At 37.7% G+C, this 144,179-nt stretch overlaps 1 protein-coding gene across 5 annotated transcripts; it reads left to right on the top strand.

Annotated features, from left to right (window-relative positions):
* Nucleotides 1-9,719: 9,719 nt before the first annotated feature.
* fgf13a (fibroblast growth factor 13a) lies at nt 9,720-107,903 on the top strand. 5 transcript variants are annotated; one of them, XM_058397912.1, is made up of 7 exons: nt 9,720-9,878; nt 10,110-10,291; nt 54,637-54,804; nt 83,938-84,048; nt 95,657-95,760; nt 103,493-103,691; nt 106,108-107,903. In XM_058397912.1, the coding sequence occupies exons 2-7, from the start codon at nt 10,243-10,245 to the stop codon at nt 106,242-106,244; spliced, it is 768 nt and encodes a 255-aa protein (XP_058253895.1). In that variant the 5' UTR covers nt 9,720-9,878; nt 10,110-10,242; the 3' UTR covers nt 106,245-107,903. The 5 variants fall into 5 exon arrangements, with proteins under 5 accessions (XP_058253895.1, XP_058253898.1, XP_058253897.1 ...); XM_058397915.1 differs by lacking the exon at nt 54,637-54,804; XM_058397914.1 differs by lacking the exon at nt 106,108-107,903 and having other exon boundaries at nt 103,493-103,696.
* Nucleotides 107,904-144,179: the final 36,276 nt, after the last annotated feature.

Genomic DNA, 144,179 nt, shown 5'->3' on the forward strand with positions numbered 1-144,179 from the left:
CAGAGCAAAAGGGGGACCAACACAATATTAGGCAGGTGGTCATAATGTTATGGCTGATCGCTGTATAATGTGATATAATGGCATTATTATACCATTCCTTTTAAGTAAAATTGCTTATCATTTGCAACATATTTGGACAGAATCATACCTGTGTGACTTGAGACACATACTGATTTGGACTGCACTGATCAGCCACTGTTACTAACTGTGGCTACTGTAGTTCTTAAAAACACCCAGTTTCTATGTACTGAATGTCAGCCATAGCTCATTAATAGCTACTGGAGGAGGAAGGAGGAGGACAGAAAATAGAAGAATGACAGTGGAGGAAAAGTTGAAATTGAGCACTATTTTTAATAATAAATAAGAACGATATGTTCTATTAAATTAAATTGTTCTAAACAGAGCAATAAGAGAGCCTAACAAAATTAAACAGCATCCATTTTATTTCACAGCATAAAAAACAGACTGCAGAGTGTATATTACTGTTATTTTTATCAGCTTCTCCCAGAACACAGAGCTTTTTTAAACAATTTGATCTGACCCAGGCACAACATTAGCCTAAAACATCCCATTCTTTTTATTCCTTTAAAAAGCACTTTTCCTCCGTCCCAGAAAAGTATTTTAAGAACAATCCCATATGCCCCTAAAGCGATAGCTCCCCAAAGTGTTATCTGACAGGATTTTGAGACAGAACAAGATGATTAAGCATGGTTACTTTTAAACATATGGAGAGGGAGCAAGAGAACACCAAGGTTTTAGGTAAATAAAACTACTGGAACAAATAGTTTTAAAGTAAATAACAATTGATATTTGGTTGCATATCTTTTGCTTTTAATAACTGCATCAAGCTGGAGACCCTGTGGCATCACCAAACTGATGCATTGTTCTTTTGTCATGTTTTTTGTCAGGTTTGTACCACAGCTTCTTTCAGTTGTTGTTTGTTTCAGAGGCTTTCTCCCTTCAGTCACCTCTGCAGGAGTTGAAATGCTGCTCAATTGGGTTACAATTAGGTGATTGACTTGGCCAGTCTACAGCGGTCCATTTTTTCCCCAATGAAGTCCTTTGTTGTGTTGACAATGTGTTTTGGCTCATTGTCTTGATGATAAAGGCCTTCCCAATTACATTCATTTCTCTGTCAACTGGCAGATAGAATGTTTCTGTAGCCTCTGGAATTCATTCTGCTGCTACCATCATGATTTACATCAATAAAGATTAGTGATCCTGTTCCAGAAGCAGCCATGCAAGCACAAGCCATGACACTACCTCCACTCTGCTTGACCGATTAGCTCATATGTTTTGGATCATTAGCCTATCCTTTCTTTCTTCCTTTTTCCTTTCCATCACTTTGATAGAGGTTAATCTCAGTTCCTTTCTTTTTGCAGAAAGTTATTCCAAAACCTTATTCCAGCTGTGAAACATTGTGTAGGTGTTATGGCTTGAGTCTGTTTTGCCTCCAGGCCTGGACACATTGAGGGAACGCAGAGGGAATAACTCAGTGGGGGAACAATGAATTCAAAACTGTATCTAATGAATCTACAGATGAATGAGAATTCTCAGATCCAGGTGGATGAGGATAAAAGTGATGGTGACAGCCTTGGCAGCTCCTGGTGAAACTACAAGGGGATGATGAACTGTAGCCCTGTGTGTGTCCCTAGCTGCCAGTGCTGCAATCTGCTATCTGTCCATTCCCTCACTAAGAAAAGCAGAGGGGAATGGGGTTTAACAATGTTTCATGACAAAATGCATTACTATGCAAAAATGTAATGATGTGCAAACCAGAAATGTGCAATATCTTCATTCTGTTAATTATGAACGTCATGCAATTGCATTGCTTGAACACAAGAGGTCCCAAACTATGCAACACATACAGTTAAAACATACACCACCGGCCTTATAGTGCGTAGGTCCCCACTGGGCCACCAAAAAAGCTCTGACCTGTCGAGGCACCTACTCCACAGGACCTCTAAAAGTGTGTTGTGGAATCTGGCACCAAGGTGTTAGCAGTAGATCCTTTAAGTCTTGTTAGTTGTGAGGTAGGACCTCTAAGGATTAATCTTATTTCTCTAGCACATCATTTATATTTTTGGCAGATGGCCTTATCCAGAGTGACTTACAATTTTCTTTAATTTTTCCTGAGCAATTTAGGGTTAAGGGCCATGCTCAGGGGCCCAGCAATGGCAGTTTGGTGGACCTGAGATTCAAACTCACAACTTTCCAGTCAGTAGTCCATCACCTTAACCATTAATCTACCACATCACATCACACAGATGCTCGATTGAATTGAAATTTAGGAAAATTGTAAACTAAATACTTCAGTGTTTAGTTAGGTTGTATGCGTAGACAGGGGCGTAATTTCCACTGGGGACAGGGGGGACGCTTTTCAAAATCCTGGTTTTGCACCCCCCCCCCCCTTTTCAAATTCGTTTGTTATGAGTTTTTAACCACACGCCGTCGCCGCCACAGAGGAGCAGGACCGAGCAGGACACAGAGAGTCCATCTGTGTCCGACACGTCCACATCCACAAATGTCACATGCACACTCACGTTCACTGAAAGTTGTAATGAACAGGTATCGTGGTATCGCACAGTCAGCAATGAAACGTTAGAAGCAGCAACAGATGACTTTAATGTCAAGAACATTCTGTGTAGCATGAAAACGAGTTGACTTTAAACCGTGCATGTTCTGTCTGCAATGTATGACAGGCAGACTCTGGATGCTAGTTTAATGTTAGACTCAGTATGATCATAACTCGTCGTTTTCATATCAGAGGACAGATGAGGTGGATATTTAGGATACATGGAGAGATGGGATTGAATGGACAGATGGAGGACAATGAAAAATGTTCTTTATGTTAAAGTTCATTTTTTTTATGTTTGTGAGATTGTGTGACAATCTTGTATCCTGTGTACCAAATAAGTATTGTATCTATTGTATTATCAACTTCCCCATCCTTTTGGATTACAGAAGTAAGGATTACAGATCATTATTCCTACCCTGCTATAATACAGTGTTGGATGCATAAAAATGGTCTACTTTAGGTATTTGTGATGCACAGAAAATTAGCACCAAGAATGTAAATATTTTAATTTATTCATTAACTAAGGGTGGTTGTTTATGCATTCATATAATTACATATTAACTTTGCTGCTGTCTTTCTGCACCTGATATTACAAAGTCCTGATGTAACACACACAGTTCTTAAAAGCTTTTTGCTTTTTCTATTCTAAACACCTGCAGATTGGTGGATATGCCTCTGTGTCTCTCAAACGTCCTGTGCAACAATTGATTTATTTTACATTTTCAGGTACGGCGGTTAGTTTCATATAAAAGTTTGTTTAACAGCAGAAACACATTATTTAAATTTTATTCACACACAAAACATTAATGGTGAATATTTTTGACTTGATTCTCTCAAGTCTTGGTGATCAACCCCTATTAAACAATAAAGAAAGTAAGACATATTTTTTATATACATAGTTTAGTAGCCTATTATTCTTTTTGGCAGAATTAATTTTGTATCACCATAATTCCTAAATGTATGTAAATGCAGGAAATGGGATTCTCAAACCAAAGTTACAGCCTTGCGTGTAGACCTAAATAAATGCCAGGACTCAAGGTTTTCCAGCAGAACATTGCCCAGAGCATCACACTGAATCCTCTAGCTTGTTTATTTCTTATAGTGCATCCTGGTGCCATCTCCTCTCCAGGTAAACAATGCCCAGTTTTCATGCTCACATGCCCACTTACATAGAGTGAATACTGAGCATGCTTTAATACACATAGATTAGGCATGCTTGGGCCTTCAGCTGAATCTGTTCTCTTTTAGATGTTACCCGAACAGAAAGCAAGTGAAGAAGTAGTTTTATACAAATAGAAAAAGGGTCAAACAAGTGGCCTTTATGTATGGCAGAAGATTGACCAAGTGACCAAGTGACATATGCTGATTGGCCTGTTGGATGAAATTATGTCTTTCTGTGAACAGTACACATTTATGTACTACAGTGAATCACAGTACAGTGTCATAGCTGACATGTTCATTAGCAGCAAACACAAAGAAATTGAATGTCCTGGAGGTTAGTGTTTCTTTGGACTAATTGAAAAACAAATAACAGATGGGGACAAATTAGTGGCCTTGAAGTTAGACACAAGCCTATATTATATACTACTTCTCATAGAATTTGGAACACTATCAGTTAAATGAAGACAATCTGGATGCTCACATGGTTACATTGAAAATTATGCTGATAACGCATTCTTTTTTTTTCCCTATAAAAGTATGAGCATCCAATTTGTCTTCATTTACATGATAGGAAGCCTTTACTGCTGTGTCAGTCAATAGACTCATGTTGCTTCTAGACAAACTGTAACTTTGCTTGAATCAACAGTGTACACCATGACATCTGGAACATTGACATTTCTGCTCTGGAAGACTCATTTGTTGTGTCACCCGGCTGCTGACAGTACAGTTCATTTATTAAGAGCAGGGTGACCTGCATGACCTCAAGCTACTAAATATGCTTGAGCCATATTGATTGACATCTCAGCATCAGTCCAATATATTACATAAGACATAAGGTCACCATAAGCTATTCAGAGTCTGACTAATGAGCATATCTGAATATATATATATATATATATATATATATATATATATATATATATATATATATACCTTATACAATTTATGTTACTGTAAATGGTTCAGCAAGTAAAAGACATTTAATATTTTAAGCAAGATTGCTTTTTTATTTCCATCTTTTTCAGTTTCAAAATAACAAAAAAGGAAATGGTCAATAATCCACTTCAGTAATCACAGCTTGAAAATGCTTTTGGTAGCCAGCTAAGAGTCTTTCAGTTCTTGTTGTGGGCATTTTCTTCCATTCCTCCTTGAAAAGGCTTTTAGTTCTGTGAGATTCTTGGGCATGCACTGCCCTTTTGAGGTCTATCAGTTGACTTTTGATGAGTTTTAGTTTGGGGGATTGTGAAGGCCATGCCAAAACTTTGAGCTTGAGCCTCTTGAGGTAAACCTTTGTGGTTTTGAGGTGTGTTTAGAATCATTATCCTAATGTAGAGTCTTCAGCTTTTTTAAAGATGGTGTGATTTTGCTTCCAGAATTTGCTGGTATTTAATTGAAACCATTCTTCTCACTATCAGTGAAATGTTCCCCATGCTACTGGCTGCAACACAAGCCCAAAGCAAAAGTCCAAAGCATCCAAACATACCATTGTTCATTCTATTTTCTATTTTTACTTCATTAGTCCACCAGACTTGTTTCCAAAATGCATTAATCTTGTTTAGGTATTCATTCACTCAACTTCTGACACTGAATTTTCTGGTGAGAACACAGGAAATGTTTTTTTCCCTGATGACTCTTCTATGAAAGTCATATTTATGCAGATGTTGCTGCATAGTTGAACAATGCACCACCACACCAAAGTCTTCTAAATCCTAATCCTAATCTATATGTTCTTTTGCAGTCAAGCAGGAGTTTTGGTTGGCCTTTTTGCTGTCCTATGAGCAGTACTCTCTGAAAATCTTTCAGACTTCACGTTGACCTCCCTCAGTTCAGTTAGTTACATTATGAACTGAGGAAACAGCTACCTAAACACACTTTTCTATGTTCTTATAGCCTTCCACTACCTTTGTGGGCATCTGTTGTTTTCGTCTTTACTAGGCAGCTGATTAGAGGAGGTCATGGCTGCTGATTGTTGGCACAAGGTTTAAGGAGTCAAATTATTTATAAAGCTTTGACATTTGCATACACACTTAATAATTCCACTTACTTAATTCCACTTACTAAACACAAACACTGGGAGACCATGGAAAACTCTGCAAAGATAATCTGAAATCTGTAATCTGAGCTCATTAAACTGGGGTCCCTGGAGACATGGAGCAGTAGTGTGCATATGTGTGTGTATGTATGCCTAAGACACACAATGGGCTGTACATTACACATATAATATATAGTACTGTATAAATTATGAAAATTTAATAGAAATATTTTATTTCGTTCAATATTTTACATATGATGTTTTTATTTTTTCTGATTTTATTTTTGTGTAACAGAATAGATCAATGAATTAATGAATTGATTAAATAATAAATATGACTGCATGTAACATAACATTTTATGCAAGAAAATTTGATCTACATCACATGTAATAATCTCCAACAATACTAGTTTCCCAGTCTTCGTATTCCGTCATACTCAAAATCATGTTTAATGATTGTTGATGAAATGGTCAACTAGTAGAATGCATTATTGATTCCCCAGCAGCTGTTTTGACCAGCATGCCATATTTAAATGAGATTAGTGCATTTGAAAACATTGAGGATTGTGACCAGTTGGGTTAACACTGTCATTTTAAGGCAATATTTTGAGAATGATCTTCATGATCTTCATGAATTAAGAAATGCATCTGAGAAAGATAGAATACAAAATTTGGTGATTACCAAGCCACTAGCCTTTTTTGATTAAGTAAGCTGTCAGGCCATGAGTGACTAGAGCATGACTTCTAAGGACAAGCTGAATACACTTAAGAAAGGGCAGTGGTAAACAGGAACAACCTCTTGCTCAAGGACTCTGGTATCTGATTTCTTGTTTCCTTAAAAGAGAAGCCATACTTTTAAAGTCCATTCTGTTATATTGTATCCTGCACATCTGCTTTGACCTCTTTTTCCTCTTCTATCTCCCCCAATTGGCCATGGTGACTATGCAGTGTATGTGACCTCATAATGTCAGCTTGCTTTTCAGTACATTTCTGTATAATATGCAACAAATATAGCTGTTTTTTTGTTAAAACAGTACAAAGTATATAATCATTATGTAATTACATAACAACACACTACTGTGCCCAAACCAATATAATACTTTAATCATGCAACATCACACCAGCAACAGCTGTATATCAGCATGGCTGTAGGTGCAAGGAGTTAATTTTTGCTTTGATAATGGAAAAAGATCCTGAGAAACTGTACTCACCGATAGCCTGTTGATTAGCTGGCTAGCTTGCTACTCACACTGATTTGAACATTCTTGCTAAAAGTTTTGTTTCTTCCTCTCCTCCTCATCTAACAAGGCTGAATAAGGGGCAGGTGGTGGATTACTTTTGTAATTTTAGGCTATGAGTCATAACAGGCTGTACCATCTCTGTTACCTTTTTTACCCTTGCCATGAAAATGGTGGTGAAATCAGCGGACATTGCAGCAACATCAATACCTGGCACCAGATGGATTCTTCAAATCCTAGAGAACCTCATTTCATGGGAAACAACATTCTTCCAAGCAAGCCCTCAGATCTAGATGCTTGGTGCTGAAGAAGGGGCAGGTGGTGGAACATTTTGCTTCTCACTATCCGGTGCCACTATACCATCTTTTTCTGAGCAGCCAGTGTTAAGCCTTAAAGATTTTTGACACCACCTGATCCAAGGTGATGTTCTAGCAGGTGTTGAGGAAGCAAGTGCCAGCAGGATAGAGGAATTTAGACAGCAGGGAGCATGGACAGGGTGGAAATCTGCATTACAGCACTACGTTACCTGTGTCAGCATCTTGCAGGAAGACTAGTATTGTGTTTGGTTCCTAATACAGACTATTTATGATGGTTTGCCTAATCCTGCTAACCTCCATGTCCGGGGAAAGAGCAAAGCATCAACCTACCCTCTTTGCTATTTAAAGGGGATTGCTAGAGCACATCCTAAGCTGCTGCACAAAGGCCCTTTCTGTGGGGGCACAAACAGGTGCACAAAGCAGTTGCTGACATAGTAGCCTCAGGTATAAACACTGGCTGTAAACAAAACCGGTAAATAACATCATTTTTGTCAAGGCTGAATAGACGCCAAGACTAACAACAGGTCTCCTTGCATCACCTGCCAATTGACAGCTGGGAGTAGATCTAGGCATGCTGAAGTTTCCAGACCATATAATCACTGCAACACTAAATGTATGTGCATTGGGAAAAGTGGATTGAGGAAATGAAGTTCGGCAAGAACCAGGAGTTGGTGGAACAAGGCAAGATCCATCTTTTACATTTGTTCTGAGCCAATAGAGGTAGGCTGAGCAGTATGCATCTGTAGGATGTATTTGATTATACACTTGTCTGTATGCTCATGTTCTAATATGATTGACTGTTATGTCATTAAGGCACTATGTATAAAAATACAGTACAATGTGCCATTACAGCAAACAAATGTTACAGTATGGATGTTTTAATTACAGTGACACCCTGACAACTTTTCCATTATGATGGACATTTAAAGAAACTTTAACCATGTAAAGAAAAATCATAGTAAACAATTCCCCAGGTTTATGCATAGTGTCTGGTCTACTTGTTAACATTATTTATTAATTATTTTTAATGATTTATTATTTTATTTATTAATTTATCCCACCCAATATAATCCCTTTGTCTGTTTATTGGTTCATGCCTAACCTATAGTAGTTTGGTTTTGATGTTTTGGATATTATCTGGAAATTTCTGGACTAATGCTTCCAGTTTAAATCCTAAAGGCGTCTTGGGGAAAAGCCTTAAGCAGGCGTCTAGTTACTCCTAAAAATAGCACCATGCGGATCCTGCACCGTTTCCTCGCACCCGAAGGGGAAAAAAATCACCAATCCGGTCAGGTGATGAAAGCGCAGTAGTTCTCAGCCGGATTTGATCAAACCATCACATTGTCCTGTAGTTGTCAAATGCTGACTGAGTAGAAAGCTGAGTATTTCGTTCAGTCGCAGCCATTACATTAGCAATTTGGGAAGAGAGAAGAGAAACATCTGCTTGTCTTTCCCTGTGCCTTTTTTTGTAGAGCGCATCAAAAGAATTGCAGCCGTTCGTCATTAAGTGAAATAGGTAAGGGGAAAAATGTCTAGGTCTGAGAAAGGCTTTTAACTGTCTGTTGGTATACGCATGGGTTTGGGTAAAAATGTACAGTAATGCACTGACTGTAGTTTTAGCACTTCTTTAATGCATTACACATAAACTACACAAGTATTTTATGTACATGTTTTATAACTTCTTCAGCATCTGGAAGTTAAATAAGAAAGAACAGGTCGTTTTCTCTACATGTTCGTAAGATAGAGGTCGGTGAGAAGGAGATTGTTCAGCAACTTCTAATCCGGGTTTTAAGCGTTTCTCCCTTATTGGTTTAGACTAGTGGACTATCACACGCATGGTCACGCGTTGCGTTATTTAAGTGTTATTTACGCTTTAAGTCTTTTAGTGGTTGCGCTTTGTTGTGCGGTGGAACACGCAAATGAAAAAGACACATGTTGCGCATTTATTTATCTCGACCACTGTGAGTCGTGTATAGATAACACCGTATTGTTATTGTTGTTAGTGGTACTGCACATCTGTTTTGGAGTATTAGCTTCTGGCTCATGCAGAGCGCTATGCAGACCCCATCCCCATATCTCAAAGTGCAGCATATTAAAATTCCTCTAATGACCTTACATTTCGCATCTCTTCTTTCACTCTCGGTTCTTTTTTTGCCCTCCTGTAGCCGACGCAGACATCACTGGGGAGGATGTAAATTCGTACCCTGTTGCATTGTCTGGAATTTCTAACTGCTTGTGCAATACCATAGGTCAGACCAAATTTGCCCCCGGTAGTAGACTATATTGCATTCCATGTAAAGGCTATGAGATCATCCCTTCTGTGAATTCAGAAGGTGGTTCCTCCGTTTTTTGGTTCGTGTGTCACAGCTTACGTCTGCTGACACTCGGTGGAACCCCCCTCTTTCCTCCTCTCCTCGCTTTTTGTTCGCTCGCTTCAGCTACAGTGGAGAGGGGGGTCGCGATTTTAGATGGAACAGAGCGACGTGCGCGGCGGATGCGTCTTTTTTTATGTGAATGTAAATTGATGTAGGAGGCAATGTGGACGGGATAAGGTAAGATTGTTGTTTCTGGCAGGTCAAAAAAAACCGAGGTTAATATCCATCAGAGGTGTTTATTGTTGACTTGAAAACAGGGCGCGCTTTTGAAACTCGCCGTTTTTGTGCACGCAAAAGCTGTATTCACGTAGATTTCTTGGTACTGAGACAAGATGAGCTACATTGGGCTTCTGCTTTCAAATGTCAACAAATGAATGACTTGTATAATCTCTCAATCTGTTTTTGCAGAGCCTTTATCTCCTATATTACCTGGTACCTTTGTTTTGGATTTGGCAAGGATCTGATAGAAGAAAGAGCTCAAACAACGGGGGGATTTCGATTCCAGTTTAATTCGGGGAATTACGCGTCCAAACTGGGATCTATGAGCGCAAAAGTGGCGAAACCTAAAGAAGAAAAGGATGCTTCCAAGGGTAAGAGGCGAGGCTTGCGATGCTCGAGCGCTGCCTCTACATCCTTCGGTTTAAAGCGACCGTGGTTTTTCACCCTCCTTCCCCCCACCCCAACTTCATTGCATTGTCCTTCCAGGCTTCTGAACACACACTAAATCAATACAGGCTTTTGATATCTGTGCTTTATGCCTTTTTGTACTCAACGATAATTTATTTTTAAGTTGCAAACGGTGGCTAATTGAATACCTATTGGCTTTCTGTGTTTAATTAGATTTATCTCAAACACACAAATACTCATTCATTCTGTAGCATGCAGGAAGATGATAGCATCACTGTGGTATCGCTTTAATCGAACGCCTATAATGTCACAGGTTGACGACCCTGTGGAATTCCCTCCGCAAATCTCTTTACGCACCTAGACGCAGGTTTTGGTAACCAGGCTGATCAATAAAAATTCAGATCACACTCGCGCTGATGTGCGATGACGCTGTGTGTTTACTGCGCAATGAGCCATTGCGTAAAAGCGATCTTCGCGTCGCGCGAGCCGACCGTAAACTGGCCCGCCATTGCCATGGAGACGGGGAGGCTGCGGGGTTGCCAGAGAAACCGAGGCTCTTTTTCGACCTCACGCGTTCATCAAACACATTTATAAATACAAGGATACCACTGACCCAACAGCTGGGTTACAATCATTGACAAAAAATAGTCATAATGATGTCAGGTTTGAAGAGGATTTTAAATTTACATAAACGTGCAATACGCACAAACACTCATGCATTCAGGCCAGCACACATTACTGAAAGAATAATATTATTATGGAAATGCTGTGGATGTATGGAAAACAGTAGTACTGTGGCATTTTATCCATGTTGTTGCTGGCTCAAAGAAACGTATCCTCAGGGAAAAAGAAACTGTTTATTTAGAACTGCTGAAATATTCGATGTCTCTATTCCTCTGAACAACAACTGTGGCCTTTGAAACCTTTGCAATATTATTTCTTTAGTGAAGAACTCCCTGGAATGTTTTACTGTGGCTCACTGTATAAACACAGTTATAGTACATACTGTATTTTAAGCTGCATTACTATTAGTTTCAAACCATGCAACAGTATAAAAGTTGGAAGTTTGACAAATTTGTTACCTGTAATCATCGCTAATATCCCACAGAAACCTGCATGCTCTAGAATGGATGGCTATGGAATCAGGCAGTGGATATATAATTATGTGGTCTGACAGCACATGGGGACACTTAAGCATCACATATTTTCAGGTTGATGAATTGATCCAGACACAGAGCCAAAGCAATAGATATTCCTAGCACAGTTTAGAGAAGCTTTATTAATCATAAAGCAGCAGAGATGCTTTATATTCTGTTCTGACACCTGGTCTAATCTACCATGCTGAGTGGCTGGCTGCTGCTACAGTGGAACTTAATTCCTGCTGTGGGTATGTACGAAACACCCGAGGGTGAAATTTTGGACCTCAAGTCCATTTTACTACAGAAAAGTATTGCTTTAATTGTTCCTTTATGTCATTTTCATTTCCCAAAATAAACTGGAATAAAATTTTAGCCTTGGAAGTGACTATATATATATATATATATATATATATATATATATATATATATATATATATATATATATATATATATATATATATATATACATATATATATATCAAATGATGATAAACACTTACACTGCAAAACCGCATCAGAACTGATGTACATCTGACTGTGTAGCCCTTAAGGAAGGCTCCATCTGCTTCAGAAACCTGCCACTTTGCATCACCACCCTGCTTACTGAAATGTTTGGGAAATTTTCTGGGCCTGTCACTTTTGCACATCACTAGACCCTGTCATCAGGAGAGGCGAAGTTGTATTACAAGCTTTCTTCTGTCAGTAGCCCATGTCCTTAACTTGCCTATTCATAAACTCCAATACATGTTCACAAATGACAGGCATTCATTTTTTTGGACAGAACAAATACTTCTCTCCTGTTTAAATGTTTGCCATTCATTTTAGCTGAGTAGCGTTCAGCAAGGACACTTATTGTATAGCCTAAAGGTTAAGAAGTTTTTAAATGCTGTATCATAATAAGAAGTCACAAAGTAACCTATTTTGATTACTTTATAACTTTCAAATTTTGGACTTGTCAATATAAATTATATTCATTAAACAGAATTATTATTTGAGCTAAATGTGTAAAGTAATTTTAATTACTATAATACTTATTATTATTCCAAATTTAATGCTAGTTTGTGGGTTAGCTACTGGGATGTAGCAAATTGAAAGAATAACCCAATGTACTGGTTTTGCTGAATCTTTTTAGACCCAAACTAAGACACCTTTTTTATATACATTTTGTCTCACAATCTTATTTTTAAACTAATCAATGCTACTGAGAATTTTCTGAAGAATGGTAAGGCTGTAGTAACAGGAGCTGCTCTAAAATGCCCCTGTGTTTGCAGTTGCATTTATTATAAATTTGTAAGGTCATGGGTTTCATTTAGCTTGGCTTTGCCTTGATTTTGCTTTGCAGAGCTTCATGAAGTTGATAACCTCATGGTAGCTCTCTGTGGTTTTTACATGCAGAGAGAGAAAAACTCTAAGAGAGCTTAAAGTTTTTCAAATCAAACTGAAACAACCTTCTAGTCAATTGCCTTAGAGAACTGCATGGCATTTTGCCTGTGGGAATGTGTGCAATTATAAATGAAAGCTAAATTATGCTTTTTTTTAATTGATTGTTTTACTGTTTACTGCTTAATATACTCATTATTTTTGCTACATTTATTTTATTTTATGAAAATACCCTAAAATGTCTTTAGATGTGCCAAATCATTTAAAGGCATTGTTCTGTAGGTATTCTATTATGAAGAAACCAAAAATTACACATTCATGATGCATCAATACACCCATGTACATACACTATATGACCACAAGTATACGGACACCTAATCTCTTAAGATTCATATATAGGTCTTCCCCAAATTGTTGCCTCAAAATTGGACACATACAATTGTATAGAATGTGTTTTTATCATGTACCATTAAGATTTCTTTTCACTGGACCAAAGAGGACCAAAACTGTTCCACCATGACAATGCCCCTGTGCACACAGCGAGCTCCATTTAGAGATGGTTTGTCATGATTGGTGTGGAAGAACTCACACAGAGCCCTGACCTCAACCCCAATGAACACCTTTAGGAATGAATTGGTGAACACGACTGATATTAGTGCCTGAACTTTTGCACTCTGGGCAAATGAGCAAATCCCCACAGCCCACATCATCACAGCTGCATTCGAAAATCTAGTGAAAAGCCTTCCCAGAAGAATGGAGACTGTTAAAACAGCAATGTGGGAGCAACACAATATTACTCAATACTCAGACATTCACATACTTTAGGCAATATAGTGTATATATCTTCTTGTACTTTGAAACAAGGACTATGTTCCATACGTTAATGCTTTATTCTATTTATATACAACAGTTAGTTCTGATTCATATTTTTGTAACAGATTTCCAAGAGTACTTATATTTAGAATAACTGGGACATTCATCACTGTAGTTGTCCATGTTTGCGTTTTTCATGAATGTAACTACTGACTTAAATTTGGATGCTCGTAAGATGCAAATGAAAAGGAAGAAGGGAAGCCAGATTCACCAGGTGCATGGAACAGGAACATACCAAACATTGTTAACTAGCTAGCCTGTTAGCCAGTGAGTGTGGCTTCTTTGGATTTATTTCAGTTTAAGAAGAAACAAATTATTTGGTTTGTCTGAAATGTCAGTTTGTCAATATTAATTTCTTATGCATAGAACTGCTGTATAAAAGCAATATTGGACTTGCAATCATCCTCTTATATTGGATACAGGCATAGCTGTGATTTCATGCGACTTTATGCCTACAGTAAATCCACAGCCATGCTGATATTCAGTATAACAGCACTCTTACTTATGCCAAATTGCTTAAATAATGCGTGTTTGTTTTGTGTTCTATATGGTGAGCTGCAGTCATACAGGGTTAATGTGGCGCTCTTTAAATCCTGTCTCTGGGCTGAGTGTAATATAAAAGTATATAGAATCAGTGGCAGCTTTTTGTGGGAACATTTAATTGTTTTTGTCATCTGTCAGAAAAGCCAGTGGCTTATTCATAAACTCTGAATCTACCTGCCTGCTGATGTGGGTGTAGTAATCTGAACAGCTCTCCATGTCTTCTGCTGGGAACAGTGATGTAAGCGGCCCTGAACTCAGTCTCTGCTCTCAGTCTCAGAGCAGCTTGATGAGGCACAGCACAATTTACTAGGCCATATCCCTCATCTTAAAAGATCACCACCTAATATTCTCTTCTTCTGTCCCTCTCAGCTTCCAGTTTTCCTGCAAGATCTATACTTCTTAGGCAATGTGGACTTGATTTAATGTAGAATGTGCTAAAAAAAAGAGCATAGACTTCACAAAAACTTAAGTAATGTATTCAGCTACCTCTACAAGTTTTACAAAAGCTTTCTTATCCCAAGTGCATGTGACTAGCAGTGACAGCAGCTCTGTGCTTTGCCTCTAGAATGTTGACAACACAACATTTTTTTGGATTAAAATATAGAACTGCAATAAGATTTAGGCTTAGATTATGCAAACATCTTGAAATTCATCACAAGGTGCTGTGCACAAACATGTCTTCAGCATTAATGTACGGAATGAAAGGAGCCATTTTTTTTTAGTTACTAAAATTGCACATAGGTTTTTTTTCAGACAGAAACAATGGGTTTATTTAGCTGTTCATTTAGCTGTTTTTTTCTTTTTTTGTCCATGTGCTGAAGGCTTTTCTACAGTATTGAACAGTATGAACTGTTAGTCTGAGAGGATTACAGGATATTTGGATAATTACGATAATGGAGTTTGCATGCGCATTTTAATACCCACCAATTAGTAGTAGTGAATTTCTGTTTCTTAGTGATTGGCAAACTGACTGATTAAGTGACTGTTTAAATTTTTAGAAAGCATTTGTTTATGTAGCATTAAGCTGTTCACTGTTGCACTGTATCACTCTTTATATTGCCCAGTTGAAATTACATTACAAGACAGAATTTCAGGGAACGTGGGCACGGGTAATGAGGTGTCGTTGGTGTGTAATATCTCACGTCAGATGCAATCAGAGCGATCATGCATAGTGCTACCAATTTGGCCTTTTTTCTTTCTTGTTTAAGCTGACAACAAGCTTTCTTGTTTCACCTCAGCAGTGTAGGCTGTAGATCCAGTGTTTTCCAACCTTTTACATCTATGTCATGTATTTTAAGTGAAATCTCAATTCTTACAGCTCCCACAACAGTAATCACTGAAAATGTGTTCAATAGTGTTTACATTTGCTAAACTTATAAACGTAATAGAATGGAAACATATAAAAGACTGTATTTTGTAGGGGTGTGAACATCAGGCTTTTAAACAATGCGATTATCCTAGGTCATAAGGCAACAGTTTGCTATTTAACAACAGCACTTAATCTCAATACCACTATGCTTGAAAAATACACTATGTTTGAATTGGTTTATCAGATTTTTTTCAGAATTTGAGGTAGGCCTGCCATTAATTTGTGAATGATGATGAGAAAGACTGAGTAATGGGCAAATCAACTTTCTAGCCCATTAAATTATTTACCTATTGGCAAAAAACCATCTGAATTATTTATTTATTATTGCATCAATTAATTTTAGTCATTGCCTTTAAAAGCAACACATCAATCCATATCCTTGGATTGTTAGTTTCCCAACATTGTAGAGTAATTTAATTTTTAACTGAAGATAGAACATATGTAGCAACTATAAACAATAACAATGGTGGCTGATATCAGATAGAGTTATAACTAGACACAGTGCCAAAGTAATAAATGTTCAATTCAGCACAATTCTTGGAGATGCATCATTCCATGTTTCCATGTTTTGATGTTTATACGCTTTAGTGAGTCATAATGAATTGCAATGTTAGGTGTCTAGCAGTGGCCTAGGAAAAAAGGAGATAAAAATGGCAGGTGAGATTTTCATTAGGTTAGTGCAGAATTGGGAATTTCAAAGTACATTGTTTTGTTTTAGTCAAATATCAAATCCGCAGGAAGATAAAGATCAGTGCATGTTAATACCAGTAAGACACATAGCTCATGCAGGTCAGAGAATGAACAAGCCATACAGACTTCATAATACTACAGCATTTATTTGATCAGTTTCACTGTTGTAGAGATGTTAGTGTGTGTGGCATGGCATGGTAAAGCATCTCTTATAGTCATAGACAGTGTTTTCACAGTGCCAAAAGTTAATACATATTAACTACCTGTTCCATATCTGTCTTTGGTATTAGACATGAAATTTACATCAGTTATGACCTGGCAAGCTTGTTGCTTTTCATCTCTCTAGCAGTGATGATGCTGTGTCCATTGTTCCCTCCTGTAGGATGATGCCAAGATTGTATTTCTATAATTGCAGTGCCCACAGGGATTAGTATTACACAGCATAACTGGATTATAGTCTGCACAGCAAAGCTACAGTAAAATGACGCAAACTGTTTATGAAAGGCTGGTCAAGATGATCATTTTGTGTCCAATAAGCATGAGGCTTGTACCATGAATTGGCTCATTGCCCTTTATTTCAGCGCTTGCTTGCCAATATTTTCAGTTTGACAAAGCTTTCATTTTTTTTCTTACTGTTTGTATATACTAACAGCTGATATCTATGGAAATGAATCCAATACTTGAGATGCTCTTCTACTTATTGGTCCCTGTGTTAGAAAATTGGAAGCGCTATATACTTATAGGAAACAGGATGTCTGAAGTAAAAGATTTTCCTGTTTAAAATGGGTTGTCTTATAACAATGGTCATGTTCTGCTACACAATTCACTATTCAGACAAACCAAAGGACATTAAGGTAACTAAGCTAAATAAAAAGGTATATGTGACTATAGAAATTGCTTTACAAAACAAAGAAATCAGTGGAGAAATCTGATCTCAGTCTTCCTCAGTGAAAGTGCACATGAATCAAACCAAATACTGCAGTGCATTATGGGTATACAACAGCCGCTAGGGTACATAATTTGTGCTCTGCCACCTGTGGTGTAGTATAGGCATGAAGGAGGTTTTCTCCACTATGTCCCAGAAAAATAGTGCAATATGTAGAAAATAGGGTGTATTTCGAGCAACTAAAATTTGAAAGTGTTGTTGTAAAGGATATTAGAAGAATTTGGCATGGTGGTGCAGTGGGTAATATTCCTTCATCACAGCTCTAGGGCACATGGATCGATCTTAAACTTGGCTTAATCTTTGTGGAGTTTCACATGCTTTTCTCATGCCTATGTGGAGTTCCTCTGGGTTCTCCAGTTTCCCTTCTGGCTCCCAAAAAAAAAGAGAGGGAGGTTGGTGGCTCTAAATCGCTGGGCTTGTACGCTTGAGATCCACTGTGACCCGCTTAAAGTGGTTACCGAAAATGACATGAATGAATGAGGACAGTTTGAGGTTGAAAGGTTCCTTGAGCATTGTTTAAACAACTTCAGCCAATTTAATGCAGCGCTAGCATAAAATTTTCTTCTAAAATGACATCCTGAACCAATGTACAGGACAGCAAATGACTTTCCTTACTTCCTCAGGCCATGCTGCCTACTACATAGATCTCTTTCACTCCTTTGTACTGTAGTTCAATGAAGTGATCAATAAATCACCCCTGTGCCTTAAAAGCCACTTCTCATTTGCTGCAGGGTCTGAAGATTCACTAGAAATGTTCTTCCACGTGCTGAAGGCTAAACTGAGGTCACACAAGTAATTATGAGGAAACTAGAAATTTCTCTACCTTACTATTGCAGAGGTATCTTCAGGCTGTATCTGCTGCTGTAGCTGCTGCAGGAAGGAGGAAAAGTCAGTGTAAAGCCGCTAAGAGGGAACATTATGATGACAAACAATTGTTAATAGAGAGTTGAATTGCACAGAAATAATACAGCTCATTGTGATTGTGTGTGTGTGTGTGTGTGTGAGGAAGTGTACAATATTGTTTCTTTGCTCCACAGAACACTGTGATTGTATGCAGGAATTAATTTCCTCTACTGAAAATGAACTAATTAAAGTTTCCTAAACTATGAAAATGATTAGCATAAAGTAACAGTCAGATGATAAAGCATGACCAGTATTCAGAAACAAGCAGCTGTGTTTGTTGGTCAGGAGTGCAGGTGAAAATTGTGTGAAAGGCTTTTCAGAGGTGAAATGAACCTTGGATATTGTCTCCTGTTGTCTTCTTAGCCTGATGAGCAGGAGCCATTTTCACCCCATAACAGTGGAATTACGCTTCACCTGACATAAAATGGACCAGAATGTACCCCAGAATCAGATTTAATGCCTTGACTCAGTACTCAGCCTGACACATTTGGATGAAGCAAAGCTTGTGTAAATTTCTATTATATATTATAGTTCCTGGAACAGCTTCAAACAAGTGTCAGAGACATGCCTAATGAAGCACCTCCACGAAGATCAAAACTCAATGTCCACTGGAGTATCAGGCTAAGAGCAGCAAATATTTACAGTATTATGCCCAAGTTTTTGACCTCTGCCAAGGTTGTGAGCCTTAATGCTTTGACTACGGACACTAATTAAAGCCCAGGATTGGTCATGCTTTGTCTACACTGGACATTACACAGAGAGTAAATTGCTCATAATCACATTGATCTGTGACTCTCTCACTTAAAATTGCTAGTTCATTTAAGCCTGAAAGATGCCTCTAGAAATCACCATCAGAAACGGAGAGGCTTGAAGCACCAGCTTGACAAAATGAATCGAGTAACCTTTTTCAAGCTCTTTATAGTAGAACCTTCTTTTTGTTGTGGTTTTAGCATATGTAATATCAACATCCTGATATTTGTCACATATACTATGATTGTCAATCCAAATTATTCAGTGTTTGTCAGATTGTGTGCCACACCTAGCACAGTACTAGTATGTAATAATGCATTTAGTGCAAGAAATATCAAGGAACAGGGTTGGTTATAGTTTAAATGCTACAAAGACAGATGGCTTTTTGCATCATTGATAAATGTGTTAATAATAGCATTAATGCTGTCACATTCGGTATTTGCCACTGGACATGTGTAGATGTGCCTGTACATGTGTCCATGTGTTTCAATGCTATTTGTGTGTGCATGTGGTTCTCCACTGGAGCGTTAACTGTGATGAGACCGTGTGTTTGTCAGAAGGGAATGAGGCATTGTGAGAGGAACAGTTACTATAAATAGTGGTCCAGCATCCATTTCTTTAAAGCTGATTTCACATGGTCTACAGTGATACACATGACGGGTGCAGCAGTTCTCCAGTGTTGTGCAAGCACACTCTCAAGAGAGTAAATCATTTCCACAATGAGATGTAGCCAAGCATGAATAAGCTGTATGTGATGAGTTACATTGCCCCTATGGAGTTAAATCAGACTCACCCGAATTTGACCCTGAATACATGAGACGTGAATGTAAAGACATGAATTTTTGTCTTATTGTACTATGGTACTGAAAATATTTGAATGTATTGGGTAAAACTCATAGCTGGGTCATGTTCGCCTGGATTGATTCTGGGGCTAGTCAATGGATTTTGTATATAGGTATTAGAGTAATCAAGCACATTGTTTAAGCCAAAAGTAAATAGAAAATTTGCAGCAATTATGTATGAGTGTGGGATGTGGTTATGAGTAAAATGTTGATAATTAAAAGGTAAAAGAATTTAGCAGTAAAATATATAAATGACTGTGGAAAATGCTTAAATAATTAAAAACTGCTTTGCTTTTAGTGTGTTTATGGAAGTGATGGTTAAATGATGTTTTTCACATAATACCATTTGTAATTTTCAACCTGATATTTCAGCTGTATTACCATCTCAGTGTCTGCACCAGACATTTTACAAGCTACCCTGACCCTCTGCATTCTTATTAACATTGTTTAATTTAGATTCATATTCCAGAAAGAGCAAGATTTGGTATTGCTTAAATTTCAGCCATAATAATAGTTCTATCACGTTAGCCAGGTTGGACACTAAAGCAAGAAGAAGCATGTTTCTAATCTTCTGTGAAACGGCATCCTGTGGATGGTGTCAAATTTTGCGAACATAACAGCTGGTACATGTAATACTCACTCCAAAACATGATACTGAAACAAAAAGCAATGACTGAATGAGCATCATTAACTATATTTTAGCCACACTAGTGTTTTCAGGCTCCCAAAAGTCTGACACATGGCATTTAAGTAGGTTTTGCCACTTAAATATCTTGTGAATATAAGATGCTTTCTTGCAAGTTCAATGTCGCTCTTATATTAAAGAAAGCAGTCAAACACAGTCTTAAATATCTAATACAGGAAAAGGTGTCGTAATAAGTTTGCCCATTTTAGAATTGTGCTTTTGCAGTGGTAGTGCTTTCTGTGGATGGAAGCGAGCAAAGATCTGCAAGGCATTTAGTGTCGCTACTTGAAAATAATGATCAGTGGCAAAAAGGCAGTAAGCCAGATTTATTCATTTATAAGTGTTGGTCTTAATAGCTGATCAGTGTATTTGTATATGTGTGAGAGGGAAGCGATTTCCTGTACAGCTGTGTCTGGTCCATAAAGAAGTACAGAAGTTTGGCAATGTACTTTTTTTCTTGCACTATATTCCTTTTTTTGTTTTGTGTATGTTTGAGGAAAATCTTCCACTGTGGTTCTAAAGTTATGCTGGCTATAGTGGCAACAAGGTCTCACAAAACTGTTTGCTAACCCCCCGGGTTTTTATAATTGAGTTTTCACTGTGTGAAACCTCTCTCTTTGTGAGAAGAGCTAGGGTGGAAAGGATGCTTCCGCTTGGCCAGTCTGAGGAACTGAGCATCTTTCAGCATGGCCGAAATTCACGTAAAAAGCATCCCTTAGTTGAGAGAGAGAGAGAGAGAGAGAGAGTAAATATTTAAAGGATTGTAGCTGGCATGGGGTATACTCACATACATGTTTGTAGGATCCATAAATCCATAAAGGTACATGATTTATTTATTTATTTAAAAATGTAAGGTGAGATTCATAAAACATCTGAATATTCTATCTGGACCAGCTTTAGTTGTGCTGACATCATATATTTAATTCAAAATTATATGAAATATAATTTAATTAGATTTTATTTGTGATTAATAATTGATTAAGTAAAATACTCCTTTGTGGGGGACTGATCTTACATATTGTACACACATATTTACCGCACTACTTGTCCTTTTAAATGTGTATGTTGAAGTATGAAGTTAAGCAGTTGAGGGTTAAAGGTATTGTTCAGTGAATCAATATTGGTCTTTAGATTTGAACTGACAACTTTTATGTTCATTAGTTCAAGACAGCATTTTAATATCAGATGTATGTTGACAGGTATAGCAAAATGTTTGCATGTATGGCAAGCAACCCATGTGCACAGACTGTCATATTTTGAATTAATGCAGTAATGTAAATACACAACGTATAAGTAGTGCTAAAGCCAGAGAAAAAGTGTGCCTCTTTAAGCCTACACATTTTGATGTGCCTGCTGGTTTGGAGGCCAGGGTTCCAGTAGGAGCTGTTTATGGTTTAATGACTGATGGTTTTCTTTATGGTGTGGGTGTCCTTTCTTTGAGCTTCACACTGTGGTCCAGCACATGTCTCTGCTGGAGATCCTCATTAATGCACACCACCCCCAGTCTGTGCACCCACATGCACACACTTTTATCCACAAATACCAACCTTCGAGAAAAATTCTATTTTCATTCTTACTATTCTAAGTGTATTGCTTCATAGCATGGTGTGTATACACACACACACAAAATAAATATATATATATATAAAATGGGTTGGCACCCTGTCCCCTGGGATAGGTTCAAGGCCCCCCACAAACCTGCGTAGGATAAGCAGTTCAGAAAATAGATGGATTTGAATGCTCATTCTAGCACAACAATATAATTGCATTACCACTTACCATTAGATATGAAAAATAGAATTACATTTCTTCAACATCAACAGTTATGTTGAAAACATGATTTCACTATTCTTCATTCATATAAATATATAATTTTCATAATGAAACAGTTGTGTGATGCGGCTGAATGCAAAGCAGAAGACCAGTACAACCCCCCGGTTCACACCCATTTTACATTAACAGCACATCCTGATGTATGTGTGCAAAGTGAGTTCCTGTTATCACTTACCATACATCAGCTATAAATGGTCATTTCCTTTATAGTGTCTCTGGTTAAAATGCAGTTTGTCATGTTACTACAAAATTGCAAAGCCTTCTGACTTAATAAAATAACAGTCACACTGATAGTATTACTAAACATCTCCTTACAGATTTTCCTTACAGATTTACTCTACCATATGAACCATTGCAATTTTTCCCACTATACTAGTCATTATGTAAGCTGACACTTAATAAATTGCTGCTTAAAATCATACAAAAAAGCATCAATTAGAAAATAAAAACAGTTAAACTGGAAATTTTGTCTGCAGTCTTTTAGACGTTTCTGTTTATTGAACTCAGGAGACAACCTGTATAAATCCTGCTGTTAAAAAATACTGCATATCTGTTTCTCACTTTAGCCAGCAAGCACTTCCTCACAAGGCAAACACACACATATATATAGACTGTATAGATTTCAATAACGTTCTGCTCTGTAAACCACTCTTGCGTGTAAGAAAGGTGCTACTGAAATAAAATGTATAATAATTATTATTATCCGTCCCTGTTCTGTGCATTGTACTCTGAGGACAGATGGCCCTTCTGCTCCCCTGCAGCTCTTCTGCTTCTTGGCTTTGTGTTCTCATCCTGCCCTGGCACACATTAATTCAAGCTCTTCTCTCTTTTCTGAGCTTCCTAACTTCATACATACCCACACAACACAAACACTGCTCCAGATGGCCTGACCCACAGTTACAGGCTCCTGCCACTAATGCTAAACTAAGAAATGAACTAGATTGCTACATGTTTATTTCTAAAGCTATTATTCGTAAATTATTTCTCTAATTCACTTCAGAAGGCCAGTGGCTACAAAATCGATCAGTTCACTTTCTCACACTCTGTGTATCTCAGGTTCACACTGACATGGGAGAGATAGCCTTCAGATACAGAGAAACATAAAACATGGAAAGGGGTGAATTGTGTCTCCCTGCACTGCCATGAACACAGTATTCTGTAGTCTAGTTCTAAGACACTGTCAGCTAGGTAGGCTGCTGTAAGCTGTAAGCTTTATTACTCTAGGTTTAAGAGAAACACTACCGCTAAAGATACAGCTTTGCTTACTATAGCTTGTTAGAGAGAGCTAGCATAGATAGCTAATGTTGTCCGAGTCCGTTGTCTGACATGAGCTAGTTTATGCATAGCAGTGCTTGGGACTCATAACTGTATTTATAAGGAATGACTCTTGAATTGTTTTGTAATGCTACATAACAGCTAACAAAAAACACTGGAAATAGGCACTGTCTAAATGGATAAACAGAGACAGATCCCTTCTCCTTATCGCCTTGATTAATGCCTCAAGCCATAGTGACAGCCTCAGTGTGGCATGGTAAACATTGCCTCTGTAGACTAGGGGGCTAGAGGAAGTCAAGAAAAAGTCTTTCTTGTCATACAAACAAATCAGTGTCCTTGTGAGACAAACTCATACACGCTACTATTCAAACAGCTGCAACACAATGTAGTTCAACTAATTTTGTTTTCGACTAAATGTATTTCATGATTAAATTAATATGTGGTTTTGTATATGATGTATATAATTTTCTTGAATGTAAAGCTATCATGGTCTTGGACAATTTTATAATAAATTGATTTTGTTGTAATTTTTTATTTCCTTGTATAACTTTATTATATAACTATTAACATTAGAACTTATATACATATACATATATTCTAATATAAGCATTAGAACAATATTGAAATAGCAACCCATACATAGTGTAAAATATTATTACCATCAATTATATTATCATTATTTCGTGTCAGCCTTGAATCATACATAAATAACCTCCAGACCATACAGAGATTCAGCCATATCATCTGCCACAATCACATACTCTTTGCTCCAGCTGTGACACACATGTTGATGTGGGAAGATTGTACATATAGTGAGGCAATATGGACACACTGACTGAGACAGGAGGCTCATGATTTATTCAGATGCTGGAGCACTGGGCTGCAATGAGTGAGGAAAGCTTGTGTTCCCAAGCTGCACATGAATTGATGACTACGGTTCACTCTTGCTTCACTGACTACAGCCAGATGAAACCTCAAGCTTTTCTACAACAACAAACTACAGGACAGTGTGAGTGAGAGGAGGAGCAGGACTGGTGGCATGCAGCTCATCCCTTTGTCTCTCCTTCTCCTTCTTTCTGTATTAACTACTTTCTGTCTCTCTTTGTCTTGCTACAGTGTGTATGTGTGTGTGTGTGTGTGTGTGTGTGAGCACTGCATTGAGAATGGATCAGACGTAATTGTTTGTCCAAAATTTGTGCCATGAGACCAGATCTTGAGCACTCAGTGGAAATCAGTGTACAGTCAGCAACCAGCTCAGTTAAAAACATGCATAACATCAAAAAGAAAAAAATTAATTCCTCATGGATTGTTCATTATTGCTTTCCACAGTGATAAACAAGGGAAATCTTGTGCTCATGTTCCTGTAATTGCAGCTGATCACTGGCACATTCGACAACTGGTTCGCCAAATGGGTAATTGTCCTCTCAGCAGCCTTGATCAAGTATCTGCTGTCTGTTTAATCACAGTGACCAAAGGCAACATGGCTCCTTGTATCAGTGCTTTAGTCCATATTGCACTCCACAGGGAGGTGTAATGCTTAATTACGCCCCCCATTATCTCCACAAAATAAGTATGTGCCTTAAATTCAAATAGGATGCAATTAGAGGATTGATGTTATAATGTTCTAAATCTGGAGCCAAATTTACTAAAGACTGCACCATCGTTAATCAGGTTTTTTTCTTTTTTTTTCTAAAACACAACTCCTCAGTTTGTTTATTACAGGAGGTCCAGTAGGGCTCTGTAGAAGACGTGAATGCACTCCTGTTGGTGTCCTGACACAGGTCATCCTCTCCTACAGGCCCAGACTCTATGCCTTTCTAGATCTGTCTGAAAGAGAGTCACTTCCAGCAGCACCTTTTATGTTTAACTGAAAGAGTGTGAGTGTGTGAATGAGGTGTTGATTAATTTTCAATAACAACACGGCTGTGAGGGAAATCACAGGTTTATATTAATGCATTTGTTCTAATATGATATTGTTTCTATAGTATCCAGTATCACACTGGTATGTATATACTAAACTAAGTATGCTTTTATTTAACATATAATCGTTCGTATGGTGAAACTATCTATAATGATTTATTTAACTTTCATGGAAGGAGTCTCCAGTGGCAGTGCTTTGTAACAATGAACGCTTTACAGGACACAGGAATTGTACAAGAATTTACACTTTTCCAGGTTCAGGTAAAAGGTGTGTTTTGTTTGTCTTAGCAACATCAGGAGAAAGAATAATAAGAGACTATTAAAAGAATAACAGTTTCCAGCTGTTGTAATGTAAATTATAACTTTTTTTTTAACATTCTATAAAATGCATATGTAACTATAAACTGTTAAAAAAGTATGATTTGTCTTTTTTTTGTCATTGCTGACAAAGTGCTGTGGTTATAAGGGGAAAACGCACTTCAGGATGTGCTCTTATTGGAGAACTTGTCTTGTTTTAATAGATGATGAATATGTGTTACAATTAAAAACTCTTTAGTTTTGAGACTATTCACATCATCTGTGATATAAAATGATTTGTGAGAGAAGAAATATCCCTAATATACTTTATTATTTCATTTGTAGTATGAGTGTGTTGTGTTCACCCAAATAGAGTCATCACAATCGTAATGTAGACCTAGCAACAGAGACTGCTTTTTAATTATATAGGCTTGGCTCTTTTCCAGTTTGACATTTCAGCAACCTTGCATAAACAGACTATTAAACATTAAAATAGGTTAAAATGCTACAATTATATTAAGTGTCCAGGAAGTGATTCAGGGTTAATGAGACATTATTGCAGTGCAGAAAGAGAGTCACTGCAGTGTTTTTTTTTTTAACTGTACCTGGAAAAAGATATGATAAAGGAAACAACAATTGTTTAGTTGATAGAGCTTTTCCACCAGTACCCTAACCAGAGGTCATGGCAACAAGTCTGTGAGCCCAACATTTTGCAGTTATGTCATCATGGTAGGATGCATTCTGACACCTGCTTCTTCTGAGGTAGGATTTGTGAAGAAAAAATGTAATTCTGCTGTACATGTTTATAGACATGATGACAGTAAAGTCTGTCTTACTGTCTTTTGACAAGCTCATGACATAACTAAGTACACATACATAATGTACAGCAATTTTTAGTGGTGTCTGATAACAATCCCATCATTCACAATAGAAACCCTAGTCTCTTTCTCTTCATATAAATTGAAATGCAGAGTAATAGTCACATGGACTCCTTGTCAACTTCTGTTAATATTTACCAAAATTGTGTAGGAAATGCAACCTTCATAAAACTTTCCCAGCTTACTCACAGGATGAAAATGGCAATGCAAAAGAAATGTATATAGATACTTAACCAGGGAACAAGCATTTCTGGATTTAGATGAGCAGCCTTACTGTACTGTTGCAAAAGCATTATGAGTGTAGAATATGTCTGTAACATCTATCCAGCTATATAGTGCAGTAGGTTGCTGGATTTGAATGAACTTTATAACACTTCATCATATAAATTTGATTAGGAATAACAGCTCAGGTGAGAAAAGTTTGTTGCTATGTCACATTGCATTGCATGGATTATGTGGATACGTGGTTTTCTAACATAAAAGTTTTCCATACTGCTAAACTAGTATGGACAAAATCTACCCTAAGAAAAAATACAGCTTGTGTTTTGGATTAAACATTATACTGTCCACTACTATTAACAAGTAAAAGGAAAGAAAAGCAAACAACTAGTGAAAAACTAGATTTTAATATCCACTCAGCTAATGGTAACTGTGTGACAATATTGTTGTTTACTGTTAAATACTGACATTATTGATTATAATTTTAGTAATGTTTGCTGTGAAGTAATGATCAATATCGTATTATCATATTGCTCACCTCTAGTAGAGACCAGATTTCAGTGCAGATCCTAGAAGTTTATTTTTAGCTCTGTCCTCATTGGAGAGGGTTTGGGGGCACAGTGGGCAGCGCCATACACTGTAAATGCTCCTTTCTCTCACACACACTTACTTTGCCTTTGGCTACTATAAACCTTCTGTGTGAATATGTACTTGAACTAAGCTCATGGCCAAAACATATAGATAAAAAGCAACATTACTTACATAGTAAACAGATGGTGTGCTTTTAGCCTGAGCCCCATCCATATTATTCATAACACATATACTGGTTGAAATGTGCAGTGTATGGGAGGGTTGCGAATCAGTCTAAGTGGCTTTGTACACCTGTGTAAGAACTGATGCTTGTTGATTTAGCAGGCTGATTTGTGTCTGAGGGCGTGCGAGAATGTTGCTGAAAAAGGAATCAGCTGCTGTTCTGAACATCTGCAGCCTACCCATGGAAATGTGGGCTTAAACTCCATACCATCATAACATTTAACACTATGGCTATTTTAGTATGAACAGCATGAACTGCATTGTTTGATACCAAGTGGATATTAAACTCACACCATCCATTGATTACTGATGATTGACATTCATCTCTCAGCTTCTATAGAAGGTTCCATTCAAACACCCAGCTAAGGATAAAACTAACAGCTGGCATGCACATACCTGTACATTATTCTCCTGTGGACTGTAATTGGTAATAAATCTCTATAACAGAAGGTGGCAGAAAGCCAATAGACCCAGAGAAATCCAGTTTCCCAAATCCCGTACTATCAGTCAGGTTTTCTAGGTGTTCCTAGAATACTCATACATAACATTTGTAAACATTCCTACAACACTGTAATGATGTCTCCTTAAAGGTTTTGTCTAATAGAATATTTTGTACCTATTAAATAATAATCTATTCTTATAGCTAAAATTTTCAGTCAAGTTTCAGTAAATTTCTATTACATTACAAACTTAACTACTTTGCAGGTTAAATATTTATTATACAAACAAATAACAAATACTGATGGGTAAAGTGGCATAGTGGCAAGCACATTTGAGTCACACCTCTGGGGTTGAGTTTGCATGTTCTCTCTGTGCTTCAGAGGTTTCCCTTAGATACTCCAGTTTCCTCCCCGAGTCCAATAACATGCATTGTCGGCTGATCAGCATCTCTAAACTGTCCATAGTGTGTGAGTGTGTCTATGTATCTTGTACTCTGAGTCCCCTGGAATAGTCTCTAGGATACCTATGACCCCAGAGAGATTAAGTGACACAAAAATTAGAAGGATTAATGAATAACAAATACTTTATAATTATTGTTATTATAACAGCTTCGGTTAGCTTGGACTGCAGTATTGGAGTATTATGCATTATGAAGTGTGGCCAAATAAACTAGCCATCTATTATTTTTTGCACAATTGTAAGCTGGATTAGATAGTCTGCTTGCAGTTTATTGCAATTTGCTGCCTAAATATACAGCATCTACCAGAGAAGTATGGATATCTGGCACTGCTGAGTATAAGCTAGAAAAACAGAACTATGTGTTCTTTCTTTAGTTTGATGTTTACTTTCTTTGCTCATTGTTCTTGCCATTATTGCTTGCTTTCCTCTATTCTTATCAGAATGAGTTGCTAGGATGAATAGCTGTGAGGACAGGGGGTTTTTGCAAGTGTGGTAGAAAATGCACCATCTGAGGTGAGATACCTCCCTGTCAGATGCCTAGTGGCCTATTATGTTTGATTTATTTAATCTACATGTTTACAAAGTATATATTGTGATAATGTATTGGCTAACTTCTATATAGAATGTTGCCTATTTGCTAGAAGGACTTCATTCTAATAGAGTGATCAGTGATTCCTTAAGATATGATGTCTGTCCTTTTTCTCCTCCTTCCAGTGGCCCTATAAATACATCAGTATATGCTGTATGCTCAGTGCTTTACAAAATAGGTTACAGTTTTCTGAGAGTACACAGACTCAAATGGTGCATTTATCAGTGAGTATAAAGAGCACAGTCATGAAAGTGTACAGAAAAATCAAGGAGGCATCTGGTATCGGACGCTGCCTCTGGCATTGTTCTGAGTTCAGCCCTTCTTTCTCTCTCTGACCTCTGCAGATTCACCATGTAAGGCTTCTCCTCTAGATCAACAAGTTCCGTCTGGTCTCCTGGTTTTTACCTTCTTGCAGCTAGTCTATGTAAAGGCTTAGTACTTATCCTGCACCTGGACTTCATCCTTCCCAGAATTCATGGTCCCTAATTAATGGTTTCATTCATGGCCAGTCTGCACATGCCCTGCACATTAGCTTCATGTTGTCTCTCTGTGCAAAGTGCATGGATCATTTCACAGCCAGTCCAATAACTTTTTCTCTTACTGGCCCTGATGCTGATTCGAGCTAAGTAAGCACTGGCACTAGAATGACAAGGCATAAGATGGCTTAACACTCAGCTTATGTCCTGTTATTCTGTTATGTTGTAATTGTTTATATTTATAGTCTTTCTGTCAGAATAGTTTGTTACACTCCTATAAAGACAGCTATTACTGTTTTGGGAGACATGTTTAGGTGCTGTGATCTGAGAGTACAGATGAGGTAACTTTAGAGTTACCATTAAAGTGTCTTGTTAGTTTATGAGGCAACACAAGGTTGATGGCCCATAATACAATAGCAAAGCCGATCTGTGAGGGTGCAGACTGCATAAAAGGAGGATGGAAAGGTCTCTGACAGGGACAGGAAGACTGCTTTACCAGCATCTGTGTTGACCTGTACACACACATTGCTTTCACAGCCTCTTAACATCAAGCCTTCCACTGCAGTTCCACGCCCCCTCCTGAGATACTGAGGGATAAGTTTTTGAGATACCTCTCCTTAGTCTTGATCTCCATCTCCTCAATCTCTTCTCTTCTTTTTATCTTACTATCCATCCTTCTTGCTTTGGCCTCAGACTTCCAGAGTTGCTCTGTAGAAGTGTGCAATATACAGTGTGCTAGTGTTGGGGAAATGGAATCTGGTACTGATTACACTATACAAGATTAAATATATAAATCAGTAATACAGACAAATTACAGTTTATTTTCATCTGACTGTATTATTTTTTTCGTTATATCTCTGCTTAAAATAATACTGAATAATTGTTTTTTCTGAAAGTATAATGTGTTTGTAGGGGAATAATTGAGGGCTCTCCAGATATGAACTTTCCAAATATTAAGCATTCAAACATAATATGCATATGTTTAGTGAAAATATTCAGTTTCACTGAGAAAAAAGGAGAAACGGGGAAAAACGTTTTATAGTACTGTGTGCTGTATTGTGATTGGCTTAAAAACAGCATGGCATATTTTACAGAGCAATATCGAAATATTACTTTCCTATGTGGTTAAATAAATTGAATTGGATTTTTTACTGATCAAGTGATTTAGAAACTCCCACTCTTCTGTGTTCATTACCTGAGAAAAAATCAAGGTCTTTATCAGAGGAGTCAAAAACCTTACTCTAAACCTTTGGACATTGCTTCCTTCTGCTTGGAAAAAAAATGAAATTGCCTGCCAGACTTAATTTGAATGGATATATTAAAATATAAAATAAACCTTTATATTACAACAACATGAGATTATATGCTGGTCACAACGCTATTATGTGCGCTTTCCTTCTCTATATGATAATCATTTCTCTAGTTCTTCTTTATCTCCCTACTCAGCTGTTGGTCTTAAATTTAATTCTCTATGTCTTAATAAAGACTTAGTCTGCTTTGTTTGAGATAGCTCTTAACTGCACACTCTTGAACCCACTTAAATAATTAATTGATCAGTTGAACTGGTGGGTTCACAGCTTATCCGGATTCCCAGTGTTGATGCAGCACCAGAAGCATAGACCTTTCTATGCAGCAGATTAAAGCAGGTCAAACCCACTTTTTAGGCAGGCTCTGTACTTTCTTCACTACAGTCAACTGCTATGTAGCATTCTACATTTTACTTAAGTGTTAGAAGGAATTGTAGCTTTCCTGTACATAAAACAGATAGCAGAAAAACAAATATATATATATATATATATATATATATATATATATATATATATATATATATATATATATATATATATATATATATTGTAACAGCTTTTATACAGCTTTTTATGCAGGCTCAGTAAATTACACTGAATAAAAGAGGGCAATGATTCACTGGCATCCAAAATATTATCCAGTAAATGTCCCCAAAAAGTCAACTTTACCTGATTAAATAGGATCTATGCACATGCCCAAGATTGTTCCACTATAGTTAGAGATACTATTGTCAGATTAGTATTACATATATATGCGTTTTTGTGTGAGCAGAAAATGTCAGATATCAGACACGCGTAAAGCTTATCCGGTTTCATTGGAATGATCATATGTTGAGTATAAAATATATAGCTCACTGAATGATTTAGTTGCTCTCTCATCTGCTACTACATCAATACCCAGGTATATGATTGAACCTAACACCCATGGCTCTGTAGCTCATGAGTCAGCTCATGAGATTTAGTCATCATGCTGGACTTTGTGCAAATGTCTCTCGCACTTGTCTGTAATTACTTAACCTATAAAAAAGAAAAAGGTTTATGATCAGCAAACGCAACTGCTCTCAGCCTCCTTGTAAGTGACTAAAGGTCAATGATATGTCTGGAACCACTCATCTGTCTTGTTGAAGTCACAGTTGCCCAGGTTTATTTATCATCTAGACAGGACTCAAGTACATGCTTAGTCATACAGGAATTTCATGATGTTTTTGCATGATGGTAATAGCTATGAGGAAGGTTTGGCATTAGATTCAGGTGGCAGTACTTTCCAGTGTTGTTTTACCTGCTGCTTAATGGACAATAAGTCTGAAACTGGCTTGCTTAAAGCTTAACATTAGGGTGATGTGCACATTGAACCTGCACTCCTTCTGCCCATCACTCTCTTTTATGGCCTGTTCCTGTGTCCCAGGAACTCTGTTCTCTCTCTCTCCCTTTCCATGCGTGCGTGTGTACTCACTAGCACAGACAGATGTACAGGACAAGGAGCTGATTGAAAAAAAGCAAAGAATACACAAATACATAAATCTAATATCACATATATCTTCGTTTCTGTAAACAATAACGCATATTCTATCCAAATCATCTTTAGCTTGTGTTTTTATATTAAGTACATAGCCTCTGGAAATATGTATATTTTGTTTCTTTTTAACATTTTTATATTGAGTTGGAAGTTTATCTTGTTTAAGACAATCCTGGCAGAGGCAACCGGGTTTAAATACTCAATATCTTTCCGCTCTCTACGGAGTCTCACATGCTCTCTGTGAGTCTCCCTGGGTTTCCTCTGGGTTCTCTGGTTTTCTCCCAAAACACTCTGCTAGGTAGATTGGTGACTTTAAATCGCCCATAAGTGTGAATGTGGGTGTGTTCATTTGTACAGTGTACTGTGCAGTTGACTGGGGTCCCACACAGGTTGTATTCTCATCTGATATCTTGGGCAATATTTGTCTTCTCATGTTTTATATGGGTAAATCTTGGGCAATATTTGTCTTCTCATGTTTTATATGGGTAAAGTGCAATATATGCAACTCCTTTGTGCAATATTTTGGTGCAATCTGAGTAACTGTTTCTCGTGTAATTTATGTTAAGTGTGTAAAGTGTAATTTGTGTATCCTGTGTAATATGTGTAAGCTCCTAATTACGTTGGACATGCCACATGTTCCAATAACAGTAAAGATATTCTCATTTTCATATTCAGTGAGCTGTAGATTCAGCAGTTACTGAAGATGAATGAATGAATGAATGAATGAATGAACGCCCCCAACCCCCCCCCCCCCCCCCCCAAAGTACTCAGGTATAGGAGATACTTGCCCCCCTGTCCCCTCTCTCTGTCCCCAGTTTCATTGGGCAGTATCTGTCAGTTCTCTCTGTCTCTATCTACTGCTCCTTTTTAACCTACATGTCTAAATCCCTGCTCTATCAGATTAGGTTTCTCTCTCATTTGCTTTCTATCTCTGTCTTTGCTTCTCTCTCTATCTCTCTGTTCAGTTCATGTCCCCAGTGCAGTGCGATGCCTGAGGCAGTCTCGCTACAGAGGTCGTCTGCAAGCCCTTTAGTTCATGTATTTATTTATCTTGGCTGTAACTATACATCTCCAGCAGTATATGCCCTTGTCCCAGTACAAGGCCTTTGCTAGATTATAAAATTATCTCTGGATTTATTGCAGAGGTCTCTGGCAGTTGGATATGGCCCATGTTCAGACTGCAGTGTAAGACTTCCGTTCCTGTTGAGCCTTCAGCAAGGATATTGCAAATATGAAGAAATCAAAGCTAAAACCCAGATTCCCAAAAACATATCAATTAACGATCAGCATTTTTCTCCGTTATACAAATATTGTCAAATGACTTTACCTTATACATCAATGGTGTAATTGCATAACTGCTTTTATTTTGCTCTGTAGTTAAGCATAGATCCGAGACACTTTGTGATTTTGTGAAGTATTTCTTTACAGAGTAATAGCCTCATGCAGAGGTTGGCCTGATTCCCTAAACAGTTGTTTGTCTTGATAATGTGTAGTTTTGCTGTCTTGTTTAGTGCAAACAGTAATCTAGTCTAATCTTCCTCCGTGTATGTATGTGTGTGCCTATCTCTGTTTAGGGTCTTCTTTAGGAATGACTTTGGGTTCAGAGTGCTGACATTTAATAAGTCTGATGAAGGAAAGTCTTCACACATGTCTGGCACGCAATCTCTTAGCCTCTGACAAACAATTTAACGCCTCTATGACCCTACTGCGCCAAATGCCACTGAAAAGCTTCTGCCTCTTTCTCCTCAGTCTGTTGAGCTCTGATAAGTCATTATTAACACTATTAAACAAAAGGCGTGAATAAACAAATAGGCTTTCAGCCAGAGTTAAAGATTGAGACTGTGAATCCTGAACACTAATTGGGCTCAGACTGAGTAAGTATGACTGCAATCTATAAAAGTGAACCTTTGCTGTGTAGGTGAACTCTCCAAGCTTTCTAATTATTATTTTATTCTTTCTAATCACAAGAGACAAGTGTAGATTCCGAACAGACTGGTACAATTGTAACAGGAAACTCAAAGCCATAATGATAGAATGTTTTAAATTGTACTTCGTATATAAAAACCACCAGTATTTTATAAAATTATTTAGTTTAAATCTAAATAGCTAATGCAAGTGCTTGGAGATATAGTTATATATATATATATATATATATATATATATATATACAGTATATATAGACATATAGTTACTTCACCAATTTTGGCTACTTTAGCTACATAGGTCCTGTGAAAAAAGTAAGTATGCAGTGTTAGAAACATGCCTTGGATTTTGCAAAAGATTTTTAAATGAAGTTTGTGAGATTGCTTAGAGAAGGGCAAAATTCAATATAAACGCAATATAGTCACATGACATTCCAACAATGGATGGGTCCTCACAGACAGCTTTAATACCATCTGCCTCAGTTCCTAATTTAACAACAATTTGTTTATTGCCCAACTCTCTATTGCCCAGAACTGGGATACTGGTGTTTTGGGTGAAACAAAAGGGCTCAGTTCAGCATGTTTTAATCATACTTCTGCAAACTTAGTTCTCCGTATGGGATCATTTCTTTATTCTTCATTAACTGAGAGAAAGAGGGAACTGTGTGAGGCTTTATCTTCATCATGTTTCTTCTAATTGCTCATTTAGATATTTGCATCTATATTTAGATACACATGTTTATATACTCTCTTTTAAAATCCTTGTTGAAGAAAACAGCCAGATATGTTTAGCTGTAATACACACATACTTTCGAGTTGACAGACATGTGGTTTAGGTCCCAGTGGGCCTTTCTGTGAATGCTTTACTTTTGTAAAGCACCTCTTCTAATGAGCGCACTGTAAGCTTTCCATCAGCTGCTGCAGTCAGCCAGAGAGCGGTGATGTAGTAATTAACGTTGGATTGACATGTTTGGTTTCAACTAAATAGTTATTGATCCAGACGACACTGTGTTGCAAGCTGCCTTCATGTGCTTATTTGATGGCCTCTTGTAGTAAATGTGATGATCGGTATATAAAACAACTAAAGTCCTCAGTGCCATGCTCTTACTGGTTGGAATGAAAGGTTTGACTGTGAAACAGAGGTACAGAGATTCAATATATACATCTTTATATTTTATATACATCTATGTAAAAAAAATAATAAAATAATAAAAAAATAACATGGTCTGTTTTTTTTTTTTTTTTATATGTTCATAAACATGTAGCTGACTGTGCATGCAAAAAAGTCAGAGTCACTTTCTAAGTTCATTTCTTGGCACTAGTGATTTGTGCTGGATTGTTCTAGAGAGATATTGGAGGCCAGATCCACTGGTGTCCCTTACCACTTTCACACGAGGATCAGAAGTGCTGCCTCTGGCCCTGCCAGCAGGAGTTCACTCTCTCTCTCTCTCTCTCTCTCTCTCTCTCTCTAACTCTCTCTCCCCTTCTAGCAATCTCCCTCTTTCTGTTTTTCTGTCTCTCTCTCCTTCCAGATCTCTATCTCTCCATCTAGCTCTCTCTCTCTTTCCTTTCCTTCCTTCCTTCCTTCCTTCCTTCCTTCCTTCCTTCCTTCCTTCCTTCCTTCCTTCCTTCCTTCCCTCTCTCTCTCTCTCTCTCTCTCTCTCTCTCACACACACACACATCCATCTTGTCTCACTGAATTAACTAATGTAAACAGTCTGTGTCTTATTCTATTTTGAGTATGAAAGTGATCTATGCAATGTTAACAGAGAACGTTTTAATATCAGAACACTTGGCTTGTTCAATGCGTTTCTGCAACCAAATCATGTGTGTTGACCTTCTCGAGTCTCTGTTTCACTTGTACGTATCTAGCTATCAGTTCCTTTGGTGACGCTTTGATGCTTACCAAGTTATCTACTTCATTGTACAGGACTGCAGCTGATTTATCCTAAATGAGAGGTAACAGAAGAGAAGTCTGAGAGTAAATAACAGATGACTGTAATGAAGCTTGTTGATGCTTGTAGATTAGCTTTATAGTAAAATGATCACATTTTCAATTTGTCATCTGGAATATTACTTGGTATTCTGTTCAGAAAAATCTTCTGAAACGATGATTGAACATGTATAACTAACATTAACTAACAATGGACATTATATCAAAGACTCTTCATCATTTACAATATTTCAAATGTTACTTTTTAAGATGCCTTTAATGCATCGTTTAACATTTTTGAAAAAGCACCTCATCAATACAGCCAACCCACCCACATCCTCCTCCACATCCACCTCCCCAAAACTCCAACGTCCTTCAGTCTTTTCTTCATTCTAGTCAATAATCTGTACAGTCCATTGTACTGTATAGAGTAAAGCCTTTCTTGCAGCTGATGCCCTTTATCTAAATCTAAACCTTATATATAGTGAAAGCCGGTTCAGGTTTACATTTTTGTTGGATCTTGTGCTGATTGCATTGAGTATTGCTTTATTTGGGAACTAGTTTTTAGTGAGACATTCCTTTTTCCTTTGTTCAGCTCTAAGGAGTAGGTAATCTGTGCTGTGGTGTGCAGTTGCTCCAGCTGGCTGATCTGGAATGACTTTTGCTTCCTCCATATCAGTGAGCTGCTCCTTCCTGTAGCTCCTGCACTGCACCCTGAGCCTTCATTCTCCTGCATCATAACATGTACTGTGTCGTAGCTGTTTGGACAGTTCCATAGCCTTATCCATCTGTTTCCATCACTCTTTTAAATTCATCACAGGTTCTCTGTCTTCATGTGTTTCTGTGTGAGCTCTGTGGTTTCTTCTTCTTCTGCTGTTACATGGTGTTTACATGGTCAGTGCAGTCATAGAGGCCCGAGGTCACTGCTAAAGTTGACATATGCAGCAGGTTTAGCACTAACACAATCTCTGGTGTCTGTGATGCTGATTGTAGTAACATCCGTGTCGACAGGATTGTTACTGTTAACGTTGGTCAAGGAGATAGAGTCAGTGTTGTGAAACTGTTGTCTTTATCACTGACCTCTTCTATCTCAGGATACGGTGTGTCTTGTATGTGCTTTGTGTATCTTTCACTCCCGGCTCTGGCTACTGGTGCTCTTCTTCTGACTGTCCCTGCACAGCTGCTGCTGCTGTAACCCATCTGAATCTCTCTCTGAGCTCACTGGCTATTTGTGTCCAACATTTCTACACTCAAAGCATTTGAGACATTCTGTGAAAGCAAACACATTGTAATAACTTTCCCAATGTTTGCATTTGAAATGTACATTAAACATCTTTTCTTGTTTATTCAGAAAACATGTTGCAAAACATGTTGCAAAAAGACAAGACATGGTTCTCGTTTTGAATGAATGGGGGCACATTAGAAATTACAACTCATGTTGCAGGAGCTGTCGAAGGGGAAACTTCTTTCACCCATATTCCCGTTGGGGGTCAGCTTATTGACAAGGCATTTGGGAGGCAGAGAAAATGTACTCACAGCTGACCTGCTCTAGCACTGCTAACAGCACCTTCTCCACCTGTGTTCCACTATTCAGCACACACCTGATGCTTCCCGCATGGCGTCCTGCTCACTCTGTCCCGCTTTCAATTGTTTACAGCTTGCTTCACTCATTACTTTAAATAAGCAAGGAAAAACTTGTAAACTTCATTACATTTTGTCTCTTACATACATTACCTTTGAGTATGTTCTATATTTGAAGATCCATGTATGGTCAACAGATTAGCCTGAGGGACTAGTATCGGTGTATTTCATACGCAGTAACAGTTTGAAGAACAAATGAAACAAAATGTCATCTTTGGATTTATCAGGGAGTTAAACCTGACCAGCTGAACACAGACACCACAACCAAGAGTTGGATCAGGTGTGTCGGTTGCACAGAGAAAGACACAGAACCAAACTTGAGAACCTTTGCTAGTTATCTTGTCATTTCTAGGTAGCTAGCTAATTTTTCTCAGGATGATTTACTTGGATGATATACAGCATATATAGTCAAAGAAATCTGGTAAATTGGAGATAGTGTTACCTAAGATAGATTAAAAACATTTAAAACGATAGTTAGATATATGAATATTTCTTTAGATTGATTATTGAAAAATGCTTTTAAGGTCTTTTAAGAGTTACAATGATCAAATAGCACCACATTGTAGACTCACAGCTCTAATGGGAACTTTTAGAAAAACTAGCTTTTTCCTGTTTCTAAGAGTATTTCTTTTCTGTGTGATATATTTTAATGTCCACAAAATTCTCTGTAGTTGCATTTAGCCACTTGATAGAAACCACCTTTTTCAAGACAGGTAAAAGCATTAGGTTTGCTGATGTATTTTATGTGGTAAAATAAAACATGAAAATGTCATTGAGTTTGTGTAAACCACAGACCTTATTTCAGGCATTCATGCTAGTGGCACGACAAAACCGATACATCTCAAGGGCAGACATTTTCAAGGTAGAGCTGCCTTCAGGAGAATTTTCTTGGAAAGAAGTGACCCAGCTTTAAAGGTTTGCTGTACATTATTAATACTGCTTGTAATGGAATTGTATAACAACCACTGGATGGATATGCAATGAAAGACTTAATAAGAATTAAGACTTTTTATCTTATTGAGTGTTAATATGATTGTATATTTCTGCTAGAAATAATTATGCCTAAGGTTTCAAACAGTTAAAGACATTTACCATAAATACTACTAGAAAGAAAACTAGATTTTTTCTTTACATCAGTTATGAGGTTAGCAGAACGGAGTGAGAGTGTGGTTGTGTCTGGGACACATTATGTACTATTTCTGTTATAGGTACACAGTGGCTGACAGAATGGGGCTATTAATAAGAGTGCTAAGTTGGTACATTTTTGGAATCTTTTCAGATGGTTTTGCGAAGATGTGACAAATAATATGAGATTTTATTTTACAGCTGCTTTTAATGGATTATAATTGGTGCACTTGATACTTGTTGGCCCAGTTTACTACAAGACTAAACATTAGTATGTGCCTAAAGTCAAACATTTTTGTGTGTGAAGGAAATGAAAATGAAAGTCTTTTTTTCTGTTTAGTAGGTCAATGTATAGGACAGGTGTTTTGGAGCAGGGAAATGACTAACCCTGAATTTGCTATAGATATTCATAGTTGTTTCTGCATGCATATTAAAAACACATATTCCCCTATTCCCTTGATATGTATTTGACAGTCTCACCAAGCAGCTGCTTTATTCTCATCTCACCTCCCAGATGGGCTGTGCATGTCCCTGACACTCAAGATGAAAAGCACACACAATGCTGAATTGGGCTTGAAGCATGAGCTCTTGGCTGCTAACGGGTTAGTCGTTAGCACTCATGGCCTGCTTGCCATACAGCCTCTAATGTATCAAGCCCTAAATGCTTCAGTGGAGTTGCAGCATGATTCTCCATCTCCATACAAAGGAGATATTTGATGAAGGAAGATGGAGCAGGTCGGTGACCACTCTAGACTTTTCAAACTGTTTTTTCCCCCAGATCTGCTATGTTAGATGGAGTGTGTAAGCTGTTTTTGAGCTGCAGAGCAGTCCATGTTTCTGATGAAAAGCATAGGCTGTGGCTCACTTCGGCCAAACCCTGATGCAGCCTGCACAATGACTGCAAATTTATGAGTAGACAGTATAGCACCATTCACTCCAATTGTGTATCTCTGGAGCCTGTTTTAGGTTGAAATTGGAGTCGCTCTCCTGGAGCCAACCTTGGAGCCACAACATGCTCAGTAGATACAGACAGATGGGCAGTGGGCTTGCCTCTAACCCAGCCATATTAGTGGTGGATACACTCATACATGAGCAGGCGTGCTTATTTTAACTGACATTTTTATTCTAGATTGCTACACAATGCTGTATACACAGGTGTATTGATTTGACCATTGCGGCAAAGAAGTTTAAAGCTTTATATCATGACTGAACTACCATTTACTACCATTAGAACTACCATCTCCTTGATTTTCATCTTACATCTGACACCTGCATTATGTTCCTATCTGGGTTGAGAAATGCCTGTGGTCCACTCATTCTGTCAGTGCAGCTTGTTTATAAAGGAGCTACCAAGATATTTCAAGTGTTCCCTAAGGTCAAACAATTAATTTTATACTATCGTTTCAGTGCTTCATTTTGGTTTGCTAGTTATGATATTAGTACACCAAGACAAAATGAGCAACATACCAGAAAAACTGCAGAGAACTACCCACTGGCGGGTCTGTTACAGCAGAATAAGACATAGCTTTGCTACAGAACTCTCAAGAGATTCAGATTCATGTTGGAGAATATGTGTATGCCCACAAGACTCAAGAGGCATCATACAAAACTCTCAATCAGCTCATTAACCATATCCTTTAATTTATCGTCAGATAACTTCTATAGAATTTTTTTAGAAGGAAGCATAGACAAGCGAGTTGTGGGATGGTTATATCAGGGTGAACTGAACTTATAGAAACAGCAGAATACTATTCCCAAAATAATTTGTGGAGCTTAAAATGAAATCTAGGCATCTGTCCAATTCACCAACTGATGAAGCCACTATTACTTCCAGTTTGTGGAATTGTTCTATTTCCTCAGTTCACTTATGTTACTAAGTATATTTCTGCAGTGAAATGGTCAGTGGTGAAGATAAAGCACTTTAATTATCTATAAGAAGCCTTTATTTGTCACATACTGTATACATTACTACACAGTGAAATTCTTTTCCTTGCAGGGCACAGGGTCAGCCACCACTGCCTTATGAAGATAAGAAGTATTTATTGTTGTTTACACTTGTATTTATATATTTTATATGTGAACAGTTTCAACTAAAAGGCTTCATTTGAACAACTGATAAGTGTCAAGCTAAAATATATATATATATAAAAAAAGCCCCAGTTTGCAGTATCTAACACTATGCAACTCGTTGAGAAAAATGGGAAGCCCAACAGAAGAAAATGATATCTGCATAATTACATTACTATTATAAATGAGTCTAGGCCTAACACAATAAACATACATTTTCTGAGGACTGGAACAAGGTTACTGTAATTGACTCACCTTTGTGGTGTGAGTACTTCCTCTGAGAACAATGTGAAAAATGCATGTGGTCTGATGGCTAAAAACCTAAAGGAACAGCTCCTTGTTTGCAGGTATTCTGGATGACAAACCATACATCCAAAAAGCACGATTTTAGTATTGGTTACAAATGAAAATAAAGTAAAATCAATAAACGTGAACATAATGCTTAACATTTTATAAACCTACATGGAAGCAAGTGACATATGGAATTGTGCAATCAAGCTTTTTCTTTCTTTCTTGCAAAAACAAATCTGCAGTAATGAGCCACTCCACAAATGAGCCCAGAATTGGGCCTGAGTGCAGAAGTATTTGGGACAGAACATGGATTTATTAATAGAGCAGCAAAACACACCACAATGTAGGTAGCTGAGAGTTGTTTCGTCTAACCCTAAACCTGTCTTTACGAAGCTGTCCATATTTTAGGATCACCTGAACATAATTCAGGTTCTTTTATGTCATTCTCAATCTATGATAAATGTAATGTTGCTGTGATTCCTCAAACATGAACAACATTAATGTGATGAAGAAATATTGAAAACTTTGCTGAGCGACACAAGCTTGGGTGCTTATGAAGCTGAATCCCCAGTGGTTATGGATTCTTGCTTAATGAAGGTGACTTGGCCTGTTGTCAGACCCCCACTGTGTGTGTCTCTTTGGCAATGTATATTTGCTCCTCAGGCAGCAGTCTCATAGCAGTTATGTGACAACATGCAAGCATCTGAGGCAGCTCTTCTCTGCTCTGCTTGTGCTCCTCAGCCTATAGCATTTAACAGCTCTGTTTATGCTGTTCTTATCACTACAGACCAGAAAGCATAGGCTGAGGGTGGATGGTTGATGAGGTTGAAGTACACATGTCCCTTGCCTGTATGCTAAACAATGTAGAAATGAACCAACCTCTTATCCTTAACTACCCACATTTGCCTCCTTACGATCAAATGATAAGTTGAACTATCACACAACTATGGATGGTTTCTGCCTGGAAAGAATTTAGGCTATAATCACTTTGTTGGTTTATTTACATGTATACATGTTTAATATATTCATGTTTTTTCACACTTTGGACTAAATGGAATTGCCTATCCATTTGTGGTCCAAAAGAAAACATAATATTTATATACTTTTTGTGGTCCAATTTAAGTTTAGAATTCTTAAGGGATCTTTGGCTTGTCCCTATGGGGAAATCCTCACTACTGAGCGTTCTATTGAAGAATTAATCACTGGAGGCTCAGAGTCTGAGCAGGAAGCTTTGATGTCACTTGATGTTAAAGGTTAGTAGTTTCAGACTCAGGCAAGAGTTGTGTAACAGTTGTTACCTTGCTTCAGTAGATTTTAGGTTTCTTGCTCATGCTGCCATTCTATGGGATGTTCTTTGGTGTCAGGAAAATTGGAATGAGAAATCAATTACACACAGAACATTTTTCTCCCAGCTATAAATTTAAGACCTGAAATATAGACCTGATGGTTTCAGAGAGTACCACAGGAACAAGAACTTACATCACCAAACACTAAGCCCTATATTGATCTTAGATATAGATACATGGAGGATTTTAACGATTCTTATTTTAATTGTAGTAAATGAATTCAGTGCCTTGACTGAAACCAACAGACAGCATTTTTGACAGTTTCTACATTAATAGTTCTATTTTGTGAGCTAAAGTAACACCTTTGTTTTACACTGTGTTGGTGTCTGCATATAAAAATCAGTGTGAAATAAGCCTTATGTGCTGCACACTTCCAGGCCAGAGTTTTCCAGCTATTATGTTGATTTAAAATGAAAAAAAAAAAAAAAAATCACATTACACCAGGCTTGACAAAAGAAAATATAAAAATATCTCCTCTGTCTACACTGTTGTTTGTAATCACAGTCCACATGTGAGAATTATGCCATCTGTAACAAAGAAAAACCAAAATAATAATCAGCTTCAGCTTCATTTTAGATATGTTTTGTCAGTAAATGAGCCTTTTAGCCACTTATCATGGAAAAGCTGGTAAGTGTTTATCACAGAAAGACCTCTTGTGCAGTTAAGCTTGGAGAGCGCTGGAATGTGTCCATCTCATTATGTCTTTAGGAAAAGTCCAAGAGTCAAACCATGTTAGAGTTTGGGGTCAGTTCATCTCTTCCAACCACCTGCCAATCAGACTCAACTACTAAATCTCATCAGAGTGAGTCAGCTTTAAATAAAATGCATGCAGAAACAGGAATATATATAAGCTTTTGCTGGAACAGTGAGCCAAAGTGATTACCAGTGGCTTTGCAGGATTTGGATTCAGGTCTGTGTATTCAGGATCTGGTTTGTTTTAGTGATAGATTTAGAGTAGTTTGGAGGTGCATATTAAAGGTCAATAGTGCTCCAGGGAGAAAAGGCATTGATTAGTGTTTAGCATCAAATTATGACCGAACACAACTGTGCGTTTTACAACATGCATCCATGGAGACTGTGAGTGAGCTAAACCCAGCACCAGCTGAGCACCGTTCAACACAATCCACCTGGGATGGACATAGTATTCATGCTGTTCCAAGCTCCTTTCTCAGCAGGAATGGATATGCCAAAAGCAAGTGACATCGTACGTTGCCTCACAGCTCGAGGGTCCTGGAATCAATCTTGAACTCAAGTTACTGTGTGTGTTGAGTTTTACATTTCCACCCATGTCCATATGGGTTAACTCCTAACTCCCAAAAACAAGAATATAGATGTGTAGCGTATTTCGTCTCACGGCACAAAGAAATCCCACACCACCACTGGGTTTGGTGGACTATGTCTGCAGTTTATTAAAGACAGAACAAGGTTCAATACACGTCGCTAACACACCCTCACTTCTCTAGTCTCTGCCTTGCTCATGTCCAAAGCTGTCCTGAGCAACATTTACTAATAAAACTCTCTTTTTTACAGAGACAAATGTCACAAAACATCCATCACATTACACTGTACCACAATACATACACATTCTTGGCACATTCAGTAACATGCACACAGGTTTGATATAGTAACATGTAGTAAACATATGATCCTCAGTTCTGTAGTCTCTGTGAGGAGTGTGAAAAGAGAAAACTGAACCTCTGCACGAATTAACACTGCACTTGTATCTGATCAACTAATTCACATATACACACAGGATTTTAGACATAAAAGTAAAATATACTAAAACAAAGTAAACTGCATAATGTTGAAAGAGCATAGTCCACCATTTCATGGATTTTTACTAACAGATATCAAAGAAACCCGCTGTTTTAAAATGGCACGTGGGCAGCAACATGATCCGAACTCCTATAGCTTGTTAACAAAACACGGCTCAATCCAGCAAGTTGTCCACAGATATTGACCAAAGCCTAATCCGTTAACACTTCACTATGGAACCCATTTGCGACATACCTGTCTCCCTGACATCCAAAGCTGTTCTGAGGGATGGCGGGAAGCAGTTAGGCACAGGTGGAAATGATGTAACTCAAACATAAAACTCAATGTATTGTTTTAAAACAAAAAACAATCTACCCACATTATTATAAGTATATGAATAGCAATATACACAAAGAAACAAAAATAAAATGAAAAGAACTATAATCTATTCCCGTGGGAAAATACTTCAAGATTGCTGGAATAGTCACTAGACTAAAAACACTACAAGTGGATTGGTTACAGTCCATATGGGTTAATTCCCAAAGTAAATTCCCAAACATTTAGAATGACTGTCTGAATGTTTAAGGTGCCTTTCAAAGGCCTGGCATCCCATATAACTGCTTTGTGCCCAGTGTTCACCATGATCCTAGCCAGTACAAAGCAGTTGAATGAATGAACATTGTTGTAAGACCCATAACAACACATGGATTTGTAACATTTGTAAAATGTATCTAAATAGTGAGGAACTTCTTGTCTTGACTGCCCTAGACGTTCTAGTTTATTGCTGCACTCCTTATAAGAATAAGACACTTGAGATGTATATTGATCAGGCTGTTTCTCTGTTTATTTTTCCTAATGCTTAATTTACATGTAGTCTACTGCGTGCTCACAAAAAGAATATCCATTGTGGCACAAATTCTAATTCAAACACCAAACTAATGAGGTGGCCAACACCTCCTCTGTGTTTCTGATTGAAGATATCCTTTGGTTGCAGCTCAACTGTTTTACTTTCAAGCCCAGTGCAATTAGCTGGCTGGAGCTGTAAGATAGCTGCAGTCCGGGTGGACACACATGAAAGGAGATGTGAATGAAGTTCAGTACATCATTGAAACTGGGTTGACACTCTGTCCAAAGTCTTTCAAACGCTTTAACAAATTTGTTGCAGTAGTGCTGGATCATTTGTACTGATAGCTACGTTCACACGTAGGTTGCCATAGTAACAATGTTTATTAGTGGGTAGCAACTAGCATTCCACTTGACAACAAATGCCGCTAAAATGAAAAGTTCTGGTGGGAGAGTGTCCGTCATACGACAATAAGAAGAAGTAGTGTGTGTTCTTTGCCACGCATCACGGGTATTATATTATCTTCACTCCTATAGTTGCACAAAGTCGAACTTTTCTCAACTTTGTCACATCGCTAGACACGCCTGCATCTAGTCCTCAGTGGTCAATGTCACTCATGAGTCCAGAAGTCACCAATGAAGATGAATCACTTCTGGTTACTTTGTTGCTGTGAGCTCCTGTATGTGTGAACAGAGCATTAGGCATAGGAAGTGTAATTGCTCGTTGTCAGCTATGTACAGTGCTGGTGTTTTGTATCAGAATACTTGTAGAGTATGCAAGATATACTCTGGCATATTTTTACTCAGAATTTATTTTTCACAAACCACAAACCTTGCCAAAAGACAGCTGTACAGCATTACTCATGTCTGCACTTTTGTTAACCTCAAGGATTAAACAGAATGAAGACAAATCTTCCCTCTCACTGCTTACTATCAATATATTCTGTTCAGCTCATTATAAAGGAATCAAGCTATTTTCAGGCCTTGTATTTGCTATATAATCACCTGTGTCTTATACAAGTATGTCTTTTTTATGAGGCCATAAACCAGTCTTTTTCACTATTTTCACATTAGCTTATTAATTAAATAAGATCACATTTATTTTTGTATAAATATGTGATCTGTGTATTGTCAGTAATGTGACCAGATTTGTGCTCTGATACAACAATATGTGTTTTGTCACATATTGTTGTATAGACAAATATTTAATATGTAGGACATCATGTCCTTGTGGCTTAGTTCTAAGTTGGAAAGCTGGTCACTTTTATTTTTCATTGAATTTCATATGTATGCTTCAGTTCTTCAGTTATTTGTATTGATTGATCCCTGCATATTAAACACAGAATATATACAAATTAGTCAGTCCACCATCTTGTGCAGCTGGTGAACTACTACACTGCTTTATTATCTGATTGATCTGTTTACCTCATGATCCTGGTCTTTATTATCCTCGGCCTCTACACTGCTTTGCGCATATTCATTTGGTTTTAGAATTTTTTTTAACAATTAGAAATTAATCTTTTTTTCCCCATAAGTAGCCACTTATTCTTACCAGCTTTCTGTAAAAATGAATGAGCTTTTGCCAAGTGTATTTGATTCGTCAGCTTATGGTTAGAGTTAGAGTCATTTGATGGGTAGGTTTCAGAAGGTGCTCTTTTATTGTTCTTCTCTATGAATAGAATGAAGTTATGCTGAAGAGCAGGGCATCTGGGAGTGGGTTATTGAGAGCTTGTGTGCTGTTGCTGAGTACTCTATGTAAGAGATCACTCATTCATACTCCTCATGCTCATTCAAACATGAGAGGATGTGCCTCCATGATGTATTATAGAAGCACAAAAACAACATAAGGCAGAGAAAGAGACTGAAAAATACACTAATCGTCAAGTCAGCCATCTCTCCAGTCAGTGTTCCTTTTTTTGTTCCTTTATAATCCTTTGCTATATTAAAAATCTATGAAGACCTAATGAAACATGCTATCTCATCACATGGTGATACATGAGGAATTCATTTCTAACCAGACAGACTTAACTGTGCTCTAATTTGATCCAATATTTTCAATGTGGTTGTAATATCTACTACATAAAAAATGTGGGTGAAAGATCAGCTTCCGACACTCCAGCCCACGTTTCAGGCCAATATTTGATTTGTTCACATGTCAGGTCACAAATGGATTAATCAGGCTTTAACTGTACAGAATCCCATTAGCTTTTATCATCTGTTGATTAAACAGTAAATACTGTCCCAGACGGTAATCCATAAACCTAAATCAGCTCTGTGAGAAGAATATGTCTTTTACTCGAATTAGCTTTTATGAAGCAGCTATTAAATTTAAGACACTAATGTAATATTGTAGTCATGTAGGCTGGTGGCCATTTCCTTGCCAGCTTTTGATGCTGTCTATTAAAAAGCCATGATGTGGGCTTCATAAATGTGGGCAGTCATTAACACATCATGTGGAAGGTGGTCTGGAGGATCCTAGCTATCACACATCAGAAAAGAACATACACAAAGGAGGGAGCTTCAGCTTTCAATGATTTTTTTTTTATTGTTTTGTCAATTAATTTTATCTCCTCATGTGCTTAGCTTTAGATAACCCTATCCTCTTTCCAGTTGTGTTGAGTTTTGACACTTGGCAGGCAAAAGCTACATTACTCAAAGCTAATAGCACTGCCTTTAGTCCATTTATCTTCGCATGCATCCATAATAGCCTTCTCCCCCATGATCCAACATATTGGATCCAGAGCTACTGTTTGCCGTTAGTTTTCTCTGTGGCATTCTTCTTGCCACAGAAGTCATTATAATCATGTTGTGTCATTAGATCATGCATTTATGTATAGTTTTTTTTTTTTGCTTCGGGCTATAATGAAGGTCTTAGTTGTCCATTGCAGAATGTGCAAAAGCTGCATGCAGTAATTACTGCATATTGTACATATTAGTTTGCAAATTTAATGTAAGCCAAAAGGGCAATAACGTGAGCATTCTGATGAAAAAGACAAACTTTTACACACTTAGGAGGAAGCATGCTGACAGTGTTGTGTTGTAGGTTCACTACAACAATGTATTTTCAGTAAAGTGGCAGTATTACTACATTTTAACATTAAGTAGCTTGTAATGATAAATAATATACACTTCTGGTTTCTTAAGATAAAATAGTATATTGTCATTGGGCTGCAGAGTGCTATAAACAGTAACAGTGCCTCCTCAGGATTCACTGAGACCCTGAGTAGGTTAAGGAGGTTAATAAATATGAATGAATGAATGAATGAATGAATGAATGAAGACTTTTTTTGGAAAATCTATCATATTTTTAGTACACAGTCAAGGTTAATGGCTGCTACTGAGTTCACTCTTTTAAGCATTGACTTAAGAATAAAATGGAACTGGACCACAAATACTTGTTTGTGTTCTTGGAAGTAATGTAAATGACACCAAAACAAGCACCATTGCCAGTTCATTTACATCTAGGTCAGTTGGATTTGTATTACCGTACATCTCCCCTACTTTGCTTCTGTGAGCTTAGCTAAGTATATATTTAAAGTAGCTTGTCTAACTCTACAGCAGTGTGTGGTGGAGAAAGGCTTGGGAGGCTGTCAGTCAGTGAGGCCTCAGCAGTGACTCTAAGCTCTAAATGCTACTCCTCCATATCCTCTGGCACTGGTGCAGGGGCAACTCATTTCTATCCATCAGCACATAAATTTGCAGTGCATAGTGGGTTGTGATATAATTTACCTTAGCCTGAAATATCACCAGTAGTAAATGTATAAGGGAAACATTAGATTAAATTATTTTGGTATATTAGGTTAGATGTGCCAGTACAATATTCCACACGCATTTTAATGAATGATTCAGTGGTTATTCGGGTTAAGCTCATTTCCCTGCTTGACTTGGTATGCTTTATTGGCTTTTTTTTATAATGTAACCTAAAAGTTTGGGTATTTTCAATTCACGCCGAACACACACACATAAAATAACAACTAACAATAACAACTTAAATAAACAACTAATAAAGAAAGTTTTATTGCCTGATATTGTGTTCCTATGATCAGCGTTTGACCTCATAAGACTGGCTCTAAGATTGGAAGAGAGAGAGAGAGAGAGAGAGAGAGAGAAACTGATTTTATGATTTACACACTAACACGCACACACACACACACACACAAGCAGTCACAAGAGAGCAATGCTGTAAGCAATATGATAGTCTCATGGTAATAAATTACTGTAAGGCCACCAGGACCTATGCTAATGCTTATCATGCATTAGTGTTTTTATTTAGTTTGTGTTTCTTATTAATGTCGGTCCTCTTAAGTATAAAAAAAACTTTACACCTAAAAACTTTTATTCTGTATTATAATGAAGATTATTTTTATTCATTAAAAATACAAGTACACTGATTTCCTGAGTCTGCACTGCCCACCTTCTCCTTTGTAGCATTCAGGACTTCAGTGAAGTTGGAAAATATGTTTTTCACTTGTTCCAGTGAGCATATGGTGGAGCTGGATTCTACTTCTGAAGAGCCTGCGGCGAGTCAGCAGAGCGCTAATTGCTTTTGTTCTGTGCTGCATTCTCAATATAATGGGTCATCGATGTGCTCTGCTTAGTGTTAGCTGCTTAACCACAGCTGAGATTTGTAATTGCCCTTTTCACACTAAACAGCTTTCTACTTCTCACTTGGTAAAAACCTTTTGTTGCCTCTTCCCCAGCTGGCATGTCTCTCCTTCATTGTAAACCATTTTTATAGCAAGCTTTTACAATAATGCCCCATCTTATGACTGTAGATTAATTGACAGTAATATTATGATATATTGTCAGGCATTTAGCTCTCTGTAGAGAATACTGCAGGATTGTCTTGTTTGTAGTGATCCGTTACAATACAATATTGTGCATGTTACTCAAAAGGTAAAGGTAGTCTAATATTAACTAGTTTAATGTTTGTTATGTAGGATATGCTGTATACATAATTAAAGTTAGAGGTTGAAGATTAATTATTTAACTAATTATTGATTGGTATATTTAATATTTCATTTTTTGTATTCATTTTTGTATTTTATTGTTTATATTCAGTATTACTTACTAAGACCGCTGTGCTCATATTTGACACATGAATTGAAGAGGGATTTGACTGAATGTGTGCTGTGGTGATGTGACAGGTTGTGCTTGGCCCAAATCTGCAATTAGTAGTTTAGAAAAATTGCAAAACTCTTCCAAATATCACAGTTTGCTTGATTTTTGTGTCAACCGTTAAATCCGGGAAGGACTAAATAATGCTATAAAATGTGATTGACTGCAAATTATTTCTTTTAGGATACCAAACATTTGCCAAAAAACTGATCCTCATGTAAAATTAGCACAGTTTCCAGCAAGGTGAATTTATGGCATTTTCCAGTAGCATAGAGTTTATCAGAAACCTTTCAATTTTAAAGTAAGCTAAATTAATGCAACTTAATTACCAGGAATTTACTGTAAAATCTAAAGGAATTTTTATACTATGAGTAGACATTTGGCACCTATTCCTAAGGGAGCTTCTTTGACAGGATTGACTGATGAGGTAACAGAATGTGAATGTTGAGCTTTGGAAATTAAGCTGGAGGAGTTAATATGGTGGTAGGAACGAGAAGAGTTTATGCCAGGATGAGATGTTTGTTCAGCTGGAGGTGTCACGTGAAGTGTCGCCTTCACTATTAGAATAACAGTGTGTGTAAAGAGACACCTGTACAAAAATGAATAAGTTGCCATAGTGACTCATGGCACTCACGGCGTTCTAAAGTCTACATTTTCACTACAGAGTGTTCCAGATTTTCATAAGAATGCTTAGTGTGTTTTGATGAAGTGGCAACAGTTTGTTAGTGCAGCAGATTTGCAGTGAGCTCATCAGACAGATCAGACAGCTCGTCAGCATGTCATCACCTAATGCCTTTGTTCTGTATGAATGTGGAGTCGGTGTGTACAGGTGCTGTCGTCACTCAGTTCCTCAGTGTGTAGGCAAGAGAAGCCGTGCAAGCCGAGGATTCCTAGTGCAGAGAAGAAGAAAAGGACTTTGAAAGTTCTTGAAAGCATAACCCACATACTCATCTGTAATGCTGTAGCAGCACTGAGAACTGAGTCCACATGGAGCAGAATCTCAAAAGCCCATATGTGCGTTTTGATGCTCTTTCTGTCTTCCTTTTTAACCGAGTCACAAAAAATTCTACAATGGAAAACAGCATGACTTGAATAAATTGTACAAATGGAGTCACTTCATACCTCTAAAGTCTCTTTTCTGTAAGAAAATAATGAGAAATGCTTATTTACTATTCTGAGGCTTAACATTGGTGTCATTCGGATCTGTGAAGCTTGTCATATGAAGCCACAACAAATTGCCTTGTTGTGATCTATGACACTTTGATAGATCATATACCACATTGAACAATGAAGTAGACCATCAGTTTTCATTATTTAGTTCTCTGAAGGGTTGTTTTGTGAGTTTGTGATGTGTGTATGGGCAGTGAATATCACTTGTGTCTGTCTGCTATTTTAACCTTTCCACAATCTTCATTAGTAATAGTATTAAGAGGCTTTTGCCACAAGGACAAGGCCATCTGTCCACGCTTGACTGATATGGCAGGGCCAGAAACTAGATCAAGACCCATCAGGCTATAGGCTGACAGCTGACTTTAGGAGAAATGGCTGATGGAGGAGCACAGACCTCCTGTGAACTATCTATTCATCAAATTCCCTGATAGCTAAAACGTATTCTCTCCAGTCCTGACACAGCCTGCTACTCTCCATCTCACTGCCAGGCCATAAAGAACCTGTCTGGCTGCATATCATTTTTATTGCTGCTGATGAGCCTGCAGTTAACACGGTCATTAATAACCATGGCTGGAATTACACATTTAAGTAGATTCAGAGAAGAAACAAAGGCGATTTTTCCAGGGAGTGTAGAGGATTGTGTGTTATAAATTACCACCAAATGCAGAAAGGTAGTTTACAGTGCAGTTATTTCTGCACCTCTTTAAAAACTGGGCTGAATGTAGCAGGAGCTGGATTACTACTATAGATAAGTGTGCCTTCTGCCTGAATCTGACCTGAAACACGTTATATATGACAATATGGCGTTAAAGTAAATCCAGTTGGCCTGGTGGGAGGATCTGAACAGTAGGGGTCAGTCTATTTCCATTTTAAGCTATTGTTATCATTCAGTTAGTGGTATTGTTTCTACTACTGTAGATGAAGAGGTGAGTACTGTGCTCATCAAGTTATTTATCACATAATGTGGGAATTGTCTTAAAATCACATGTCATATATCACATCCTCAGCTGTTAGGGTGGGGCATTTGTAGCCTTCGCTTTTTTACTAGTGGCAGTCATGTGACATGAACTTTCAAAGACTAAGTAAAGTCTGAGGAACAAACCGCTGATCCCGTCATCTCTTTCTTTCTTTCTTTCTTTCTTTCTTTCTTTCTTTCTTTCTTTCTTTCTTTCTTTCTTTCTTTCTTTCTTTCTTTCTTTCAAGATAGAAAGAATGAAAGACATTCACTGTTGCTGCCTGGCGGAATCAGCAGTTTGTTCAAAAGCATGGCTTCAGGAGTAGGAAATGCTAAGACACAGCTGACCTGAGGTGGGCAGTCAGTGGTCTCTGTGGGTCAGTGGTGCTGACTCTGCTAGTTCCTTATAAAGTTGTGCTCATTTTAGTCTGCATCGTATTCAGTATTAGGGCTCCTGCTGGCCAGACAGTTCACCACAAACAGCTCTAGTACAGTTTATAAAAAGCACATCTGAGTGTCACTGCAAGTCTCAACAAGCAGATGCTCAATAAATGAGACTGATTTTTTAATTTTTTTTTAATGAATTGTGGCTTTTATTATTTCAGCTTTATTACTTTATTTATTTTTCTAAAATTGGTAGCAGATGCTTTAGTACATTTATATTAATGGAAGGTCTTTATAAAAATGTGGTAGACACCAAAGATGTTTTCTTCCAAGAAGTGGTACTGGCTGTGTGAGTATATTTAGGAATTTATGCATATAATCTCAGAGAAAATGGCACTGAGAAGGGTACCGCGCTTTGGAAGATCTCTGATATCCTCCTCTTATAAGTAATAATAAAGTGACCTGCTTTAAAGGTCTATTAAAGTTCAAATGTCAGTGTCTGTGTTAATTAGCTGTTATCAGTCCCTACAGAACCCAATTTTAGATCTCTGTCTTGGTGTGTGAGTAAGAAAGTAATCAGTCCTGTGACCAACCTGATACTCTTTGATGGATGTAGTGTTCTTTTCTGTTCTTGTTTGGACATGTAGGCAGTGACGATCAGTCAGCTAACCTACTTTAGTCATCTGTACATAAATGACCACATACATTAACAATTCTGGATAACTTTTTTTTTCTGTATTTCCCGAAAGCCAACTTAAGTCATTCGGCCCCTTAAGAACTAAATGAACAATATCATAGAGAGCTTTGAATATTTACTAATTCACAAGAAGTAGGGACAGTAAAAGGAAGATTGGTTAAATTCACAAAGAAGCTTAAGAAGTGAAAGCCTTGCATGAATCCATTACGGCAATGACAGCTGTCTGTTTGTGCATGAAAAATTCTGCATCATGCAAAAAATGTATTGCTCTCTATAGAATGTGCATGTGAGATGCTCCTGAAGTATTATATGCAACTCTCTATTTGATTGTATACAGTAGCTGATGCATGGCCTGCACTTGCTTCTATTTTCCCTCTGCAAGGTGATGAATGTACAGACTTCCCTGAACTGGAGAAGGTGGGGGGTTAGTGTACATCTCTGCACTGCCTTGCTCATAGCCATGCTCGTGACCCACAGGATGATGCTCGGTAATGTGGGGCTCGATGATGGAACAAGTCCTTATCCTGAGCTTGGCTCAGTTTTTTCCCCTTCCGTCTTTTCCCGCATTGCCTAACTGCTCTCATTTTGGGTTCATTCATTTGTGATTTACTGTGTATTAACATTAATGATCTCTCCCTCTTTCTTTATTTATCTTTTAAATTTTTTCTCTCTTTCTCTCTCTCTCTCTCTCTCTCTCTCTCTCTCTCTAAAAAGCAAGCTACTGTGTGTTTTGCTGTACTTATTGTTGTTGCTTATGATACTGTGTTTACATGGTTTGCTTCTTTCTCATACTTTATTTCTGTTTATTTTTGTTTGTTTCTTTTCTTTTCTTGTTGTGTTGAGATTGGTTTTGTTGCTTTGAGCGCTTTCTTTCCCCTTCTCTAACCCTGCGTTCATTTTGTTGTGGCCCGGCCGCAGTCCAGGATGACGCTGCCCCAGGTACCCAGGAGTACATTATGTTGCGGCAGGATTCCATCCATTCAGCGGATATAAGGAGTAAAGGCTCCCCCTTTCGTGCTAAGTGTCACGAAATCTTCTGCTGCCCACTGAAGCAAGCTGTCCTCAAAGAAAACGCAGAGCCTGAAGGTTTGTCTGTAACTCATCCATGGATTTTTTTTTGCTTTCTTCTTTTATGCTTCTTACATATGTTTCTCCTTTTCCTAAAACCTAAGTTTCTTTTAGGATTTTCCTTTAAAAAAAAATCAAAACAAATCACGTTTTAAAGCCCTCTGTGTTGCGTATGTATGCTTTTGTGTAGCAAGGGCTTCAGTTCTGCAGTGTCCAGAAGGATGCCTTGTCTAATGTGTGTATGCGCGTATGTCCCTTGCAGCCACATTCCCTCAGGCAAATGTAGGCAGTAGGTTTGTGGTTTCCATGAAATGCATGCACCAAAAAAGACAAAAAGCTGTCCTGCTTTCCCCAATCTGCTACTGCTGATGAACAGCTATCATTTATAAAATAAAAACTGCTGCCTTCAGGGTGTCTGCAGGTGCTTAAGGCTTTTGTTTAGTTTACAAATTAAATGCCCTATCTTATTATAGATTCTACACTGCCCTATAAAGTACAATCAAACCAGCTGTGAAAGAATTTGATGTCACTCATGTACATATAATGTCTTATTTATGAAACCTAATATTCATTAAAGTATTTACTAAAACCTTATAAGACTATGCTTTAACCGGGAGAGAGAGCTTTTTCTGGCACTTTCATATGAATTTACGTGATTAAAACTACTTGCTGTAAAATCTGACATTTGGTATATTCCTTAATGAACCATTCTGTCAAATTTTAAGAAAAATAGATTAATACAGATTTTTACACTGCAAAATTATACACATGGTCTCCCTTAAAGTATGCAAAGTGACTGTATTTTAAATCATATTATCAAGAAACTACTATAAATTGTTTAGCAACTACTGTAAGCGAAGAATGTGACCCCGGAGTGATCGACATTAGGGGGGTAAAAAGGCAAACAGGGATTTTAAAGGTTAGCTGACTATGACCATATGATGAGATCTTCAAAAATATTAAACTCAAGTGTACTTGCAGACACCCTATTCCTAAAGATATATTTTAACAGTTTTATACTGAACTGTTTTGGGTTTTTTTTACCCTGATTTTTCTCCTATTGCTCATGCCACTCCTCGTCTCCAATGTGCGATTCGTTTACCTGTTAGCTGCTATTTCCCTCTGCCATGAAATATCCCATTCCTTTAGGCTATGCCTCTCAACCTCTCTTATGGGAGACACAAACAGTGCAACTTAGCACATCAATGCTTGGCTTTTAATATTCTGAAAGGAAGGAAGGATTTTTGTCCTTCCTCTCCCTGTTCCCTTTCACTCGTGCTTGCAAATGCATGGGGGTTTGCTCATGTCTTTGAATGTCGTGATGGCTTAAAACACAGGGTAGGCATGTGGCTGAGGTCATGCATGTTCGCAGATAGCCAGAGTAGGTGAGCTTTGCTTTGTGTGTTACCTATGTATGCTTTGGAGACCTGTAGAATTTAAGTGTTTTCCTTTTCAGACATTTCAGGCCTCTGGGTAAGCCATCATAGTTTATGTCTAAAATCACTCGCAAATACACGTCATTAAGTGGAATGGAAATCTAAAATGATAAATCATTTAGCTTTAAAAAAAAACAATGCATATTTAATGAGTTTATCTGTATTCCTGTTGGTGATGATGCCTGTCAGGAATTCGCTGATGTGTGTGTTATTCTATCAGTGTTTTCTTCAGTGTTCAGTTAAGCTGTTAAAAACAGATTATTCTGTGGATGAGGCTGCACGTCAGTAAGAGACTACAGATCTATTATTCAGTTTAACTGTGGCTGTGCTAAGACGTGACTAAATTTCCAACGCGTGCGTCTTATGTAACGTTGAGGGTGTCATTAAGATTATGGAGACTGATGCATGTCTGAGCGTGGGGTCTCTGTACAGCTGCAAAACCTCAGGAAAGCAAAAGCATATTTACAGTGGGTATGGGTACAGGGCACCAGATTGGGCTACCACTAATAGAATATTCCTTCTACAAACACAGATACACACATATTGTCACCCACTGTGACTGCTCTTCACAGATCCAAGGTTCACATAGGTTTGTTCGAACCATAGCTCTTCCTTATTCACCATGTCATATATATTCTAATAAACTTACAAACCTTAAATTGTCACCAAGCAGCATTAGAGTAACAGCTTGTAAAAAATGAAGTAAACTGAGCGTAATCAGTTACCTCATTTGTGTTTATCGCCTTTACTTCATTAAATATGGAGCTACTGAGTGCAATAACCACAGTACATCATTTTAATTTGTCAGTGTGTTCTTATATAATTTGTTTTTGGTGGTGATTATGAACTTCATTTATCTCAGACAGGAAAATGAAGCTTAAAGATTTATTGGTCATTGCTTTGCAACCATTATCTCTGTTTAGCATCTAACCAGCACCAGCATTTCTGTGAGTAATGACACTAAGAGTCTCCACTACCACTGCCAAAGCAAAGACACTTAGAATGAAATGAAGCCTTGAGAACTGTCCCAAATGACACTTTCAAATCCCCACACCTTGATCACTCACACACTAGAAGTCCATAACTCCCCGATGTCACAAATGTGCTGACTAAGAGGAGTGCTCACTTGGAGTGCTTATGATGCTATTTGAAATTTCCTTGCATATGAAATATTTTTGCACTGTCAATGCAGAGAGGTGCTTGATTGGGAATTATGACAATATAATTCTTTACTCTGACAGCAAACCTTGTGCTGCTTGAATGCAATGCTATAATGCAATAAGGGAATGAGAAATGGCTCAAGCTGTAAGACTTCATGCATGCTCGCACATGGCACTATGAACCATACTACCTTTCTACACATGCAAGTTGTTATGTATACATAACACAGGTCTTATGCATTATGCATTTTCTACACAAAGACACATAAAGCAAATTTACTCAATATCATATCTTTGTATGTTTTGCATTAATCTGAGATAATATTCCAGAGAAAAAGTACATTTTGTTTAATGTCTTTGAACATTAATTGTTATGTAGCATCCCAAACCTAGGTAACTTAATGTTAATTATAAATGAAATTATGTAAGAATTTAATGCAATCCTTAAGCTGTTCTTATGAAAACCACTACGTTCTTATTGCAGGAAGCCATCTTCAGTCATATATTCCCATTAAATAATGTTATCAAGTGTACTTTCTGTTAGCATTAGCTAACATTGACTATGAAACCAAACTACACACTGAAAATGTGTTTTACATAATGTCTATTTATTGACAACTAAATTGTAAATTAAGTTAAATGTGAGCAGAAAACTACACTTCTTCTAGTTGCACCTGAGTTCTTTAATTTTCATGTTTTTATGACACCATTTTATCTCGATATCCCCCCTCCAAAAAAAAAATAAATAAAAATAAAATACTGCCTCTGTTCCCTCTCAGATCTGCACCCTGAACTCAGCTTGATGTCTTGATCATGAACATCAAACCAAATAACATCCTTTAGATTACAGCTTTTATGTAGTCAGATAATGAAAAGATCACGTTCTATGCTATTAAGTATGATGGCAGACACTTACAGTATGCGACTGCCCATGCATGATGTTTTCACATGTTCACAAACGCTGATGTATAACCTACAACTAATTCAATTCACTGTTTGAACTTTGGTGTTAATCACATGTTGCTTAACTCAGTATGGAGGCATGGTCTGTATTCCACCACACACACTCTCTTAGTTACAATTACGTTGTTACCTATCAAGTACAATTTCACGACACATATAGCTTCTTCCAGTTTTGCAGCCTTTTGTGTAAACAACATTATTTGGATCAGGGATTCTATAATTAAATTACACTCAGTTCTTCATCTCGTCTGTGTACATTTACTGTAACAGCTGCACTGAGCTCAGCATCTTTGCTTTCAATCCAGTTACACAGCTACCCCCTGGTAATCGCTTTTTCATTACAATCGCTAGACAAAACATGCTGTCCTGTTGCCATTATAGGTGTTTGAAGTCAACAGCTACCTTAAATGTGAGCTTAGTGGTGACACAAACACAGACATAGACACAGTGTAAACAAGCACACTACTAGACACTACAAGGCTGTCTCAGATCAATCATTAAAACTGATAGCCATATGTTAAAACTCAATACACTGTATTATTGGCTGTAAAGGTAGTGATGACAGTGCACACTGGAGGTTCATTTTTTATCAGTCACCACTCTTGTCACTCTCACCTACCACTCTCATCTGTTTTTTTGACTGTCATGATGATGTTATCAAACCTCCAGAACCTGTGTAACTGTGTTTAGTGTAAACAGGAGTGAAGAAATGTTATGGCTGTGGTAATATGGATAGGCCACATGAGCTCTGTGGAAGGCCAGATGGTAATGGAATAGAGACAGCGGCTCCTTAGTCATGTCAGCAGATTCGGCACAAGCAGGCAGCTGAGATACAAGCATGTCTCCTGTAGTGTGTCATACACACAGAGCAGTTTATAAGCTATTGTTGAAATTCATGGCAGTATCTGTTGTACCTATCATCTTCTGTCAATTGTAGTTCATAGCATCACATCATCTAGGGGAACAGGAGACAGGAAATACTTGGCACATTACTTTTTATTCTTTTTTTTTCTTTTTCATTACAAGTTGCTTAACTCTTCGCTCTCATCCTTAATTAAACACACACATGCACATGCAGACACACACACACACAGAGAAAGTGCCAGAAGACCAGAACTTACTTTGTGCAAGAAAATACAAAACATGCTCTGTAACTGAAGGAAGAAAACTCTATTACAAACTCTTAGATATATCATAGACTTATACATAATGCAGAAACATAGATCTACGCATACCTAAAGCAATACTAAACTTTTGTAGAAGTATCATTTTTTTGTCTAAAATTATGGGGAAAAAATGAGAAACTCTGTTTTATTTCCCCAAGGATCCTATGAAGCCTCTTTGGCACCAGAGAATTTGCCCAGTACTGGACTGACCCACTTTCTAACACACAGCCACTTACCACCTGAGATGCACACATCCTTTCCAGTACACTACCAGTGTCTATATTTTAAATAACCCATATGGCATCATTAAACACTGCCATTTTTATTTATCAGCATCAATGTGCAGAATGAGGTGGTGTGCCAGTTAGCCTCCCAGGTCCAGCACTGTGTTGTACTGCAGATTATTGAGGTTTCGGCAGTTTCCAGTGACAGAACTTCAGTGCTTTCATTAGCTAGTGACACATTAGCTGGTGTGTAAATATACTTATATATATAGCTGGTGTGTTATATACAATTAACTCAATTAAGTCTGGGTTTTGGCCTTACTAAGGAGCTAAAACACACATGCACACATACACACAAACACACATAATGCTACAGTATCAGAATAGACGCTCAGATATGCTACAGTGCCCCATCCATCAAAAACTACATTTAATACTCAAAACTACCTGATTAATTATTGTTGTATTATCATGCAAAAGTGTATGAGTTTTTAATACATTAGACAAGCAGGAGAAATGTGCAGTGAATCCAGAGAACAGTGGGTGTAAGATGGGACTACACACTGGATGAAACAAGTGTTTGAAGTCTGCAGTGTTTGAATTATAAATTTACCCAAATAACTGTCAAAGGGGAAAGGTAGTGTTCTCACACTGTGTAACAGTGGAGTATTATTGGCAAACGGCAAATCATACCTCCCAGGAAAACATTATGCAAAGGTAGGTTTGAATGAGTAAAAGGGCAATGCTGATAAACTCAAAGGATTGTGAAAAACAGAATAGTTCGTAGCTTTCCTCATTATAGGCTGTACTGCTGTTCTGAAATTTGAACATGGTCAAATAAAATCCAACACCAAATTCAAAACCAGAGTGATTTCTAAAAAGCAGTGCATAACATTTCCCTTTTTTCCCTCTCACTTCTCTTTTTTCTTCTTTCTCATTTCTCACTCAGTCAGTCTCCTCCTCCCACGTGCACCCTTGCGTTCCAGATATCCATTTAGTCTGTTACCCTGAGTCATCTCCCCACATGTTCTCAGCTGGTCCCCTTATTCATCAGTCTGTTTCACACTCCCTGTCCCTGGTGAAAGAGAGAGAGAGAGAGGGAAGCTGGAAAGTGCTATTTAATTCCTCTCCACGCTTGGTGTGAGTAGATCCAAAAAAAGCCAGAAGCCTTTATCTGACAGACTGAGAAACCAAAGCGACACTTCATCGAGTGAAGATCGATGCTTAAGAGCTTGGCAGATCCATTTTAGATCCTGTGTAAGCAGTGCCACTTCCTCGGCTGCTTTCTCTTAATCTTAAGTGTTCACTTGAAAGTCTTTTCGACCCTGTGAGCTGTTGACTCATGTCTGTTGCCCCCTTTGTGGTTTAGTTGGTCTTACAAGAATCATAGCACTGTGTATATGAGTAGTATGTGTGTGTAAGAACTTTCTAGATACAGTGGAAACATAATAATACCACTGCACTCACAAAAACATCCATATCCATCTATCAATACATGAACAAATATTCAAGAGCATGGGCTGCATACCCACAAGAGAGCTGAAAAAAAAACAGCAGAGAGGTTCGATAGCATACACACAAACATATGCTTCACTCATATGGGCTCAAAGTTGAGGGGCTCCTGTAAGGCTGAATCTGATCCTGCATCAGTTAGGGCTACACTGGGCCCTTGTCACCATTCATTTGCACAATTTTGAGCATTACCTCAGCTGCCAGCCTGTGGGAGGAATACGTTAGGAATGTCAGGAGGCAGAAAAGACATTAACATCTTTCTGCCAGATTCACAGCTACATACTGGCTATTATACTGCTTTCAACCTAATAGTGACTAATGATCTAAAGTTATCAAAGGTATTTAAAGATCTCACTAAAATAGAAAAATGTTTCTGTGACTCAGACGCTGTACTTAGCAATTAGAAGTTTTACCACAGTTTGCTGTATTAACCTATTAGATGTTTCTTTGCAAGAAAGTAGTCCTCTTTTCCACTGTTATTTTGTGCAAAAATTCTGTTTTAAGTTCATGTCTATTCTTAAAAGGGAATCCTGATAGTGCTTGGTGTTTAAAGTCCAAAAAAAGAACCGATAGATACATTGCTTGAAAAGAAAGACTAATATGAAAGAATAATGAGAAAATGAGGCAAATAATTGGATAATGATTTAATGAAAATATAAAACATTTCTGATGAAGGCAATCACAATAAAAAATAATTTATTTACATGACTTAGTTATCCACAGAAAACTACATGCTATGCTAACACCCCTGACCTTTCTACCTCTAATATTTCATGAAATGAAAATGATTTTGTTTTTCTTTTATTTTTTTCTACCTTTTTTTTAAAAAATTTTTTTACAATTATCTAATTTTTTTGCCTCCATTTCTGTCAGTAGAAAGTTCAGGAATAGCCCAATAAATATTTTTCACTGACAAATTTATGAGCCTAATCTTTGAATATTTAGATTATATTTATGAAACAAATCTGTAATGAGGGAGTCTGTGGATTTTATTTTACAGTTGAAGGGGTTCCTAATGCAAAGGTTTGAAAAACCTTGGTCTATATTAGGGTAGAATAGAATTAGGGTAGAATGGAACATAAAGTCTACAGACAGTAATGGGTCTAAAAAAGAAGGAAGAATGAAAATTAACCCTGATGCTGGAGATGCTAAAGAAATTCGAATTTACATAAATTTGCTTTTCTGCTTAAAAGGCATTTATTTTGCAAATATATAAAACACACAACAGAGATAGTAAGAAAAATGTTACTGGCTAATGTGTAGCTGCTGTGTTGATTTAAGTTACTTTTGGATCTGTGGGGAACAAAAGTCTGTACCCACATCAGCATGATATTACTTTTGGATACCATTACATTGTATATACAGTTGTGCTCATAATTATTCATATCCCTTGGACAAATCAATACTTTTTAATTTTTTTCCTTTATAAAGACTACTTTGGCAAAACTTTCATTGTATTCAATATTAGTTGCTATGCACAACCCCACATGTGTTAGCTAAACTTCATTTGTATACCAATAGATATTGCCAGAGATTCTCTTCAAAATTAATCATACCTTATTCCCAATCTCAGAAAAAAATCCTTCTTTTGTGAAAGTGCACGTGGTTTCACACTCCAGTGACTATAATCAATTTTATCAATTTTGGTGTAATCAATTAAGGCCTAATAATGTTAAATGGTAACACCTCTTCTGTAAAGTACAATTAAAGGGACAAAGCTTTCATTATTCTCAGTCACTGTCACCATTGCCAAGAAGAAAGAACTCAGTCATGATCTTTGTATGCGTGTTGTCAATGCCCATAGTGGAGGCAAAGGCTACAAGCCTATTTTGAAAGAACTGAATGTCCCTGTATCAACCGTATAGAGTACCATCAAGAAGTTCAAGATGTTCAACACTGTCAAAAACCTAGATGGGTGTGGCAGGAAGCACAAAGTATCCTCTAGAGTTGCCAGAAAGATTTGCCGTGATGCAAACAACAACCTCTGTATCACCACCAAAGCTCTAATAGACCCCCTCAACCAAGCAGGGGAGATGGTATGAAGATCCACCATTCAGCGAATTTTGCATTGAGAAAGGCACCACCCAGAAAGGCACCACCTCTTACCCAGAGACACCGGGATGTGCGCCTGGCCTTTGCGAGGGGTCACCTAGATAGAGATCTGAACTTCTGGTCATCCATCCTCTAGTCAGATGAGACTAACCTGGAGCTCTTTGGACATATGGATGTTGCATATGTTTGGCATATGGAAGGAGAAGCCTTCAATCCTAAGAATACCAACCTAACGGTTAAGCATGGCAGTGGTCAAATCATGCTATGGGGACGCTTCTGGCATCTGGCATCTTTATTCAAGATTCAAGATTCAAGAAGCTTTATTGTCATTTCAACCACATATAGCTGACGCAGTACATAGTGAAATGAAACAACGTTTCTCCAGGACCTGGTGCTACATAAACATACAACAACAAGTTCAACACAAAACAACAAACAACATAGAGCTAGGACAGAAGTTTGTCTTAGCCACGTAAAGTGCACAGTGTGCAGCTAGGTGCAAACAGAGCATAGACAAGACAGTGCAAAAAGACAATAAATACAATAAAGACAACACAAAAGAACACAGGACACTTAGCACCGAAAAGAAATAAAACAACATGTGTACTGGAATGTAAGTGAAATAAAATAGATAAAGTGAAATGATGTAAAAAATAAAAAAGTATTGTGCAAAAATATTGTGCAAAAATACACAGCAGCGGTTGAGGTAGTGCAAATAGAATAAACATAAATATAACTATAGCAGCGGATGACAGGTTGAGGTAGTGCAGTAAGTAATTCTCTGCCAGTGGTACAGGTAACCTTGTTAAGATAGATGGTAAAGGAAGACTATGTCAAGATTCTTGATGAAAACCTGGTGGCATCAGAACACAAGCTCAGCCTGCCAGAGAATTGGACCTACCAGCAGCATAATGACCCGAAGCATATGGCGCGAGTGGTCAAGCAATGGTTCAGGGACAACAACATAAATGTTCTGGAGTGGCCAAGTCAGAGACCTGACCTGAACCTAATTGAGAATTTGTGGAGAGAGTTGAAGATCTGGGTCAGGGCTAGGAAGCCTTCCAGTCTCCAACAACTGGAGGCTTTTGTGAAAGAAGAGTGGGGAAACATTCTGCAGTGGACGTGTGGAAATCTTGTGGAGACCTACAAGAAGCATTTGCAGGCTGTCATTAAGAACAAAGGCTTTTCTATTGATTATTGAAAGATTGTAATATAAAGGGTATGAATAATTCTGAACATGGTGATTTTTGAATATTTGTCAAATAAAAATGAAATGTCATATTTCTTGAAATATCACGTTATTTCTTCAGTTGTTTGTCACATTAAATATATGACAGTATTATAAAACTCATTCATCACAGAAGACAACTCAAAAAATACCAAGGGTATGGATAATTTTGAGCACAACTGTATAAATATCTGTGGAGGGAGGAATTTTGGAGAGAGTTTTAGATGGAGTGAGTGGAGCTGGTGAGTGGGAGTGGGAATCCTTTAATGGCTACATCAGTGAGTTAAACACTTTTGTTACCATTGATTACAGCGGCTTTAAAGTCAGCTTAGTTGTTGGATGCTTTAAATTATTATGAAGAATTGAATTTTAAAATAACTTTAATATCTCTAATTAATTCACATGGTTGACACGGTTGACTCTAACCACTGCTTGTAGAAGCTGCTGTGGTCTAATATTCCATTGTCTGCTGTTAGATAGAAGCAGTGAGTGTAGACATATTTAATTAGAGGAGATCTGAGACTTCAGAATCTTTTATAGTACAAACCACACAGTGCCAATTTTCTGCAATTTATAATATTAAGATTTGTTGTTTTTGTTGTTGTTGCATTTAATTACTTTGCCCCCCACTGTTCAGAATGTAGAATGTGTTCAGCAGAAAGTACTATTTGTCTGTCTGTCTGTCTGTATTTACTTAAACATCCTACATTAAGACTCGTTCCTCCAGCCGTACTGTATTTTGATTTTCAGCATCCCTGCACTGTGCTTTACTAAACAACGCTACATGTTCTTTGTCTCTTGAGTAAATACACTGTACTGACTCCAAAAGATACAGGGGACACTGGGTAGAGGAAGAATATGACAGAGAAAGTCAGAGAATATCACTTTACAAAGCACATTCTCATTATTTAATTACTGCCAAGTTGCTTAAGTAATCTACTTTGTAAGTCTTGAAGATCTGTGACAATCGCAGTACATTTTTACATCAACCTAGTCATCATTATTATGACTTGTGAATAAGAGATTGTGTTAAATCATAACTGCAAGTGTTGAACTCTATTAAAGGAATATATATCTGAGCACAAATTTTGCTTCTACAGCTGACTGTTTGCGACATATCCTGTTTTACTATTTCATGATTTGCAAGTGAAGCGAGAGAACATGCCTGAGTGTGGAACTAAATGAGTGACAGAGAAGGAGAAAGAGACATACAGACAGACAAATAAGAGGAGACATAAGAGTGAGCTGCTGCATGGCTGACTGGTTCAAAGAGAGAATTGGTCAAAGCAGCCCAGATTATATCACTAGAATAACAGAGCTTGTTATGCAGTGCCTTGGACCTGCTCCTAGAAGAGAGACTCTTTTTCTCTATCTCTGTATCATTGTAATCTTGAAATTTTTGTTATTTTGAAAAGTATACAAAGTATACACAAAAAGTTCTATGATAGCAGAATCAATCTTTTGTCATGGCCATCCCTGTCCCCAGACCTGAAAACCAGTGGGGTGAGCTGAAGAGGATACTCCATAAGATTTTTATAAGAACATATACAGTGTATATACATATACATTTCATATACAGTGTATATCTATCATTAATACATTTGAGATGATACTCAAGAATAATACACAAACATCTGAAAATAATATTTTGAATAGTGCTGTTTTGTCTTTTGCTAAAGGTATGAAATAGTTATTTATTTATTTTGCATTGTGTACTTTACCCAGAAAGTAACTGTTGTATAAATTGTTCTGTCATTTTGAATCATTTTTGATATGCAGTGAGTTATTATAAGAACACTCTCTTGATTCCAAAAGCACAGATAAATATAGTCTCAGCAACTTTTCAAACACAAAACCTTCAAATATCAATGCACTGAAGAAAGGAAGGACAGCATACTCAGGCAGCTTCAGTACTTTAGTCATTTGTTATTGAACAAAGCCTGTGACAAAGCTTACACAGAAGTTACAGAAGTGTTAAAATGCTGTGTGTGTGTGTGTGTGTGTGTGTGTGTGTATGAGAGAGAGAGAGAGAGAGAGGATACATCCATATGTGTGCAAATCTTGGTAGGGACCAAATGTCACTGCAAGAATAAGAATATGACAAATTTGACCTTGTGGGTGCATTCAGCTGGTCCCCAAAAAGATTAAAAAAATAAATAAAATAAATAAAGAGCCAACAGTTTTGTTTTTGTTTACTGAGGTTGAGGTTTGAATTAGTTTTAGGCATAGGCATAGCATTAATTAGCTGAACTAATAATTAAGGTCCTTACAAGGATACCAAGAAGGATTGCGTGTGTGTGTGTGTGTGTGTGTTAGGTTTCTGGTAGTTTCTATGGTAGCTACTGAAATGTGCAGAGTTCAGTATCCATCAGAAGTCTCTGAAACAGTAGCCAAAAGTATCAACCACCACCAACCAGTCTCACTGCTTGACCTTTGTGTCTTTACTGCTTTCTGTCCTTTAACATTTTATAACAGTTTGTGTCCTTGTGTCCATTTAACAGCGGCATCATGATAACTCTGGCTTTTCTGTAATAAGCTGTATGTGACTTGTTCTGGTAAACAAGTAAGCAAATTAACCATTGCAATATGATTTTTGCCTTAATCCTACCATCCTCTAGTATGAATACAAAATCCTAAACCACAAAATGACTCCAGTAGCCTTTCTAGAGTCCAGCTCAGGATGCAGCATGCTTTTAAACTACATGGACAGGCATGTGGCTCTTCAGACGAGGTTTAGGCCATCAAAGCCTTTCACCTAACTTGAAAGGCCACACTGATTTATTTGCTAACTGAGTGACATTCTTACTCCTTTTTTTCTCTCTTTCTGCTTCATCAAAGACTGGGCAAAGACTATTAGCGCTTTATTGGTTTCAGAAGTCATAGTGCCTGCACCAAAAAAATGATTGCTTTGTTTGGGTGAAATGTTGAAGCAGGCAACAGAATGACAGAGTAAATAGAAATCAAATTATGCATTTACCTTTGATGTGCTAGGCTTTGTGTCACTTCATGCAACCAATTCCTCTCTTCACACACTGAAGGGATTTAAAAAATACATAAAAGGAGGAACTGAGAATATAAAAGCAGGGAAAGGTACAATAATATAAACCCCAAACTATACATAATGGCTTCACTGAGTACAATGAGACACTGTAGGCACTGCAGACTAAGATACCAGGAAGAAATCAGCAAATCCCAGGAAAAATTATAGCACCCTCATCCTTAAAAATAAAGGCCACTTAACATCAAATGATGCTATTTTTGTCTCTCTGTTACCTCTCTATATTTCAAATAGAAATAAGAAAGAATGAAAGAGTGAATCTGAATTTATTCTGTCATTTTACCATTTTACCATGTACCATGGTGACCCCTTACCCCTTTACAGACCCTTCTCCTTCCTTACAACTGGGGATGTTGCCAAAAAAAAAAAAAAGAAAGAACGAGAGTTTCGAAAGAAAGTCTTTTGACCACAGAAACATAGGGCAGGCACATCAGAGTGAAGATGTTAATGCCTTGGATCACTCTTGAATGCTGTTCAAGAAAAAAAAGAAAGAACGAAAAAAGCATCAATAATTTAAGAGGTTAGACCTATGTTGTTTGCTTTGTCTTCTATGAAAATCAAAGCTGCTCATACTCCAGACCTGTCTTTCCATTTATTTCATAGCATTCACTGTTTGTACTTGAGTTTGTTCATGTTTTATTTCTCCATGTACGAATGCCTAAGCACATGTGAAGAATCCATCTGCTTTCGTTTGCTCCCCTCCTAGCTTGCAATACTAATTCCTGGTCAGCTGTTGCCACAGCTAAAGCAGCTAAGCAAGAGTGAAACACCTGCTAGCTCCTACAGGAAGCATGATGTTAAAAGTGAAAATGAAAACAGCATGTTTTCTTGAACAGGTTTCACATATGAGAGTGCACAAAAATGCTAGTGAGCTAATCAGCTTGCAAAATCACAGCATCTATTTTTGAGTGCTAAGGGCAATGTGGTTGTGATTTGAGTTATTTTTGGATATGTGACACTGCAGTTGCTAAGTGTAGTAGCAACCACACTGCAGTCCAGTGAATTGATGCTAAATGTGTTGACAGTTGGCTGTATTAATGGCTGTCACTTTGAGATACGGCTACTGAGTGTCTTATAAAATTAGCCCTGCTTCTCTATATCTCTCCTCAACAGATTCCAACTCTTACAAAATCACTTATACAGTTTTGTGTCTTTCATCCTGTCAGACCTCTTACAGGGAAGTGTTTAATGATCATTTGACTCAAGTGTGCATGATGAGTGGCCTGAGATAAGAATAACACTGAGAACAGGTAAAGCCCTTCCACAGATTCTTTGACTAATATTAATATTCATCCATCCATATCCCAGGGGCCTCAAAGCACAAGGTGGGGCACATCATGAACAGGGTGCCAACCCAATGCAGGGCACAATCATGAACATAATTTCAATCAGCGAATAAGGCAAGTAATTCTTTCCACTAGGGAGAAAACCAGATTATACCCCTAAAGCATGGGGAGAAAATGCTAACTCCATGCTAAAAAAGGAAGAGGCAGAAATCAAACCCTCAGGTGGTGCAAGGCAAGCCACAGTGCCCCCTTGGTATCAGTATTAACTGCCAAAATGTTCTGTCTCATTGAACATTCTCATTAGAATTTATAGCAGTACAAGAGTACTACATATTTTAAATCCCCTTGCAATGCAGGTTCAATCAGTCATTCATCTTCAGTAATAGATTTATCCTGGTCAGGGACATGGTAGGTCCTGAGCATATGCCGGGAATCCTAGACACAAAGCGGTAATACAGAACGCACACACATTCACACCTTTTAGTCAACCCACCTACCAACATGTTTTTGGGAGGTGGGAGGAAACCTGAGAATCTTAAGGGAACCAAATAGACATGTGAAAATCTGTGAAATAAACACAGACAATATTTGACAAAACTCAGGATCCAAACTCTGGAGCTGTAAGGCAGAAACACTACCCACTGAGTTTAAGTGTAAAAAAAAAAAAACGTGTTGCAGAATTTGATATTTAATCAGCATTTTTCCAGTGGTATATTAAGGAAATACTATACATGCCTAACCACAGTTTTATCAGAACCTAAACTAAAAGCTTCAAAGCCTAATAACTCCTCAACTACATATGAATATATGATGGAATATATAACAGTATAAATATAAATGGACTCCCAAAGCTCATTCCACAGTTGGAGATCATCCTGTTAGCAGCTGTGTGATCTTCCTGGTAAGGAAGTGCTTAATGTGATCCATAGTGTATTGAAGCCAGAGTGAATTTCACTCCAGTGATGGACCACAAAGTAAATTATACAGGTCAAGCAACTGTCAAGCTTAGGATTCTTGAATATGAACGATTCACTTAACATCTCATGGTACTTGTCAAAGAAATGGAGTACTTGCCAAATGTCTGACATTTATTCTTATTCCTAATCAGTACAAAAGCAGTACTGAGTAATAGTAGATCATTGCATTACACTTATTTGGCCATTCCAGGGTCCATCAGGTTGAGTCTTGGTAAGTGGGTCATGCTCTGTGAGATGTGTGGCTCAATATTACTGTGCTTCACATGGCCCATAAAGGTAAAGTAGGGTAGACTAGCAACCCAGAAACAGGAAGGATCTGGGCTACCTTCAGCACACCAAGCTTGTGGCCCCATTCACAGGCCCTCATTACTGAAGATGCCAACTAACTGTCCACTTCTTTCCTGCTAGACTGGGTTATAGCAGTCATGAAGCACATTAACACTTTTACCTTTCAATCAGAATAGAACATGACATTACATGACATGACCTGGTGATTTTAGCCTCATTTGCCATGCAAATCTCCAACCAGGTCAGCTGGTGCAACAGCTTGTTATGTTGTAATGTAATATATGTAATATTAATCTGTTTACAAGAATGTATTGTAAACAGATGTGATGGGCTAAAGCTCAAAGCAATGGGCAAGGGTCCAGTGCATCAACCAACTAAGTGTAAGCCATGTCCCTGTGGAGAACTGTGGCTCACACTGGTATGAGAAATAAGAGCAGCTCTCATATTACTCATACTGCTCATGTAGGCTCCAGCATGGAGCTGCACCATAAAGACCATTTCACTGTCACAGATGCAGGTTAAGACTCATGAAAGAAAGCACAGGTGTATGAATCGATCCCACAGGGCAGGAGTTCCAAATGGCACACTAGATCCAGGTCAATAAAAGCACAGGCCATTCAGTAAGGAACTTGCAGTAAAAACCAGTGTGGAAGAAAGTGTTTAAGAGGGTTTAAATCTTGATGCCTCCTCTGTGTGACAGCAGCTGCTATAATTATTCTTAGTGCATCTGAGATGCCACTGGGGATCCAACTACAAAAGGTACTTTACTTCAAGGTAAAGCTGAAACCCAGAAGTCTATTGAGATATGAAAATAGCTGCTGTTGTCTGGCTGAAGAAGGTTTTAGATCCATCTGCCAGTTTTACTGTGCACTCGAGTTCACCCTTCGATCCTTCATAACAGAGCCAGCTTGTGTTAACTCTGTTATGGTTATGATTTCCAGAACCTGCAAACCGATTATGGAATAGTGGAGAACATCTTTTCCTGATGCACCTCCTTACTCCATTGTCTTCTTTTGTTCTTATTATTATTATCTCTGTCACATGTGGATATTTTTTTTATCAAGCTTTTCCTTGATTTCCTTAATATTTCTATCTTTGTTTTCTATCTTTTCTTTCTGGCTCATTTCTTCTCCTGCCTTAATTCCTACTGTTCTGTTGTAATGTTGTAAACAGTGGGATGTCTGATAACCTCATTTTGATGTTGGCTTCAAATCAGAGGGTTGATCTTTATATCTCCAGTCCCAGTACCACTACACCAGCTGACATGCTCACATACACATGCTCTCCCATCTTGCGTATGGACACAGTCTCTATGACAACCTCCACCATTGCCATGGCACTGGTAGCCAGTGCTCTACAGTGTAAATCTCCTTTATACCACCATAGCAGTGATTCCTGATAAAGACTATATGAGTATAGCAAATGATTCCTCCCAATTATAGAAAACACAAGACTATACTGCTTCAGAAACTATGTGATGACTTATGTGTTTTGTGCTTTTTTTTTTTTTTTTAGATCTGTTCACAGTGCACAGTTAGAGTTTACATTTGGAGAGGAATAAAGTCAACGTTTAGTTTTACAGTGGAATTTCTCCTTATGCATTATATGGCTAAGATATGTAGATAGCAGAACACCAGAACAGACACTCTGATGTGGATCTGTTAGCTCAAAACTGGAAGCAGAATGCCTAGAATGTCTAGAATGTCTTTCTATGCTATAGCATTTTGATTTGCTTTCACTGGTACTAAGTGGTTCAAACTTCCAGTATGACAGTACACCTGCACAGAATCATGGCTTCAAACTGAATGCCTTTGAGATGAACTAGAATGCTAAGTATGCACCAGGACCTCTAACCTGATATGAATACCTGATCTCACTAATGCTCCTCTGGCCGAATAAACATAAATCCATTACAGCCATGTTCCAAAATCTAGTGGCAAGCCTTCCCAGAAGAGTGGAGGATTTTCTGGCTGCAAAAAGGGGACTAACTCCATATTAATGCTCATAGTTATGAAATTGGCTGTTCAACAAGCACATAAGAGAGTGATGATCAGGTGATGATCACATCCTTTTGGGCATATTGTGTATATTTCTTATTCATATACAAAAATCATAAATCCCAAAAAATTTTGACCTGTCATCAGCCCAGCAGCCCCAATAATAATATAATATAATATAATATAATATAATATAATATAATATAATATAATATAATATAATATAATAGTTATAATTATATTATATTATATTATATTATATTATATTATATTATATTATATTATATTATATTATATTATATTATAGGAATCATCATTATCACTATTTTCTACTTTCAGTGACATTATCCTCACATCACATCATGTTGTCCATTAACAACGCCACCATCTAGTGACAAGCAAGGGTACTCACATGCGTTTAAACTTTCAGGGATGATGTCATCCTTTCCCAGCATGCGAGGCCCAGAGAGAGAGAGGGTTTGCTGGGTAGGAGAGATCAATATGGCCATCTGTGTGCCTGTGTGTGTCAGCAGGATGCATCACACAGGCTTGGCACTCCATCCGGGAACGGGTGCAGGTGCCTGGCAAAGTGAACTTGCAGCTTGGTGCTGAAATGAATGACCCGTGAAGTTGTCTAGAATTACTTTCTGTTGAATCTGTCAGAAGGAGTTGATTAATTTCCTATAAGAGCATGGCTATGACAGTAATTCTGGCTTAAAAGCAAAGTGCAGGTCAAAAGCACTTGTTCTAATACATTATCAATTTGTAGTCAAATGCAAGTCTATGGTTAAGAGGTCTAAAATCATATCATAACATAATATGATTAAAATGTATAATTGTTCATATGGTTAAGCTTTAAGGATAAGTTTTTTTTTAACATTTAAAGGATACTTCAGTGTCAATTGATTAACGTGTGTCCCACAATCCAAATTTCTTCTTCTGAGCCATTACTATGACTCAGTTTTTTTGAAATATGAAAGATAAATGAAAATATTACATAAAGGGTTTTGACAAAGATACTGAAGAGTTTTTTTAAATATTATTATTTGGTTTAATGTGTGTTTTTTTCTCTATTTTTAATATCTAATTTAGCTATGTTTTAATATAGAACATATTTTTGTCTATATAAAGTAACGTTAATATTCTCATGAATCTTAACCTTCTCACTTGTGTTCTCCATACACTAGCCCGTATAGTTTTTCACCCCAAGTCCATGTGTTATGACGCATTTGTACATTTGGGAGAAGTTGAGAAGTATGATTCTTTCGCGCCATCTAGTGGTCATAACACAAACTTTTAAGCGCGTCTTAAAACCTGTAATAATAATAATAATAATAATAATAATAATAATAATAATAATAATAATGATAATAATAATAATAATAATAATAATAATAATAATGTGTTTTTGTAAATCTTGTGGACTGTTGTCTGAGTGACTGCTGTGTTGATGAGCTTGCTGTAGGAGCTGAGATTGGCCGCTGTCATATGGCCAGTTAGGCGCTGATGTGTTTCAGCGCAAAGTGGCCGCTCCAGCATAACTGGTTTATGCGGCGCATTAACGGATCACTTTACAGTCTTTTGTTTGTAATGTGAGAGGAAAGGAGAATAGAGGAGGCTCCTCTTGAGCAGGAAGCCCAGTTTGTGCGCATCGCTCGATTGTTCTCTGCCATTTTTTGAGCCAGAGCGCCGCAGTTTTAGTGAACGCACGCCCTTGCGCTCGCCGCATCCTCAACGCTTCCCCAATGAATCTTTAATGAGCGCTTTAGAAGTCCTAATGGCATGTCACTAATGTCCATTAATGATCTCCGAATGCAGCAGGCCCCGCCTCGATGGCTTCTCGTCTTGGTCCCTTGAGACTTCTTTTAATATGGTTAAAACTTTGAAAACATCTTCCTGCTCGCAGTGAACCATCGCTGGACTGTTCTTGCCTTTCCGCACTTCCTCTTCGCTTTTTGACCGATAAACATGACTTTTCCTCTTAGAAAATCTACATCAGGTATGGATTTACTTCACTGGCTTTACATTCTTTAAATGTTATGCCGAAGAATGAACCTTGAAACTTAATTATTAATTAATTAATGATGATAACATATAATCGTTTACTCAAATGGAAAATACGACTTTCAAATATTTGCATTTGTCACCTATGGGTTCTGTTGTTTACATTTGTTACACTGAGCTTATTCTGACCAACATTATCTTATTTGTAACTTTATGTAAACATTATGCGCACATATGGAACAGATGGAACAGTATAGTCGGAGTAGCTGTCCAAGGTACTGAAAACATACCGCACTTCAGTTCCTCTAGCATTTTATAAGTAATAAATCTGAATTTAGGACATTGAGAAGTTTGATTAGTAGTTGATCTTTCTATGAAGTTAATTAAAATAGAAATTTTTCTATTCTTTAATTATGCTTTTATTATGTGTTTGAAGTAGTAGGGAATAATCTGTGGAATCTCTGAAATGTGTGAACATGCATAGGCCATAGGTGTGTCCATGTTTAATCATAATCTATCTATCTATTCGCTGTTTTTCACAGTTTTTGTTAATTCTGTCCTTCTCTTATCCCTGCTTTAACACTCCCTTCTTCACCTCAGATTTACGAAGGGCTTGTTTATAAGTTAAAAAATTACAATGTGTAATCCAACAATACTACAGGAGCATGAATGGTGAAAAAATGAGATGAAATTGTAACAATCATAAAAATCTGAAACCCTCACGAAGTGATCTTAGCCCTGATGATCAAATTTGTTGGGGAAAATAGACTCATCACTAAGGTTGCGGGTTAAAGGGAAGCTGCATTCAAATAAAAGGATGCTATCTTGTACAGTAGATGGCACTATAGCAGAACTTCTCAACTGCTGTTGGCTAGAGGTGAAGAATTCTCTCATGCACAGGTTTGTGTTTAGTGCATGTGTTTAATTGAAGTGACCAGGGAAAGAAAAGGCTCCTATTTTTTTTAAAGAGATATGCATAAATAAAACACAAAATACCAGCATACATTATATCTGGGCAAAACATAAAAATTCTTAATGTTATTCACTCTTAAAGGAAATGGTTCTATTTATAAGCAGAAATGGTTCTATCACCCGCTTCATATATGGAACCATAATAAACCATTTTAATGGGTTCGTTAAAAAGAACCCCAAATGGTTCTTTGAATCCAAGTTAGATGGTTCTTTTTAGAACCTGTACATACACAGTACTTAACTTTTACATGTATCTCTGAAATGAGGAAAAACAGTACAATTTACACAAGTTAACTGTACATTTTTAGTACAGGTTTTGGTGTTCTTGTGTTCTTGAATAAAGGTTATTGTGTGCTTAATGGTAACCATGTATTGCACACTGAAAAGAAAGTAGACTGCAAACAGGCATTCCACAGCCTGTGTCATGTCAATGTCTGCCTCTCGTATAATGCTCACAGTGTCCATTATAATGCTCACACTTTCAGCCTTGAAGGGATCAGGAGAGCTGTTGAACACTATGGTTGGTGTGGAACCTTTGGGTTCCTAAGATTAGATTGATTTAGAAAATTATATTCTTGTCATTTTTGTCAAGATTATTCAGGCAGTTAGAGGACCAAATCAGCTGAGGCTCCTGGACAAGGCAGTATCTCGCACAGAACGGTCTCAGATCAACTAAACCAGGGGATGTAAATGTTTTTTTGCAAAGCCACTAATTCAGCTATTCCCATGTTTGGCTTTAGTGGACTATAAGAGATGACTTTTGTGTTACAAATGGCAAGTACATGTGTTATCTGTTGTGCTGCTCTTTTCAGTCTGGCCTATGAGATAAGCACTGCTAAAGCATTTTTGTATTCCTCCACTGCATCAGCTACTGGAGAAAGATATTTTCATTCTTTAATAATTAAAAAAAATTATAATACACATGTAATACACAGACAAATGTCCATTGTAAACTTTATGTTAAAATACAAACTGATCATTATCTAGCTTTGAATCAGAATTTAAGCTGCAGAAGCAACAGCATGGAATATTTCTAAACACATAGGCAAAATGTGGAACCAAAATAGCAAACAACTGAAGATTCTTCTGTTTAGCCATCTCTGACTGTGACACTAGCCTGCTGCATGAATTCCCTATGAAGTGTAGCAGTATAAATAAATCATAAAATCTCTCTCTCTCTCTCTCTCTCTCTCTCTCTCTCTCACACACACACACACACTCACTCTCTCACTGTCTCTCTCTCCATCTAAAACCTGATCACAAGTACATAGGAGTTCCACTGAAGGGGTTGTGGAGAAAATTAGTGCTGACCTCAGGTATCCTACTTAGATGGAAGTGCAATGAACGTCATAATGATTATAAAGATGATGCAATAGTTTCACACTGCTTTATAGAGAAATGCCCTCATATCCTAACTGTTAAATGTTTTTCTTTACAGGAGGCAGGTGTTAAGGTTGTGCTTTTCACTTTATCATTAAAGCAAGATCCACTGCTTTCTATAGTATAAATGCTTTACTGTGTCACGTATCTCTGTCAAATGACAGTTTCTTATTGTAACAATGTCAGCAGTGTGCTGTAGAGAGAACACAGCAGACCCCTGTGAGCTTTTTTATTTTGGCACGGCAGTCAGTCAGTAACGTAAAACTTTTCAAAGCAAATACCTTGGCAGCTTTACAGCTCACTCGCTGCTTTATGCTTTGCTCTCAAAAGCAAGCACACATTCAGCTCGCTGAGGAGAGTGAGGGAGAGAGAGAAAGACACACACAGAGAGAGAGAGAGAGAGGGAGAGAGAGAGAGAGAGAGAGAGAGAGAGAGAGAGATCACATAAATATATATGGAAGATGAGCAGGGCTCAGGTGTGACACATTAGTCAGTACCCCTCTAGCTCGTCTTCAAACGCCACCCTTCCAATGAACACCCACACTAGACCACTCCTCCACCTGCTACAGTTATCACTACTTCTAAACAATAAGGGAATGATGAACTTGAAATCCGTCACAACCCATTTACTACTGTTCTTGCAACCTTTGTTGCATCATATGTTGGTGTGTTTTGCACACCAAGGCTAGTGGCACAGTTCTCAAAATGGTGTCAAAATAAAGTAAAATGTCAGTTCACTGCTACTTTCTCCTTGCTAGATTAAAAAGCTACACTAAACATAGCACTGCTACATTCAGAAGCAGTGCACTTATCATATAATGGATTAAAATGAGCTTCTCTGTACTTTTATTTACCTTGCTTCTGTCACTCTGGTGACTGGCTTATGATTCATTCACTATTTGTTTTGGCAGTGAAGCTATAAAAGATCAGATTAAGTGTCTGATTTGTCTGTTTATAACATTCAGAGATTTTATCATACAAACACAGAAAGCAGAGTCTTGGCATTTCAATGTGCACAGGCATAAATTACCAGTGTTACACAATCAATATAGCTTTTCTACATTTTTACAGTACTAGTAATACAGAAATTATTCTAATTCTCATTCCTTTTGAATGCTTTGTAAAAACACTAATTCGAACTCTTACAACACACAAGCTGCTAACTTAAAATAAGAGGCTAAAATAATAAGTAAATGCAAATCACACACAAAGGAAATAAGTTTAGTTTTTGTGGTTGGGCAAAGCTGCAGAGGTAAATGATTAACTGTCATTGGTTCTTTCTGAGGGCTGTCATGAGGCCTGCCAAATCTACCCCACCTAACAGAAATGAACCCAAATTAAACTTCAGAAAAATAAAATTCAGTCTAAGATAAGATAATAAGAATTGTAGTTCTTTTTGCTACAAATTTTACACCTCAAATCCCTTTAAAATACACTTCAAACAGGAAGGAAGCTATTAAAGAAAAATATGGATCAATTCCAAAATCTAATTCATTCATCTTCTGGCTACAATGATAAGTCCACGTAAATCCTACAGACGTTCACTGCTTGTGCAACCCCTCGTTCTTAAGATATAGTTACAACAAGAATCTTGGAGGGCATCTAATAAAGGGAACCTTCTTCATAAAGACAGCCGCTTTTTTTGCGATCGATAAGTTCACCACAGAAGCTGCAGCTAATAGTAAGAATCTAATTATGAAAACTCGAGAAGGGTTTTATCTTCTGGACATCGATATCACCTGTAGTGAGTTAAATTAAGTCCTTAATAAGTCATAGATAAATAGATTGAAATGTTGTATTAATTTAATTCCCATTATATAAGTGTTGAGAATGCAAAAACTTACTTTTGATCATCTAATTCCAGATTTAGTCTCCCTTTGCTGTTATTATAACCTCCACTCTTCTGGGAAGGCTTTACACTAGATTTTGGAGCGTGGCTGTGGGGATTTGCCCATTTAGCCACAAGAGCTTCAGTGAGGTCAGGCATTGATGTTGGGTGAGGAGTCCTGATATGCAGTCAGCATTCCATTTCATCCCAAAGGTGTTCAGTGGGGTTGAGGTCAGGGTTCTGTGCAGGACATTTAAGTCTTTCCGCTCCAACCTTGGCAATCAATGTCTTCATGAACCTTGCTTTGTACACAGGGTAGTGTCATACTGGACTCAGTTTGGGCCTAGAAAATGAAATGGTAATTCTACAGAATACAGAAAAATCCTATACAATTATGTGCTTCAAACATTGTTGTAACTGTTTGGGGAAAATAAGCATTATGTGGTCATATATTGTTTATATAATACAAATATATATACAAAAAACATTTTGTCCATCACTTTTCCTAATTTGCTGGCATACTTAAAATTATTTCTTATAAACAACCAAACTGTGTACCAAGAACCATAAACTATGGATACATGGAAAAACAAGGCTGTGGCACAACAACAACAACAAAGACAAAGCTTGACAACAAAACATACAACAAGAAGAAATTAAATAGGGGTGCTTATTAGGAGTAACAGATGTGAGTGATCAGTGAGACATGTGACATAGACATGTGATGTGCTGGGGCTGATGGGTATTGTAATTCAGTGTCACTTCAAGCTTAATCATGACTCACCCAATTTAACCCATTCATCATTCACTTTTTTCTCTGTTATATCATGTCTATCTCCATTGTCATCTATTTCATGTTTCTGTCTCTCTGCTTTTCCTGTTCCTGTTTCAATTAACATAGTGACAGTTCATCAGCAACTCTCACCTGATTTGACTAAAAACAATGACTTTTGTCACTACTTTCTTGTAAAAATAATAAATAAATAAAATAATCGGTTTATCAGTCTATCAAAATAGTATACTTTATGCCTCACTCACAACACAGTCACCTTAAAAGTGAAGCAACTGCTTTTGTGTTTTCTTTGCTAAAAGATGTGAGAGTAAAAATTCTATTATTAGCTTAATGTGATGCATACCACACACACAATTTACACACAACCACATAACTACACAATGTTTTTGTTTGTTTTGTTTGTTTGCTTGCATGCATTCTGTAACTAGCTCTGTAGCTCCTGTCCTCATATTGCACCATGACGTCATGACAAAAGACAACAAGTCTCAGAGGACAACCAAGTCCAGAGGGTGGAGTCTGACCTGGTCCAGGTTCTCCTATCTGACCAAATTTCCAGGGTTGTAGATACCTCAGTGTGATTGGGTCAGTGTGTTTGTTTTTCATCAGATATTACAGTATCTTATGCTATGGTTTAGGCACATATGATGATTTGGGTTAGGTCCAGCTCCATTCCCTGGACGTTAGGTTCTGCGGCAGGGTAGAATAACTTGAGGGGCGAGAAGCATAAAAAATGACTGCTGGTATGATATTAGGGTAACTGGAGCACTGCTAAAGGACTTAGCTGAGTAACAGTGCATGTGTTATATAAAGAGTCATGCTTTAAAAAAAGCATGAAGACGAGTAAGCCTTCCCTAGCGCCACCGTGCCATCCCAATAAACAGCCATTTCTATAAGCCACTTATTTCCTGTTTTGGCGTGTTGATCTCACGCGTCTAAAAGAAAGCAATATGAGATCTTCATTTGAGATCCTGTTTTGTAATTCCTTCGCGCAAGCAACTCCCGTTTGGCAGTGAGCTCAGAGTGCTAAACTTTGAACTTTAAATGCATGAAAGTCGACATGGCATTTGTAGGCTATATATGGGGCCGCCTCATCATTCCTCAATCATTTGCCCGCATCTGCAAAGTGCTGGTGCATGCCTTAAGAGTCAGATATGCCTCAGTGGAGACTGGAGAGGAATTGTGAAAACGCAAATGCCAACACAGCGTCATCCAGCGCGCGCGACAGAGAGCAGATATTAACGCGAACACGGGGCTCTCGCGCCTCAAACTCTTGCACGCGATATGCAACGCAGTTAAACACGCTCGCATTAGGTAGTCTGCCTTCATTTTTAACATTTCAACGGGCTTATCTGGTGAGTAAGAACCATCGATATAGGGGAAACAAACCTCAGCAATAAATGCGATCTCGTTAACAGGTGTTTATTGTGGCTGCGCATTACAGCGCACGAGCTCCCTCACTCTCTTTATTCACTTTCTCTCCCACTCACTCACCCTGCCTCTGTGCTGCTGTTCCTCCCATGTGATGCCGTGAATGTTTTGGTGTCATCATGTGAACCGCGTTTTAGGGGGATTTGGACAGCAAAAGCACGGAGGCACCTTTTGGAGTGGAAGGCTGCAGGGAGTGGATTGTGGACGCTGTGTTTTCCTGAAGATTAAAATGCATCGTTCGAGAGACGCGCGCATGAATCTGAGCGCAGTTTCCATTTAACTACTGAAAGGAGTGTAAACTCTAGTTAGACTTCACAGTTCTGGCGCAACTTTGAGTTCATTGTCTGATTTTTTCCCCCTTTTCACGACCAACGATGACGGTTGCTATGATATGCGAAGTCGGATGTGAGTGGGTTAACAGATCCGTGTAGAAATCCGGCTGAGGAGGAGCGGAGGGGCGAAAGCAGCCTCTCTCAGCGCGCGCTGTCAGGCGGCTCGTCGCCACACTGGCTATGGCGGCGGCGATCGCCAGCTCCCTGATTCGGCAGAAAAGACAGGCGAGGGAGCGCGAGAAGTCCAACGCCTGCCGCTGCGCCAGCAGCCCAAACAAAGCCAAAAGTGCATGCGAGAAACCGAGCCGTCTCAGCGTCTTCTCCCGGGTCAAGCTCTTCGGTTCTAAGAAGCGCCGGAGGAGACGACCAGGTGCTCTCAGAGAGTCTCGTGTCCATCACCATCATCATGTTCATGACTCCCATAACCACGATGGAATTTCTTACCTTCATTTATACACTTGATCACTCACCTTACTCACCTGTACATCTGTTAATTCATCACTGACTAATCCCCATCCATTCATCATTCTACTCTCTTTACTAATCTCTACCAACTCATCATGTTTACATCTCCATCCATTTTATAAGTAGAAACCTGTGTTTCACTTGTGCTTGTGAACTTACCCACCATAAACTTTACCAGGATTGAGTGTGAATCCGTGTTTGCCCGTGTGCAGAACATGCAGCAAAATTATGTAATGCCAAAGCAGAGCTTTCAGTAATCTCAGTGTGACAACAAATAAAAATAGGAAAATCAATATACAAATGTTTTTGTCTAAAGGAGCTTAGACATTGTGTACTTCCAGTCATTGGTGGCAGGGAGAATCATAGCAAAAGGGAGTGGGCACTGCTTTGTGTGTGTGTGTGTGCACGCACATGTGTCAGATGAGGTTAGTCAACAAGGACCCTGTTAAGTAGGTTTTGACAAAAAATGTACAGCTTGATCATCTCTGTTCATATTGATCAAGTTCAAGACAAGTTCTTCAGACAAGTAATTACACTGGTATATGATAAAGTGTATAACAAGGGTTTAATTGTGCCTTTGGTTTTGTGCAGTCTGTGGACACTCCCAAAATAAATCACGCAGGCAGATATTGCACGTCAGTGTTTAGTACAGAATTCTCAGCATTAATTTGCTTACAGAAACAACTAAAGCATAATTTTATCATTGTAACACTGGTTTCTTGAGGTAAGTGGGTGCTGCAGAGTTCATAGAGTGACTCATCTTTCTTTTGAACTTGGGAAACTGAGTGCCATTACAGCCATTTATTGTTGCACATTTCTGTAGTAGAAGTGTCAATTAGAATGCAGGTATTTAATGCAGAGCCAAATAATAGTGTGACTGAACCTTTTTCTACGCAACATTCTCAAGCTATTCTTTTCAAAGCTTTTCTAATTCCACCATCGACTCCTGTTCATCGCAGTTGCATACAATCAAGATTTTCATAGACAGATTTTCTATTCAATAATATATATAACAATTTGTTTCTCATTGCATCTGTTCAATGAAACTCTTTCAAACCATCATATTTATGAACAGTATCAAAGACAATTTATAATAAGAATATATAACATGAAATAATCTTCCTTGCACTCATTAGACTGCACTCTTAGACTGAAATAATCTTCCTTGCACTCAATTTTAGACTGTCAAACAGGATTGGACATCAGCACACATAGCTCAAAACTTACAGCTCAAAATTATAATGATTATTTTTATATCTTTCTGTTATCACTATAAATTATTGTACGCTGGTGATTGTAGTAGGCTTTGTGTACTGTATTTACTATACTGGCTATCAGAATAGGTATCTCATGGAGGAGAGAAGAGCAGTTAATTTTAGACTCAGCTCTCAGCACACAGGAACATTCCTGTATTGTAACATATCCTATTGTAGCTTAAAATATGGTAATTACCACAGTCCTTATTACAACATGCTTTGCTAATCTGCTGTTTAATATTTGCACATATATCCACAATTCCACCATTTTTGTCCTATGCACATAAACACCTTTTTTAAACACTGTGTGGTTTAGTAATTATTATACATGCATACATTATATGCATTTATATGCATATGCCATGCAATTGACATGGAAATGTAAACATATTCAGATCTATGTATGAATAGAATGATCATCAGAAACATGGACAACAACAAACTAAAGTAACACATACAAGAATACAGATAGATAGTGTGTTGTAAACATTTAATATGGCTCAATGTTTAGACGCATGCACAGTCTGAACTGTACTTATCCTACTATTCTGAATGGAGAGGGGTTTTTAGATTATCTCTTAGACATGCTTTGACATGGTACATTTTCTTGTCCATTTTATTTCGGTTGCTTTTAGCTCCAACTCAGAAGCAGCCACCATGATGTAATTGTGAAGATGCTCATTCTGTTGGTTCCTTAGAGAATAAAGACAATCTCCCGGCTTCCTCTACTAGTCCCAGGATGACGAGTACCTACAGAGAAATTAAAGGAATTCTGATCGAAGTCGTCTGAAGCACCATCTTATCATCTTAGCCCTAGTAATGAAAATCTAAACTTGTGGCTTTAAAAGATACCTGCCTCTTTTTAGATCCAGAGCAAAATTCTGAAAACTAATGGAGCACAAAGTAGCTAGGGCATGCAAATTACCAGGGCGTCTCCCTGGAGAAGAAACCGTGGCTGAAAGGTAGGACAGAAGATGGAGGTGATAAAAGGGGTTGAATTAAATGGTAGGAAACACCAATATGAAAAACAAAGTGAAGTTGAGTAATAATTGTGAAAGGTAGAAAAATTCTTACATGTCTATGACATGATTACAGGCAATATGTAATCAAATGCTATGAATCTTCCCACAGCCTTTGAAATTTGTGGTTCCTATATACTATGCTAATTTTTTTTCTCTAGCTCTGGTTTGTCTTTGCTCCGGTTCCTTTTCTGTGTAAAGCATGAGTAACCCTACTGTTCCTGATGCTACACACCGTCACACTTCAACACTAATTACACCAGTGCCTGTCTCACAGTATTTCTCTCTCTCTCTCTCTCTCTCTCTCTCTCTCTCTCTATCCCTCAGAGCCCCAGCTGAAGGGGATCGTGACGAAGCTGTACAGTCGGCAGGGCTTCCATTTGCAACTCCAAGCAGATGGAACCATTGATGGAACGAAAGAGGAGGATAGCAGTTTCAGTAAGTCAGCTGGAGGTTTCCCTCTGCTTTCTGAACCCATTGCACACTATGCAGTGAAATGTAATCACCTCCCATAAACACATCAAGTTTATGGGGCTTCAAAAGAGAGAGAGAAAGGTTCCCTCTGAAATGTCTGGCTTTGTTGCACTGTTAGGTGATGCTGGAGTTTTTTTCTGAAATGGAGCTCTGTCCCTTCAATGCATCCTCTTTCACTCTCTCTCACTCTGTCTCCCACACACACCTTCATAACACACACATATGCATAACGTTGTATTTCTCTAAAACACTAAAGGTGAATGTGCTACTATAGGGAACAAAAAAAATGCAAAGGCCAATCAGTTGAATAGTTAAATTGTAATATCCTTTGCAATCAACATGCAAACTCCGATTTATGAAGTTGCAATATGAAGTGGATTTCTTCTCTCCTTCAGTCCCTAATTTACATATCACATGCATATGCCACATTTACCATGCATGCCTCATCATGTACACATAGCATGACCTAATTTATAAAGTGTAGTGAGAAAACTGAAATTATGGTGCAAGAGATAATGCTGAGGGAAAAAAAACCTATGGGTTTTCTAGGGGAAAAAATAATAATATCAGTATAGTATTATAGGAGGTTTTGCAGACAAAGAAAACCAGTCTGTCATTGTATGACAACTCACAAAAAAAAGCATATGCTCATATCTCTGTACAGATTATGATTAAAAATGTAAAAGACAAGATGATATTATCCAAAAGAAAGAGAGCAAGAGAGAATGGAATAGAAACTCTATTTAAATGAATAAGAAATGAATAAAAGTGTGAATAAGAGTAAAGTAAGGAGATTAAGAACAAAGAAAATGTTCATTTTGTGAGTAACATTTTTGTATTTATCTTTAATTTTTATAAGTTCTTTATAAACATACAATTCAAAACAAGCAGACAGCCTATCAAATAGCTAAAGGAATAAAATGGCAGAATTCCACTACTATTATTGGTATTACTGGTGCTGTTGGCTGTGTCAAAACGACAAATATGCCAAAGATAAAAACTGATGAATCCCAGCACTACTAAAGTATAAACCCATTTCATAATCAGAATTGATTTTTGCAACACTGCTGAATAAGACTCATTTTGCTGAATAGATGTGTTCACTTAGAGACGACATGCATTAGAAAAATTAGACTTAAAATTAGATTATGACCTGAATTAACCTAAAGGAGTTATTGAGTATAACTAAAAAATTAGTTTTATTTAAACTATATACTGATATAAAGGATTGTACCTTCTACAGCACATTGTTGCTTTTAACATACATGCTTAATGCTAGCCTTACTGACTAAACAGTAAAAAAAAATAGCTTGTCGCAGAGTTTTCATCATCATTCCAGTCAGTCACTTTTGTATGCTGATGTCATATCAGGAGATATTTGCTCAGAAACCCAGGATTGCATTTTGATTGATCCATGTGTCTAGAGCACTTTTTGCAAATATGACTCAAATGTGAAAAAAAATGATTTGCTTGGAAAACTAATTCATGGTGTTTTATCAAAACAGGCATAGGTCACTAGCCAGAAAAAGAACCCCAAGTCACTCAGAAAGAGCATTATCGTCACTCTGCCTCATTTCAGCTCTGAGGCATTGGGTGGGTAGTGAAGTGTCAAGACTGCTATCTCCTTACTGACAGTAGTCATGTCCCTTGCACTTTTATTAATCTTTGTCAGGCCCAAAAACAGAACGTGTCTTGGCAGAGAAGAAGTAACATGTCAATATGGCGGAGAGGCACTCAGGCTGAGATATAAAGCAAGTGGCACCTGTTTGGTATTAGTGCTTTATCATATCACCACTAAGAGGATATGACATTTTACAGCCTGTAAATGAGCTGGCTCTTTTCTTTTTTTGCTGATCCCTGAGCCATGATGTCACTTATCTTCTGTAAACGAACATGGGTTATGAGTAGACTAGGCAGCCCTATGGGGTATTTAATTTCTTCCCTCTCAGGACAAGGAGGCAGGAGCTCATACTATTAAAAGATAGAGCTCGTGAAGTTATGGCTGTTTTATAATTAAGTACTGATTGCAAAAAGAATGGATACCTGGACTAATATCTACTTTACCAAAACTGCACAGCACCTGCCTTTATAATAAAGCCCATATTATTTACTTTACATCATGGCTACAGCTTCTAGACACCCTAGCAGTATTACATTGCAGACATGAATGCGATCTACATGTATTTGGAAGCTATATGACTAGAAGCTTTATGCACAAGTCTGTCCTAATTGTCTGCCACTCCCTATTTCTAACCCACTACTGGCTTGCTTGGGCAATTTATCTATATTGAAAATGATTGAATTATGTAACAGCTTGTTTCCTTTTCTCATCTGATGCTAATATGGAGAGTCAGAAAAGTGGTTGCTAGAGAGGAGAAGTTGGAAAAATGATAGCTTCTATCTCTCATCTCTCATACTGCCAAAATAGCATGGTTAGGAGCTGGCTGCCTTTGTCTCCATAGCAACGGCAATTTAGTCCTCTGTGTGTGTGTGTGTGTGTGTGTGTGTGTGTGTGAAACAAGAGGAAGAGGTTTTGCTCACATGCGCAGATATCACATGGATTTGTTTTTGTTACTTAATCCTCATGTTCTGTTCATTAAAATATTAGTGTGTGATCAGATGGGGGAGCTAAATATTAATATTAAATAGCAATACTCTTAGGCACATGTAATGAAAAGATATCTTTTAAAATAATGAAATTATTTATAATTAATTATATTATGCGCAGTGTTGTTTTTGTTGTGACAACACTGCGCATCAGTATTCTCAGGTGCAGGAACAGTTTACACATACACTTTTCTGAGAACATTGACTGGTAAATTTTTCTATACATTTCACAGAACTTGCCACCGTTCATCTGGAGACTCTGGCTGTCACAAATTCTTCTATTTTCTGTAATCCCAATGACAGCCAGCATTCATGTTTTGTCTGGAAAGTCTACATAATGTATTATCGTCTCTGCTCACATAGAATCTTTTTCTGTAACATTTCATTTTTGTTCTAGATTATGACAAAAATGTCAAATGTTTGTTACACAACTCAATAATACCAATGCCCAGTACTACAGAAGGCATAAAAGAAACATCTTTTAAATAATATTGGCTACTTCTATGGTATAGTGATGTAAGCTGTTGATGAAATTAGGTAATAAATCATACTCTAATTAATTAGCTGTTTTACAGATGCAGCACTAATGCTTAATGATAAGTTCATTTAATTACAAAAGCCTCATCAAAACACATATGCATATCTTATTTTATAAGATTAGTTTTAATGTCACATCCGTCATGTGACTCTCTTCTGTTTAATCCCATCCCATAAGTGATCTTTGTGAATATCAAAAGACGTTTTGGTTAATAGACTAGTACACAGGAGTGAAGACCATATAGAGCTTAAAGTTCTTAAATTTAGTACTGGAGGCCCAGAGTTTCAACTTTTTCCTGCTTCCAACACTTGAGATTCTGTGTGGCTGTAGGACTCCAAGACTGGAGTTCAGATATCCGGGCGTAGAGGACACATGTCAGCGCTGTTTTAAACCCAAAATAAGAAACAGAACAGCTAAAACCCTTGTAGATCTCAGGGGCACACACAAGCAATTACTGCAAGTGGGTCATTTGGGACTGCAAGCCATCACTAAACAGCACAGCAACCATATGGCTTTGTATCACCTCTGAAAGCACAGTGAAAGCTAATCTGACTGGGCCATAAGAAAAAACCCTGACAAAGCTGCTGGGCTGCATCTATTTTGTTAACAGTTCTTCATTTAATTAACTATAGTCAAAACTTACCTCAATAAAATAACTAGAAGCATTTAAGTATGAGTTATCTATTAAAAGGTTTCTGTGTTCTAACAATTAATCAGCTATATTACCTAGCTTGCTAACAAGGAGGAGACTGGTAGTTAGCTCTCGTTTTAATGTTAGTTACCTGGCACTGCTCTGGTTCAGTGTTTAATTAGTTCCATGTGATTGTTATTAGAATATTTCACATTGTGCTGAAATACATTTCAGTGAACCTAAGTTAATGCTAGGTCAGAAATGCAAGCTGATTGGCAGTCTGATCAGTAAGCCGAAGGCCATTTTAGATGATGTATGATATACAGGAAGCTTGTTCATTGCAGTATCTGTTTCAAGTCTGAATGTAAAAGCGTCTGGTCTCTAAAGCTGGTTATAAAGCTAAAGAGCACATAAAAGGCCTCCTAATGGCAGCGAACATTAACTGAGTTGATGCTTCCAAGTATGATACAAATGTGAATTGAGGAATTACCACCATCCAGTATTCATTACAGGAAGCTGCTTCATTTGGATGTCTGATTTGAAGACTAAAGGTGAATTTGCCCAGCCCACAAGACTGCTCTTAGCATTAACAACATTTAAAAGGTCTCACATTGACATGGTTGATGCTTCCAAGAATGAATGTAAAAATAGTACAGAAAATACTATCATACTTTTTAAAGTTACTGCTTGACGACCAGTTTGCTAGGGTTACAAATGGTAGCTAGTAAGCTAGAAAATACAGCTGATTAGTATGCGCTAGCATGCACAACGTCAACTTATTGGATAATATTCATATGCTTTAGCTAGTAAACATCAGTGTATGTCAGTTTTATTGTTTGTTTGTTTTTTACAGATAGGAAACGTGTTTTGATGAAGAATTAATGATTAAAAGAAATACAAATGTATTACTGATGGTTTTCCGTCATGCAGTAGATAGGGATGCAAATGCTGATGAAGAGCAGCATTATTTATCACGCATGCCAGGCAAGAGACAAGAGTGGTGAAAAAACAGCATGGCATAGACTGGGCTAAGGCAAAAACCAGCACAATATTAAAAAAAATAAATAGGTAGACAGTGAAATGAGCAAGTCATGGTATCCACTAATATAAACAAAGATATACACCAATCAGCCACAACATTATGAGCACTGCCAGGTGAAGTGAATAACACTGATTATCTCCTCATCATGGCACCTGTTAGTGGGTGGGATATATTAGGCAGCAAGTGAACATTTTGTCCTCAAAGTTGATGTGTTAGAAGAAGGAAAAATGGGCAAGCAAAAGGATTTTAGTGAGTTTGACAAGGGCCAAATTGTGATGGCTAGACGACTGGATCAGAGCATCTCCAAAACTGCAGCTGTTGTGGGGTGTTCCCGGTCTGCAATGGTCAGTATCTATCAAAAGTGGTCCAAGGAAGGAACAGTGGTAAACCGGTAATAGGGTCATGGATAGCCATGGCCCATTGATGCACGTGGGGAGTGAAAGCTGGCCCGTGTGATCTGATCCAACAGACAAGCTACTGTTGCTGAAATCGCTGAAGAAGTTAATTCTGGTTCTGATAAAAAGGTGTCAGAATGCACAGTGTATGATGGGTCAGGGCTGTTTTGGCAGCAACAAGGGGACCAACACAATATTAGGCAGGTGGTCATAATGTTACGCTTGATCAGTGTATACTTCACAATAAACTGGTGGGAAGTGAGACTTTAATAATGTGTGGCTGTAATAGTGTACAGGTGTACTGTGCAACATTCACCTCTACATGACAACCTAAAAGTCACTATTCACAACACTTTTGTCTTTTTTATTAGTACTGTTACATCATTAGTACTGGCTAATATATACTGATCAGGCATAACATTATGACCACCTGCCTAATATTGTGCTGGTCCCCCTTTTGCTGCCAAAACAGCCTTGACCCATCAAGACATGGACTCCACTAGATCCCTGAAGTTGTGCTGTGGTATCTGGCACCAAGCTGCTAGCAGCAGATCCTTTAACTCCTGTAAATTGCAAGGTGGGGCCTCTATGGACCCCACCTCTCAACTTACAGGACATAAAGGATACTTACAGGACTTAAAGGACTTACAAGACTTGAAGGATACCTGTGATAGATACTGACCACTGCAGACCAGGAACACCCCACTAGAGCTGCAGTTTTGGAGTTGCTCTGATCCATTCATCTAGCCATCACAATTTGGCCCTTTCAAATTTGCTCAAATCCTTATGCTTGCCCATTTTTCCTGCTTCTAACACTTGTTATTCACCTCATTTGTCAATGGTCATAATGTTATGCCTGAACAGTGTATATAATATTATCATTACTATATTTATCTTTAAGATTAGGTACAATTTGACCTAAACAGAAGCCAAAAGTTAAATCTATGCTTGAGCTTTGGTTACACTTCACTTTTGTGTAGTTTCTCCCATCCTTAGCACTGATTTGGTTTGTGTTGGGAGCAGAGCAAACACTCATCTTGGTCACTAAATGTCATGTTTGGCTGCTTTATTGCATTATGCCTCTTTCCACTGAGAACTTAATTTGATTTCCAATCAGTGCGTCTGGACTGGAGGCCTTTCCTTCTTTTAACCTGAAATCCAATTAATGTTAACTTGTCTTTTTCACCTTTTCTAATGCCAGTTTGTACTTCTATGTAATCAGTTCTGTCATGTGTTAGGAGCTCTGTCCCTAATGAAGTTTACTAACAAAGCAGCTAGCAGATATAACAAAAAATAACATGTGTGATTAAAAGATACAAAATACAGTAGGGATGAATTCAATATTTGTTGTTTAAATGTATGGTACATGTGTAAAATTAGGTTTCTGGCTTCTGTCTGATAATTGTTGTCTGATCATTGTTGTTAGAAATAATATATCTGAAAAAAGACAGGACCAATGGCAAGAACCTTTAAGTGTTCTAGACTCTAAATATTATTTGTAATCATATATGATGGAGCTATGAAAGACCAAATCTGATTTATTCAAATATAATGTAGGAGCTAGAGTTTGATTCTGTGGAGATGCTTTTCTGAGGTACAGGAGGAAGCATGTGGCAGTTTTGCTTTCTACTTGCTCTTTAGAGATTCTGCTGTATTTGTGCTCAGGTGCTTTATTAGCTGCAGGTAATTGACTCTCTCCTCTAAATCCCCCACAAGTAAAGCCATGACAATCCCTGCAGAATGAGATACACCTGTGCCGTGTTGGTCTGTGTGTGTGTAGGTGTGTGTGTGTGTCTTCCTATTTTATTGTATTTTGTATTCTATTTTTTTTGTATTAAAATAGAAACCTTGACTTGTACTGGCTTTGCTGCTGCACTACCCTGTAGCACTAACCCCTTTTTAACTAGGTTTCTAGCTTGATAATATTCTTAGACTCTGATCTTTTTGTACTAGCATGAGGTTTTGTGATTGATGGAGACTATAAATCACTTCTGTACGTTGCTCTGGATAAGGTTGCCTGCCAAATGCTGTGTATGTAAATATATAAATATTCCATAACAATAGCTGTCAGGATATGAAACAGCCACACCCTACTTTAGCTCATTCATTTTTGAAAATGCCCCCCCCCATAACCCCCACCCCGAACCCCAGTCCATGGAGATTCGCCTTTCTAAAGTGCAGGCTAGACAGATGAGTGATCTCTGCAGGTGGAGCTCAGCACAGCTGAGACAGGCTCTTGATGTAGGATTAGTGAAGCAGGTTGAGGCTGAAAAGGGGAAGAGCTCCACCCAATTGCCCTAACAGTAACCTGGGTGGAGCTGCTGCATGGAGCCACAGTGTGCACGAGCAGCACAGCTGAAGTCATCACTCCACATCAAATATTAACCGGTGCTGTTCATCTCTCTGATGAAAGCTATGGGGACATAAATGCTGTGTGCAACCCAACATGAAGACCTGCTAAAGAGAGGAGACAAAAGAGATGAACCGATGGTCCTGAAATGATTTTACTATTTGCAATTTGACTAAATTCTCCTTTATTCTTATCTTTGATTAGTGCATTGTTAAACATAAAAAGAAATGAGAGCCCTTAACCGAAAGTAAGCAGAAATGAGATAAAATTTGTAATTCAAACCAACCCTTCCTCCACTGTTCTCTCCAAAGCTACATCTTTGTCCAGAATGGCTGAATGCTAGTGCAAGAGCAGACGTTTCTGGATTGACATTACATTACTGACAGCAGTTAAGTAAGGGTTAGAATTAAATACAAGGGCAGGGGAAGGACTACAGGAGCAGAGGATATGAATACTAAAATGTTTTCATATGTTTTTATTCAAATAATTTCACCATTTTTACATCATTTACAAAAGACTGTGAACAAGTCTCTGTTGTGAACAAGATCTATGTGCTGTGAGTTGTTCCTTATTTTGCAAATTGTGCTATAAAAATAACAATAAAAAGGTTGCTAGTTTGCTAAATTTGGTTTAAATGAGATTTTAAAGAAAAACCTGACTGGCAAGCACAAGCTTGACAAACAGAGAATTTGATAATAATAGAGTTTATAGAGTTTACAGAATTAACTTTTCTGCCTTTATTGTCCTGAAAGCACTATGTAAGGTCAAGGAGTTTTAAAAGTTAAAATTATATACTGTATGCTCTTTTTCAAAGAAATACTATATTTATTTGATATATGTGAAAAAGCACTTACTCTTCAGTGCTCCTGTTGTTAATTTAATGGCACATGAAACCAGAGCAAAGATGTTATTTATGTTATATAAAGCTCATAGGTTAGAATGTTATATAATCCATGATAGGCACACATGGTAATGTGTTCTTGTTTCTCAGAAGCTGATGCTAGTCTCTGAATGTTCTATGCATGCCAGTGCAGCCTTGGGTTGCTGGCTGCTCTACTTTCCCCCTGGCACATGGAGACGGTGTGAAAGGGAGAGATTGTTAGCTTTTTGGCTTATGGCATGGGAGACAGACAAAGGTGCAAGGCAATTTGGCAGTTTCAGTGGTTCCAGGCAGGCAGAGCTCCAGCATGGCTCACTAACTCTATTCAGCTGAGTTTGAAAAGAGAGAGAAGAAATGTCAAAGTGTGAACATGAAAAAAAGCCAAGTTCATTTTTCAGCATTGGTTTGAATTCATTTATCTGCAAAGAAAGGGACAGATCCTGGAGAAAACATAATAAACCACCATCCAGCTGAGAAAAAAAAGTGACAGTTTTACAACATGCATACTTTCAACAAGTTTGGAAGCCATCATCCAATACATTTTTTCATAGCCTTTAACTGTTAGTTTTATCAATATTTCATTTTGAATGCAGGTAGATTTCTGGTATGTGTTTTCGGATATACTCACTGAGCAGTGGTTTTATTATCTAATTATTATCACTGTTTATAAGCCTACATCTGTTATTGTTTTTGATGACGATCTGACACACAATAATAAGCTACACTGTACCATACAATGACAGTATTTCAGATGTATTTAAAACATGTACTGTAAATGTAGACTGCCTTATCATCGTAAGCAGCATAACATTTGCCTCCTGTTTTCTCTGGAGAAAGCCATTTTCTGCTTGGTGTTACTTTATGTCTGTTTCTAATCCTGATTGCCTTGTCTTTGTCCATGTCTTCTGCTGATGTGATGTCTTGTCAGACTTCATCAATTTTGTTTAATTAGCTGCTTCTTCTTTGTGACTTGTGGGTGTCACAATGCTTCAACATACTGAATTGTTTTGAAAGTGCAGTTATGGCAAATAGTATTTGATTTAAGGTTGTTGTTATTTGTATTGTACAGTATATTATATTAATAATTGATATTAAAGGTATACTATAGCAGGGATTTTTTTAAGTGGACATTAACTTCCACATATCCTCTTAGTACAAATATAAGTACATATTTAAGTACATATTCACACACCAGGCTCAATTTAATTGGAAACATGTAGAAAAACTAAACTATTAACTAGATATAATAGTAACTATTATAAGTTGGATAATGCTTCATGAACCCCTGGGGATCTTGAGGATCCACTTCAAGGCACATGAAGTTCACTAAATTGCTTGCGCTTAATGGATGTATTTTAAGTGTACTGTAAACAGTATAGTTTATATGGTTGTATATGTATTGGTGTCTGTGGAATATATTATAATATGTATTTCACTACTAGTGTACTTTCAGCATATTCGAAATGTAATATAACACTGTAATATGAAAGCAGCAGCAGACACAGTATATCTCCTCCTTTAGATTATTTAAAAAGTACATAAAAGCACAATATATGTATACATTAATCTGCTGATATTGAGCATGCAACATACTATAAATACATATTACTGATATATTATACTGTATATTATAATATATTCATGAATGAATTCCATTTTCAAACAGGAAGCACTATATTGTAGTGTAGTTTGCTCGGATACATACATTTTTAGCATAAAACATTTGCTTGGCAGGATGCTTAATATTTCAACAATAATACAAAGTCCATATAAGGTGTTTGTGGACACAAGGAAAGACACAAGACATTCAAAATACAGAAAATGACATATTAACTATAGATTTCCCTTACATAAAAAGTCTTTAAAAACACCAATGATGAATGAAATAGCTTGAAAATGAACCCCAGTTGTTTTAAATTAGTTATCTTATGGCAAATACAAATTTATGAGAAGATCAAATCTAAATGAAATAATTGTTTAAGGTTTTATAACCAGTGTTTTATATAAGTATTTTCTATGCGTGAATTGTTATATAATCTAGCCACACTAAAAAAAATATTGTGTATTTATGAATGCATTAAATTTGAACTAAAAGCATATTTCACAATAATTTCTTTAAAAAAAAGTATCAACATATACTTGCTAGGAACTAATTTCAGTATATTTGCAAAATGCTTTGCCATATTTTAGTATATTTTTAAATACAATTAAATGTAATCATTCTTTACTGGGGTTAAAAGGAGTTTATTCTAAATAAACAGCAAGAATATCATTCAAAGGCACAACACCATGATGCAGGATCCAAAATACACACATCAACATAAGGTTGACTTCCTTATGTTAACGTCTTAAAAACATGAAATGTTAGTCTTAGAAGTCAAAATAAACAGAAACGCACTTTTGCCATGACTCAGTATATGACGTGTCAGTGTTATAGTATAACAGATGTCCCAAAAAAAATGCAAAAACAACATTATAGCATTAGAAGAAATATGTTAGAACATGACAGATATGTGTGTAGGGTGTGCTGAAAAGGAGGATACTAAAATATTTCGGAAGAAGTTATAACGGTGAGGATACAAGTTATCAGATAATATTTATAATTACATCATTTTGAGCAGATTTTTGTTTACTATTAATTTATTAGCACACACAATTTGACCATGTATGCTAATTGTGATGATACAGTTACATCGGTTATATCACACACTAAATGTCTGGGGCTCTAAATTAATTTTCTTTGTCATCTTTGAGCTAAAGATATGTATTGGTGTTTGTACTCCTCTGTACAAGAGGAAAGCCGATTAAATGAACATCAGATATGAAGGGAAAGATTTGATGAACAGATCTATACCACTGTACAGAAGCTCATGGGAAAATTATGACGAGAAATGTTTGGGGAAAAATCTCATTTGCTGTTAATATGAGTGGGCATGTAGCCTTCCATGAGCCGAATGTCAATATGGATGTCAGCATTCGCTAATTACTCAGCCTGTTTATGTGTTACAGCCTCCTGAACACTTCTGCACTGAGAGCTGCATGGACAGACTGTACTGTTGGAAGTGTTCTATTTTTAATCGTTCTTTATGTAAATGAGTTAATGCTGATCTCTCTGTGTCTCCTGTGCAGCAATGTTCAACCTCATCCCAGTGGGTCTGAGAGTGGTAGCCATCCAGGGCGTCCAGACCAAACTGTACCTGGCCATGAACAGTGAAGGCTACCTGTACACATCAGTAAGTAGCATCAGCCACTTAAACAAGACATATGAATTAGTTTCAGTGTATAAGGTTCAAAAATGTTCCAAAAAAAACCCAACAGAATAAGAGAGATAATAGTTTATCCGCCTATTAACATAGGACTACAGCACTAAAATGCACACACAGTATCTCTGCTTTGAAAACACTCATATGTGGTTACATAAGTTATTCTGGAAATGTCAAATGTTCTGACACCGATGTACTTGCATACTGACTCTCAAAAACACTCCTCCCTCTCTCACTTCACATACGCATTTACATCGCTATGAAAAAAAAAGACATGATGCATGTTCTCTCCCGATTACTCCTTCACTCCATATGGCTGCCAGTCAGTACCAAAGCCTGTACAGCTGGGCTTGTGAATCAGAGTATGCCGAATTATGGATGCACTGCATAACAACCTCGATTACTTCAAGCATCAGTCATATAAATGCGTTATGCCCTGGTGGTATTTAATGTAGATGACACATAGCACTTTTCAAGTTGGGGAGGTGAATGTTGTTTATTAACTCATGTCAGTTAAGTCGTGTTCCTGTTTTTCTCCATCTAAAGCCTGCTTTTTGGTTGGCTTCTGAGAATCACCTCTCCTGAGGAACAAGGGGGAGGGAGTATTAAATATGAATATCTTAAGCACACTTTGAACTGAGCAAAAGTTGGCTCTCTGGCACCAGCACTAGTTGCTATGGTGATGCAAACACGTATCATTCCCTACCATGTTTTCATGAAGACCTACACACACTCTCGATTTCTCGGATGGCAGAAAACAGTTGCCATCCATCTATACTACTGCTGACTGTCAACAAGATCGAGGACTTTTAAATAAGAAATATCATCTGGAGTCACAATTTTTGTGAACTGAGGCAGCTGACTGACTGCATGCCTGATTAAAACATGTTCAGGCGTAAATAATACAATCGGCAGCCTGCATCCTGCAAACAACTTCCTCCGTCCCTGCAACTCTGGTGGGCGTACCTGGAGAAAATGACAGCAAGCCATGATTCTAACAGGACTGAAGCAGAAAGAGAGTTTCTAAGAAAAGATCTCTAGGTGGCTTCTGTTTACTGCAGTGGCTTTTTCTTAACAGATAAGCACATTATTATTTCTCTCTTCTTCTACATTTAATACTCATCCTCCGTATGATAAATCATCAGAGTGATGAGGTGGATGAGATTGAAAACGCAGTGGAGAATAAGCAGCTTATGTACTACTGTATAAGGGAAAAGGAGGGAAGACTCCTTATACTGATCTAATTATAGCACTTGTGCTTCTGTTACAAACTCTACAACACACTTTAATGGAGCTGCAGATGCTTCATGATGCTTTGATTCAATTCTATATGCTATATTTTCTATGCAGGGTATCTGGATTTTGTGAAAATGTGTGAAAAGGCAAGTGATAAGATTGCAATGATTGATACAGAAGTGTATAAAGCTTCTATAAAGGTCAGTACTACACAAATGAGAAAGCAGAGATGGAATAAAACAACACACACACACACACACACAAGCACACAAAGAATACTTAACTCCACTCACCACCAGTCCTCTGTTCCCACTATGTGCTTTTTAATGATGCGAGCCACAGTGTGGGTGATTAAATTGTATGCGCAGACATGCTCATTAAATCGAATAAAGACACTCTAATCTCCACATCTACAACATTATGCTCCACCAGGACAACCCTGTGTTAGGAACAGACAGGCTGTATTTACCTGACAGCTACATAGCAAGCGAGTGAATTAGACAATTATATAGGTGTTTATGCTTTATTATGATTTGAAATAATAAAATGATGGGTGAAGATTTATCACCCTGAAGGGATATATAGAGCAAGCTCTCATTTGCATTTTAAGTACTGTTCAGCATCTACTGTGTCCTGTAGTTTTATTGTAATTTGGCAAGCGGTTACCTGATGGTACCTAATGAGTAAGAAATCTGATGAGTTATGTGTTGAATTTGGATTGACAATGAATTATTGTGGATTGTCTGAGATGATAAGGTGCTCAGTGGGTGGAGAGCTTTCAAATGGCTTGAGAGGTAGAAAATAGCCTGTAGTGTCTATGTGTTTTCTGTGAGTCTGCTCAGCTTTCTGATTCTGTTACGATAAAGCCTCAGACTAGCATGGCCAGCAGGATGACTAATAAAAACCTAGTGATGTCTGGGTAACTCACCTCACGCATACTATGTGTGTTTGTGTCAGAGCTTATTGTAAATGTAGAGCTTCAGAAATATTGGCACCCTTCAATAGCCAACATTTTGCAGGATAGTCCACATGCATATGAACATTAAAAAAAGGATAAAAATGTTGTGCATAGAGAAGTGGTTCACAAGTGTACTAACATTTTAGACAGTACAATTTGTTACAACAGAAAAGATGGCGCTCAAAAATGTGTTTTTGAGGACTTCGGAGTGGTGCTGTTTGCCCTGTCTTCTGAAGATCATGTGTTCGAATTCTGATGATGAGTGCAATATTGGCTGTGCTCTCTGTGTGGGAGGGATGGCATACTCGCTTCCCTGTCAATCACAGCAACACTGGCCGGGTGTTTGAGAGCACATATATGTGGAAGATGTCAGATAGTGATTTCCTCGGAGGCTGTTAGCTGCCCCATGTGTTGTATGATATGTATGAGCTGAAATTGGTCGACAATATTTGTCATCTATTGCATTTAATTTAGCTTCATTAACTGCGCCAACAGTCTGAGCAGAAGCCCACCAGCATACACTTTAAATTCTCACTTCTGAGTGTGCAGTGTCTGTGTATGCTCTGTATACAGCCTCTGTGCATGCATTTATGTGCATGCGTGCAAAGGAGAGGAAAAGCCTGAGCAAATCAAGCAAAAGATTGAAAGAGAAACAAATAGAGTACATGTGTGGGCGAGTCAGAATGTGCCAATGCAAATGTATTCAACTATCAGTGTGACAACAAGTGGGAGAGAGAGATAATCAATTAAAATGATTCTGATCCTCTTTATAGCTCTTCCCTGCCCTTTCTTTACCGTTACTGCCCTCCCCTACAGAGCCAGGCATGCTCTCTGTGCAGCACCCTTGTTTCTGTATGTGTTTGTGTGGATGTGTACGTAGATGTCGTCCCTACACCCACCAGCAGATCTTTCTGTGAAAGTGAGACCAATTAGCACAGCTCAATATCATCGCCTCAGGCAGATTTGGGACTAGAAAAAAAAATGTACACGCTAAGGGAACTGCAGATTTGTGTTTGCTATATTAATGTGTTTAGTTCTCTGACAGGTGAAAGTAAGTGGTTTGATTTATTTAATGAAATGAAGTATAACTGCCCAGCAGGTGGGAACAGTTATCTTTGAAGCGTTCTATTTGATATGAGGGTCTATGGACAATATACATTCAGATAATGAAAAAGAAATTATTTAAAGATTGAGGTACATTTTGTTTGTGCCATAAAAAGAGATGTAGGAAGCTATTTGTAGACTGTTTGCAGCAATCCTTGTTTATAATACACTGTGCTGTGATATCCCTGATCAACAGATCTGGCTATATTATTGAAAGCACTAAGCCCTAGAGCCATAAATTACTGGCCTTTGCTAGGGCTGCAATTCAAAGTCACTGGATTGTTTTTATCATTGTGTGTGTGTGTGTGTTTCCAGACAGTGTGGGTCCAAATACAGAGTTAGGTAGATGGAAGAATGTATATAAGAGTGGTAAATGAGCAAAATGGACGTGCCTCTCAGCAATGCCAGAGGGAGCCAAGAGGGACAGAGTCTGAGTGGAATAGATCCTGTCAGCTTTCACTATTCAAATGGATGGAGCTGGAGAACAGGAGTGTGAGGAAGAAAGAGGGGGAGGGGAAGAGAAAGCAATGAGAGTGAAGAGTGGGGACTGAGGATATGGGGTGAACGGCGGAAGCGCTGGACAGAACATAAAGAAATTGAATAAGGGTGTGGTACTGAAAAAGATATTAAGGAACAAGAAGGTACTTCGACTGGGGAAAAAATGACTAAGGTTGAGATACCAAAAGTATTAAGCACCATATGTGAAAATGAAGGGATGGAGACAGTATGGAAATTGAGACAAATGAAAATGCATTGTTCCCATTAAAAGAGCACTCTTACTTCACATCCACCCACATACACACACACACACACAATTCACTTCTCCATGCTGGTAGATAACCTCTTTCGCAAACTAACCAACCCTCATATTTCTCAGCCATGACGTTACTTCTACCCGGTAGGGAAGCCCTGTAACGAGGTAGAAAGAATGAGGGGAGGGGCAATGCAGGATTTCCCTGGTTGCAAAGCTCTAAGCAGCGTGACTGCAGCTGCTGATACAATTATGCATGCAGATAGGATCAGCACCAACACAATAACCGTAAGCATAGCCGACTCTACTTTCTCAAACGTGTCAAATGTAATACTTATTCATAAATGCAGAGTGATTGTACTTTAGTGTTTTTAAAGTGTTGATTTTTATCTAAAGGAATATTTAAACAGTCATATTTTTGTATTATCTGAAATATTCTTACTGAATTATATGAATTTCACGTTAGCGTTAAAGATACTGATTAGAAAGAAACAAGGAAAAAAACCATTTGTGGTGAATTTCTGCATTTGGCTTGTCATCACCTGGATTGTACATGTTTCTAGCCGTTATTGGCAAATTGATCTTTAAAGTTTTTTCCCACTTATCCTGCACATCATTTTCATGTAGCAGATTAACCCAAAAGGACAGCCATTGCTAATGTCCTCCTCTGCCTGTCAGTGTCCCTTCACACTGTCCAAGGCAGTCCTGTGGATTTTTGCAGCACGGTGTAGATCTGACAGCCTGTCTCTGGCAAGGCACAATGTCTACAGCTGTGTCCTTGTCAGGATATGTGTGAATCGTTGGAAACAGCCTGTGCTCTCTACAAACACTCATCAGCACAATGCTAGTGACATGATAGTAATGGGGGCTCCCAGATATGAGCATCTTAAGGACATGCAATGAGGAATCGCATTCGATCAAGGATGTGTTGTAAATATGATGGGATAATTTAATGTGTCTGTAAACATGAGGAAGTTTCACATAAATGGTGACATAATTGTCTGCCAAAAGTTGCACATAAATTGACACGTCCACTAGAAGAAATCAGAAAAAGTATGTTCACTCTAGTAGTTGCCTCTTTGGCACCAATGGTCTAAAATGTGGACACTAAACAAGCTTAAAAAAATAGATACAGATGCAGAAAATTGCTTCAGTGAAGAAATGTAAACCAGACTCAAGGTATCCCTGGGGTATGATCGCTACAGTAAAAGAGCACTTTGCATATACAGTATGTGATGTAGGTTTTACGACACTGCAGTCTTCACACTGATCTATCTACAGTAATGTGCATGGGAGAGATGTACAGTAAACAAAACTTTTAGGCATTAGGGAAAAAAAAGAACATTTCTGGACTCCAGCCTTCCTGAAGCACTGCACAGATCACAACTCTTCCTAGGCATCTATCCAAGTTATTGAATTTCTGTATTGTTTTTGGCTCTGTATGCTAACTGCAAGATCCCAGATCTAAATGAACAAAGACCTGACTAAGTACTAACACAGTATCCTACTTCTGTATTATAGTAATAATATTTGAGAGACTTGTTATACCGTAAGACTTTATTCTAGACCCCCTGCTGTTTGTTGACAGCTCACACGTCTGACGATGATGCAGTTATAGATACAGTATATAGGTAGTGCACCAACTGCCAAGGCACTTAGTGTATTCTGTATGTTTGTGAATGCAGAGCTACATCTGTTTAATAGTTTCATCATAGCTTCAGATTAATACTCAGGGTTTTGGTTCTATAGAATTCAAAGCCTTTCTCAACAAGCTTAATACAATATTTGTTGGTGTTTTGTTCAATAGATTTTAATAATTTGTCTGTAATAGTGGAAGCACTTAGACATAATTATCCTCAAATGGGCCAAACATATCAGTTGAAATTTCTAAATATTTGGATGCCAGTTTTTTTTTTAATTACATCCTTTCATAAATTTACATCTTAGCAATTGTCTAAATTTTAAATCTGCAGAATACTTATAAACAGATTAAACTAATGAAACAGATGAAAAACAAAATGAGGAATGCATAAGTTGTAAGTTGTGTATGGGTGTATGGTATGAAAGTGAAGGATTGGTGCAGAGACTTGCTTCCAGTTTATCAGCAGTGAAAATAATCAACCACCCACTTTCCATTAGAATTGGCACAAACAACAACATTCCTGATCCCTTTCAATTTGGCTATTATATCATTCAAGCCATCACTTCTTGGAAACAGTAACAGGGCAATTAGCACCAAGACCGCAAAACACCCGAACAGCTTCTTCTTCAATGTCATTAATCAATCAGTCTCAATACATTCCACTTACAAGGACACTTAATAGTATGCTGTGCTTTTTCCAGCTATTCATAATGCACACTCTACAATCCTTAAGCACATTGTCTATAGTAAATACACACATTTAATCTAGCTATGTATGTATTTATTTATACCAGTTACTGTGTCTATATATGAATCACATTAGCTCTTTTTTATATCTATCAGAAGCCTGTTACAGTTTCCTTTCACTGATGATACCTCTGCACTCTTGTTTTAGGAGTTAAATGCCTGTGTGTGTGAACATTCAGAATTCTTTGACAAATTCCTTGTGGATACACACTTCTGATTTGTAGTCCTTTAAATTGCCTACTGAAGCACAGCATGTTTACCATATTTTAATTTTGATGTTACTTATATCAATTAATCTTTCCTTAAAACCCTTAGTGAAAGACTTAAAATATGCTAACGTCACTTGTTGTAGTGAAACAATGGATTACAACCAATACACTATTAAGTCTGGAGTTATTAAAGCACTGTGTGCAGGGGTTCATTCGCTTGGATCCAAGTGATTAACATGACTTTCTATGAAGACCATTTGAATAATTGGCATGTAAAATTTAGATTTTATTTTTTAGAACATATACAATTGTGTTAGTGCACAGTAACAATCTTGGTGGGAGGAAAACAATTATTCTGTGAGAAGCGGATATTGGAACATTTCAAGATTTAAAAATAATTGCTAGCTTTGATGGCAGAAAACATTGGCATCCAAGTAATATATGAATACAGAATGTTGCTTGAGTTTAAGCTTTATTGAGTAGGGTGTGTGCAGGAGAGCTAGAGAGAAAATGAGAGGATATGGGGTAAGAGATTTTCTCTCTATGTCATATCACCATTCTCATCTCTCAGACTGTTAGCTGTTGCTCAGAGAAGAGGCCAGTCTGCATTAGATCAATATTGTTGGAAAGGAAGCTTTGTCTTAATGAGGAACTGTGGTCATGCAGAGGTTCAACAAAGCTCGGTTGTTTTAAAGTAGTGCTACCAATTTTCACAATTCCATAGAGGGAATTGATTTTTTTAGGAAGACAGTAAGGAATGAAGATAGAGTGGTTCTAAAATCCTGCAAGATAAAACACAAGACAATATATTGGAAAATAAAAACAAGAAGGAAGATGGATTGAGGGCTGGTGATATCACATCAGTAAAATGTATTTGTGTCAACATGTATGTCTACATGCATATTTTTTATCTTTGTGTTGCTATACCATGCTTCTTCCTTGAACAAGCAGGCTACAGTCTCACCTGGTGGACTAAAAAAAGTCATTTCAACCTCCTGTTGAAGCCAGTTGAAGGTCCTCACGCCCACTCTTCTCTCTTCTCTTCTCTTCTGCAGGAACATTTCACACCTGAGTGCAAATTTAAAGAATCAGTGTTTGAGAACTACTACGTGACATATTCCTCCATGATATACAGACAGCAGCAGTCAGGCAGAGGCTGGTACCTGGGCCTGAACAAAGAGGGCGAAATCATGAAGGGCAACCACGTAAAGAAGAACAAGCCTGCTGCACATTTCCTGCCCAAACCTTTGAAAGGTTAGCTGCTCATTTACTTTACATTACCCTGGGTTTGTTGTTTTTACTATTAATGGCTTACTATTTGACAAATGGGAGGGGTTTTTTTTATGTTATGCGCATATTAGATAGAAAGAGGAGCGTTTACTGCAGTGTAATGATGTATCTTCTCAGATCTCAGTTATGGGTAGATATCATAGCTGGTTTGATTGAGTACCAAATAAAACAACAAAAAGCTCTCATAAACAAGAGATTATTTTTTAACTTCTGTCAGCAGGTTAGGTTAAGTCTTACTGATCAGGCAGCAGTGTCCATGCATTGAGACCTAATGCTGTAACAGTACATATACAGGACAGTCTACTTACCCAGCATTGGCTATAATCTGAGCTCTACTTGATGGGAAAATCGTTCAACCAAGAGGTTAGAATAACTCTTATGAGGCTAGCTAAAGGCTTTTCATCACTCACTCCTACCCAATATAACCAAGACAGAAATACTGAAAAACTCAACAGAATCTCGCAATAGAAACAGGAGTTCTTAATAAGGCAGGCCTACTATTATCATTCACTAGCTTTCCACCAAATCACAATAATAATAAAATAAATACCTTTCCTGGTGTCTTTGCGAGAAAAAAGCTAAATCATTCCTTAATCATTTTATTTTTTAATATATTAATTATATTATAATGATCTGTAATGATATAATATCAGACTCTCTCACTCCTGTTTGTTTACACTGCCACTCTCTCTCCTGATTGGCTGCAGCTCTGCCATCACAGTGTAGCCAGACTTCTTTTGTGTCTGAAACTAGGGCTTTGATGTATCTGAGCTGGCATGACATCTGCATATAAATTTTGCATCAATTCCGACACAGCACTAGCTGTGAATGACTATTTCAGGATTGTCAGGAATATTCTATTATACTGTATATTTCTCCCCAGACTCAAGAATCATTTTTAACAAAAATCCTATCCACTGTAGCTTTAGGTTTTCTCCTTCTACTTTTATATTCTGAATTGTAACAAAAGCAATTATTTAGGATTTTATAATGATTTTTCTCTAAGCTGCTATTCTAGAGGACCAATTAAGGAACTGCCACAGTGCTGCAGCGTGAACTTCATTATGAATTCTCTCTACAAGGAGTATGAACCTTTACAAAGTCTCACTGAGAGTAGAGTTCAAAAATGCTTGGATATCTTGGATGCTTGCTTTCATTTCCAGGAAATGCAATGATCTCTCTGCTGGTACTCTGCCCAATGTCTGTATTTACATGCTCAAGCAATTTGCCTGTTATGAAAACCCTCAGAAAAGTGCTTTTAAAGGATGCCATCAACACCTCCGCCATTAATTACAAGGCTTTTTCCTTGTTCTAAGGCTCAGAATCATACCGATAGTAGGATATATGGCTTAATCATAATGACATATTGGTGGTCAGACAGCATTACTGAGTGCACTGATAATGATGAGCCTCCAGTCTCGCTGTCTCCTTCACATCCCCTGGAGAGCAGCTCCATGCACGGTTGCCCTGCAGTCCCTCTAGTACATGAAGTATTGATTCTAACAGCTTTCCACTGAAGTGCTGTATTGATTGCATGTTGTAGGGGAAAGCAGCTTTTACTGTGGTTAAAGGAAGTCTCCTTTAGTGCTGCAGCCGTAGTTTAGAAGACCGGTCCATATCTATTGTAGTTTAGAGCTGTGCTGCAAAGTGGTCTCCAATTTTAACCTCAAAAGACCTCTGCAGCTGCAGTTTTTCATTTCAATTATGCATGATCCACACCTGATAATTGACTGAAAGCCTAGATGAACTGATTATAGGTGAATCAGGGTGTGGCTACTACTTCATTGGAATGAACCCCTACAGAAACACAGGCTCTTTGTGAATTTGATTCAATTCAGTTTTATTTGTGTAGAGCTTTCAACAACATTGGACATTTTGGCAAGGAAAAACTCCCTGAGATGATATGAGAGAAAAACCTTGAGAGGAACCAGATTCAAAAGAAACCCATCCTCATCTGGGTGACACCAAAGAGTGTGATGAAATAATTTCCTTTCTACAACTGTATATAGCTGAGTGGAGTTGTGTAACCAAGATTAGACATGCCTGCTTTAGGGGTCCATAGATATAACTGTGCTTCTGAAGCCAGCAACTTAGGGAGCATATGCTGCCTGCCAAAAGGGTGGTACAAAGTTCCCTTAAAAACAAGTGTTTATGTTAATGTGTAGACAGACCGTTAAACACACTTTTCTTGGCAGAGATCTTTTGATAAATTCATGATCTGACAGTTGTACTGGCACCAGTCTTGTTCTGTGGCCATATGTCTTTACACTCAATGTTTGTCATGGCCATCTAAATACTGATTTTTTTTTTGGTTATTCTGTAAAATTTGTGGGATTCATTCAGTAAAGAATGCTCTTTCCCAATTTCTGTCTCTCTACAGTGACCATGTATCGGGAGCCCTCTCTGCATGACCTGACTGAGTTCTCGCGCTCTGGTAGTGGTACACCCACTAAGAGCCGGAGTGCATCAGCTGTCCTTAACGGAGGCAAGGCTGTGAGTCAGAACGAGTCCACGTAGCCCAGCTGCTCTGGCCCGCTTACCCTACGCCTTCACCAAAACCTCCGGATGCTCGTGACTTCACGCAGACTTCTCTCCAAAAGAAAAATAAATGTAACAAAAATGATACAAACTTTTGGTGGTTCAGAACAAAGACAGCTAACATAGCAACACTACACCTTCTCTCAACCTAGGGTGACATTTGATTGGTTTGTTTTGAAATTAGACTGCTGTAGTTTTTAGACTTTTACTTTTTCACCACACTAACAGCATCTTGCATATGAGCAAACCTTGATAATTGTAGCCTTTGATATTACAGGGCATTAGCCCCTCTCAGGTTGGTTCTAGCACCAAACTGAGTCAGGTTTTGTTTTGGTTTTGTCTATGAGAATCACTAGATGACATATCTAGGGCCTGATCAATCAAGTGATGTCCTTGTTAAAAGTTCCAGGCAGGGAGTGAGGGCTGTGATTACTTTCAGAGCAGCAGTGGAGAATACCCCACTGCCCTTCGTGTTTCCTGTGTGTGAAGTGGCCATGCAGAAGGGCAGACACTGGGGTATATAAGTGCACTGGATCAGAAGTCTGGCCCTCTCAGCTATGGAATTCTTAAAGCCTATATTCTGCTTGCTTCACAAAAACGGTAGAGTGCAGCCTGTCAGATTCAGCATATGCGACTTAATGCTGTTTAATAATAGTTTGAATTAGCCGTTAGCATTTCTTCCTTCTCTGTCCTTTGTGTTGCTCACCACTTTCAAAAATTAATGTTCTTCATGGCTCTATCAGTAAATGGAGATTCCAGCACACCAAAGACAGAAGTGTAAGAAAGTCCCTTTAAGAAGTCTAGCCATGACAGGGAAAGATTGACTTTATTGCTTGTTATTTACCTTTTTTCTTCTGAAAAGGTGTTTGAGATGGTCTGCTTGCATTGTAGAGGTGAGGGTGCAGTATTCTGGAAAAGTGCTTTTGTTGACATGCATTTACCTTCATGTCTCTTTGGGTTAAATTGTCTTTGTCTACGGCCCCTTTATAGTGTTCGTCTTGCCTGCTCATATCTATTCTCTTTTTGTCTGAACCTGGTCATCAGTACTTAAGACTGCCAGGACATGTTATCCCATCTCAAACCCCAGACTCCATTTCGTGTACGAGTAGCTTATTGTGGTGATGGTTTTCTATATAAAGAAACGAAATTCTGTGGAATTTTAGGTGGCTTCACATTTTATATGTCTTATTTGTAAAAGTGGAAAAAAAAAATCTTGAAAAAGAAGAAAATGAAAAAAAAGTAAACTCTCTTGTACAGGGCATGTACAAACCCAAGTTGTGTACAAATGAAGACCCTTTTTTGTGGGCTACTGTATGTACTCTTTCCCTCTGAAAACATAATTTATTCAAAATCGCTTTGGGGGACTATCTTGGCTGTTTGTTTCTGGGCTTTTCTGTATTTTTTTAGGTGAACATATCTGTTGCATGGGACACATTGGGAATTGGAGGACTAGAGCTGCATGATGTAGGCTATGTGTATTAAACCCACGTTGGATTACATGTTCTAAACTACCAGGGATAAACCAGAAAACCATATGTCCCTATGGGTTCTATGCCCATTACCTTCCAGTTGTTTCTTATTTGTTGTATACGCAAAATGCACTGAATAAAATGTTTATATTAAGCTATACTTTTAAAACATGTCTACTTGCTTTTATTTGTATTTATTCTCTCTTCCAAACACACATGACCTACAGTACTTAGGAATTATCAATCTACTTACTAATTCATAGTTCCGATGCGTTACTTTAATTCTATATCCATATTGTAAAAAATAAATATAATTATTAAAAAGGCGTATAGTCTACAGTATTAGCATGGACAAACACTGCAGAATGATTGTTGAGCAGCTGCTAGTGACCATTAATAGGGCAACATTAATGACGAGGTTATCACACTTGACTTATGCTAAAGCCTACCTATCTAGTGAATGTTTGGAGTAAGCCTATAATAGATAGTTGAGAACTGATAACATACAGTCACAGCCACTGAGTATTTTTAAAGTAGCCTCCACTGGCAACTGTCATGTATTCTGCTCCTCCTCTGAGCATGCAGCAGTGTGATTCCTGCCCTTATTAGCCCTTGTTGTAGCTCCTACATTTGACCAGATGCAATAATAACTCTGTGGAACTACGTGTAACATCTAGCGAGGTGATAGAATGTTGACTCATATCATTCAAATAGCTGCATTGTTATATTTGTTTACCCAAAACGTAATTAATATTTCAAACTAGAATGGCTGATGATATGATGCCTGCTTTCAGCCCCTATGGACAAGCTACCACTGATAAGAATCCCTCCTTTCCTTTTCCTGGAAACTGCATTTTGCTTTGTTTACCCACTCTGAGGTTCAATAAAGTTTTTATACTTTGAACAAACAAGATTTGGACATATCATATGATGTATAGACTAATTCAATTTGGATCGAAAATTCCATTTTTGCACTCTCCTGCTGGCTGTTATACACCATTGTGGACTCTGATATATCCTCTGGAATAAGATGAATCACCACTAGAAACTTCTGTGCCCTAATTGCCTTTAGAGACACGGCTTCTAAAGAGCGTGTACGTTCATATACAATCAATATCAGTATGGCTATGAGTGTACTGCATTTCACAGACAAAAAAAACAACAACTGCCATTCTACAACAACAACAAAATCTCCTTAATTATTTCTTACACTAAAATTATAATAATATTAATTATATTAAATTATAACAAATTATAGGTACATTTTCCATTTAATATATAGGTATGTATTTATTATTGCGATTCTCTATAATTGCGCAATTTCATCTCTATGTCCATGGAGGTCTAAAGACAGGAGAGCAAAAGGTGCACTAATTGTAGAGCTCAGTGAATAACATTGGTCATCCATCATCTCTCTGTTATTTGCACTAGTGCTGCTCGACAGACCTAGTCATTAAACCTCTATCTGTAATTTATTAAAGGGATTATTTTTCTACAGCCTTTTTTTCATTTGGAGGTAGCTAACTAGACATCTTCTTATGGATCTAAAAAAAAAAAGTCTCAAAGTATCTCAGCCTGATCAGCTTCAAGTAAAGAGCATTTCTGTGGACTGGGCTTTTTAAGGTGCTCTCTTTCACTTCTAAAGCTAGAACACAGAGGGACACATATAAACACTGCATACACATCTGAGTCACAAAGAGTCTCACTGCCCAGCATGTTATTTGAAATTGACATAGGTCAAGTCTCTAAAATTAGGATTAATGCTAGAATTAAAGGCCAATTTTAATAATTGGATCTACATATAAGCCAGGATATTGGTGAAGTTTTTAAACCTGCAAAAACTAGATTTTTTTAAGAAACTACAAACTGCTTTTCAAAGCCAAAAATGTGGTTTAATGATATTCTGTATCTAACAATATGTTTTACACCTCCTGTACAAAAGAAGAAAGGACTCCATTCTTTTCATACTGTCAGGCATTTAAAAGGTAATCCTAAACCAGCCATGGTTATATCTCTAGAATTCAACTATAGACAGAAATGAAAGGAAGCTAATTACATGGCCATCCTTAATCCATAATGTACAATGAAATGTCTACATATAGCTCTGAACTTTCTCTGTACCTATACCTCTGTGGAAAGCCCAGAATCTCTCTAAGACTCATGTTGTTGTGACTTCAAGGTGGCCTTCAGTACAAGCAGAGTCACCAAACGTCCATCATTTAATGTCAATGTGCTGATGAGTTGTTAGAGGGCACAGTGCCTCATCAGATCAAGATTTATCTCAGCCCATGGAGCAATATATTAGGGAGGTTCTTCAGCAAGCCTCTACACCTCTCTACATTCCTGGTCTCCGCCAGATGCTTTAACTTTTTTCATTAATAGCAATTATGTATTGACTATTTTACTGAATAAAATTACACTGCTCCAGGGGTGCCACATCATGGCTGAACCTGCGCTCTGACCCCTGCGCTCTGATGGGATATGCGAAGAAAGAGTTTCACTGTCCAGTAATGTATATATGACAAATAAAGGCAACTTAACAACAGCCTCTTCCTTTGGACCTTCTTCCATGTAGCATTTGAATGCATACATACATGCATGCCTAGAATTGCATATAATGTCATTCACGTTAGAGCAGGGGATGATGGAAGATTTCTGCCAATTCAAGGTCACTACAAATATATAGTAGTGCCAGGCAGACTGGTCAATGCACTATTCATTGTTCAGTCATCCGATCAGGATGTTTTCAACAACATCTTGGACAAATAGGACATAATAATTTATACTGAAGACATCCTAATTCACTCTGCTACCCTGTCCAAACATAACCAGACAATCATAAGTTTCAACATATGAGATGTTTGTTTCATAACCAGTTTTCTATTTAAAGCAGTCCCTCTTATAATGTCTGTCTGGTATGATGTATTAGCCAGTGTATTAGCAGAAAGTATCAGAAATAACTAAATGGCCTTAACCTTGGACCATAAAGAGACATTAAAGGTTTATACAATTAGGAAATTTTCTTTTCTCACTTTATGAGAAACTTCAGTATCATCTCACCTCCTTAGGTCTCTCTGTAAAAGGTAAAGCCAAATTTATATGAAACACTGCTATACCCTTAAGAAGAGATTCACCACTGTAGAGATCAACACATCCCAGATGGGGGATGTACAATTTACACCACGATAATCTTCCCAAAATGTTAACCCTCTGCTTTTTATTCACACAAGTAGTCTTCTGTGGAAATAAAATTTGGGGAACCAGGAACCTAAACTTATGATGGAAGAATAGAGATATTGGCTGCAAAGCAGTTGGGAATTGTTTTTGTTTATTTTCTTATCTTATTTGAGCTTCTTCCAAACACACCTTTCTCCAATAATCATGAAATATTGGTTATCATTATGTGCAAGTTTCATGAAGTTATATGTCAGACATAAGAGGCAGATTTGACATTTCTTAGGACACCTGAGGGAAAGACATGGATCCCAAAGCAATTACAGGATTAACTACTGGTATGTACACACAAAGTGGTTGTTATGAGTTATTTCATACAACTACTAGAGTCATACAACTACTAGAGCAACAATACTTATAGTCCACACTCACTCAAAAGATCACCCTGGGTCACACCAAGCCATTGATTTTATAATGGATCTTCTGCCCTCTAATGGGTTTATGGCCATCATGGTAATGGTAGATTGTTTTTCAAAAATCTGCAGACTACTGCCTGTCAAATATCTATCTACATTTTTTCAGGTTGCCAAAGGGTTTTTTCAGTACTGACTCTCACAACATCACAAGTTGGTACACCCCATACTGTTAAAAACAGCTTCAAATCTGGAAAGGATTTCCACTAGATTTTGGAGCATGGTTGTGGGGATTTGTGTTCATTCAGCCACAAGAGCATTAGAGAGGTTGAGCCTTGATGTCAAGTGGGGGGTCCTGGGGTGCAGTCAGTATTTCAATTTATCCCAAAGGTGTTCAGTGGGTTGAGCTCAGGTCTCGACCACAAGTTCTTCCACATTAACTTTGGCAAACGATGGACCTTGCTTTGTGTACGTGGGCAATGTCAGTACCTGTAAAGGGAAATTTTAATGATATAGCAAATATTCTTTATAACCTTGTGCCAAGAAGTTATGGAAGGACCATGTATGGGTGTGAATGAATTCCCCCTCTGCTCCTTGTTGAATGGTGGCAAATTGAACATCTTTAATATGTACTTATACTTAATTTGGGACACTGACTACAAGTGATATGGGCTAAAAGAGAGGATTTGGATATAGACTGTCTAATTGTCCTCCTTCACTCTGATCACTCTCCCCTCATCCCAGGGGCTGACCTTCAATCTGGCAATGAAGCACCTCTGCAGGCAAGCATCAGTGTGGATGATGTAATGATACATTCGGACATAATACCATGCAGTAGCTCTCATTCACCAGCCTACAGATTCACACGGTTGTTTCTCATTCTCATTCTTCAACTCTGTATATTTATACTATACCACACACTTTTACACCCTGTGAGATTTTGCCCAAATTTGCATTGAGCATTGATTTTCTTTTTGTCCTCAACTTTGATATCACATTTTTTATCATGCATTGTTTGTCAGCCAACTGACCTATATGACTATGTTTTTGCTTAACAATTTGCATTCTTAGTAAAATGGCTTGCACTTGCATCCATTTCCGTCCGCCTCAAGATATTATGTAAGCATTTCAGTGGGTGTTTCATAGTGCTAATGCTATCCTTCGGTCTGAGCTGTAAGAATGCTGCAATCTTAATGCAGGTTAGGTCTTATGAGTCCTATGGCTGCCTATCTAAATCTCTGTTGGGCACTGTAATTAAACATTTTTATTTAATGCTGACCAAATGCACTATCCACTCTCAATGTATTATTCAGGGCTAATCAAACATTCTGCTTTTTATTGTGAACTTATTATGCATTGGACATTGGGTGTAGCATAGTATGCTTCTGTAACTTGATCAAAGTCTTGAGTGTTAAATAATTCCCTAATTATGCTTTTCCTCATTTGAGGGCAGTGATGTAAGTCTATTTACTAACTCTGCTTTTCTATTCAACCTGAATCTTAAATGCATGGTAGTATATTTAATTTACTATTGCAGTGACTTGCTTCTTGCTCTATTACTAAACCTTTTAATCGTGAAATCATGAGACTGCAAAACTAGTAATAATACTGTGTGGCTCTTTTTAAGCTCTCTTTCTTTCCTGCTCCATTCACAAACCGTCTGTTTCCATCATCTTTACTGATGAATCATCCTCCAACACACACACACACACATCAATATCAAAAGAGAAACTCAGTGAATTTACTACAATAGTCATTATAGCAGAATACAACAGACGTCCCTTATAGTACTGTCACCTCTGCTTCTCCATCCTCTGCCTCCAACTGTTCTTCAACATCCTCCAGTCTCACATCCTCCATTACACAATTTAATCAACATCTCTCTCACACACACACACACACACACACTCTCTCACTTTTTTACAAGAGGGAATCCCATTCTGCGTAACCATTGCTCCAGAATGTGAGAGAACTCTGTGGTTATGTAAGAGAGGCAGACAGCCAATCCCCCTGCTCCCAGCATGCTCCCAGCACCTAGGACATAATGCAGTATTTATGAGGGTTGGTGCAGTGCAAATGCATCTGGAAGCATTGCCATCACTTGTCCTGCTCTGATCCAAAGAGCAAATCTCATTAGAATAGCTATAGCCCCTACCTGCCTTGCCTTGCCTTTCTCAGCAAGCTTTCATGAGTCTCATTTTGCACATAGACCTATTCCTCCACATCCTGCTATGGTTATACCCCCAGCAATACTCTGGAGAAAATGCCATGCAATCGTTTCCTCATAATCAAATGTACATTTAGTTTAGGAAATACCGAGTTGAGGTAGATTTGAAATTTATCTTAAAAGCCTATAAGACAACTTTATTGAGGTAAGGTTCCAGATTACAATATAATGTGCAAATAAATCATTTAACAACAGTACATTTACATGAAAAGCACTATTTTATGCAGAATGTGAGTACAGGTGTATTTGTACGGATATTGTGCAGAAAACTTCAAAGTGGCTTTGTGTACAATAAGAGATATAAATCACAAAATAGTTCAAGTTAAATATCTAATTCTACTTAATTGATAACCATAAGCAGTGGCAGCTGGCGTTTTCTAACACAACTAAAGAATAACTGATATAACAAATGACGTTTTTTCAAACTCAAATCTATTCTGTAACTTTTCGAGATAATTCAGTACAAATTCTGCCATCTTTTTTCTTTTGCCACTAAATGGTCTTTCCACACCAGTCAGCTAACCAACTTTGCATATTAATGCCTCCTGAAATATCCAGCTTACAGCAAGAGAATATTTACCAGCATCAGGTAATAGGCCACCACACTACATGGAGTCATAAGAGAAATACACTTCTGTCATTTGTTAAATTAGTTTCATATAATAACATACCCTGTTGTGTTTAATTCCTTATACAGTGGGGCAAATAAGTATTTGATACACTGCTGATTTTTCAAGTTTTCCCACTTACAAAGAATAGAGAGATCTGAAATATTCATCATAGGTACACCTCAACTATGAGAGACAAAAAAAAAAAAAATCCAGAAAATCCAGAAAATCACAATGTATGATTAATTTCCATTTTATTGCATGAAAAAAGTATTTGATACAATAGAAAAATAGAACTTAATATTTGGTACAGAAACCTTTGTTTACAGTTACAGAGGTCAGACATTTCTTGTAGTTCTTGACCAGGTTTGCACACACTTCAGGAGGGATTTTGGCCCACTCCTCCATACAGGTCTTCTCCAGATCTTTCAGGTTTTGGGGCTGTCGCTGAGCAACACTGAGTTTCAGCTCCCTCCATAGATTTTCTATTGGGTTTAGGTCTGGAGACTGGCTAGGCCACTCCAGGACCTTGAAATGCTTCTTACGAAGCCACTCCTTAGTTGGCTTAGCTGTGTGTTTGGGGTCATTGTTATGTTGGAAGACCAAGCCACGACCCATCTTCAATGCTCTTACTGAGGGAAGGAGGTTGTTGCCCAAAATCTTGCGATACATGGCCCCATCCATCCTCTTCTCAATACGGTGCAGTCGTCCTGTCCCCAAAGCATGATGTTTCCACCCCCATGCTTCACGGTTGGGATGGTGTTCTTGGGATTGTACTCATCCTTCTTCTTTCTCCAAACACGGCGAGTGGAGTTTATACCAAAAAGTTCTATTTTGGTCTCATCTGACCACATGACCTTCTCCCATGCCTCCTCTGGATCATCCAGATGGTCTTTGGCAAACTTCAGACAGGCCCGGACATGTGCTGGCTTGAGCAGGGGGACCTTGCGCACGCTGCAAGATTTTAATCCATGACGGTGTAGTGTGTTACTAAAGGTAACCTTTGAGACTGTGGTCCCAGCTCTCTTCAGTTCATTGACCAGGTCCTCCCGTGTAGTTCTAGGCTGATCTCTCACCTTTCTCAGGATCATTGATACTCCACGAGGCGAGATCTTGCATGGAACCCCAGTCCAAGGGAGATTGACAGTCATCTTGAATTTCTTCCATTTTCTAATCATTGCACCAACAGTTGTTGCCTTCTCACCAGGCTGTTTGCCTATTGTCCTATAGCCCATCCCAGCCTTGTGCAGGTCTACAATTTTGTCCCTGGTGTCCTTAGACAGCTCTTTGGTCTTGCCCATAGTGGAGAGGTTGGAGTGTGATTGATTGAGTGTGTGGGCAGGTGTCTTTTATACAGGTAACGTGTTCAAACAGGTGCAATTAATACAGGTAATGAGTGGAGGATAGGAGGGCTTCTTAAAGACAAACTAACAGGTCTGTGAGAGCCAGAATTCTTGCTGGTTGATAGGTGATCAAATACTTTTTTCATGCAATAAAATGGAAATTAATTATTTAAAAATCATACGATGTGATTTTCTGGATTTTTTTTTACATTCTGTCTCTCATAGTTGAGGTGTACATATGATGAAAATTACAGATCTCTCTATTCTTTGTAAGTGGGAAAACTTGAAAAATCAGCAGTGTATCAAATACTTATTTGCCCCACTGTATATAGTTTGAAGCTGAATGTGATGGTGGTAATGAGATGCATTTTCAGACCTTTTGAAAAGCTAAGTTGAGAAATGTATGCTCACCCTTCTCATTAGACTGGTAAGTCAGTACAAGGGATTATCTGGAATCTTCTATACTGTTTAAAGACACTTCAGAAAGATTTCAGAAAGCTATGCAATCACATTTTGAGGATATGTAAAGGCCAACGACTGTTTCCGTTTTATATCATAGAAAAATTCAAGAAACTCAGCAAAGACCTCCATTAGTTTAAATCTATCTTAGGAGCAATTCCCAAACATCTGAGCATCATTAAACACAGTTGAATGCAAATACAAAAATCTTGGGACCACAAAGACGCTACATCATTCAGGAAGGAGGCAAAAATGAACTCCCAAGACTTAATGAATTGTAATCCAAAATCTTTAACTGAACACCAAGACAATAACAAAGGAACTGATGAACTAATCAGAGGCATCAGGTACCAAAGTATGTACATTCAGCATTAAGAAAATCCAACATTGCCATGACCTGAAAGGCTGTCACAAAGTAAAAGACTCTACTCCAAGATGTGATAAGACAAAGGTTTGTAAGTAAGATTTTTTTTTTGTGCAGAATTCTGTTGTCAGACTTAACTATTCTGCTATAATGGTTAGTGCTAAGACAGGTGAGGCTTTCAATTAAAGGAACATCAGTATACATGTGAGCCATGGGGGAGGCAGCATCATGTTATGTGGATGTTTTGCTGGAAAAGGGACTGGTGCACTTAAGAAAAAAGATAACATAATGAAGAACGTGGATTTTCTTAAGCAATACCTCAACAATGCTACACACAGCATCAGAAGTAAGTTCTGTCCTATACAAGTATTTGCCTTAGACTAACCAACATATAGATATAGCTACTTGTTAAATCTAAAATATCGACAATACAGTTTGCTGTTTTGACAACATACATCACTCATCACAGTTAGTTGGCTAGTTTGTTGCTGACAAATGACAAACATGGAGGCATCCGGGGGTTTTTTTCACCAGTTTGAAAATGACATTTTTTGAGATCCAGCTTCACACTGCCTCTGGCCATAGCTCCATAAAATCTTTCAACATGCTATAGTAAGCAAATACTCATATAAAAATCAATGTCCTTTGCCAATAGCTTTCACTAATTTGATTATATTACCTTATTTTTCTATCTAAATAAAAATATAAATATAATTAGCCTGGTTTCTTTGCTAATATCAGGTTAGACTAGCACCAACTCAAATAACTAATAAAAATGACCTAGGCAGCACATCAATTTCTCCCTTATGTTAAATAACATTTTACAACATTTTGACTTTCATTTTGCACATGTATTAGTTCACTAAGCTGAGTAAGATGTTGACACAATATCTACACTTTCACTTAAGTATAGTTTCTCAGTATTTTTTTTCCACCGCTGCAATTAACCAATATAATAAAGTGAACATAGAACAAAGCAAATTGGACTATTTGAGCAACACAGTTCCACTTAATGAAGTTTTGCAAAGTTAACTAAACTACTATACTAAATGCATAAAGCCATTTGGCATCCAACGGGGGTTAGGAGCTGAGAATTGGCTTGTGCATAGATGGCTCGGCAGCGGCTCGAGTGGGCTACACTGAAGAATGACCTCCATTATGGCGCTGAGGCAGTAGACAGAGTCGCTACAGAAGCAGTGTGGGGGACTGGAATTTATTTGGCATTAGCATAATAACAATCTCCTGCCAGTTCGGCTCCTGAAGTGTGTTCTGCCTGCCAAAATTTCCCCAATGCACTGCCAAATACAGCCATGTTTCTCCCAGTACAAGTCAAGTGCACTAACCATATACCAAAAGCAGCCATGGAAGGATTTTGCATTTTGTTCATCTTCTTCATGGAGAGTGAAATTATTTATTTCAGGCAAACTTTACTATTTCTTCTCACTTTTTCAGCTCTAATTTTGATCTCATCTCAATCTCATATTTGTCTTGTTTTGATAAGGTTTTTTATCATTTTAATTAAAAATTGTAAGCTGTTGTGAAAATTCAGACCAGTATTTTTAGTGAGCTAAACTTAAGTGTAAGTGGTCCTTGGCACCTAGTAACTGAACATGTTGGACAGACATGACATGTTGGACAGAATAGGGTCTTTCATCTAGCACACTAATAATAAGTAACATTAGTGGTAGGCACCCATACTTTAGGAGCGTAGAGGCTTAAACTTAGGTATAGTTGCACTTCTGCTGGGACAAACATAATTGTTTTATTCTTCACACTGGTCCAATTAACTCTATAGAGTGATAATAACAATAGAAAAGTAAAATGCAATAGAAAAACAAAATACTTCAAATTGATATAGGAAATGTTTCGCACTTATCAAAAAATATTTCAAGCTATAATTCCCAATTTTGGAAGAAGTATGTTTGATTGTGAGTTTGAATCCCTACGAAAGTATTCCTGGACAGGGGTTTCCTAAAGAACAAAGTTGGCTGTGCTTTCTGGGAGGGAGGGATGGATGGCATTAATCTTAATGTGTACAGGAGGAAGCACATGTTTGCCCTCACTTAACCCAGCTGCATAGAAAGGGGAGAACTGGCTAGTGGGAGGGAATTAGCAAGGAGAAAATGTTCTGGGCATAATGGGAATATATGATTAAAAAGGAAGTAATGATATGAGCTGATCCTGCTAGGTTGGATGTCCATATTATTTTACATTTCTTCTATTTTCAGAACAATTTAGTTAATATGAATTACATTTGCAATTAAGCTATTAATTAATTAATAATTAATTGATTATTGGTAAAATACACAGATCAGACATAACATTATGACATGACCACCTGCCTAATATTGTGTTGGTCCCCCTTTTGCTGACAAAACAGCCTTGACCTGTCGAGGCATAGACTAGATCCGAGAAGCTGTGCTGTGGTATCTGGCACCAAGATGTTGGCAGCAGATCCTTTAAGTTCTGTAAGTTGCCAGGTAGGGGCTCCATGGATCGGATTCTTTTGTCCAGCACATTTCACAGATGATCGATTGGATTAAGATCTGGGGAATTCGGAGGCCAAGTCAACACCTCAAATGCATTGTTTTGCTCCTCAAACCATAGCCTTGGCCACCCATGACCCTTTTGCGGGTTCGCCACAGTTCCTTCCACGCACCACTTTTGATAGATTCTGACCACTGCAGACCGGAAACACCCCACAATAGCTGCAGTATTGGAGATGCTCTGATCCAGTCATCTAGCCATAACCTAATATATCCCATCCACTAACAGGTGCCATGATGAGGAGATAATCAGTGTTATTTACTTCACATGCAAAAATGTAAAATGTAACCACTTACACCAAGCTGACATGTGCATTAAACACAGCCCATGCTGAAGGACAATGGATATTCAGTTTTTCAGTTGGATTTTTTTGCATTCTGAACATTTATAGGATGTGACATTCACAATCATGACATTTAAGGTACTTCTATTTTGATTGTTTTGCCTCTGTGGCTTGGCATTCATTTGCAAATGCCAGTTAATGGCAGTTTAATTGTTGATAATCCAACTTGAAAGTTAATGATAATTGCCATATTTAGTGAGTTTACCTAACTTAGAAAAATCCTGGCTCACATTTATGCTTGAACATGTACTTCTAAATAAATACTTGTGAGCAATTCTGCATTCTATTAGTAATAGTAGCTATTACTTAGTAATAAGTAATAAAGCGTTGTATATAAATCTATGCTTATGTAAAACTGACACAGTATGTGTGATGTATTGATGAACTAAAAAATATTAGGTAGATAGATGCAGAGATCAGTTAGAATAACCTTACTCAATAAAACATGGGGTAATATTTATCTCAAAAACATCCCTGCAAACAAAGAAAAATCAAAACAAAGGCCAGAGCTTTCCTCTGAGATGCCCGAATGTGAGAACATCTGCCAAAATTACCAATTGCCAAGTTAGTGTTCTAACTTTAAATTCGCTGACCCCCTTAACTCACAAAGAATGAAATGAATCCTGCACTGGAGTGACTTTAAAGACCAAAAAGGCTGTTCTGTCAGTTGTACAGGTTCTTCACACATCTGAGCAGCACATATTGACATAGGAACTGTGCGGGTGAGGACCAATTCTTCTCATTAGTGCTACCTGTGTGAATAATCTCTGGACCAGAACAGACCACTGAGGGTGAGCAGCTTAAGCAATGCCAGGGGGCAGTCTAGAGGATGTGGGCGTCAATGGGGGAGGCACATAGTTATCCACTGCCAAGGTGCTGGAGAGGAACAGCGATTTTGCCTTGCAGTTGCATCAGCAGAGAGACAGTACAAGTTGCCTTGAACTGAGTCAGATGAAGATACCAAGTTACCCATGAAAAGATAAGAGACACTTTCATGGTTTTATCAGCCTGGAGCACATTGCCCAACCTGAAGAAGAAAGATTTTCATCCATTAAAAAGTTCACTTCAATTTTTTCACTTGTTTAATATAGCAAGCAAACAGACCTGTAAAAATATCATAACCTTATTAGATTGAGAGAGATGTCCAATCAGGTCCATAAAAGGTTTATCAGAGAATCCCAGAGGAAACCTTGAAATGTTTTACTGTTTGTATGATGAAATTGTGTGCAGTAATTGACTATATCTTGTTCCTTAAAAAGAAAAACTGTTTAATGTTAGCTGTGTGGTTCTTGTGTCGATTGCTATTGCTTCAACAGGACTTTCATAAAGTAAATTAAATCTAACAATTACATTTTAAGTACTTTCATTGAATAAAAACATCTATTATTGCAGTATTGCTATCCAAATGTAGAAAGAATAAAAACAGAAATAAAAGCAGCATTAAAGCAAAATGAATGTAAGTGTGAGTGTAATTCTTTTTGTTTTCTCTTAGTTTTTTTTTACTCTTAGTTTTTATTTATTTATTTGTTTGTTTGTTTGTTTGCTTGTCTTGTTCAGAAGATTTGGGTAGCATTTTGATCAATGAAATGTTTTAGGTGTCATTTTCATTTGTGTGTGTGTGTGTGTGTGTCAGTTGCACGTGTGTGTGTTTAGGGTGTGTTCACTGGCTAAGTGGCTGTGATAAACGTCTTTGTGTGCTCAAAGAGCAGTGAATAGCGATGTTGCTTTTTGTGTGGCTGTGTGTGTGTTCAGTGTACGTATCACTGTTTAAGTGGCTGAGATAAATGTTTGTGCCCACTCTAAGTGCCCATGATTGGCGGGGCTGCATTGGGATCCTGCTGGCTCTCAGCAGGGGGGCCTTGTAAAGGTGAGGCGCTTGGGTGCAGCGCTACAATACTGAACCCCTGGTCAGGGTAATCACCATGAGCCCAACAGCATTCCACAGTGCCACAAAAGCCTTGAAACACACACATACACACACATACACATGGCCTCCTTTGTGTTGTGTGGCACACTTTCAGCCCTCTCCAGGGGTCCTGAGAGCCTCAGCAGGGGGCTGATTAAGGCATTAAGGAGAGGATGCTTAAAGGGGTCCCCTGACACTACAGTGGAGGACCATCTCTCAATCAGACAGTGACGATGGATGCAGCACTGAGAATAAGACCACTTCTGAACTGTGTGTTTTCATGTGAGCATGCCCCAACATATATCTAAGTGTAGAGAGTGGATTCAGAGCTGACAGGTAAAAGCCACAGAGCACTCACAGACCTCTATTCCAGCTACAAGCACAGCGCTTCCAGCTTCCTGCTTCCTGCTTACAGTCCTGTGCCTTTCCCCTGACAAACTATTTCATGTCAATGGCTGATGAATAAACAACAGCAGAGAAGATTTGAATGCGCAAGATTTTAATGTTTTCAGGGAAAAATAAATAACTATTACAGAGACAACATGTACACACCTGGCACATAAAGTCACCTAAATGGGTTCATGGTGTACACAACACAGACAAGACTAATAATATATAACATCCCAAACTAAGCGTGAGAAGTAATTTCACGCATTTCAGGTATGAGCTGTTTGATTTAATGACAGAAACACAATTGAAATATAATAATGGAACAGGTTCTGGGTATACCAAACCCCTAAAAAAGATAAGGTTGTAATGATTATAAATTACAGGCTGTTAGTCTGTAAAATACACATGCAATCCTCTGAAAGAATGTAGTAGTCTCGCACAGCAGGCAAAACAAAGACAAAAAACCTAGCATGCTGGGAAAAAAGGAAAAAAATGCTTTAATTAATGTTTTAACATTCACAGGCTCCCCACTGCATTTTTAATAAGTACTCGTTTGTTCTGAGAGAACTAGCCCCCTCTGCTCACATGTTTTCTTAGATTTGTCCTGATTAAACCTTACTTCTATCATTCCATGATACTTAACTAATACTTTTAAAATTTTGTGGACACCTGGCCATCACACATCATATGTGGGTCTTTCACTCCCCTTCCCTATTCATTGGAATTAAAAGGGTGCAAACCTATTCCAGCTTGACAAGGCCTTTGTACACAATGCAAGCTCCATAAAGACTAAGTATATGGTTTGCTAAGTTTCATGTGGAAGAGCACGAGTGTCCTGCACCTGACATTGGCCCCACTGAACACCCTTGGGATAAATATGTCATTTGGGATGAGTGTGAACAGAATATGTCTCATTAGCAAGGAAAAACTCCCTGACAAGATAAAAGGAAGAAACCTTGAGAGGAACCAGATTGAAACAAGAACCCATCCTCATCCGGGTGAAACAAGATAGTGTAATTATGAATCATTTCTCTTCCATATTAATGTTACTAAATGGTTAAAAAGTGTAATTGTGTAACCATGAAATTTATTCCAGTCATCAGGATGCCTCAGGCTGGTTCAGAGAGCAGAAGAGGTCAGGAACAATGTAGCTGGACAGAGAGAGAGAGAGAGAGAGAGAGAGAAAGAGAAAGAGATTAAATATTAACTGTTATTAAATTATATTTAACTGTAAAGATGACCAGCGTATAGGAATCTAAACTAAAAGGAAATTAGGAGAGCTGGTTGTTCTGTAGTAACATGAAGGAGAAATGCAGGATCAGAATCAGCTGGAGTAAAAGAAATCATTGTTGCTCTACTCCAGCAAAACACTACATCAGTGATGTAAGCGCTGGCTGAGTGAAAATAAAACTCAGTCTGACAGCCCAAAGTCACAAACACATTATCTCTGTCTCTCTGTCTATCTGTCTCTTGGCTGAAAAAGCCTCAAAGAAACATATAAGCCTGATAATGCAGAGGGAAATATTATACATTACTTGAATTGTTTAAGTATTCCAAAACTGAACTACATTTTATAATGCAATTCTACAAATATTCAAAACAACACAAATGACAGTCCTAGGATCAGACAGTCTGCAGAGTCTAGCTCACTATTGATGCCACATTATCAGATACAGAGAGTCAAACACAAGCTCAAATCAGCACCTTGCTCAGTACACACACACACACACACACCACATAGAATCAACATACCACTCACTCCCTCTGCACCATTCTATCCAGAACATAACTGCAGTATTATTTCATTTCTTTTGTTCAAAAACAAAGCTATAACAGGAATAAATGAGATATTCTTGTACGTTCACATTCATACAAGCTAACAAATATAATTTAATGAATTATAAACACTTTTGACAATATTTTTACAATTTCGTGCAGCTCTTCTAACATTCAGGTTGATGTGAATCAGCAGGGATGGACGTCCAGGTCAATCCTGTGTAACTGAATCTGTGAGTGTAACTGTATACAGCTAAATTTATAGTTTTGTGTCGTTAAGTATATCATCGTACATGTATTTCTAAAGGATTTTATCGAATCCGTGCCTGCTCGTCCATCTCTGTCTCCACGCTGCTGTTTTTAGCCCAGCCGAACCCTTTATAAACCCTCAATCTAATGACTGATGCTCCTTCCCATGTAAATGAGCTCTTCTAATGGGAATACTTTGCCCCATCCTTTCCTTACCCTGAATAACTCTGAATATTGCCCCAAGTTATAGGGGTACTGGGTTTGAGATGTGGTTAATTGGATTTCTATTACATTCTGTCTTGTTTGGAAACATTAAAGACTTAAAATAATTTACATCATAAACACACTTAAGAAATTATTTTACTCCATAACCCTCTGTACACACTTCTGAGCAAATACTAACCAAGATGTTTGTGCTGTAACCTTAAATAAAGCTTACATGCTGCACATATCAAAGACAACACAAATGACAATACTGTGATCAGACAATCTTCAGAGGGCAGATCAGACACAGAGAGGGCCCTGATGTCTTGAGTCAAAAACAACATAAGCGCAAATCAGTAACTAGCTCTGCATACACACACACACACACACACAGACACACACACACACAAACACACACATACACAAACACAAACACACACACACACAATAAGATCAACCTACCACTCACTCCCTCTGCACCATTCCATCCAGAAAATAGCTGCAGTATCATTTTGTTTCTTTTGTTCCAAACACAAAGCTATTTCTGGACTAGTCCATGGAATAAAAGAAATATAAGAAACTGAGATATTTTTTTTCCAGTTCACATTTACCCAAGCTTATAAATACAATTTAATGAGAAAATACACAGAAATAAAACCTTCAAATGGGAATAAGTTTAAAACATGCCCTATTTTTTCCTAAACATGTTACAAGAAAAGGATGAGAGGTCTTGCCTTTGGAGAGGAGAGACTGTCAAGATCCATTTGCAAGAAGAGAGTTCTGTAATATAAGGTGTTAATCATTCATGGACATTTTAACACAAGACAGCAGTGCTTTATTCTTTATTCTATATCCTTTTCATGAAACAGAGCTTTTCAATCAAGGCTGATTCCAAAGCTTGGTTCTTAACAGTGTTCTCTGGCTTTTAGTAAAGTGTATGTTGATTTGATCTAGTACAAAGAAACTACACTATGATCTGCTTGTGCTTTAAAAAAGTATATTGCTATATGCCTCTGGAACTAAAATTATTCAAATTTGTTGGATGGCATTATAAGAGAGTGCAGTGGTTTAGTGTTTAGCAGATTTGCCTTGCATCTCTGAAGCTGGGGATTTGTTTCCCTTGTACATGTTTATCATGTCTGGGCAGGCTGATTGTCGAAATTCTCAGGAGGGTGTGTGCGATTATGCCCACTTAGGGTGCCCTGAGTCCCCTGGGATAGGCTGCAGGTTCCCTATGACAGAAAATGGATTACATTATAATTCTGATTCATTAAAATTTTTGTTTTTATTGTTGTTATTTATCACTTACAGAGTCTTTTAACTGGACTATCTATGATTAGTCAGCATCTACACAGCACACAATAAAACATTCAGCACACATAATTTGCATATTTTATCCAGTTGCGACTCGAATTTTGAGAATAATTAACAAATAAGCCAACTATGCAATAAACCTTCCAGCGTAGCATTGTGATTTACCCTTAGACCAATTCTCTTGTAGTTAATAAAAATGTAGAGCAAGGCCAGATCCCTCTTCTATGACCATTTTATTAGCATCCAATTAAACCAGGAAATTTAACACAAGGCCCTCTTAATACCTACTGTATGAATGAGTTCCAAACCATGGCCTGTCAATCATCACTTTAATGATCACATTAGGGAATTCAGTTGATAAAAGGATTTGTAAGAGAGTGTGTGTGTTTATATTAAGTTGTGTTTGAGTGAAAGAGAGGTAGGTTTAAATGAGTTGCTCAAGATCTGCAGCGCAATTATCAAAAACCAGCAAGTGCAGTTCATTAAACCCAAGTAAACATGGCTCTTAATGAAAAAAGCAAGCCTGTGCCAGTGTCTCCTATTTTAGGACATCTTTCATCATATACTGTATTTCTGAGCCAAAGAACATTTTTCCAACCCAGCCTCAGATATTGAAAATGTGTGTGTGTGTCTGTCTTTCTGAGAGATAATAAGAAAATGAGTCACTGCATTCCTACTATATTCATACAGATACAAACCAGTGTCACTATCTCTTATTGCCATCTAAATCACACAAATGTGTTTATTGGAATTACAGTATTATTATTGTGTTTGTCATTTTGATGACATTAGGTTTGATATATTATTGCTTTGATGTGACATCCCATAAAGAACATAAAACTTATTCTCATTACCAAAGAAGGGAACTGTGAATCCATTGTAGAGCTCAGCAGGAACAAACTGGATAGTACAAGAATAAAGACTACTGCAGTAGATGATGGAAGAATTTTTGAATGGTGAGGAAAATCTTTACAAAAAAAGCACAAAGTGTGATGATGCACCAAAGACAATCATGCACTAAAAACACAATTCAACATAAACAATGGCCATAGTAAACATTATCAAATCAATTTGAAGTAAATTCCCAAATTTCTAATTCTCTTTCAAGTAGAAATAAAGTGACCTAAATCCAGCAAGTCAATTCAGTGAATGAGTTTGGGTCAGGGATCTGTTATACAACATGACAAATGGAGGAACTGAAGCCAAACGCAGTAAAATCTTTCAAACCATCACACTATCACCTTTATACAAGATCCTTCTCAGGCACTTAGTCATGACAGGTTCTGTATCCCATTTCAAAGCCGTTCTGTTCATTCTTTTCACTCCAAAGTTTATTTATTCATCTTCAGTAATTCAGAATCTGGAGCCTATCCCAGGAACACTGGGCAGAAATACACCCTGGATGGGACTGATTTACAATTACTGCAATAATTAGTTGCATATAGTAACATGTCATACTCAAATGATATTTTAGCACATTATGTGTGTTGATTACAATGATTCACAATTACAATAATCATTTAGAGCTGTAAACAAAATCTTGCAGGAGGATAAGTAGCATGTACAAAATGTAAGAGAATCTGCACTATATGTGAGTATACTGTGCAGTATTTCCGCAGTGCACTGGCTTGTGTTAATGGGTTTTGTCCATTAATCAGCAGGACTGCAGCTTAGGTGAAGAAATAGTCTCTATGTTTGGAAGCTTTAGGTTCCCCTGGTTATAAAAAAGTGTCTTAATGTGACAAGGAACAGAGACAATACTGACTTTAGTGCAGATCATTAACCTATTAATTGTCATATTGCTTTTTTGGGGTAAATGAGAAATCTGCTGTTTAGGGAAAGTGTTCAGTTTAGAAAATCAGGCAACTGTGAATAAGGCAAAAGTGGAACAAAATTTCAACAGAAGACAGTTTTAAGTTTAACAGACAGTCAGCTTTAACACTATAGCACATTACCACAAGAGGGCAGAGTATCAGGCCAAGAATGTATCTTTGACCAAAGAGATGTCCTATTCAAAACAATTACTGAGATTTCCAGATTATTCCATATTATATTCCAGTACTTTTGAGTACACATAATTTGTTTCCAGTACTAATTACCATGAAATGTCTGTTCACTGTTACATGCAGGGTAGAATAAGGCATGAAAGCATCATTTTGCTTGAGTTATAACACAACCTTGCTTGTGCTTTGAGAGACGAACAGACGGCTGTTCCCTGGAGTGTGCCTGGGCAGACCACTGTACAAGCCCTCACAGCTGCCTTCTGCTTCTCACTAATGAGAAGAACATTCAGAGGTAGGGGCATCATCTTAATTGATTATGATTTGCCTAATCACTTCATTTACACAACCCTCCCTCTCAAATGAGACAGATAATAGGAGAGGAATGAGTGAATGCATGCCAGATTTCTTCCTGCTCCAACCAGAGATGAGAGTGAAGGTCCAAGTAGGGGTCATGATACCAATTTAGCAACATGCTGTGTAATTAGACACGACTTTCATTTCCAAGCTCAAATTGTAAAGTATAAACCCTTATATTTACGTAAAGTATGAACGCTGAAAAAATATTCACAAAAAGAAAAAGAACATCTGCCACAACTTGCACACAGATTTCTCTTCCTGATGGTAAATTGATGTATCTTTCCCCAAGGAACCAAGGTACGTACCACGTACCAACTTTCATCAGATTTGTTTTTAATCTCTGAAGTTTAACTAAATGAATAATAATCTTGAAACAAATTAGCTAAAAGACAAGAAATAGTCTGTCACACTACAAACTGCAGTAAAAACAGAAAGGTGTATGTTGTAGGAGATTACAGTGATGCGTATTCATACATTTTCATTTGTTAGTGATGTTTGAAAATGTACGGAGTAAAATGTAAAATGTATTATTAATAGTAGACATTAGTAGAGACTTAATAAGTATTTAACACCTCTGTATTCTATCTATCTTCTGTTTGCACCTGCAAACCTTGCATATTATTATAAATGCTATCTGCCATGTTATAATTGCTATCTGCATGACCAAGCAGGTTCAACAGGTTATGGTGAACTTGTTGTGTTATCTGTTATGCTTTTCTGCTCACCACAGTTGTAAAGAGTAGTTATTGTTACTGTTAGCCTTCCTGTTAGGCTTGAACCTGATTGAACCTCAACAATTAGGCATTTCTGCCTGCAGAAATTTTTTTTTCACCATTCTCTGTAAACTCTGGAGAAAATCCCCTGAGATCAATCATTTCTGAAATACAAATCAATCTGGCACCAACAGCCATACTATGGTAAAAATTGGCTGAAATCTTTTCTTTTTTTTTGCATTGTCCTGATGCCATATGATTGGATAATTGCAAATCCAGTCAGGTCAGGTTAATAGGGTGTCAAAGCATAGCTTGCTTCACTGTTATTACTTCACTGTTAACATTTAACAAGTTTACAATGATATTGGCGATATTGGCAGATGATTTTATTCCAAATCAACAAAAGATTCACATGAATTAGAACAGTACCAGTGAAATGAGCGTGCAGCCACATGCCACAAATCATCCAGAAACTAATCATCTCAGAGGATACAATTGATGTGTCAAACTTATGCCTCATTTTCCTTCAGCCTTCATGTATTTTTCCCCTTTTTTCTTGTACTGTATGAGAAAATATGACTGACATCTCAGTACAATTTGTACAAAAGCTTTTGTCCCTGGTTACAGCATCTTTTTTATTACATTGTGTTCCTTGACTCACTGTATTGTTCACATGAAAGAATAAAATTTCTCTAATGTTCCCTACAAGCTTGATGTCCTGTCAGCTAATAGCAGAGTGCCAAGAACTCAGTAGTGGTCTTAAGTCTCCACTGCAACACATCCAGACTACAGTGTCCTGTAGCATTCCTAATTTGGCATTCTGCACTGTCCCAGCACCTTGGCATATCAGGCTGAAATAAATAACTAGGAAATAGCACCTCACAATTATTTTTGGCTTAATGAGAACTAATGAGGACTGTTTTCATATTAGTTTTCTTGATAAGTTTAGAGCAAAACACTGAACATCAGAAAGATTGCCAATGTGAAACAGCATGTCGAGAGAACACTGTGTCCCTCATTTGTAATCAATCTGACCTGCTGCTGTCTTCACTTGCGTACACTACAGTCATAAAGTCTGAGACTTCTTGGATGAATGAGCTTAGCTGACCTTTTGAGGTGGCATCACTAATTGCTAAGCAGAAGAAATGTGTGATTCAGAGGTGAGTCACTAGTTTCAGGATGGATGTGTGTGCTGGGTTTGGAGAGTCATGATTAACAGGTGAGGAAGGATTGAGATTTACAACAGCCGTGTGGATTGGGTCTCTTTTTTATGATGTTTTTATGCATGTTTGTAAAAATATGCTTCTATTTGACAAGTTTTATATTGACTATACGGATCTGATCCTCTGTCTCTGTCCAAACTGAGAACAGAGGCAGGATGTGTGACTGAGCTTAAAACTGACTACATCTTACTTTACTGTATGCAGGTAGGAGGTGTGAAACTACTGAAATACAGATTTTTTAAAGGTTCAGGAGCAATTCTGCTTTCATTTGAATCATACTCTTCTACGATTATAAGTAGATCATGCAACACAGAGCCAAAAGCCACTCTCATTTAATACACATCATCAGAGAGAAATAGTGATACTAAAATGGAATAGCTCAATCACAAAACATATAATTCATGCAAACACACAGTGTATGCATGGATAAATATGTATTCACAGTATGCAGTAAATCCAGAGCACTGAATCCAGATTTTGCAGCAATAAGCTGACAGCTAGTTCAGCTGCATAAGGAGTTCATTGCAATTAATCAATAAATTGTGAGAAAAAAAATTAACCTGGTGAAGAACCTTGCTCTGAAGAGTTTGGTCAGGAAATCAATGAAGTCCATTTTTGTCCACTCTTTCACAGGCAGAAACAGACTATGGAATCACCAGGCTGACTAAACCACTGTACACATGTAAAAAATATTCATAACAATTTTTCAGATAATTCCAGCTATAATAATAATAATAAGTTACATAACCTCTACTTAGTTACATAACATCTAAGCAAAAATAGTTTGATGGTTGTTTAAGGGTTTACTAGATAACTAAGGGTCTACAATCTGCTGTATGTTTCTACAATAGAATCATTTACCAGATAGACAACCGGAGAAATTTTCCAAATTTTCTAAGACTGTAGTATGTGGCTATATGGATACCTTATATCAAATTGTTCACTTAAACATCACTGTGTTAGCCATTTGGTGATATAGCCTGAATGCCAAATTAATACAATATCTCTCTACTGGAATTTTAAAATACTGAATAGTGAACATTTTACTTACAGAGCTCACATAAGCTTTACATAAAGTCTAAAATGCAGTGAAAGTGAAATGCAGTTGAATTTAGATATTTCTATAGACAGCAAGAAATGAGCGTTGTTCTGCACTGCTGCACTCCTGTACCTCTGCTCTGTCTGTCTTCACCTTGTCTTAAGATGGAAAGTGAAGTTATGTAACCGCAGTGTGCCTGGCTAAACAGAGCCATGGTTTTGCAGGCTGTTAATATTGATAAGTGTTAGGAGCGAGAAAACAAGTGGGTGATCTAGCTCACTGCCAGATGCTCACTGTTTTAGTGTAATTAATCTGTATGTTTAGAATCTACCAGTAAAGAGTTCATGGTCTTTATGTTACTGTTTTTGTATTTACTCCAAATTTATATGCACACAGGAAAACAAGAACAACAACAACCGGGCTAAGAAGCTAAGAAGTATACTCATGACCAGTCCCTGGTACACTTGCAGATTATACAGTAAAACAAACCATCTTTCATGCAATGCATAACATTTTTTACAGATACAGGTCAAAAGCTTCAATTAAAGTTTTTATCAAACATCCAAATGGGGCAGAAATGTGATTTCTGTGACTTTGGCCATGGCTTGCCAGTTTATTTCAGATACTGCTGATCTCTTGGGATTTTCCACAAACAACAGTCTGTAGAGATTAAACAAAATGATGCAAAAACATTTTGAGAGATGGTTCTGTGGGTGGAAAGTCCTTGATGATTTGACAGGTCAGAGGAGAAAGGACATGGGAGAAAGGACAGACTGATTTGACGGCTATAGTAAAACAAATTATCACTCACAAGGTGAGCAGAATAGCATCTCTGAACAAACAACACACATCAGACCACATCAGGTTGCATACAGGCTGCACTGGGCTACAGTGGGCATAAATTCATTAAAACTGGGCACTGGACAAAGTACGGTCTCAGTGAGCCTGGCTGACTAGAGTGGAACTCACTGAGGTCTTCTGCAGTTGTCTGCTCGGTGATAAGCTGAGTGTATTTACTGACTACTGGAGACAGATCAGATACAGGTTCAAACCTGGTCAAGGCAGAGCTTCAGTAGAAACTGAGAAAAGCTAAAAAATATTAACAGGAAACCTTTTTGACATGTTAATTAAGTTGGTTTTCCTTTAATTAAAAACACTGAGGAGGTCATTTAAATGACTGCATGCTGGTGTTCTGATAGCAATGAAAAGATAACATTGGCATTTTAGTTTAAAAGTGGTTTGTAAAGGTCGATCTCTAAAGTGTTGTTGATTAAATTGAAAGTGACAATGGTAAAATCAAAATAATCCTCTACCAAGCATGCCCAAAGGCCTTTTCTTGGGCAGTGACTCACACACTGAAGTTAAAAGAAGTTATTGCCAATGCGGTTTCCTCTCACACAAAAAAATAAGCTGTTGTGTGATACAACTCAATCATCCAAACTCATTGTGTACAAAGTTGGGCTGTAAATTTCCTTTAAATTGCATTCAAACATCAATGAAGCTCTGCACTATGCAGTGTTCTGAATAGGAAAGTGCACCAAAACCAAACTTTCCTTTTTATTTTATTTATTTTTTTTATGTATTCATTTTTAAATAGCCTTTGCATGTCAGGAAGCTTTGCTGAATATGTCAACAGCCCAAGAGACATTGCTGGAGGGGCAATGCTGATGGATTTATGCAAATATGTGGGCTGGCTTTGTGCTTCTGTTCAAGCCTCTGGAAAATGTGTCTCTGGGGATAGGAAAGAGGATTCAGAATGCATGTTTCATCTTCAGTGGTTTGCCCAAAAATACACAGATGTGCCAGGTCACCTGACTGATTTATTTTCCTCTGTGGTGAAAGGAAGTAGAAAAGAGGAGGCTGGATGTAAAGGTGACCATTTTACTTTCTGAGGTTTTCATCATGCTTAGGTCAATGTTATGACCTTATTTTTTTCCTATAAGAATTAAGAATAAATTGTATTAAATTGATTAAGCTCAACAAATGTTGTTGATACTGATATACAGCCCAATAAAATATGACAGGTGATTCTTATATATAGATGTTGTGCATACTGTTACACCATTACAGAAAACTGCACAAAGTCCCTAAAGTTCCATACATAGAGGTAATAAAGACTTTTTAACAAAACTTTACTTACAAAATATCCTTTCACATTTCGTCATTTATTGCCATCTCTTCCAGCTTTGGCTCCCAGTTTAGCAGTAGTGTTGTGTGTGGTGTGCTTGTCCTGTTTCTTATTAAAGTCCATCACAACCTCACACCAGCTTTGAGGCTGATTTCAACACATTTTTCTTTTGTCAAAGGAATTCTTAAAGGCTGTCTAAAAATTCAAACTAAGTATGAAAACATTTGGAAGACATTCTGCTAAAAAGTGTTACTTTCCCCTATTTATGGAGACTTTTGGGACACCCTGTATTGCACAAGAAAGCAACATATCATACATAATTTCTCAGGATGCAATGGGACAGTAAGACTAAAGAGTAATCCATACCAGTTATGTGGCAATGTACAATGCTGTCTCCATTTCATTGACTCTACATTCTTACTTCGAAAGTAACCCTAGAGTGTCATTAAGTGTAAGGAATCACTCAGAAAGCAGAAAGATGTTTCAGAATTTACTCACTTTCAGACCTGTAGTCCATTATCTATGGCTGCGCTGAAAATCATTAGATTTAAAAACAACACAAGCTTAAAACTGTCAGATATTTCTACACTCTTGGACACTTTTGGTCCCTACCAAGATATAACTTACACACACTTCCTTTTCCGGCTCCACTGGGTACATTAAAACCACATCCTGAGCCAGGCTACTTCTTGAGAGAGAAGGGAAAAAGAGACTTTTACATCCCACCACAGGCTATCACTTGGAACATTCCCAGTGGAGTGACGCCTGACAGGCAGATCCATTACATACATAGGGTCACCACTGTCCACAAGAGATAAGATGCAGAGCTGAAGCAGCTTTAAAAATGCTTATGTACCTTCTGCTAAAATATCTAATAGATACCGTAAGTTGCAATACAAGCTGTGTTATCTAAGCTGCTACATGATAACTGGTGGTTCCTGTGGCTGCATACTGGCTTGCTGGAATAGAAGCTTAAAACAGGTCCCATATCACTAAGTGCTGGACTGATGTTGACATTATCTACCAGTGGAACAAATACTTCAGTGTACCAAAGTTTTCTTACCAAAGTTCTCAATCTGCTCATTTGCCTTTGTATATAATAATAAACACCTGTGTGTGGGTGTGTGTGTGTGTGTGTGTGTGTGTAGACAAGCAAATAACCCCAGGTGACAAAATAAATGCAGTGGAAATTCAATGTGGAGTCATTTATTTCCCTGAAAAGTAAAAGAACATTTGGGAACTAGGTGGGAAAAAATAAGTACAACCATCCTACTTTTGAAAACCATTAAGAGTTAATTAGTAGCTAGGTGATACTAATGAAATGCACAAGATGAGCTAATCATCAGGAAGTGTAGCTACCTCTATAAAAGCAGAACTTCTGGCAGTTTGGTGTTCTGGTGCACTCAGGTGTGTGTCTACATCAGCCATAGTACATACATATAATACATCAGCCACTCAGAGAAGAAACTGTTGCTGCCCTTCAATCTGGGAAGTTTTAAAAGGCCATCTCGAAACACTTTAAAATTCACAGTGTTACAGTGAGAAGGATTGTGTACACATAGAGAGACTTCAAGTTGCTACTCTGGAGTAGGCATCACAGTAAATTCAGTTAAAAATCAGACCCCTTAATGCTTGAAGGTATAAAAAAATCACCTACATGCCACTGTAAGCACATTAAATGTGTATGTTCATGACAGCACCATCAGAAAAAGACAGAATAAGTAAAGCTTTCAGGGAAGGTTGGTTAGGACAAAACCCTTCTCTCCAAGGTGGTGGACAGGTTGATGATTTGAGCCACAGGACAACAATAAACTACACATTGTACCAGAATATTCTTGAGACCAATCTGAGGTCATCTGCCCAGCAGCTTAAGCTGGGCCAAATGTGTTTCTCATGCATTTCATCTGAGGTCCCGAAGGTCGTACACATGCAACAGTGGTTCCAGCCAAACTGCAGATTTGATATATTTTTCCTTCCTAAAATTTGTTTGACATTGACAGTTATACTGTGGTATAACACTGAGAAGAATCGAACAAACAAAGAATCGAAACTACTTTAGTCCAGAGATGTCAATCTGCCCTGATGGTGCTGAAAGTATAAATATAGGCTGCTAGATGGATACAGTCATGGATAATCTAACATGTTATAGATTTTGGATCGCCTAACAGGAGGCAAGGTTGTGTTTTTGGGTAGGAGAGGATACTGTGAGCAATACTGCCACCTTTTGTTTTGTTAAAGTGTCACATATTCTCTAGAAGATTTTGTAAACTTGATTGTAGACACCTTATGGGATTTTTTTTTTTCTTGTTTAGTAATGAAAATTATGCAATTGTCTTTTATTATTTTTTTTAATTTTATATTTTTTGAATGGTGAGTCCAAGTTTTGATGGGCTTGGATGAGTTGGATGAGAGAAAAAGTTGCTTAAATGGCTCATTATAGAACTCCAAGTATATCTCAACTTCATCCTGCTAATACAACTGCAAGCTTCTCTTTGTTTTGTGCTAGAATGATGAAGTTTCCATGTGTATGCAGTACGTGTTTTCAGAGAATAGTAAACTGGCCCAGTTGTTTTGGCTAGCATAAGAGTGGAGAGCTCCTCAAAGGCTTTTAGAGATGTTTACTGGCATCAGACAGCAGATGAGATACCGTCTGCCTCCACAAAAGCCCTTTTAATAGCCTGGCCTGTAGAAAAACCTGCATGTTTGAAGGGGGTATGTCAAATGTCTGATTCTTAAGTCTCAGTAATACGATGCTGAATATTACAATTTCTCTTTTATTTGGCACATCAAAGTTTATAGTTCTTGAATGCAGTTTCATACCTATATTAATAAAACAAATATTAAGAAGAAACTTTATTTACAGAGCAACATTAAACTATAATGCAGCAAAAGTGATTAAAAAGTGTAAATGTGTATTAAAAACAAAGGAAAGAAAGAAAGAAAGAAAGAAAGAAAGAAAGAAAGAAAGAAAGAAAGAAAGAAAGAAAGAAAGAAAGAAAGAAAGAAAGAAAATAAATGAAGGCAAGTGGCAAGTAATAAAAATTCAACAAATAACAGATAATGATGGTGATGGATCCAGGTAAATAATATGAAAATAATGAAAAATATAAATACATTAATAGATTAATACAATATAATAATAATAATAATAATAATAATAATAATAATAATAATAATAATAATAATAATAATAATAATAATAATAATTTGAAATTAGTTTTTTAATTACATATTACATAAAAGTGTCCCAATACAAATTCAGGCAAATAATGAAAGCTAGTTCAATGTTAATATGAAATTAATAAAAAAATAAAATAAAAACAGAAAAGTAAAGGACGAGGAGAAAAGTAAAGTAGTACAAGTTCTAAGGCTAAATTCAAGACTTGGAAATTCACATCCACCGTTAAAGTGTGTTTGATTGCCAATTTTCATTAAGCTCTAAATGGTCATTAAACATGAGAGCACTGTGTCTGCTGTGATCCAGTAAACACAAAGGAGAAAGACAGTTCTCAAATATAGCTAGACTAGACTAGCCTAGACAAGCCAAAATGAGGATTAGTCATCCGCATGACTGTGATCAATTTCACCTGTCATCATTCTGATCCCTTTACATGAATGTGCATTCAGCTGTGCCATCACGCCCTCTGCTTTCTGCTTTACAATCAATCTACGCAATCTCTATGTAACTTCTCCATTACAGCAACCCTCAATAGGGCATGTTTGCAAAGTGACAAGAGCAGAGCACTCATTCCTAAATAAACATACAATATTCCCATATATCCAAACAGAAGTGATGTTTACCTGTGGACAGTTTTTTAAAATGCTGCAAATATTTCACTGAAACAAACCCATGTCTGAATAACATATAGGTTCAAAGTTGTGCATTGAGTGCAATGTTTAAAAAAAAACATATTAACTTAGCTATTTATAAACCTAAAACAGTGTCATATCAGATTAAGAGATTACAACATTTCAGTGACTCTACAAGCACAGTTATACACCATGAAAGAAAGCCTGTCACAAATCTTTAGCAATTTAGTCACATAAAGGTATAATTTAATAAAAGCTCAAACCTCCACGCAAGGAAAAGCCTGCTCATTCACCCAAATGTTTTACCATGTGCTCTGCTTAACTGTGTTAACTCAGCACCCTCTAGTGCTGAGTCACTATCTGTGCTTTCAAATCTTTTTCATTACATTATATGTCTCATATTGAAATAATCTGCTTAGTTAGTGTGAAAATTCAGCAAAAAGTCTGTATTAATTAACCAATATTCAAATCAAATGCTTGAATATATAAAGTAGCCTCCAGTATTTTGTAATATTGAATAGAAAAGTAAAAGATAACACGTCCTGTTTCCAAACACCCTTTAAAACTGCTGTAATAGATTTTTATATCCTGGTCCGTATCACTAATGTCTCTGTGATTGTTTTAGGGTCTGTAAACAGGAGCTAAATTTTTCAACACAGTTTGTGTAGCCAGTTCTTCCTGCCTGACAATTATTTTCAGCATGCATGGCCAGTCAATACATGCAAAAATGAACTTGATGGCTTGATATAGTAAGAGTTCTGTAAGGAAGCAATCAGATGAAACTGATTTATTTAGGAGATACTCATGAAAATTGGAAATCCCTGACAAAAAAAAAAAAATCTGTTATCTGAAGTCACACTTGAGCTGTATATGTGATTTGTTTGGTAATTTTGCATTCGGCATTATGCATATTTGTTCTATTTAGAAGCTGAAACCGCCAAGTCTAGTGATATTTTCCAGTTCAACCAGTACAGTGTGTAGGTGTCAGGGGTGTGGTAAATAAGGTGATGGGCTAGTGATTGAAAGGTTATGAGTTCAAATCCCAGGTCCACCAAGCTGCTATTGCTGGGCTCCTGAGCAAAGCCCTTGTTGCTCAGTTGTATAAAAAGAAATAAAATGTAGGTTGCTCTGGATAAGGGCATCTGCCAACTGCCAGAAATGTAAATGTGTAAAACTGTAGCTTTAGAATTTTCTTATATAAATAAAACTTGAAACAGAAATCGCAATTTTCTGTCAGACTCATGGTTTGACAGAAAAGGTTTGCCATGTTTCCACCATCATTATTCATTTAAATTGTTTATATTAAACGTTGTCTTAGTGTTGGCTTAGCTAAATTCAGGCTGAATTCAGCTTCAGCTGACCACTAGTCACAATATTCTCCATATTCCCATGACTAAACACTACTGAGTTGTCTTACAAAGTCCATAATACAAATTTCTTTCAAAGTTGTAATTAAATCCATCATTTCTTCTAAAATGATCAATTCATAAGCTTTTACACACCAAGATCATTCTTAAAATTCCATAACTGTAGGCAAGCAATAATTTCCACTAATACCAGTACTTTCTGGGTTACGATCATACTGTGTATGAGTAGCAAATGTTTGGAGAGAGGTTTGTATGAAGAATGCGGGACTGAGGGGAGGTGGTAGGTATCAATTAAAATGGTTTTACAAAAGCATACAGAAATAAAATTCACAAATGAAAATAGTTTCTTACATATGTAAGGCTTCATAAGAGAAGGCCAGTTGGCTCAGTTGTTAAAATGAACATGAAACACTAGCATATCACTGAATCACTAGAATATGTCTTACTTATATCACATGACCAGAAACACATTTGTGTCTAACTATGGTGTGTGTGTGTGTGTGTGTGTGTGTGTTACATTTTTTTTTTAAAATAACAATCTTTGTAATCAAGAGCTGTCAATCTGAATATCAATCACTAGTGTATCTCGGGTTAGGATGATGAACACACTCCCAAATTAATTACAATTAATTCCAATAAATTAAATGCATGAATTTAAATAACATTACCATGTGGTGGATGGTACGATGGCACACTGCGCATTTAACCTGAAGTGAGCTTAGGAAAAGTGTGTCATGTCATTCAGCTGCACTCCTGATGAGACAGGGAGAGACAGCAGTTTGACGGAAGGCTCTAGTTTCTCCTTGAGTGTCAAAGTCAAGGGACTCCTGTTCTAGTTTTTTTTTTTTTTTTTGGTTGTTTTTTAACCTCCTCCCACATCTTCCCCTGCTCCTTATAACGCTGCTGTCATGCATTAACAGGCAAGGAACAAGGGAGCCAGTTTATGTCAAGTCATCTTTGAATAAACACTGCTGTGACTCTATCATCCTCTCTACCTCCCTCCCTCCCTTCTTTCCTCCCTCTCTCTCTCTCTCTCTGTCTCTCTCTTACACACATTCCCTCCCTCTTCCTCTTGCTCACTCATCTTGCACACTTTGGGGCCCCATGCTGCTCACAGCTTTAAAATGTTGCATGTTCAAACAGACTAAGATCCAAAAGCGCTGCATACAATGTGGAAACAGGGAACAAAGCACAACCTCTACTTTCTTTCTAACCTGTCAAGTGTAAACCTGGGCTCTTATCACTACCTGAGAAGGCCAGGGCATTGGAATAATATCTTTGTCTCTGTATTAAACTTTCCTTTTAACAACTGTGAAAGATGTGCATGCTTGGAAGTTACACATGACACGCACCAAGCCAGCACACTCTTCTCATAACAATTGCAAGTGTTGTTTTCTTACTCAAAAATCAGAAGATGGGTTTATATGAACATAGATGTGATAAGACATGCCTCAGAATATAATATGTGAGATAAACAGTTGCCTTGAGAAAGAAAAGAATGAGAAATGAATGCTTTTAATGGTCATAATTCATAAAAACTTAATTAATGGATATAAATGATAATTGCATCAATGCACATGCATGTGTTACACCCTTTCTTGTTTACATTGCTCGTGTACTCATTTTTTGCAAATGAAAAGATGTTTTTTTCTGCCTTCTTGCACTTTTTTGAGTCTTCCTTACGTCCTGTTTAAATTATGAGGTTGCTGGAGTGAGTCACAGAGTAAGAATTTCATTGTATTGTGTCACAGAACAGACAGATTCATGTACATATGACAATAAATGTTCAATACATTTTTTAATGGTTTAGTATGTCACTTATGAAAAAATGAATCCCCATTCTTACTGGGGTTTAATGTCCTTAATGTAATTTTGTCTCTGGAATGGAAATCGATGATGACAGTATCATGCCCTTCCTCCTGTCTGGCAGAAGAGAGCGCAGTTGGCCAGTGAGGGGCAGCAGAATAAGCCTGAGTTTGACACACTGCTCTCAGCACTACTCTACACACCATGTGCGCTGTGAACAGACAGCAAGGCCACACACTCCTCACACTGATGAGCCTATGGATTAGGGCACAATAACGCATGTTTGTCCCCTACTGAGTTCTCTGTGTTATTATGGTATTTTGGCCTGTCAAATCTGTCCGGCGTATTTTCAACACCTGTGTAGTGTTTTGATGCACGGAGACAATCAGCCTGCTCAACTTGTCTCAACCGTGTGTGAGTCACAACTACTCTCTGGATAAGGGACACAGAGCCCTCAGAATTCAGTAGAAATTAAGACAAAATGTTCAAAAACTAAGAAAAATGATTAAAGCTGGAAGCACTAAAAATAGCTTTTGCAGCCAGTTGTTTTAACATTTAATAATATAAATAATTTACTGACCTAGGTGTATATGCATGAGTTTATTTTTCCACAAAAAGCTATCACAAGAATCTGTCCGATGCTATCTATTTAAATGGAAATATAACGTATTCTAGCTCTGACCCTTAAATTCAGCTCCATAGTAAAACTACAGCTCCATACAAGACGATCTCATACTGATTTCATGCAACATTGTAATTAAAGTATGAATTCATAAAACTATCAGAACCCATATTTAAAGACTACAGACTACTAAATTGCAGTATGTCTGAATGCTGCAAATTATTGACTTTATGACATCCTGCTAATCTTAAAAGCATATCATTTGCTAATGTCTAGTTCATTTCCTGCACTTTAAAACAATGATTAGTTTGTGGGTTGTGGAAGATTAATCACTGCTTTAAAAATAATTTAAGCATTAGCAATATATACCCATGCAGCATTACTCATTAACTGAATGCAGTGCTCTGCAGTTCTGGAGATTTTTAGGCTAATCGCACACAGAACCTCCAGTGACTAAGCTACTTATGTGTAATTTTCAAGGTCCCACAGCAAAGGTTCATTTTTAACTCTATTTTCCACTAAACACACTTTGAGATACAGACCATTTCAATATTGTGAACCTTCCAATCTAGTTTTCCCCAGTGAGAGCACCAGATTAAAGACAGAGTCTGCCATCTCAGCACACAATCACAACACACACACCGAACCATGAAAAAGATGTAAATGCAGAGATTAATATTTTAATCTTCAATATATTATGGAATTAGTTTCCAGATTAATTTCAAAATATGTACAGTATATGTAGTAGTAGAATGGTACAGGATGTCACCAATCACAAGTGAAATGACAAAAATAAACAAGAGAGTCATTAGGTTGTTTTCATTTAGCAGGTCATTAGCTTTATTTAGCTTTTGGCACTCATTATGCAAGCTGCAGCATCCAGTGAAATCCAACAGCAAATTTCCATTTCACAGAAACTAAATTGCTCTTCAGTAGAAATAATGCACACTAAGCATAAAGGAGAATTAGTATTCATTTCTTAAAGTTATAAAGTTCCTCAAACCCTAGATAATGTATTTTTTTTTCTCTTTGTAGTTCTCAGCTTGATGAGTATAAAATCCTGAGCTCTGCATGTAACACAGGGTGGCTGTATTTATTCAGAAACAACAGTGTCAGAACTGCAACTCTCCAGCAGACCACAGAGACAACGGCGGCAAGAATCCAGTATCGCTGAGAAACTCTTCGAAATCTTAAACAACACTAGGCATGTACTGCGTCTGCTCACATGAGCAGATTGGACTCTAAGACGAATTCAGACATTAAAGTTTGTTTGGATGATTTATGGTGCCCTTAGCAGCAGGGGTATAATGAAGATGAGATTACACAGATGGATTCTGCAAAGGTTTACTGTGAAGCCTGAGCGTGAGGCTCTCTGCAGGGCCGTATGGAAGCTTCACTCTGATTTATAGCACGCTCTCAAAGGGATGGCACACAAGGAAAATCTTCATTCTTCTTCTTTTTAACCCTTGAACTTTATTTTGCCTGTTGTTGATAAACCGATCATCATTTCACATCAAGATGGGAAATTCTAACTTACATTTAAAATTTGTATATTAAGGAGGTATCACTATATTATTTTAATGTTTGTTTTCATTTCGGAAAACATTTTAATCTTAGTATAAACACAGTACTTTTTTGGCAAGTGTATGGTATTTGAAAGCAAGATTTTAGTTACAGGTTACTGAACACTAACGATGCTTATTTCCTGGAGTTTTTGCTCGACACTTTCATACTGGATTTCTGTATCCAAAAGACAAGGGTCCTCATTTTTATTTTCAGATTTGATGCATCTGACTGCCTTTGTTAATTTGCAGAGTTACTTTACGGTTCAAATATTTTGATACTCCTCTCCCTGTAAGTTATAATATAATTGTCTGTTTTGCATTAGTCTAGTGCACAGGCCCAGTGGTTTAAGCATGTTTTCCCCCTTTGTGCAGATTAAACACAGCCAGCGAATCAATGTGCTGATTTTTTATCTTGCACAGTAAATTGGGGCTGCATAAATATGGATTTTAATCGCTGGCCAGTATTTATCTTTCTGTGCCTCGTCCTGTTTGATGTTGCCTTATGCACTGGCCCAGATGTGTCTAACATCTTACTCTCCTCATTTGAAGGAAAGAAAAAAGCACTGAATCACACTGCTTCTCAAAATCATTTCAAACAAAGCTCGTGTCTGCCACTATCCCTGTGTGATTAAGAGCAATGGCATCTTTTAAATATCTTTATGGAATGTTAACTAAGTATGGTTGTTGATCCATAATTGACTTTACTCGTGGATTCAAAAGGCAAACAAAGGCTCCAAAGAGAGTCCAAGAAAGAGTGGCCAAGAAAAAAAAAAATGCCCAGTGAGCTCCCTGCACTACGAAGAATAAGCAGTGGAATTCAGAGCTGGAGGCAACATTCACTGTTTTTCTTTTTTCTTTTTCTTGCCTGGCTCCTTTGTGGATGCAGCCACATTTATTAATGGTCACTAAGACATCAGACACTATCTATACACATCAGTCACAGAGGGCCGTCTTATTTATTTTAACTGTTGTTCCCTCCTCTTTTCCTCTTTGTTTTTGCCTCTTTTCTTATGTCAGGTATTTAAGCAGGCTGTCGGTTTTATAGTGCTCAGTGAATGGGGTTGATAGGCTGTGCACTCAAAAGACAGCATGTGACCCATCTGCCCACAACTCCCTCTCACACACCCTCTGGCTTTTGTGCTCTTGTTTTTTGATTGTCTGCTAGCAGTGAAAGCACAACTTCATTAGGTAGGAGGTTTTGGCTCTGCTCTATTACAACAATGTAAGGTAGATTACCCTGACTAAACGTCTAAAATGTGTGAAGCTTAAATATGGAACCGAAAATGTTGTTCAATTAAGACAATGGACTAAAAGCCCATTTAAGAGACCAGACTGTAAATTCTAAGCCTTTAAAATATCACAAAACACTGGACATTTACACTGGCATGTAAAAAAAAATGGAAGAATATGATGACTACTTAATAATCATCCAGAGTAGATCATTTTTACAACAAATCATTATACAATAACAAAAGACCTACACTTTTAGTGTTAGTATGAGAAACACTTTTACATAAAAAGAGTAAGAGTTGCAATATATAGTTTAAAAATATCAAAAGCCCTTTGTCAATAACAATAAACATCTCTATAAGTAACTGATGAATAAGAAGTAACTGCTGTTAGTATAGTAAATGGAAATGAGTGAATGGGTATGACGAATCAGTGTCATGATAATGTTAATGATAATGATAGTGAGAAAAATGTAAACATGTAAAGCTATCACGCTATATAAATGCTGTTCATGAGTTTCTTCAAATTAATAAAGAGTAAACAATGTTCAGCACCTTTCAGATAGCCTTGCCAACAGTTGGATGTGTCCTAACACTTTCTGCTTGTGATTGTGAGAAAAACATTGAGATTGACATTGAGTCATTTTGGTCTGCTGATCAGCATCACCTTCCTCTGATAAGCAGCACTTCTGAGGAAATAAAAGCTTGGTAGCTAAAGTCTACTTGTGGATATCTCAGGAAAAAAGGCCACCTGTCTCTGAGAACCTTTGCTGACTGAGCCTCCTCCACACTGACCCCTGAGGAGATACCCCCTTCTGACCGCAGGAGCTCCAGCCATGCAGCTCTGCTTCCTGCTATTTCCCCTTATGCAGCAGGCCTTCTCCCTGTGCATGACGCTACAGTTCATTAGGCTCCTGGCCCTATTCCCCTGAGGCCACAAGGCAAGTGCCTATCAGCATACAAGGGGGAAGAGGGGCTTAGAGGGGGGTTAAGGAGGTACTCACCGCCTGCCACTGTGAGAGGATGTTACATGATGTGCTGTGTAGTATATCTCTAAACTCATTTCTCTAGTCAGCACAGTGAGTGGGGACTGCTGTTGTCCCTTGAGGACCGTCACAATAGGACAGCAGTTCAAAGGTCAGCAAGCCTGGATGGATGTAGCTCTGACTACTGAGCCTGTGGCAGTCTTATGGAAATGTTACACTAAGTGCCTTTTGGGACACTTAGTGGTTCTCAAACTGATAAGTGATAAACAGTAACATTCGT

This window comes from Hemibagrus wyckioides, linkage group LG08, assembly GCF_019097595.1.
Source record: "Hemibagrus wyckioides isolate EC202008001 linkage group LG08, SWU_Hwy_1.0, whole genome shotgun sequence".
NCBI lineage: Eukaryota > Metazoa > Chordata > Actinopteri > Siluriformes > Bagridae > Hemibagrus > Hemibagrus wyckioides.

Bases quoted from the DNA above. Each gene is read 5' to 3' on its own strand.
- fgf13a (XM_058397912.1), top strand. From the start codon at position 10,243: ATGAGCGCAAAAGTGGCGAAACCTAAAGAAGAAAAGGATGCTTCCAAG. The intron at 54,805-83,937 runs GTTTGTCTGTAA...TCTATCCCTCAG, and splicing joins AGAAAACGCAGAGCCTGAAG to AGCCCCAGCTGAAGGGGATC. The intron at 84,049-95,656 runs GTAAGTCAGCTG...TCTCCTGTGCAG, and splicing joins AGAGGAGGATAGCAGTTTCA to CAATGTTCAACCTCATCCCA.